Source organism: Nuphar pumila, chromosome 14 (genome assembly GCF_984573655.1).
Source record: "Nuphar pumila chromosome 14, dmNupPumi1.hap1.1, whole genome shotgun sequence".
Classification (NCBI taxonomy): domain Eukaryota; kingdom Viridiplantae; phylum Streptophyta; class Magnoliopsida; order Nymphaeales; family Nymphaeaceae; genus Nuphar; species Nuphar pumila.
The window spans coordinates 76772089-76916267 of NC_143262.1; the positions used below are offsets into that span (position 1 = coordinate 76772089).

At 35.7% G+C, this 144179-nt stretch overlaps 1 protein-coding gene across 1 annotated transcript; it reads left to right on the forward strand.

Moving 5' to 3' along the window:
• Window positions 1-26478: 26478 nt before the first annotated feature.
• Window positions 26479-63907, forward strand: LOC149817018 (iron-sulfur cluster assembly SufBD family protein ABCI8, chloroplastic-like). The gene is made up of 2 exons (XM_089988165.1): window positions 26479-28056; window positions 63507-63907. Exons 1-2 carry the CDS (start codon window positions 26644-26646, stop codon window positions 63723-63725), a joined length of 1632 nt encoding a protein of 543 aa, XP_089844291.1. The 5' UTR covers window positions 26479-26643; the 3' UTR covers window positions 63726-63907.
• The last annotated feature ends 80272 nt before the right edge of the window (window positions 63908-144179 follow it).

The following is a 144179-nucleotide window of genomic DNA, read 5'->3' on the forward strand; positions in this document are numbered from 1 at the left end:
TTTTTTTGTTGTCAGCTATGGCTGATTAGTACAATGCCATTTGATGATTTAATCACAATGGTCATAACAAGAAGAAGGATTGCATCCTCATAGCTGATGAGTACAATTGAGTGACCCTTGAGTCAAATATGGTGGTTAACATTGTAATTCTCTTGGTTGATCGATTAAGATTTTGAAAAAAGTAGATAGATGTCCTAGCTGCTATCTGGTTGACTTCCTCGACTGTTTAAGGTTATGATGTTTTCAAGGCCATGTTATCATTGCAGATTGATAATATTCAGCATTTAATATTTCCTATTTGTATGCCCTTTACTCTTTTTTTCTGTGGATTTTGAATGAAGCATGTAATTTGCTTGCTAATGACCATGGGTGGTGTTTCAGGGCTTTCAAACTTCATAACTTTGAGTTTCAAAAAGAGAAGTTCTATAACAGCTCAAGGAATGTCAGACTTGGTTGGATTGATTAACTTGATAAATCTGGATCTGGAACGGTGTTCAGGTATTCATGGTGGACTTGTGCACCTCAAAGGTATGTTATTTGTCTGTTGCAGCTTTTGTACAAATAATTTCTAGTTATAAGATGTTCGAAAGAACTTGGAATGACTTGTTTTTGAAGTACCCTGCAGATGTTACAAGATAGTTTTGTTAATTTAGGTCGTAATGCAAATGATACAGGGAAATCTTGTCTTCAGAGCAAAGATCTCAAGTGGCATTTTTATTGCCCTCGAGACAAGAAATACGCAAATGGGCCTACAACAAACAAGGCGACATATGTTAGTGTTTTTTTTTGTAGGTTTATAGCCTATAACAGTGAGATCTATGTTTCGTTGTTATACCCTATAACGGTGAGTCAATTCTCCCCATTATAGTCTATAACGACGAGATAGGAATCTCACCATTATAGTGGTGAGCCAGGGGTCTCGTCATCAAAACAACCTTATCGTTAAAGATTTTCACTCTGCTATTAGTGTTCTCAGTTCCGGTGAGATTCATCGTTGATGTTGGTTCACCTTTTAACGGTGAGCTATAAATGTTGTTGTTATTACTCAACAAAGACCAATCTTTTTTAGTGACTTGTCGGCGAGAATTCTCGCTGTTATAGGCCTATAGCGACGCGAAATAGAGCAATAGCGGCAAGATATATTGCTGCTATTGACCTACATTCTTGTAGTGAATCATATACAACATTTTAAAATTAGAAATTTTATCATATGGTTCTTACTATCGAAACAAACCCTAGATTTGGTCTTGACTAAGAGACTCTTAATTGGACCCACATCCTACATTAGGATAAATCCAATATACAAGCTCAAACAAGCACCAACTAGAGAAGCGCAAAGCAAGGCAGGGATGCCGCTAGCCCCAAGGGGGGTTGGCGTAGTGGGGTGGTGTAACACTTAAGATTTTTCCTGATATTAAATAAATAAAGATGTATTTTATGTCAAATATTGTATGAATTTTGAATTAGAAATTATTTCTAGATCCAGATAATATTATTAATGGATCTAAATTCTAATGTTTGGATCCAATATGGATTTAAATTAATATATTGTATTGGACTCTTAAATTAAGAGTTTGAATTGAGATTTGATTAGTATTAATTGGATCTAATCCAAATAGATTGGACCTTAGAGTGGGACACCCCCTATGTGGGCCCCTCTTGGTTTATGGGAGTCCATATGGAATGGACTCAAACCACTAGAAGGCGCTAAGAGGGTGGGACATCCACACCTCTCTCTTAAAGAATTATCTAATGAGACAATAAATAATAATGTGGTCTCTTAAGAGAGTAGAATTCTTGATTATGGAGTTCTATTTGGGAAAAGTGTGAAAGTTCTAACCAATTATGGACTAACTCCCTCTATCCACATGTTTTGGGGAGAGGGATAGAGAGTGTCTTCTGCTTGGAATGGTGGGAGAAGGCCTATATAAAGACCCTCTCACATGCCCCTCTCATCTCTCTTATATTTTTCTCTTATCTCTCTCATACCTCTTTCCTTTTCACTTAGATTTTTTGTGAGATTCTGGTTCTCCTTCTTCCTCTTCACTCACACCCCTAAGAAGAAACCCATACACATGTGGGGGTTGCTGCATTTGAAGCTGCAACTAAAAGCAGGTGGTGTTGAAGCAATCTAACACCCAACGATTTCTAGGATTTGCCTATTCTAGTTGATTTTCAGGTAGGTGCATATCGACCTTGTTTGTATGCATAGCACCAAAGGGTGCATATGCATGCCAGTTCAAATTCCAGATATATATTTTGAGGTGATATCAGCCCAATGATTTCTAGGTCACTATGATTTTGGAGGTTTATGAAACTCTGAATGGGGTTTTTGTCAAAAACGATTTCTGGTAAATACCCTAAATCTTGTTAGAAGATCGTGAAGATCATGATCGCTATTTCTAAAATTATGTGGCTATGTATTTTATATGATCATCATATATAAACCCTATTGAAATTGATATTTATGGTGTACAATCAAATTAATATCCAAAAATTAATGACCTGAATAGTAAAAATCAATTTTGGGGATTTAGGGTCTCTTTCATATGATACTCAAAATGCTTTGGAGAGAAAGCAAACAGTAAAACAAGTATCCTAAATTTAGTGGTGTAGACATATAGGATTCAAATAAGATGTAGCCAATACCAAATCCGATGGTTCAGATATTGGTTAATTAGACTTGAATTTAGATTCATATTCGGATGAGAAGAAGCTAATACCGAATCCAAAAAATACATAATGTGGTCGGATTCAGATATTCATCAAAATTCGATATACATCTAATTTGATCATGAAATCCTTACACCAAATCTGAATCTAGTTACTTATCATGTTTAATTTTCTTAACCTAATCAGATTCAAATCAGGTTAAGATATTGGCTATGTCCATCCTATTGATGTTTCATCTTAAAAAAGGTGCTAGTTCTACGTAGATGGTGATGCAATTTATTATTTTTTGCAATATATTGTCATTTAAATAAAGTGAATTATTTTAGTTAAGTTTGGAAGGATTATTTTATTTTATTTATTTATTTTTTTTAAAACATTGTAAATCTACCAAAATCCAAGAATAATGTTAAACACGATGGTTGTGTTGCTCATACTCAACATTGGTTGGCGCCATTCATTGCATAGACTGACGACATCCAAGGGACCCCTAATGGTAATATTGTTAGTGGTATCCCTAACCATAATGGTAATACCTACGATCATCGTACTGACTACCGACACATAACCGCCACACTAAATGTTCTAATAATAATAAGTTGGTTGATAATGTTTGCCACATGCTTTGTCAGATTAATTTAATGATAAGTATATATATGCACTCGACCAACCCTTGTTTTGGGCTGATTGAACTAGTATTTTGTGAACTATTTGATAAGTGAGATCAGATGATTCACAAAATCTCCATTCAAATTACTTTTGGATGTTGTGAAACCTAGAAAAACCAAAAGAATACAAACAAAAAATTTTGGCCTTCGTCCCTACCCCTATCTTGCTTATTATACAAGTCTAACCTCTCTCTCTCTCTCTCTCTCTCTCTCTCTCTCTCTCTCTCTCTCTCTCTCTCTCTCTCTGCCCTCTTCCTTTCATTGCATCGCAAACACTGGTATTTCTTCGCAGGTCATGCCCCATTACCTCTACTAAGATTGCCCCATCAATACCACCCAGATTGCTCGTCCACCGCAACTCTGCTCTCTTATTGTGTTGTTGCTCATCTATCTACCAATCCTGCATTGATCCTTCGACGTTAACCCATCACTACAACTTGCATTGTCTTATCATCACTACTGGCATTGCCCCCATCAACACCAATTGCATAACTCGTCCACCGCTGGCACCACTGACCCAATAGTTGATTCCTAACAAATGGATCAAGATAAAAATTTGAGAAGGTAGCAAAATATGACTTAGAACATCAAAAAACCATATAGCCTATATCATATGAACTGTTGGAATCATGTTTACAAACTTTATGTTAATATATATATATATATATATATATATATATATATATATATATTATTTTGTGTATTTATACCAAAATACACAATAGAGATATTTTGGTCATTCCACTATGTACCTTTTTATTTTTTAGGTTTTTTTTTTACTTTTTTATTTTTTTTTATTTGTAAGGGACCATTGAGGGCCCCACAATGGGACGTTGGTCTCCCCCAATGTCCATTGTGGGAGCCCCAATGGCTCCCCCTTTTTAGAGCTTCCCTCTTGTATATAGAGGGGTCTCCCCCCTCTCAAAATTGTATGAGTTCTCTCACAATTTTCTCTTGAATAATATTCCTTTTTGCCTTTTGGCATTCACCCCATAGTGGGTTTGTGTAATTTACACATTAAGTGCTTGTATTATTTGGTTCATTATTGAACCTTTTGTATTTTTGTATATCTTATTACATGGTATCAGAGCAAATTGGGTTATTTGTAATCTTGAAAGTCTTTTTAAGATTCTTGTAAGTTATTTCTCATCTCTACCCTTCTTTGTTATCATGGAGCACGACACAAGAGTAGAGCTCTCCTTCAAGCTCAACAAACCAAATCATTTAATGTGGGCATCAGCTATGGAGAACCATCTTCATAGAAAGAAACTATGGGGCTTCATGATGGGGACTACTCTTGAACCAACATTGAAGCTCACCAAGATCGAAGGTGGTGTTGAAAAGGCTCTTGATGGTGAGGATCGCATTAAAGCAATCAATGAGCATCAAATAAAGGTAAAAGATTGGGAAAGTAACTACTTCAAAATTTTGGCATGGTTCATGGACATAAAGATTTGTGCCAACATTGCTAAGTTTAGAAGAGCCAATGAAGCTTGGTTCTTTCTTAAGGGTATGTATACCCAAAAGGATCTAGCTAGATAATTTTTTTGTCAAGAAAAAATTAGATCCACTAAACAAAGGGACATGAGTGTCCAAGATTATTTTAGTGCTTTGTCTCCCCTTTGGATGAACTTTCTCTTCTTGAGCTCAAGTAGGTGGCTTCGAAAGATATTGAATTAAGAAAAGAATAAATTAAAAAAGAACATTTCTTTCAATTTCTTCACGGTCTTAGACCAGAGTTTGAATAAGGGCATCCCTTCTTCATAGAAGCAAGGCCTTACCTATTGAAGATGCCCTTGCCGAAGTATGCCAAGAGAAAACTCGTCTTGGTATGACTCATAAAAGTGATGAGATCTTGACCATTACTAGGCCAGGATCCAATGTTAAGCCCTATAGGCCTCTCCACTTTGCCAAAAATAATGGCTTTAGAAAGGGTGTTATTTGTCACTATTGTAATGAACCGGGATATATCAAACCAGTTTGCCCTAAGCTTAAAGAAAAAGTGATCGCAATTGGTGAAAATGTTCAGAATAAAGAAGAAGTGAGCAATAATGGAGGAGACATTAAAGACACTTTAAATCAAATCTCAGAGGCACTTCAACATCTTCTTTAGTGTTCTTCTACTTTGGGTGCCACCATCGCAACCTCCTCATCTCCTCCAGGTATGTGGATCTTGGACTCCGGTGCTTCTTTTCATATGACACCACATAAAAATATCTTTTCTAATATCTATTCCACCCCCACAACATCTTATGTTTCAATTGCCGATAGGACTTCTTTGAAAATTGAAAACATTAGAATACTTTATTTAAAACATTCTCAAGATTTTTTTGTTCCAAAAGTAAGGGTGGTTTAAAAAATCAATTTAAACTTAGTTTCGGTCTCTCAAATTACCGATCATGGTTGTAAAGTATTTTTCTCACCTAAAGATTGAACTATACATGATCTTCAGTTAGGGAACCTGATTGGGTAAGGCCATAGGAGGGGCAATCTATATTTTATGGATTTTTTTACTCTATCATCCAAGCCTTTTTGTAATTTTGTAAATATCAAAAGTATAGAAGTTTGGCACAAGAGACTTGTCCATCCACACCCCCATTCACGTGAATGGGGGGAAGTTACAAAACATGTGAGAAAAAGAAAAAAAATAAAAGAAGGCTCTTGGGTTTCTTAAATCACCCACCCATTTCTCTCTCATTAAGCCATACGTGAGTAGCAACCTAATCTAACCTCTCCCCACTACACTAAGGTGACTCTTGAAAAATGAAACCCCCAAGCTATCACTAATTCATGTTGGAACCTCCACTTTTTCCCCCTCTATAAAAAGCTACATGAGCCTTCATTTTTTTCTATACTCTCCTATATCCCTCTCTCTATTTTGTTGTAGCTAGATCGTGGTAGTTGTGGTGATAGTTAGCCAGGTTCACAGCCGACCACTAGAGTCCAATCGGCGCTACATAGATTCGAGGTAGTACTTTGACTTAAGTATATGCGTGTGGAAATTTGGCTCCATGAAGTGTCAATTTTCATGTTGTTAATTTCTGAAAATGTTCATTTTAGCCATATAGTGGTTTGACAATTTTCTTTTTGAATATGAGTTTTTGAAAATCTCATTTTGCTCAGCCCTGTTATTTGACATCAAATGTTGAATTGTTATCTATGGATTTTTCCTTATTGAATATGATTTTCATTTCCTTTGACAACACTTGTTATGTTGAAAATCAAAATGCTTAGTAGTAATTTCTTTAAAATGACTTATGACATCATTAATCAGTGAAGTGAGCACACATTTAGATTTATCTTATGTGTGTAAGCATAGACTGTTTGGTTAAAAAGATTTTGATGTTGTACAGATATCTATGTGAATGCAAAAGAAATAAAGGAAAAAGAAAAAAAAAAGAATTGTGCTCACATCATTTTTTTATTTAGACATTTTTTTATGTAAAAACGGAATTGGTGATATAGGTGTAATCTGCATTTTCTTGAACAGTCCAGCCGGTGTTGGTTTGTTTTTAGAAAAAAAAAAGTGCAAAATATGATTATGTTTAAAATGATGATTTTTTTTCTTAAATCAGGTTCATAAAAGAAAAAAAAAAGTCATGCATGATACAACTTGTGATTGACGGTTGAAATTTGAGTTCTATAAGATGCGATTGAGTTTTAATGTTCATTTTTCAATAGTGACATCATTCAAGGTATTTTATGTATATATATATATATATTTAATGATAAAAGTGTTTTATGAACTACAAAGTGACCTGCGAGTTGAGATTTAAATTTTTGTGGAAAATGATATCTATATATGATTTCAAGTTTTTTAATTTGTGATTTTAAAGTATGGATTTATAAAAAATGATATGATAAGTCAGGAAATTAATTTAAATATGATATGTTAATTAAGTGTATTGCACTTATTTAAATAAGAAAAGTTATTTTTGTGATGCATATGGTGTGACAACTGAAAGAGTGATCATTGCATGATGAATGTGAATTGTTATAATGTTAAATGCATCATGTTAAGAAATGTGAGATATATGCATATTAATTGATTAATTCAAAGAAAGTATGTGTTGATGCATTATTCTAAGACATTTTGTGCATAATATTGAAATTGACTCAAAGGTAGTGAGAAATGCTATATGTGCTCAGAACATATAAATGAAATTCTATTGTTTGTACCTCAAAGTGGTGGTCAACAACTTTATGATGAGTCAAATGAAAATCATACATGATTGTGCCCTATGTAGGTCATTGAAAGTTTGCAAATATTGTTTAAGTACGTATGTCATGAGGATTAACTAATTGAGAAAGTGAACATTAGTTCTCATGTTGCTTACAATGAGAGAGTAAGTAATGCGATTAGCTATGTGGGGTATTTGTAAAGCATAGAGGGTTGCTTCCCTAGCCACGAAGATAGGAGATACCTACCACCAATTCCACGAGGTGGTAGTGAATAAGGCTTTAGCTGAAGGAAAATACTGGTATATTAGGTTGAGGGTGTTGTGATTTCTCTCTCAATAAGTTGTGTCCCTCACCCAAGGCCGAAAATGATGTGCAAGGCCAAGGTAATAAGATACAATTTGTTTGAATGCACCCCTTGGTTGTGTTTTCAATCTGGATATTGCATGTGTCATACCCACAAAGATTGTTAACAAAAGGAACAAAAGTGTATTGCATATTTTATCAAAGCATAACATGCATCATTTAATAAAGATCACTTAAATGAAAGAATTTTAAGTTACTCATGTCATAGATGAATACTCTACTGTATTGGCAAGTCATGCATAACATAATTGATCATGCATAAGTATTGAATTGAGTTTTTCAGTGATTCTGTGATTTATCAATGCTTTGATATTTGTTTACGTTTGAAAAATGATGTTTCCTGTATACCTACTTTCATATTCATATACTTTGTCATTGTAATGCTTTGATATAAGGTTAAATCTATTCTTTTCTTTTCTTTGTTTTTTTTTCTAAAATATAATAATGCAACAGTCTCATCAACAAACTAGTTCCAACCATACCAAATACTAGACGGCCCCATCTGAGCACAAGCGCAAGCGTGTCATAACCTCCTAGTACTAGATACAATATAAAACCATCCATTAATGAATCTGATTGAACCATTACATAAAAGAATTTATTAATATATCAAGTTTTTTATCATTAGCTTCGCCTTAATCGAATCAAGCTTTAGGGAGTCAGCCTGCGCATGCACCGACGTTTAATAGCTCCATAGAACAAGGTTCGAAGTTAAAGCATCCAAATGATAAAATCCTTATGTTATTATTAGGTGAGTAAACACAGCAAAAAAATATTGATTTTTGAAATCAATTTTATAAACTGATTTCTTAGTTAAATCTCTGGACACATTACATTAAGAGAACTGCTATAATCGCATATCCGAATAGACATTGACTAAGCACAAAGTAATTGAAATTCATAATTAAACTCATAATCAAATGTCCAATTAAATAGTCCTTTAACAATTCAAAAAGTATTAAAATTTAAATAAAATAAGAAGCCCTTGAGATCATCGAAAACATCAATGTGCAAAACCCCATCTAGCTTTCTGCACTCGCTCTGGCCATCACATGTCTCCTGAAAAACATTTTATTTTGAAGGAATGAGACTTTGAAATGTTTCAATAAAACTCACACAACTATTGCAATGTACAACACATAAAGCTTGCATGATATATATATCTCAAAATTTGCATCAACTATCAACAAGAAAAATATAAAGTTTCTATAAGCTTCGTGAATTCAAAATTTATAAGCAAGTATGTAATAAAAATCTTAAACATGCTAACATCAAACTCCATATGAGAACAACACATACATCAATGAGCATGAATTTACCCACTTTTAGGAACAAGAATAATTTGCAGTAATATAAAGTAAAGTAAAGCAAAGTGCAACAAAGTAATGTGAGCAAGTAATTTATGTTTCATCTTGATTTATCGGTCTACCTGGGTATGACGTAGACCAATCTGAAATAGACTGACTAGAGAGGGTGTTTATTATGCTATGTATTTTATTATGCCCGAGTAGCCCCCTAAATCGTATCCCCCAAGGACAGAGCCCAAAACTGTGAGAGAAAATGGTTGCTCTGAGAGAACTCTACTCGGAAGCATGACACTAGCGTTACAACGGTGATCATGATCACTCACTTATATAGAAGTACTCAGAAACTTTCACTTAGGACGAATTGACAGTCTTGGTCCCACTAATCTCTCTGGCTGGAGGACCTAGCGAGAAAATGCCTCTCGCGAGTCAAACTAAAGGGTTCAGGGAATTTCATACATTCTACCCTCTCTAAGGTAGATCGCTGCTAAGCAACCAGTTAAGCATACCTCGATAAAACAAAGCATACCTGGAAGGGCTATCACAAGGTATCTTTAACTTAGGTCATAGGTAACACATGCAACTACCATTTAAGATAGTGCACTTTCCATCTCATTGTTCCCTCTTATGGAACCATTATTATCTTAATTTTATCAAGCACACCAAGTGCCTATCAAACCCTATAGGATATCACACTTCTTATATGTATTTATAAATACCCCATACCAAAATCATAACATGCATTCTCAAAAGTCTGAAATCATGTTAACATGTCATTTAGCAATCCACTCATGCAGTATCATATTATTTTCAATATTTCAGGATAAACATGCAACAATATTACATATACATCATTATGCATACTCATCTATGGACAACATGAAAGATCATTAACATGCTCACTATTCATTTTTTTACATGCTTTGCAATTACAATCATGCACATAATCGATTTATCATAAAAATTACATAATCAAATTGTTATAATTAAACAGGTCCATAAATCTCGCTTGCAACATGTATAGAAACAATAAATCATATCATTTACTTTGTCACAAGTATTTATCTCAGATCAAATATGATTCAAGCACTGAATTTATGAAAAGTTTAAAGAAAACATCAAAACATAATCAAAGTCATTAACTCGACTTTCTCGATAAGAGCTCCCATAAACTCTTACCAATCAAATCGATATGACTACAATTAATATTTTAAACTTCCAGTCCTTAAATCATACTAAACCAAATTAAAATATCTATGGTAGCATACACATTAAAGAACTCATTACAATTAGCCTGTAAATAAAAAAACACATAAGTCTTTTTCCCCAATCCAAGCCCCCATAAGCCCAAACCGAAAAGACTTACATATTTTTAATTATGTTCAATTGTAATAATGCTTAAATAAGATGAATACACATTACCTAAACTCAGTTCATGCCATACAAACTACCAACAATTCATATCTCAATGGAATATGCCTTTTAGAATTAATCAGAATAATATATTTGCAAAACAATATGAAAGGAGTCGTGTATTACACGTATGATTCACATAAACATCTCAATCAGATCTTCTCACATGGCTAGCTCATTAATCTTGATGCAATATAACATAAACTCACTAATAATATGTAATACATGTCAGAAATATATCAAAATCATAAGTTTCTAATACGTTGCTAATTAAAAACAAGTATAAGTTGTTGAAACAAATTTGGATCTCTAGTAACCCGATTTTATTAAATCTGTCGAGAATGACAGAACACTGATAAAATTATGGTATTTTTACTGTGGTTACCTGTACCTGTCAAAAATACAACCCAATAAACTGTTCGCAAAACAAATAAATATATGAATAATTAAAAATCGTTTATAAAACTCTGTTTTGACACAGTTTTGGTCCAGAATTTGTAATCTGTAGTATTTTAATAAGATTAAGGTATTTCTTGAATTTTTTAAGAATTTTTTTGACAAAACCCTTTTTACACAGTCTGATATTAGGTATTAAGATTCACTCAAAATCTTTATAAAATATTTAGAATCGTTTTTTATAGGCATTTATAATGTTTATCAAAGATGGGGTCAAAATCATTCTGTAAACAAAGCCAAAAATTGAGGCTCTGTTAAAATAGGTATATCTATATCAATATAGATCCAAAATGAGCAAAACAAGATTCTAAATTTAAGATCAAGATGTGTAACTGATCGTAGTGATTTTATTTAGATTTTTTGGACTAGTATTCATAGAGTTATCAATTTTTTTCTAAAACGGGTTAGAAAAAATTTATCAGACATCATAGCTTTAGGTTTCTCAGAAAATGATTTTGTAAAAACCCTTTTTAAGATTATAAAACCTTTAGAATTTGATTATTTTTTGTTTGATCTAACTTAATATGGGTCAATACATGAATAACACCATAAATAATTATACTATAATTAGATCTAATACGAAATAAGAATAAATCCCTAATTTGGCATGTTTCTCAAAATCATTTTTAGGAAAAAATATAATATTTATATTTTTCGATTCAAGAAACAATTTATTTCACCAAGAAAACATGTTAAACAGATCAAGAACTTATTAAAAGTTATTAAAAATCAAAATACTTCAATCATACATACTCCAAGGGTGTAAAAACATCGACTATGTAAATCTTACCTATCTACGATCGATTTTCATGGTTAAAACAAAGAAACGAACGATCCGACTCCTATTTCACCACCACTCAATGACTAAGTGCAGATATAATGGCTGAACAAGGGTTCTCTAAGGGTTCTACATGTTTTAGAGGAGAGAGAACCCCCCCCCCTAAAAAAAAACAAAAAAAAAGAGAGAAAGAAAGAAAGAGAACTAACCTTGTTAATCCTTCTCATGAGGGTTTCTATTTATAGATGGGCTTAGACAAGAGTCTCATCTCTAATATAAGAAGTTAATATTTATTAATTTATTTTATTAATAAAATAAAATAAAAAATTTCTAGGACCTAATTAATTAAATTTCAAAATTACTTAAGCTATAAAACAAAAGTAGGGACTTTTTACCTTGGCTTGGGCTCTACTGACATGGTAACCTTTCGGAAGGCCTACAGACTCAAAAACTCATTAGAATTGAATGTTTAAATAGTCGATTTGATAACCCTTAAAATGTAGATCATTGTGGTGGTCTTAGATTTAATCGTACACATACGGATTGGCGAGAAAATTTAGTTGATATCGAAAAATGTTAATTTTTAACTTATAATTAGGCATAAACTTTGGTCGATGATAAAATGCTCAAATCAATACCAATTTGGTCAAGTAAATAGTTGTATTTGATGCCCTCGAAATGAGAAACATCAAGATTGAATCTGATTTAATAGATGAGTCACTGATCGTCCAAAAGTTTTATCAAAACAATAATGACATCTAATATTATTGGTCTAATATAATGAGATTAGATCCAAATCCAAAATTCATAGTCTGAAATCATTTACTTTCTTGTTTAGTCTACATATTTTAGCTTTTTCAATTATTCTTAAAATAATCTTCATAACTTAAGATAAAAATTTATAATTAATTAAAATAAACAAAATCAAGAAAATCCAAAAAATTCAAAGAAATTAAGAATATCACCAATTTAAGTTTTTCAAAAAAATCAGGACAATCAAGAATGTGCAAATATAGTCATAATCACATCAATACCATCATATAGTCATTTTTAATTATCAAGAAAATCACAGGTTTTATAATCGTTGTATTCCTACTAGGGTGTTGTTATCACCTCCCTACACAATTAGAGGCATTAAATGAATTACCGGGGCGATGATGGGGAGTTGTGGCAGAGTCAGGAAGCCAAACTATTTTTCTTTCCTAAAGATTGGATTTTGAAACTTTTGTTATTTTGTTTTATTAACTTTAGTATTGGTTATTTGTCTATTGAACAATACTCCATGTGCTACAATAAAAGTTTAAATTGATACCTCCCATTTTTATAAAAATTCATTACTAGTGTGATTGACCGACCCATAACTCGCCTAAGGTTTTTGATCTAAGATATTGAAAAATGTTTTTGCTGATAAAAAAAACTTAAATTTTTTGGGTTAAAAATCTTGGGGTGTTACAGAAAGGCCAAACTTATCATGGTTGAGGAACCAATATTGTAATACCTGAGAATTTTCTATAAATTTTTTATATTGTTAAATAAATAAAAATAGAATTTAGTCCTAATGGTGGTTTAAAATTATAATATATATTTAAATTAGTATTTTATTGTAATTTAGGTTTAAATACCCAGTTAGAACTTAATTGTGTCTAATATGGTATTTGGACTTAGTGGAGACCTAAGTATGGGATGCCCTAAACATTATCATTATTGTTGTAATAAACATTTTGGCCGATCAACAGCTCATTGATTAAATCAGAGTTAACCTTCACATTTTTTATTTTGAGGGCATCAAAATCGACTATCTATGCATCAATTTGGTGTTGATTTGTGTGTTTTATCATCTATCGATGTTCATGCCAAATTATAATTTAAAATTAACATTTTTCAACATCGAATAACTTGGATCTGAATGGATTTGTGTGATATTATTAGAATGGATTTGGTCTAAATGGATCTTGGATCCGAACAAGATCAGATGGATCCAGTATTTGAATTGAGATATGGCAAGTGGATTTGGATCCTAGATAGATCCGAAACCTAGTTGGAATTTTATTGGTTTTTTAATAGATCCAAAATATTGTATGACCCAACCAAGATTCGAAAGCCAATTGGGGAGTTTTATAAAATTCAAAGTATTCAGAGATCCAATCCAAATTCAAGATCCATTAGAAAACCCATATGCATATAAATAAATTAATGTAGACATAATTGAAATAAAAAGTGAAGTGGTCTTGTAGAGAGGTTCGGACAATATCAGTATTCAAGAGAGAAGTTTTTTCTGAAAAGATAAGTATTCAAGAGAGAATAACTTCAGTATGCTATACAAGGTTTATGTTAGAAAATACAATTTTAAAAACCTTTTTATAGAAATATCTCACTGGATGTTTTTTCTGAAAAGATTAGTATTCTAGAGAGAACAACTTTAGTATGCTACACAAGGTTTATGTTAGAAAAGACGATTTTAATCAACCTTTTTATAGCATGTACATATCCTACTTGTTTCTTTGATTGGCCGATAGGTGTTGGTACTTTCATGAGAATTTATTTTCTTGTCATCGTTATAATACAAGATAAACAATTTCCTACACAACCAAATTCGAGGAAGTGACTTACTAAATTATAAAAAAAAACACCACAACAAAGCAGTGGATTAGCGATTTTGTGCGTCTTCTTGTTCATTGCCTTGATTTGTCCCTTCAACTCTGCTATGCTGATTATCGCTAGCAACCTACACAAGAAAAGAACAGTCAGTATTGATAAACAAAATATATTGAAATAAATTATACACTATATGTGATTCTATCATGTGCTCATATGTGTTCTAAGGCAGTAAAAAAACTTTATATGTGATTCTATCATGCTCATATGTGCTTTAAGGCAGGCAAAAAACTCTATATGTGATTCTATCATGAATGATATATGTTCTAAGGCAGTAAAAAAACTCTATATGTGATTATATCATGCTCATATGTGTTCTAAGGCAGCTAGAAAAACTTTATATGTGATTCTACCATGCTCATATGTACTCTAAGGCAGGCAAAAAGCTATATATGTTATTCGATCATGCTCATATGTGTTCTAAGGCAGTCAAAAAATTGAATATGTGATTATAGCATGCACATATGTGTTCTAAGGCAGTCAGAAAACCTCTATATGTGATTCTATCATGCTCATATGTGCTCTAAGGCAGGCAAAGCAAAAAACTTTATATGTGATTCTATCATGAATGATATGTGTTCTAAGGTAGTAAAAAAACTCTATATGTGATTCTAGCATGCTCATATGTGTTTTAAGGCAGTCAAAAAACTGAATGTGTGATTATAGCATGCTCATATGTATTTTAAGGCAGTTAAAAAACTGAATACGTGATTATAGCATGCTCATATGTGTTCTAAGGCAGTCAAAAAAACTTTATATGTGATTCTATCATGCTCATATGTGCTCTAAGGTAGGCAAAAAACTTTATATGTGATTATAGCATGCTCATATGTGCTCTAAGGCAGACAAAAAGTTATATATGTGATTCGATCATGCTCATATGTGTTCTAAGGCAATCAAAAACTGAATATATGATTATAGCATGCTCATATGTGTTCTAAGGCAGTCAGAAAAACTCTATATGTGATTCTACCATGCTCATATGTACTCTAAGGCAGTTAAAAAGTTGTATATGTGATTCTAGCATGCTCATATGTGTTCTACGACAGTAAAAAAACTGAATATGTGATTATAGCATGCTCATATGTGTTCTAAGGCAGTCAAAAACTGAATATATTAAGGCAATCAAAGTTACATGAAATCTAACGACATGCAATATATTGCATGAAACTTTCATACCTGAGAGGGACCTGCAATCGAAGTTCCCCTGTTTAGCAAAAAACTGTTGAACTTAGCTCGAAGAATGTCGGCGACGGTTTCATGGAAGTAGGCACGCATTGTGTCCTTAATGATCTGGCGTACATCTTCACCGGAAAGAATAGGATGCTGCTTGAAGCTTATGTCGGCGGAAGAAATCTGTGAGTCGTAACTGGAAGAAGCAATAACAGGTGAAGTGTTCATATTACTCTCAAACCCGAACACACAACCCTTTTTGGGTTCACCTGCTGCAGTCACCCATGCTGCAGGATCAAATGATGGATGCTGAGTAGCGTCATCATCATATCGCTCTACCATCTGTTGCTCATATGCCTCCTACAAAATAATGTTTAAAGTATGCATTAATAATTATTGATAACATTATGATAACTTGCATATTGCAATGATTATTAATAGAATAAATATATATCGTTGTCGTTCTCACCTTCTTTGATACAAAGTCTCCCGTGGTCTTCCGTTTATGTGTTTCAACAAACACATCCTTATATGATACAATGCCTCCTTTTTTTGCTTCCTGCGAAGTTAAATGATAAAAGATTTAGTTAACTAAGTTTACAAAAATACTTATAAAATTAATATTATATATTGATGAGTTACCATTTTCTTTATGTAGCTCCCAAATGTCTTAGATCCACCTGTGTGTAGATGGGCTTCAGGCATTTTCGCTCGATTTTGTGTAGCCTTCGCAGAGCGATTTCGAAATGCATCCCCCGCCCACTTATCGCACATTCCATCCCAATAATCTCTCCTGATAGTAATAGGGTCATGACCCTTCCACTGTAGTGGATCATCTATTCCGCCAGATGTTTTTTTTGCTGCAGTCTTCATATTGTGCAGCATGTCTGCAAAACGATTGACAGCCACCTTCTGCCACACCTTCCTTGCATCATTTTCCTCCACCGTAGTTGCGAAGCGATTCGAAGCCTACAAATATTTTCAGAAAGTTAGTAGACATGACTAAAAAAAATTAAATAGGAAACACATTAACTATGAGAAACAACTGTATACCGTGAATGAGGACCACAATCTATCTATCACCTCTTTTGGATACTCTTTCTATTGAGCGACTGGTCCTGGTAGATGTTGAAGAAGTGAATTCCTAATCTCGCGTACTACTTCTTTTGGCTCAAACCTCGTGTTACACATGAATTGGTGCATAGTAAATATCAATATAAAATATTTATAAGATATGCAATAATTGAAAACAAAATACTTACGGTCGATTATCGATATACACTATTCGAATGGGTCTTCTTGTGCCAGACTGAGAAGACCCTACTTCCTGTGTTGGCTCCTGACTTGTGTGATCAACTGATGTAGTGGGTCGTGTACAGGCGAAACATCATCTATAAAAAAATACGTTAGAAATTCTCAGAATGCGCATTTCAACTAATCAAGCATCCAATTAGTTAAATGATATACCTATTACAGGAGCCCGTGAAGATGAAGGCTGGGCCTGACTACTATTGGATGAACGACCACTGTAACCTCCACGAACCATATTCTAACAAATAACATGTCATACAATGCATTTAAATAATTCGCATCAAGTATTATAATACATTCAAATCATTCGCATCAAGTATTGCAATATATTCAAATGATTCGCAACAAGTATTACAATGCATTCAAATAATTCAAATCATTCACATCAAGTACAATACAACCCATTCATTCGCATCAAGTATTACAATACATTCAAGTCATTCACATCAAGTATTACAATAATTCAAGTTATTCACATCAAGTATTACAATACATTCAAGTCATTCACATCAAGTATTGCAATGCATTTAAATCATTCACATCAGGTACTACAATGCATTCAAATCATTCACATAAGGTATTGCAATGCATTCAAATCATTCACATTAGGTATTGCAATGCATTCAAATAATTCAAATCATTCACATCAAGTATTGCAATACAACTCATTCATTCGCATCAAGTATTACAATACATTCTAGTCATTCACATCAAGTATTACAATACATTCAAGTCATTCACATCAAGTATTACAATGCATTAAAGTCATTCACATCAAGTATTATTGCAATGCATTCAAATCATTCACATCAAGTATTGCAATGCATTCAAATCATTCACATCAAGTATTACAATACATTCAAACAATTCAAATCATTCACATCAAGTATTGCAATGCATTCAAATCATTCGTATCAAGTATTACAATACATTCAAATAATTCAAATCATTCACATCAAGTATTGCAATACAACTCATTCATTCGCATCAAGTATTACAATACATTCAAATAATTCAAATAATTCAAATAATTCAAATAATTCAAATAATTCAAATCATTCACATCAAGTATTGCAATACAACTCATTCATTCGCATCAAGTATTACAATACATTCAAATAATTCCAATCATTCACATCAAGTATTGCAATGCATTCAAATAGAGGTTTGTATTACAAGATTTTGCTCACTAGCTTGATAATTCTTCCTCGTCACTTGTTTGACTTTCATATTCTTCTTCTTCTTCTTCTTCTTTTTCTTCTTCATTGTTTACCCATCCACTTGGTATATCATTTGGATCATATTCTTCTATGAATGTTTCATCGGCCAATGGAGATATGACATGCATATCATGCGCAACATCGTGATCATAAGCGAAGTCATAGATATCATCTGATTGATAGTAATCACTGTCTTCAGCTAACTTGTCTTTCTGTAACTGATCATACTCAGGGTATTGTTTGGACTTCACCTTGAAAACTGCCCACCATTCATTTCTATCTGATTTTTTTATACTCGGATATGAAGTATAATAAACCTGTTGAGTTTGGGAGGCTAATATGAATGATTCATATGTTCCAAACCTTGATTTATGATTCACCTCCACAATGCTCGAAGCTTTGTCGAGTCTTGTTGCAGTTGGATCAAACCAATGACACTTGAATAAAGTTACCCTATTATTTATGCCTAAGTAAGTCAACTCCATTATTTCCTCTATAACACCGTAGTAATCATGTTCATTTTCACTGTAGCTGCTACCCTTGACACACACGCCACTATTCATCGTTGATTTGTTTATACCGTAATTTTTTATATGGAATCAATAACCATTTACGATGTACCCGTTGTAGCATTGCACAACTTTGGTCAGACCATTTTCTAAATCACATATTCCTTGATCTTTAACATCACCATGGCGGACCTACGCACAGACATAAACAATGATTGTGATCACGACCAATTAAGTAACTTAGTGTTGTTTACAAGTACAAAATTTATGTTAGCGTCTTTACCAACTGTTTCAACCATTCCACAAACTTAGTTTCACGTTCTTTTTGTACTTCTGCATCAGTGAAATGTGAAACTTCTCTTTGCAACTCCAAATCAAATCGTCTGTAAACCACAAATACTTATATTATCAAACCATGTATGCACGTATAGAACATAAAAGGATTTATAATTGTGTTGCGTCTACATATACTTACTCAATGTATGGGTCGATCACTGAGCAATTAAAAAATATATATATGTGTGCTGCGTCTTGCTCTCGATCTGTCAAGAGCATTTATCGACAACTACCAAATGCATGCCCAAGTGGTTGAAATATCGACAGCTTGTCAGCTATAATTACTTATTCTCCATCATCGTTATGGGGCAGACATGTGTAGCGTGTTGGAATGTGAGGTTCAAAGTACATAGATGAGAAATTTGAAATCTCTTTTAAAGTGTACGCCTCACAAATAGCGCCTTCTACTCTTGCTTTATTACGAACCTTTTTTTGAGGTCAAACATGCATCTGGCAAAAATATACATTTCATATTTTAAATATCTATCATTAAAGAGACAAATATAAAAAAACATATACCTTTCAAATGGGTACATCCATCGATATTGCACAAGGCCACCAACTCTTAGTTCATATGGCAAATGTATGATCAAATGTTCCATGACATCAAAAAATATTGGTGGAAATATCTTTTCTAGCAGACAAACAGTGGTGATGACAGAGTCCTCGAGATTCTTTACATCAGATACTACGACTTCCAATGCGCACAATGTTCTAAACAATCCACTCAACTCAGACAATACCCCCATATAGGTTTGTCTAACATATTATGGAATGTCAGGAGTATCAATCGTTGCATAAAGATATGACATTCATGGCTCTTCAACCCATATAATTGTCCATCATCAATCTTCACAGCCCGAGCAATGTTAGAGACATATTCATCTGAAAATCTTAATTGTCTCAACCATTGACATACATATTTTATTTAATCAGGTCCAAGCACGTACTTTGCTTTTGGTTTCAGTACTTTGCCATTATACTCTTTGAGTTCCAATTCTGGTCTTTTACATATTACTTTTAAATCCATACGGACTTTCGGATTATCCTTCGTTTTCTCTTTAACATTCATTATTGTATTAAACATATTATCAAACACATTTTTCTCCACATGCATCACATCCAAATTATGTCGTATCAATAGGGTCGGCTAATACGGTAGTTCCCAAAAAATAGATTTCTTCATCCAATTATGATCCTTCCCAAATCCATGGAAGGGTGTAGGATTGCGGGCATCTGTTAATACATCTGGAAAGTATCACAATCTTCTTAGAATCTCTATGCCAGACAATCTTGTGGATGAACCTTCCATTTCAGTTATGCCTGCTTTAAACACATTCTTTTGTCATCAGAACGGATGGTCGCTGGGTAGAAATCGATGATGGCACTCAAACCAACAAGGCTTACTTTCATGCATCAATCTAAAAGCTTTGGAATCCTCTATGCAGTACGAACATGCCAACCTCCCATGTGTGCTCCAACCAGATAGCAAATCATATGCAGGGAAGTCACTGATTGTCCATAGAACAACGACCTTCATGTTGAAATTTTGTTTTTTGTGGGCATCATACGTGATAACACCATCATCCCATAGTACTTTTAGTTCATCAATCAATGGCCTTAAATATACATCAAGATTTTGGCCAGGTGAGGTCGGACCAGGGATCAACAGAGACAAGAAAAGTTTTGGACGTTTCATACACAAGCTTGGTGGAAGGTTGTATTGAGTTACAAATACTGGCCAACATGAGTATGGAGTTGATCTACCCCCAAATGGATTAAATCCATCTGTACATAGACCGAGTCTAACATTTTCAACTTCCATTGTGAAGTTCTGATGTGTACAATCAAAGTGCTTCCAAGCTTCAGCGTCAACAGGATGCGTGATCTTGTTTTCATCGTGTCGAACTTTATTTACATGCCATCTCATGTGTTTAGCTGTCCTTGAAGACATATACAATCATTGCAATCTAGGAGTGATAGAAAAGTAGCGGAGCGACTTGTATGAAACTTCCTTTGATCTCGTGCTACCATTGCCTCTTGTCTTTGGCTTGAACCGAGGATGCCCACATGACAGGCATGATATGTTGTTTTCCTTCTCCTTGAAATACAACATGCAATGATTTGGACAAACATCAAACTTTTTGTACCCCATACCTAGAGCGTTGACCATAACTTTCGCACGATAGAAATTTTGTGGCAATTTCTCATCTTTGGGCAACATACTCTTCACAATCATGCACCAACGGTCAAAACATGATTGACTCAAATTATACTCGGACTTCAAATTCATTAGTTGAAGAACTACAGACAAGATAGTGTGACTCTCGCAACCGTTCCAAAGTGGCTCATCAGCATCTCTAAGTAAATCATAAAATCTACTAGCTGCATCGTTTGGTGATTCTTCATTTACGACAGTTCTTATATCACTAGGACTCATAGCAGAACCTAGTTCTGTTCCTGCGACATTAAATATCAAATCCATATATGGATTATCGTGCACCACATTCACCCGTGCATCAAAATTGTTTCTAAATTCTTCTCCATGAAACGTCCAATTCTGATAATCACTCACAAAACCCTTCATGTATAGGTGATGTCTAATGCCATGAAGTTCTACAAATCGATTATTCTTACAAATCTTGCAGGGACACCTAATCCGACCTGTGTGATCCACTGTACTGACACTTGTCGTTGCAAATTCAATAAAACTTTCAACACCATCCATATATTCATGTGATAACTCATTGTCCACTATCCTACGGTACATCTATTCACGGTTTGCAGTCATTTTCTTATGATGTTACAAATAATAACCTAACCAATTAAAAGAGAACCATCAGAATGTTAAGATGAAGAAAATATCAAATTTATCATTCAATATATGATGTCATACAATAACAAGAATTATGATGCATGCATTGATAACTTAATATTTTCATGTGCAAAATATTAATGACATGATACAATCATTTGAAGCATGCTTTCATTATACAATTTCACATGGAAGCCATAATCAAATTAAAAGTAACTACATGCAAGCATGGATACAATTACATCAAACATTGCAATACATCGTAATCATTCATATCAAACAAATGACAAACATGTACCTGCAGCAAACACACTTCAATATTCCACTAACTACTACCATGCCTAGCATGGACTCCGTACTCCAAAAATAAGAACACTTCCATATTCATACATTAAAATCATGCTCAGCATGATCTCCGAACTCCAACAAAGCAACCCTAAATATCAACAACTAAGTGAGTGTGTGAACAATAAAGTGTTACATCTAATAAATTAAATAACATGTGATACGCTTGCATCACTTACTCACAACGAGTATTTACCCGATTTGCATTGTTTTTGTCACTTATTTACCACGGGTGGCTGAGCACAAGCTGGTTCCGTTGAGAAATCTGCACAAGAAAACACTGTTTTAAAATGAAGTCACAAAAAAAAAACCCGAGGCAAATGAAAACATTTTGCATAGGCCTTGAGAAGCCCACTACCCAATGACCTACCAAAACCGCAGGGGGTCGACCCCCTGCCGGAACAGCAGGGGGTCGACCCTCATTCCCGTTTCGGCAGGGGAGTCGACCCCCTGCCGGAACAGCAGAGGGTCGACCCCCCTACAGGAAAATGTGGGGGGGGGGGCTTAATACCTGTCTCCGGGCGGCAATGAACGACGAGGCCTGCGGACGGTGGACAGTGGGGCTGGCGAACGGCGAACGGCGGGAGCGGAAGCAGTGAAAGAAGAAAAGGAAAAGAGATCTGGGATTAGGTTTATGCGACAATTCACGACGGCTTAACGACAGATTAATTCTGTCGCTAAGCCGCCGTAAATCAAATTTACGAACATAGCAACGGAATATATTTCGTCGCCAATTCCGTCGCTAATTAGCGACAGAAAATCGTTCATCGCAAACGACGTTGCTAAATGTTGCGTCCGTTACGACAAAATATTCCGTCATAAAATTCGTCGCTAATTAGCGACGAATTTTGCGACGGGATATCTTTCGTTGCTATTTTCGTAAATTTCATTGATTATAGCGACGAATGTTTTTCGCTCGTTAATCCGTAGCTAACTAGCGACAAAATTATTTCGTCACGAAATTCTGTCGCTAACAACCTATTTTCTTGTAGTGAACGCAAGCAAAAGCGATTCACATGAAATTGAATTAAAACAAAAAAATAACAAAATAGCCTATTGAATATGCAAAAATAACATGAGAATCTTGTCATTGTTTCCCAAACTAACTGATTCAACCATTAAAATAAGCAAAACTTGCACTCACCAAAAAATATCATCGTCGATGATATGTCAAACGTTAAAAATCTTATTGATGATATGTCGCTGCACGACGAAGCTTGGGCAAGAACAATACTTTCTCACTAGAAAAACTCACCGAAAAATAAATTGGGGATCACATAGGTTGGGGATAAAAAAAACTCTCACATAGAAACCCTAATGTTATGCGAAAATGATCCTTAAATTTAAAACTCAACTTTTATACATACACAAAGTCTTATTTAATGCTCACATTGAGCTTTGCAAATGTAACACGAGAGGGTTTGGAGATTTGCGAAAAGGTAATGAGAATATTTGTGAAACTGACAAGTTCGCATGTTGAATATCTGAATGTTGAGTAGGGCTGCAATTGAGGTCAAAAGGTCTGCATATACCAAGGAGGTTCACAAGTCATTTGCACGAATGCCAAGATGTCTGCAAATGTATGACACAAACATGCTGAACTCGAACCAAATTCACAAAATAACCTTAAGACATTTGCATGTTAAATAGATTCGTATTGCGTTAACAGGAGTCTCACATATAATGTTTGCAAATATCAACTTTTCTCATGTAATATTAACAAGAGGTTCGCTTCATATATTTTCATACATATGTCTGGACTTTATGCAATTTTTTAGTTAGAAGAAATTTGCATGATGTCTATGCGAATGTCAGGATGTCTGAAAATGTATAGAGCAAACATATTGAGCTCAATCTTTTAAATTCTAGAAGGTTCGCATTGGGTTTGCGAATCTTAGAAGATTCATACATTTCATATGCAAAACTCCTACGTTGGGATTCAAGTTAGTCATGTTTGCAATTTTTTTATGTGAATTTATCAGGTCCGCAAAATTTTAATTTGAATCTTCTTGTTATTGAGATGTTATGACCTATATCTATCACATGAACATCAATAGGTTCACTTATAGGGAGAGTAAAATTACCCTAAAAACTCGAGAATCAAATTTCTGGACACGGGAAGGATTTCGGCAAATTGGTAAGCATTTTTTAAAATGCGCCATTGTAGGATAGTACGATCATTTTTGAATGACAACACACTCTCTCTCTCTCTCTGTTGCGGGCATCTCTACATATTGTTATGCAGATCCTCCATGGTAAAGTTGTCAACCATTATTTTGGAACCTAGTATGCTACTGATTCTTAGTATATTTCTTACATGTATTAAGACATATCTAGTGAGTTTGACCCCAAAAGAAAATCAAAATAGAAAAGTTATGCACAATGTGCATTGATCAAAAACATTTTGTTGATATTTGGCTTTGCTGCTTGTTTAACATAACATGAACATTTTTCACTTTTGGTATGTATTTTGCTGATGCAACACAAAAACATAAACATGGCAAATATATTGATAGGAAAATGAATTCTTGCATCGATTTATGTGTTGGTGGGAACAATTTCCTCATCTGAAACAAAATGGTCATCCTTTTGTGCATCTGAGTGGGGATGGCTTCCTCAACAGAAGTAGCTGGCTTGTTCTTTTTTTGCACTCCTTCATGGCATTAAGAAATTGATTTTGGAAATAAATGAGGTTGTGTCATGTCCAAGATTTGTAACAAGAGAATTTTTTGTAAAATAATGACGTGCAGTATCAAAACTCTTTCTGTCGTAGCCTTTTAAGTTTCAACTGTTCTCGTCTGCAAAAGCATCAATCCATAGAAAAACTCTGAATTCCTCATCTCTGAAATCAAGTCATCGGTCAGAACATTGCCACGGTCTGACTCTGTGAACCGCATCGCCCTCCTTATCATAAAAAGTGCACTCTTTTGAAAAAATAGTTGTTTTTAATCAATAAAATTTATTTTTTGATATTTTAATACTAAAATTACATTATTTTAATAAAATTATTATTAAAATTATTAAACATATAAAAATAATATCAAAATATTTTTCATACGTGTCATTGTGTGTTAGTGTCGTGTTGAGCGTGTCTGCTGGTACTGCAAGAGACACGCCACCAAAATGGTGTCCCTGTTACATGTATCCTTACGTGAATTGGAGAGGCGGTGCCTCCCTCTATTTGTTGCCAGTAAATGACAAAAATGCCACTCGTAAAATAAAAATGCAATGATTTTATGATCTGTTTGTTGCCAATGTGGACTCGAGGATGCAGGAGTCGGATTTGACACGAAAGTTCGATTTTTTTTTAATATTGAGACACGAAGACATGGAGTTTTTTAATTAATAAAATTATATTTATAATATTTTAACATTTAAAATAACTTTTTATTAAAATACAATTGAAATATAATAAAATATTATTTAAAAACATTTAAATGATGTGAATGTCTCAGGGTATGCTTGTGTCAACGGGCTTGGTTTAGGCGGACTTGACTCAAACCCAACCCTATAAGATCCGAAGGTATGATTAATAATACATGGACGGTATAGTTTGTGAAATTTTATACTAGATCTTAACTGGACCCGAGTTTTGATTAAGACCCTCAATTTTTTAATGTAAAAAGATAAAATTATAGTTTTACCAGTATGATCCGGGTTTGGTTAATGTAGTTTTTATCGGATTCAGGCATGATTTTTTTTAATAATGAACTCGGATCCGTATTTGATTCAAGTCTGGTTTTACTTGAGTCCGAACCAAACCTGGGGCATGTATGACACGATCATGTATCTCTACGTCTAGAATAAATTCTCTTCTTTCTCTCACCATCATTTTAAAAAAATTCATAAAAAAATAATAACTTTTTTTTCTTCTTCTTTATAAAACGTCTTTTTCCCTTTTTAATAACCATAAAATAAAATTCTTTTATAATATGTAAAAGTATTAATGTGTTTATGTTTCTAAATGTTTTTTTTTACTTTTAATAATGTTAAACGTATAATATGATGTAAACTTTGAATTATATGATAGATAGAGCCCGGACGATTATCCAGAAACATATGATATAAATGCACAGTTTTTGCTTAATTTCAAAACTGGGCTTTTATGTTTCTATAATTGAATTGACATGTAATGAAATTATAAATTATATGTTTATGATTTATTTTAATAATTACACACCCCTGGCCCTTCCCACAAGTGGGAGGTGGAGCCCTCTTCTTCCATCATCACCCACCTCTCTCACCCCCAAAATGAAAATACAAAATACCAAATCAGCAAAAGAAAAGAAGCCTCTGTTCCCTTCTACAGAGCATTCCATTTCTTCTTCCCAATTCCTTCCCCCAATAAGAAGATAAGCTTACCTCTCAATTTTTTTTTTCTCTCCCTTTTCCCCCTCAACTCAAAACCAACTTCACCTATTCAGCAAGCATCATCACCGAAAAGTATGGCCTCCCTCACCACCAGTCTCCTCCTCAAACCCTCCACAGACCCCAAACTCCTCCTCCTCCTCCCCAACTGCAGACCCAATTCCTTGAAGCCCCAACAGAAGAAGAAGAAGAAATCCGAATCCTGCTTGAGAGTGGTGGCGGTCTCTTCCGAGTCGGAGGCGGCGAAGGTGGTGGAGCGAGCGCCCTCGAGCTCCAACGACGCCATCCAGCAGTTCCTCGACCGAGATTACAAGTGGGGGTTCGTCTCCAACGTCGATTCCTTCTCTCTCCAGAAGGGCCTCTCGGAGGACACCGTCCGCGCCATCTCCGCCCTCAAGAAGGAGCCCGACTGGATGCTCGAATTCCGGCTCTCCGCCTTCCGGCAGTGGCTGCGCATGACCGAGCCCCGCTGGTCAGACAACCGCTACCCGGCCATCGATTACCAGGGCATCTGCTACTACTCGCAGCCCAAGCAGCTCCCCAAGAAGAGCAGCCTCGACGAGGTCGACCCCGAGATCCTCGAGACGTTCAACCGCCTCGGCATCCCCCTCACCGAGCAGAAGCGCCTCACCAACGTCGCCGTGGACGCCGTCTTCGACAGCGTCTCCATCGCCACCACCCACCGCAAAACGCTCGCGGCCGCCGGCGTCATCTTCTGCTCCATCTCCGAGGCCATCCAGGAGTACCCCGAACTCGTGAGGCGCTACCTCGGCAGCGTGGTGCCCCCCGGCGACAACTTCTTCGCCGCGCTCAACTCCGCAGTGTTCAGCGACGGGTCCTTCTGCTACATCCCCAAGGACACCGTCTCCCCCATGGAGATCTCCACCTACTTCCGGATCAACGCCCTCGAGACCGGGCAGTTCGAGCGCACCCTGATCGTCGCCGACGAGCGGAGCTTCGTCGGTTATCTGGAGGGCTGCACCGCGCCTTCCTACGATCGGAACCAGCTCCACGCTGCGGTCGTAGAGCTTTACTGCGCGGAGGGCGCCGAGATCAAGTACTCGACGGTGCAGAATTGGTATGCTGGCGATAAGGAGGGGAAGGGCGGGATCTACAATTTCGTGACGAAGAGGGGATTGTGCGCCGGAGACCGATCGAAGATCTCGTGGACCCAGGTGGAGACTGGGTCTGCGATTACTTGGAAGTACCCGAGCGTCGTCCTGAGGGGGCGGGACACCATTGGAGAGTTCTACTCGGTCGCTCTCACGAACAATTTCCAGCAGGCAGACACCGGGACGAAGATGATACATGTGGGCAAGAACTCGAGGAGTAGGATCGTTTCTAAGGGGATATCGGCGGGACATTCCAGGAATTGCTATAGGGGGCTTGTGCAGGTGCAGCCTGGGGCGGACAAATCGAGGAATTTCTCGCAGTGTGATTCGTTGCTTATTGGCGACAATGCGGCTGCGAATACTTACCCTTACATTCAGGTAATTGGATGAATCCTTTGTTTGTGATGATTGAGTGTTTTGTAGTATTCTGATATTTGGTACTGCTAGTTTTGTCATGGATGCTGTTTGTTTTTCTTTTGAATGTGGTAGATGGTAGTTTTCTAGAATGATGATTATTTTTTATTTATATAGGTTCTAGTTTGTGCACAGTTCAGCTAATAACTGAAACAGCTCTGCCTGAAATTGTACTTGATAAACCATGGAGTTTGTGGCAAATTTGGATCCTGAATACAACATAACGTGTAGTCTGACTCAGTAATTCTGTTGTCTTTGAATCAGCCTTTGTTTCTTCTCTGTATTCTTTTTCATTCTGCAGATTCAGTTGAGAAATTAATTTAATATGCTGGTCATGTTTAGCCCATTCGACCTTTTTCTCCTTTCTTCGTTCATCTTCTTCACTCTTAACTGAGTAATTAATAATTATTTGATATCAATGACCTGATCAACCTTAACAGTTTCCCTTCTTTGGTCTGGTTACTCGTCTTATTCAACCTTTTGCTTGGCAGCCACCATATTGGAATTCATTCAATTATTGCTATTTGATCTGTTTGATTTGACTTATGATATATATAAACCTGTGTGGAAAGTGTGTTCACCTGAGTTTCTGGATGCTTATTTAGAACACCTGCATGCTGGAAATGCAAAACATATATTCAGGAATATGCTAGAATTGAAATTGTTTTGTTCAGGAAAACCCTATAAAGCTCTCCGATGAATAAATTAACAGAAAATGCTGAAAGAATGCTAAATAGTGGGGACATGGTTGGAGTTTTGCAGCTAAAAGTTTGTGTTGAGCAAGCAGTTTGCATATGCACTAGTAGTTCCCTGTGATAATGATGCTGGAAACTAGTGAGTTTGGTACCACCTTGAAGGGGAAACTTAGTTGACCAATATCTGGCCTTGTCATGACTGAGAACTGTTGCTAGCATGGCTTTTTGTATGGACACCCTTGGAACCAATAGACAAGTCAATTTTATAACCAGTTTTTCCAAAGTCCTTTCTTTTGCTGGTTTTATGTGTTGGATTAGCCAAAAATGAATGGCGTGAAACCAGCCATAATAAAAGGAAGAGGGGGGGGGGGGGGGAAGGGAGGGGTGGTAAGTTCACTAATTTATAATTGTATGTGGATGTTATTCTATTGACTAATGAAGGAATAGAGATTCCATGCAAGAATAAGCAGTCTGATGTCTTTGGCGATGTGGGAAAAGTGTCGTTAGACTCAGAATTCTTTGAAACTAAGTTTTCTTAGCTTTAAGTTTTTTCAAGGAGTTTCTATATTTAAAAGTGATTGTGAATTGCTCCCTCTCAAATGCAGAAAACTCTTTTGTTTATCAATTTCTTACCCCATTGACTGGTTATTTCTTTTTGTTTTGTGAGAGATGCTCCACCATCTTAAAAATCATCCGTTATAGAACCCTTGAAGTAAAACCAAATATTTAAGAGCTGTGAAATTTGATAGTGAAATTTAAAAAAATTGTAAAAGATTTTTTAGATATCATGTAGCCTCATCCCAAGATTAGTGGTAAGCCTACTTCCATTGATCCTAATGGTCCTGTGAGATAACCATGGCCACCAGCCTTACATTAGGACCAATATATTCTGCTTTACCATGTGACCCTGATTAGAATATGGTGGTCTTCTTTCATTGTATCAAACCTGATTGCATCTGAATTTAGTCATTGAAGGTTTTCACATACAAGTGAATTTATCCTTGACAACTAAATGCTGATCCAGTGTACTTATTAGCTTGAACATATCTTGAACCAGTGCATAAAATATTTTGTGGAAATATTTATTCAGAGACTTTTGTTGAAAGGTCTGCAATCATGCCAAGAGTAGACAAAACTAATTTTGTTCTTTATAATCATGTGTGCATTGCAATTGAATTGGAGCTATATGTTCAAACTGATAACAGTTTGGTTATCACAATATATTTGTGTGGTTGGCCTTTACCTCACCAGAAATGGAAAGGGATATTCAGTTTCTGGTATAAGATACTGTTGGTTGGGGAATTTGTTTGTTATGTTCTTTATAATCATGTGAGCATTGCGATATTTAATGTTATTTGAATTGGAGATATATGTTCAAACTGTCATGAGAATGACACAAATCCCGATGTGCCCCAGAATGGATCAAAAACCAACAAATACAATGTATTTGATACATATTTATAATAGAAATAACAATGGAACACGAGACTTAAAAAATAAATAATTTCATTAAGAATGAAATTCAAATAATACAAAAGAAATGCAAAATTACAAAGAGCCTCACTACAATCACCCAAAACACTAAATACACTAAAAACTACCCATACAGCTAGAAGTCAACCATATGTTGACTATATATATATATATATACAAAAGAATACATCTATCTTAACACCCTTCCTCAAACTTTGAAATTACAAAGAAGAACCCCATTACATAAAATGTCTTCATAGACTTCATAAAGTTAATCTATTTAGTGCTTCTTTAATGGGTGTTCAATCATACGTTTTATGCTCTATTACAGAGAGGATCTTCAATATCACCAGTGCTTGAAAAGAAACTGGTAAGAACATCTAACAAGAACAATTTGACACAAAAGAACTATACTTATATAAATTATGGAGAGAGGATGGCCAAGCACACAAACATACAATGTGCAGAAAATATTTAATAATTCAATTTAACATTTTCAAAATAATTTAAAGTAAGAATTGATTTTGAATAGTCATTAACTTCAAACATGATAGTCATTGACAAACTCGACTTAATAGATAATCAAAAGTTTTTAATTTATAAGAGAACATAATTGCATTTTATCAAAAAGAGAAATGCATGCACAAAATATCTCAAAGATAAACTCATAACTTATTAATTACTTTAAACATTCATGAAAACATGCATTATTCAATACACACATCTATTTATCACATTAATGCATAGTAGACTTGAAATATGATTTTTAAAAACAATCATTGATACCATAACGAAATAACCCACAAAAGAGTTTAAATTACAAGACAGTTTTACACTAAAAGCCGAGTGTTAAAGAAACATTAATTTTTCAAAAGATAATATCAAGTGTCAAACACACACAATAGCCACTATGGGCATACACATAAGAGATTTTTACTAATGAAATGCTTAGAAAAGCATATAATGAAATATGCAGAATTACAAAAACAAAGTGCAAAAGTACATATAAGTCTAAGCATAGACAACACAAACACACGAGGGCACAATACAAGCACAAAAGTGCATAAGCACAAGTCTACTATGGGACAATACAAAGAGCCAACAAAGGACAACACAGGTAAAAAAGAATATATATATTTGTTTATTGAATATATGCTTTTAACAAATTATGCAAAACAATTAATCATAGAATAACTCATGTAACTAAAGCATATACAATGCAAAAAGCGTGAAAATATTTCAACAACCATTTCTCATGAAAGAGCAAATGAGTTTAGAAAAATTATGAAGAAATTTTAAAAAATCTCATACATCATAATGAATGAATTTTGCAAATTAAAATACTATTTTAACAACCACAAACAATCATCTCTTAGGCCTCCAAACCTCAAACATCAAGTCTATCAATGACTAAAACAAGAGCATAATCATCATGCCACTAAATGGCAAAAGACACACGAAAGTGTGTATAAACATCTCTTGTCTACATATAATGGCACTTAAAAACAAGTGTATCAACGACTAGAACAAGAGCATGGCTAAAATTATACACGAAGGTGTGAATAAACATCTCTTGTCTACATATAATGATACTAAAAAATTAAGTATATCAACGACTAGATCAAGAGTATAATACCAACAATGGGCTAAACTCAGACATGAATGTGTGAATAAATATCTCTTGTTTACATATACAACAACAACAACAACTACGCCTTCATCCCAAAACAATTGGGGTCAGCGATATGAACCAACAAAGAAAATCATTTTGTGTCTTCCACATGAATCTTTCTCCTCCAATCATTTCTATCCAATGCCATGTCCTCGGTGAGGTATCTCTTGTTTACATATAATGACGCTAAAAAATCAAGTGTATTAGCGACTAGATTAAGAGTATAATCCAGAGTTACCAGTCGAGGAAGCGGGAGCGGGAAGCGATATGGGAAGCGGGAAGCGAGGCACTTTCAAAAATTTAGGAAGCGGGGAAGCGTGGGACCACTTAGAAGAAAATTATAAACACAACCAACATGATCCCTAGTTAGACATTTCTCCTGGTTAATTGATTAAAACAAGATTGCAAGTGACACTGCAGACCCAACAATATAATGAAGAGTGGAAAAAACACTGCACCTAAGCAAGCCCAATCTTAGCTCAACTGAGTACACACAATAGTGTGGGGTCACCTAATTAACTAGTAACCCCCCAAATCCCCAATGCACTTCATATCTATTAACCATACTCACAAAAATATCTCAGGATTTTTTAAGCCACGCTATTTTAGCGCAAGATCTTCTGAAACAAATACAATCCCCCCACAAAAAACAAGACATTTTGAACATATCATGGTTTTTGTTGCAATATCATTAACATGATATCTACATTTTTATATTTTAATGTTTTTATTATGTTTTCTCATACATTTAAGTTTTAAATGTACATAGATCCCCCCCCCCCCCCCAAAAAAAAAAACCAAATTTCTTCAATTTATTGCAATATTTTCGTTCACCGTCGAGAAAATACCAATAAAGAGATTTGTGACTTTGCTATTAACCAAGCGTCGCAGCGAGCAAAGTGACTTCCTGTGAACGATCGACGCAGAAATCCTGCTTCGCTAATAAGAATCAATCAATGTCACCAAGACATCTTAAAAATTCACGTATCTAACGCACAATGACAACATCGCCAACGTGCCGGCTGAAACCCAATCAAACCCATCGGTTTCTTTCCATTCATTTCCAACCAAACACGCATTGAGCTCGATCGAGACTCGGTAGCAAATCAAACAGCAACAACGGAGGGACGAGAAATGACAGGAGAGAGAATCGAGAAAAGAGAGCGTACCTGAACAGAGACATCGTCGGTGGCGGAGGTCGCCGGCCGTCGGACGTCGGTGGAGGAGGTCGCCGGTCGTCGGACGTGAATAGCGGAGGAGGTCGCCGGTCGTCGAACGTCAATGGAGGAGGAGGTCGTCGATCATCGGATGTCAATGGAGGAGGAGGTCGCCGGTGGCCGAAAACGAGAGAGAGAGAGAGAGAGAGAGAGAGAGAGAGAGAGAGAGAGAGAGAGAGAGAGAGAGAGAGAGAGATGAAAAAAAAAAAACCCTAAGTTTCTTTTTTTTATCCTTACGATTTTTTAAAAATGTCCATTTTTCCCTTATTCAAAAACGATTTTCTTTAATTTTTTTGTTTTCACGTGTTAAATTTTTTTTAAAAAAGGGGCAAACTTGACATTTTAAAAAATGCGTCCCCCTTTAAAGGAGTACGCGTACCCCTTTAACGGGGGACGCGCTTCCCTTTAAAGGGGGACACACTTCCCTTTAAAGGGGGACGCACTTCCTATATTTTTCATGCACTTCCCCACGCGTTTCAGAAGCGCCGCGTTTCGTGCTTCCGAAGCGCGTCTCGGGGAAGCGCGCTTCCCCTAGTACATGCGCGTTTCCGGTAACTCTGGTATAATCTCAATGTCAACAAAGGGTTAAAAACATACACGAAGGTGTGAACAAACATCTCTTGTCTACATATAATAACACTTGGATAAGAGGCATAAAAATGAGAAGACACTCGAGGTAAGAAAGCTTGTAATAAAAACATATTGATGTTATCAATAAAAATATCAATTTTAACCATCTTTCGAAATACCATGGTTTCAAAAATAGATAGTCATCACAAATAAATAGAGTTATAAGCATCCATAATAATAATGGCCATACAAAAAATGAGTTAAACACACACTCAAATCTAGAGATCAAACAAGTGTCAGTTAGAGCCAAACTATAAGTTGACAATCTAAACTGACATAAAAAAAGGTGCACATAACTCACCTCAACAATATCTCTGAATTAACAAAATCATATATGGATTCAAAGGCCAATCAACCATCAATTAAACCAAAGACAAGTGACAACATGTCACTCATAACCCTTGAGAATCTAGATTGATACGATGACATGAGGTGCACACATAACTCACCTCAAGAGCTAACCCTGACCCAACAATAAGGCCAAGAGAAATGATGTATCATATAAAATTCTGTGATGGATAGAGTCAATGCCATAAGAAGGCAATAAATACTTATGAAAATCAATTTCCAAATAGGGTAAGTTCATATCACATAACCGATTTGAAAAAACAAGTTTTAAATCAAATTCAATAAAAGTAAATGAAAAAGCCTTAGCATGAATATAGTACAATCATATGCACAACAATATATCAATTGATGCAATTATATGTAATACATGATAACCATTTTTCATAAATTTGAATAAGCAAGCAATCAACACAAAGAAGATGAATTTTTTAGATTACCTCATAAATTCGCCAATCAAGGGACACGTGCACCAAGGCACAAAGATCAAATAAAAGGAGAAAAATAATAGATTTAAGAAGCTTAATATAAATCATAAGTCTACTATAAGACAATGAAGGTACATATTTAGAGATTCATGAAGATCTTTTATATAGATGTTTAATACATAATTTTCTCTAATCACGAACTCACATATGTCATTTAAGAAATTTTGCAACAAGTGTAAAATCTCTAAGAATCATGATATAAAATATCAAGAAAGAAAGCACTAAGAGTTGCAAGAGGGCACAAGTACCCAAGTTAATAAATCATCAATGGGAAAAACACATAAAGTTACTTAAGACTCAACAACAAAGTTTTTTTTTTAAAATAAGTTTTAACAAGAAAGAAAACAAGGTTTCCCGAAAATGTTCACCAAATTAACAAAGTGGGCACTCAAAGAGTTCCACAAATGCATCAAAAGAACATACACAAGCCACAAGATGGACTCATATACTAAATCCACCCAAGGTGGTTAACACAACAAAATAATTTTTTATTGATGATAGGATAGATCAAAAGTATCTGCTAAAACTCTAAACGAACACACACCAAAGCAAGAAACATGAAAAACATGTAATCATAATTTTAAAGTCCTTAAGAAATCACATATTTACTTAGTACGTAATTTTTAATATGTTTTGTTAAAACAAAAGTACTAGCATACTTAAAATATACTTCGAATCAACATGCTCATGCAAGAGCTAACAAAACAATAATTCATTTAAAAGGAGATTTAAAAGAAAGTTTTAATTTCAATTAATTTGAAAAGCACGTCCAATTTTTCAACATAACATTACCAAAAACAACTTTTGAAATTTTATCATAGACACTTTACCAAATATAAAACGCATACCGGAATGAGAGATCATCGAGTGCAAGTCATTCATCAATTAAGAGCAGTGTTATTAAAAACATGCCTTGAGGTGCAAAAGGTGTGCCTTGCCTTGAGATGCAAAAGGCGAGGCCCTCTGCTCTTCAAGGCGCTAGCCTGAGGCGTGAAAAAAGATGAAGAATAAGAAGAATAAGAAGAATAAGAAGAATAAGAAGATTTTTTCTCATTTTTTAGTACTTATTTGAGATAATAAGAAGTGTTTTATGTAATCAGTTTCTTAGTTACTTTTATATGTTATATTTAATTAGTTTATTTTACTTTTTATATGTTAATCTCATATGCTTTAACTTTTATAGGTTAATCTCATATTTTTTAGTACTTATTTGAGATTTTCTATTGCTTATTGGTTGTTGCTTTATAGGACATTATATTTTTCAATTATATAATTAGTTTTTCAATTATGTAATCAGTTTTTGTGTTACTTTTATATGTTAATCTCAAATTTTTTAGTACTTATTTGAGATTTTCTATTTTTTATTGGTTGTTACTTCATCAATAAAGCATTTCTTTATTTATTTGTATTTTTAGATATTTTTTTTAAAGTTTAAAAAAATTTGAGGCTTACGCTTTACGGCTCGAGGCTTACAACTCGCCTCAATTTTTGGTGCAGTGCCTTGCTACGCATCAACGTTTTTCACAACACTGATTAAGAGTTTTCTTTTGAGGAACAAACATGTCCAAGATACCAAGACCAAGATGCTAAGCTATGATACCATGTCATGAGAAAGATGCGAATCCCGATGCACTACGGAATGGATCAAGAACCAACATATACAATGCATTTGGATACATATTCATCATAGAAATAACAATGAAATGCAAGACTTAAAAAATAAACAATTTCATTAAGAATGAAATTCAAATAATACAAAAGAAATGCAAAATTACAAAGCGCCTCACTACAATCACTCAATACACTAAAAACTACCTATACAATCTCTCAAAACTCACATATGTAGATACCCACTTATTTATAGAGGGGAGAAGAGAATAAAAGGAGGAGAGAGCGCCCCTTTTAGTCGTTGGAGAGGGTCCAACAGTTAGAAATCTAGCCATTGGACACCTTCTCCAATGGCTAGAAGTCAAGCATATGTTAACTTTAGTCAACATATGTTGATTAAACATATATATATATAATATATATTATATATTTATATATATGCATACAATATATAATATATATAAATATATATTATATATTAATTTATATACGTATACATACATATATACGTACAAAAGAATACATCCATCTTAACACAAACTGATAGCAGTTTGGTTATCACAATATATTTGTATGGTTGGCCTCTATGTCACCAGAAATGGAAAGGGATATCCAGTTTCTGGTATAAGATACTGTTAAACTGACAAATCTCTTTTATGTACAAAATTTCCTTAGCCCTAAAGCTGACAAAAGCTAGTTTTTTTGGGAACTCCTGGTCTGATGGTCCCTGTTCACCATCACAAGGACATCTTGCTGCTTATTCTTGCATTGATCCTTCATTGCTTCATTGGTCCAGCCAATCTAATGCCTAACTGTTTGAAAAACAGTAGATGTGTCATGGACATGTTACACTTGAGCTGTGGAGCATCGACAAACATTTTCCACACACACAAAAAATTGGTTTAGGGTAGTACTTATGCATACAATAACTTGATCACAGGTTTGGGTATGTTTCTAGATTGCAGGCTTAGGATATCAAAGATATTTTAAGAGAGGGTATTTAAAGGTGCATAGGTAATAATACACAATAACAAGAGACTTTGGCCTTTGTTGCTTTTCCCATAGAAATGAGTGAGGGTTGGAAGTGTTGACTTAGATGTCTTATGATGATTATATTTTTTTATTTCTCTCTCTCTCTCTCTGCATTCTTAACTATCGTTTGTTTGAATTTTAAACAAATTGAGTTTAGGCTTAGATTGGCTTTTGTACAATCCTAGGGCAAGTCAATGATGAGTTACATATTTAATTTCTTTTGCTTTTTAGCTTTGTCCTGTTTTACATTTTTTTATCATCTTGAATTATAACTGTTATGACTTGTTTTAGTTGTCAATTAGATTCATTCTAGTCTTGAATCTCGATAGTCACTTCGTCTAGTCCCAATCTTGAGTCTGATCATATTTTAGTTTTGAAATCATACTTTAAATGTAGCCCAGATCTTGAGTCTCTGATTGTCTTCTAGATATGTATCATATTTTGAATAGGTTTGAAGTTCATTATTGCACCCACCTAGGAGAGGAGAGAGAAAATGTTTTACTGTTGGTGTGAGTGGCACAGGACAAGGCTAAAATTATGAAAGTGAATGGGCTTTAGGGTCTGACACGGGTCCAGTTCTTTTGCAATCTGAATCAAAATAAGATAGTCTAAAAGCAATAATAACTAAAAATTTAAATCAATGACTACAAGCTTTTCAACAAGGAAAGTCATGCACTCAGCTCAATGAGAACCTGCTCACAAGTTCTTATCCTAATCAGCTTCTAGAAGTGCAATTCAATGATTAGCCCATGAAAGAAGTTCAATTCGGCTCTATTAGACTTATGATAGATATTGCTAGGATTTGGGCCAAGTCCAAGTTGAAAAACTAGATAAGCCTATGGTTAAGTTGGTCAATACATAAAGGTTTATATGGCTAGGTTAGAATAGGTGTTTACATTGCTGGTAGAAGATAGAGGAATGTTTTTCTTGGTCAACAAGCAAAGAATTTGAAGTTTATTTAGGGTGCCTGAAATCATGTTTGAAATCCTTACTAATAAATAAGAGATAAAAAATGGTTGAATCCTTCTTGGCATAATATAAAAAACTTTGCTAGATGCTACCTTCCGATCTTACCAAGTTAATATTGTATTTTGTAGCCATTTGAAGCAATGCATCAAATTATGAAGAATTCTAAAGAAACATATGGTAAGCATATGTATGGAACTCTTAAACTCGAGATAGATTTAGGTGCATGGAGTGATATTGGAACTTAATAATAGTTTTCCTGGTCATCAACTTGGGGCTCGTCATATAATGGAAGAGCTTTTTCAATGGAAGCGATAAACAACTCAATAATGAAACATCATCCTTAATTTGATGCTAATGCAGGTATACAAACTTTTAACACTGGACTTTGGATCCGACATTTATTCGCAGATAAAACTGAATCCACATACGGCCCTAATCTCCAAATAAGTTTGGAGAAAGCCAAATAAATATTTATTTATTCATTTATACTTAAATCATATATCTTGAATTTGAGTCAGAGAAACATAAACTAACATGACCTATTACTAAAAAACTCCAATCATGCAGCCAAAAGTGTATAAATCAATGTAGTTCATCTTGATAAAGTGCATTAGTCCTTGAGCCAAAAAGTGTAGTTGGAATCTCAAATTTTTATCCAGTTGAACAATAAAGTTAGGTTTTTTGGGATTTTGAATTTGGATCCAGCATGGTGAACCAGTATTAGGACACCTAGACTGTCAAGAATATGAGCATAGGAGGAAATGCAGTGCATTTTTATGTATGGGTTGTGGATGGCTGCAAACATGTCTAGGCGTGTTTGGTTGATCTTTGAGGTGTTTGGACCATGGTTGCCAGTTGAGGAAGCGGGAGCGGGAAGCGATACGGGAAGCGGGAGCGGGAAGCGAGGCACTTTCAAAATTTTAGGAAGCGGGGAAGCGTGGGACCACTTAGGAGCGATTCGGGAAGTGTCTCGGAAGCGACCTAGGAAGCGTCTCGGAAGCGACCTAGGAAGCGTCTCGGAAGCGAGGGGGAAGCGAAAAAAATAAAAATAAAAAATAAAAAATACAAAAAATTTAAAAAAAACAGGGGAAGCGAGGGGGAAGCGTGATGGGAAGCGCGCTTCCCATTAAAGGGAAGCGCGTCCCCCATTAAAGGGAAACGCGTCCCCCATTAAAGGGAAACGCGCTTCCCAAAAAAGGGGGACGCTTCCCCCCACGCTTCGGAAGCGCGACGTTCCGCGCTTTCGAAGCGCGCTTCCCCTTTTAGCTAGGCGCTTCCGGTAACCCTGGTTTGGACGCCTTCAAATCTTCTTTAGTTGCTTTCTGCTTACTTTTAGGGCATTTACTTGTTTTTTGATGTCATGTATGTCAAAATGGACCTTATATGGATTTTTTTGCACTTAGTTTATCCATTTAGATTAAGCTAATTTAATTTCCAGAATTCTTATAGTTGGGTTCATTTTATAGGTAGATAAATGATGAATCTAGATTAGGTCCATCTTCTTCTTCAGTAAGGTTCTTGGTGTAAAGTCAAATTTTGTATGTGATCCCTGGGAACTTGTGGTGAGAACTGACATTTTTTTAGCAATCAACATTAGTCTATCCCAGAGTTACCGGAAGCGCCTAGGCAAAAGGGGAAGCGCGAAACGTCGCGCTTCCGAAGCGTGAGGGGAAGCGTCCCCCTTTTTTGGGAAGCGCGCTTCCCTTTTATGGGAAGCGCGTCCCCCTTTTATGGGAAACGCGCTTCCCATAAATGGGAAGCGCGCTTCCCCCACGCTTCCCCCACGTTTCCCCCACACTTCCCCCTCGCTTCCCCCACGTTTCCCCCACACTTCCCCCTCGCTTCCCCCTCGCTTCCCCATTTTTTTCATTTTTTTTCGCTTCCCCTCGCTTCCGGTTCGCTTCCTAGGTCGCTTCCGGTTCGCTTCCTAGGTCGTTTCCGAGACGGTTCGGAATTTTCTTCTAAGTGGTCCCACGCTTCCCCGCTTCCTAAATTTTTTAAAGTGCCTCGCTTCCCGCTCCCGCTTCCCGTATCGCTTCCCGCTCCCGCTTCCTCGACTGGTAACTCTGGTCTATCCAATTAAAATGAGATCTACCTATTTTTTCTGTGGTCAAGCTTGAAAAAGATGATCTGAGGTATCATGCACAAAGATGCAACAACAACAACAACAACAACAACAACAACTACACCTTCATCCCAAAACAATTGGGGTCGGCGATATGAACCAACAAAGAAAATCATTCTGGGTCTTCCACATGAATCCTTCTCCTCCATTCATTTCTATCTAATGCCATGTCCTCGGTGAGGTTCAAAGCATTCATATCCTTTCCTATCCTCCATCCATGTCTTCCTAGGCCTACCCCGACCTCTTTTAACTAATATATTTTCCCATTTCTCCATCCTTCTAACTGGAGCATCATTAGGCCTTCGTCGAATATGTCCAAACCACCGTAAACGATTCTCTCTCATCTTATTTCAATGGGTGCAACGCCTACCTTCTTACGTATCTCCTTGTTTTGAATCTTATCTTTTATTGTATTTCCACACATCCATATCAGCTACACTCATTTTTGAATATGATGTCTCTTGGCAGCCCAACATTCCGTACTATATAGTAAAGCGGGCCTAATAGTCGTCCTATAAAACTTTCCCTTCAACCGCAATGGCATTCTACGATCGCACAACACTCCAGTTGCACTCTTCCATTTCATCCACCCAACCTTTATCCTATGATTTACATCTCCATCAATTTCTCCATACTTTTGAATGATAGATCCCAAATATTTGAAAGAATCATCCACCGATATTTCTTGCTCACCAAGCTTCACTACACTCCCATCACTACTTCGTTGCTTACTAAATCGACATTCCATGTATTTTGTCTTACTCTTACTCAACTTAAAACCTCTTGCTTCTAATGTTTGTCTCCATAATTCTAACTTAGCATTAACCCCAGCTCTAGAATCATAAATCAAAACAATATCATCAGCAAACAACATACACCACGACACATTTTCTTGAATTGATCTCGTAAGCTCATCCATCACTATAGCAAATAGGAAAGGGCTTAAAGCAGATCCTTGATGTAACCCAACCGTTATAGGAAAATTGGTTGTCACCCCTCCACAAGTGCGGACATTGGTTAGTACTCCTTCATACATATCTTTAATTATACTAATGTACTTGAGAGAAACACCTTTCTTCATCATTGTCCACCAAAGAACGTCCCTAGGTACTCTATCGTATGCCTTTTCTAAATCAATAAAAACCATATGCAAATCTTTGTTCCTCTCTCTATATCTTTCAATAAGTTGTCTAAGAAGATGTATAGCTTCCATAGTTGATCTTCCAGGCATAAAACCAAACTGATTCTCCGATATCATGACAACCTTCCTCAACCTAGACTCAATCACCCTCTCCCAAAGTTTCATAGTATGACTCATGAGTTTTATACTCCGATAGTTTGTGCAATCTTGTATATCACCCTTATTCTTATATAGAGGCACCAAAGTACTCTTCCTCCACTCATTAGGCATCTTATTTGTCCGCCAAATCTTGTTAAAAAGATTTGTCAACCATTCTAAATCTTTCTCTCCCAAGCATTTCCAAGCCTCGATAGGTATATCATATGGGCCAACTGCCCTTCTTGATTTCATTTTCTTCAAAGCCTCTGCAATTTCTTTCTTTTGAATCTTGCGCATGAAGTCACGATTCATCTCATGAAAAGGAATGGAAAAGTCTCCAAGATTCTGAGCATGACTTTCATTGAATAGCTTATCAAAATAATCTTTCCATCTCTCCTTAATCTCCCCATCTTTGACTAAAACCCTTTGCGTTTCATCTTTGATACATCTAACCATACCCAGATCTCTCGATTTCCTATCTCTCATCTTTGCAAGCCTATAAATATCCTTCTCGCCCTCTTTGGTATCCAACTTGTCATAAACCTCCTTATATACTTTATCCCTCGCGTTCCGAACTATTTTTTTAGCTTCCTTCTTTGCTATCATATACTTCTCCAAATTCTCATTATCACGACTTTTACTTAGATTTCTATAACACTCTTTTAACCTTAATAGCTAATTTGACATCCTCGTTCCACCACGATGTATCCTTACCTAGCGGTGCACCGCCTTTAGACTCACCCAATACCTCCTTAGCCACCTTTCTCATGCCACCTGCTATCTTATTCCACATAGATTCTGAATCCTCCTCGAGACACCAATCAACTTCCTTAACTACTCGCTCTATAAACATTCCTTGTTTAGCTCCTCCTTTCAGTGCCCACCACTTAATTCTAGGATCTATCCTATGTCTATCCCTTTTGCGGCATTGTTTAATTCTAAGATCTAAAATTATGACTCTATGTTGTGTAGCTACACTTTCTCCCGGTATAACCTTACAATCGATGCAACAACCCCTATTTCTCTTTCTAAGTAGGAAAAAATCTATCTGACTCGTATTAACCCCACTTTTAAATGTTACTAGGTGAGACTCCCTCTTCCTAAACCAAGTGTTTGCTAAGATCATATCATAGGACAAACCAAAATCTAAAATCATTTTTCTACTTTCGTTTCTTTCTCCTATACCATAGCCTCCATGGATACTCTCAAATCCATCCCTACTAATGCCTACATGCCCATTAAGGTCACCGCCGATGAAAAACCTTTCTCCATAAGATATCCCTTGTACTACTCCATCTAAATCTTCTCAAAATTGACGCTTAATGGAATAATCTAAACCTACTTGAGGGGCATAAACACTAATAATATTAATAATATCCATACCTAATACTAATTTAATAAGTAAAATCCTATCACTCTTCTTACGGACCTCAACTACATTATCTATAAACTCACGACTCATAACAATCCCTACTCCATTCCTATTCCTATTTATTCTTGTATACCAAATCTTATATCCCCAAGGTTCTATCACTTTTGCTTTCTCACCTACCCATTTGGTCTCTTGTAAACATAAAATATCAATCTTTCTCCTACACATAACATCTACTAACTCTACCAACTTACCAGTTAAAGATCCTATGTTCCAAGTGGCTAACCTAATTTTATGGTCTTGGACTAACTTTTTTACCCCCACCCGTCCAACAAAGTGAGGGAACCCTTGCCTATTTGACACCACACTCGGGCGCCGGTGTGATGCGTCGCTTCTGGGCGACGACCTAGCAACCCTTACCCATTTATCACTGCCTCCGGGCCTATAGAGTACAACGCGTCGCTCAGTAGGGAACTGTAAAGAGTCTTTCACACAATCAAGTCTACAAACAACTTGACAAAACATACATTCACCCAATATGGTAAACCAAAATAGCATACAAAATGCTCCACAACACAAACATAAGAATAGTGCATAAATGCACTTGAATCTGAATATCTAAGAGGTAAAACCCTCTACCTTTGTATATGAATTACAATGGGCAGCATGCCCTTATTTATAGAGAGGTTACATGAGAGGAGCTATTAAAATAGCTGTTGGGATAGCTGTTGGGCTACTCCCAACAGCTCTAATTAGAGCCGTTGGGAGTAGCCCAACAGCTCTATTCAAACAGTCAACATTTTGACAGAACCTGACAAAAAGGCTGTTGGCTGTTTTGAGAGTCCAACAGCTCTAGTCAATTATGACTGTTTGACAAAAAGACAAAAAATAAGAAAGAAATAAAATTACAAAAATAAATAAATAAAAAAGTATTACAAGAATATAAGTATATACTTTAAATATATAGTTATATACATACTCTTGTATTACGAAAAGTATGTATATATATATATTCAAGTATATACATATATATATATATATATTCAAGTATATACATATATATGTCATTTTCTAACAGTCTCCTTCAAACTTATGGTGAAATCACCGAAAGTTTGTCAAGTAAAAAGTTGAATCTTGGTGAGCATAGTGCCTTGGTGAAGAAGTCAGCAAGTTGATATTCTGATGTCACATAGGGAAGATCAATAGTCTTCTTCAAATATTCTTCACGAACAAAATGGCAATCCATCTCTATATGCTTAGTTCTTTCATGAAATGTATGATTTCGAGCAATGTATATCGAACTCTTATTGTCACAGCACAATCTTGTAGGATTCTGAAGGTGAATCCCCATATCTGAAATCAGTTGTTTGAGCCACACGACTTCCATAGTAGTAGTTGCCATTGCTCTATATTCAGCTTCTGTAGATGATAATGACACCTTTTGTTGTTTCTTGCACCTCCATGAAATCAAAGATTCACCTAAAAATATACAAAAACCAGTTGTTGAGCGCCTGTTATTTGGATCTCCTCCCCAATCAGCATCAGAATATGCAATAAGATCTAAGGAGGAAGAAGAGGACAGAAAGACTCCCTTATTTATAGTGCCTCTGATGTATTTAATAATTCTCATGACTGCACTCATATGAGCTGATGTTGGAGCATGTTGAAATTGACTGGCTATATGCACAGCATGGGCTATGTCTGGTCTTGTAATACTTAAATACATAAGAGATCCCACTAGCTGTCTGAAGGGAGTTGGATTGTCCAAAGGAACTCCATCATCGGCTCGCATTTTCATTCCAACAATCTCTGGAGTATCAACAACTTTATCATCTGAAAGTCCTGACTTGTCAATAATATCTGAAGCAAACTTTGTTTGTGACAATATGTATCCTCGGTTAGAGTATGAAACTTCTATACCAAGAAAGTATGTTAGAAACCCAAGATCTGTCATTTCAAAAGAATTTTTCAAAAATTGTTTTACTTTCTTGATTCCCTCCTTTTCACTACCTGTAATTAACATATCATCAACATATAAAAGTAAAATTATAATACCAGCAGAAGAGTTCTTGATAAACAAAGCTGTATCAGTATAGCATGGTTTAAAACCATACCTTGTAATAACATTGTTAAAAGTATCAAACCAAGCTTTAGGTGCTTGTTTGAGGCCATATAATGCCTTTTTTAATTTAAGCACTTTACCTGAAGGAATTATTAATCCAGGTGGAATATCCATATATACTTCCTCATTGAGATTCCCATTTAAAAATGCATTTTTAACATCCATTTGAAATATATTCCAATTTTTAATAGCTGAAATAACTACAAGCATTCGAACAGTGGTCATCCTGGCAACAGGAGCAAAAGTTTCTTCGTAATCTACTCCGTATTCTTGAGAATATCCTTTGGCAACTAATCTGGCTTTATGCCTTTCCAAGGATCCATCACTTTTGGTTTTTACTTTAAAAACCCATCTACAACCTATTGTCTTTTTTCCTATAGGTAAATCCAAAATTTCCCAAGTATTAGCATCTTTAAGAGCTTCTAATTCTATGTGCATAGCTTTTATCCATTCAGGTAAATTTTTTGCTTCATTGTAACATGAGGGTTCAAAATATGAGTGGATAGCTATAAGACATGCTCTATATTTAGGAGAGAATGAATCATAAGGCACAAATTTATTTGGGATTCTTGAGGTTCGTTCTGATCTACGAATAGTGGTTTGTTCTGAAGGAATTTCTGATGCTTCATGATTACTTTGATTTACACCTTCATTGAATGCATTTCGATTTCTTCTAGTGTATACTATTGGTTCAACTATTGTTCTATTTTCAATAAGAGGTTCTACATAAATATTTTCATCATTAGACAATAGTTTGAACAAGAGAGAATAATCAGAGTTTATGTCTTCCGACATGTTTTCTTCAAATCCACTTTCATTTTCAACAAAATTAACATTCCTTGAAATGAGAAGTTTATCATTTTTGGTATCATAACATTTAAATCCTTTTTGTGTTTCTGAATAACCAATGAACGCACAGGAAATAGCTTTAGAAGATAGTTTATCTCCTTTATCATTCAAAACATAACATTTGCAACCAAAGATTCTCAGTCTTTGATAGTCAGGTTGATATTTGAATAATTTTTCAAAAGGAATTTCATTAGATAAAGTTTTGGAAGGCATCATATTTATAAGATATACTGAGGTTAATGCAGCTTCAGCCCAAAGATTTTTTGGAACATTTTTAGCAATAAGAAGAGTTCTTGTAGTTTCCACAATATGTCTGTGTTTCCTTTCTGAAACTCCATTTTGTTGTGGGGTTCTAGGACATGATCTTTGATGTAAAATTCCTTCATTTTCTAAAAATTGTTTAAACTCATTTGACAAGTATTCTCCTCCAGAGTCAGTTCTGAGAATTTTGAGTTTACTTTCAAATTGATTTTTAATCATGTTATGGAATGTTTTGAAGGTTGCAAATACATCTGATTTATACTTAAGAAAGTAAATCCAACAATATCTAGTGAAGTCATCAATAAACACAACATAGTAGGAGAATCCGCCTTTAGAGGCTACAGGAGCAGGACCCCATACATCCGAATGAACTAATTCAAAAGGCATTGAGGAGTAAAAAGTTCTTTGACCATAAGGCAAGACTGTCATTTTACCAAGTAAACATTCTTTGCATTCAAAATTATCTTTACAAAGATTCTTGGTAATAGGTACAAAATTTAATTTTCTTATATTTGGATGCCCAAGTCTATGATGCCAAGTCCGTATGTCTTTTGTTTGGGCAGTGTTGCAAAATGATTCCTTTGGAATACAAAGGAAATCCATATAATAGAGATCTCCTTGCCTAGAACCTTCCCCAATCAATTTCCCGGACTGGCGATCCTGCACCCAACATTTACTTGATGAGAAAATGACATCACATCCATGATCCGAGATTTGAGAAACAGAAAGTAGATTAAGATGAAGTTTTGGTATGTCTTATTTTCGGAATATAAAAGTTGTTATGTTTTGACAAATCATTTTTAAAAATTCCAACACCCTCTATTTCCAAGGCAGTACCATCGGCAATGGAAACAAATGATGCATTTGAATTAGGTTGACATTCGGATAGTATAGATCTATGTGGGGTCATATGAAAAGAAGCTCCTGAATCAAGAAGCCAAGAGCACATACCAGGAGTAGAAGAGGTTGCAATGGCCGCTCCTGAGGTAGATCCTTTAAGCTGTGGTTGTAATGCCTCCGTCAGTTGAGATAATGATTTGGTGAGGTCTTTGAGATTCAAAGTATCTTCATCTTGTTTTGATGGTGCAGCCGCAACACGCTTTTCTTGAGGCCTATATTTGTATCTAGGACATTGAGGCCTAATATGACCGAGCTCATTACAATTATGGCAAATGATTTTTGATTCTCCTCGATTCTTGTTAAAATAAGGAGGTTTATATGGCTTGATATAGTGTCCTGGTTTTGATGCGGCAAGTGCGCAATACTCTTCTTGACCATTGCTAGAAGTAGCCAGCACCCTAACATTTTTACTCATGTTTAGCCTAGTCTCTTCTCCACTAAGTTTAGTGAGAATCTCATGAATAGGAGGAGGTGATGAAGATGATAGCAAGGAGGCCCTTGTTTGTTCAAACTCGGGTCTCAAACCATAGAGAAAAGCGAAAAGTCTCTTCTTCAACTTGAACTCTCCGCATTTCTATACACTTTCCTTCCCATTTGGGTTCAAATTGGGCAAGTTGGGTCCAAATGGAAGATACAACAACAACAACAACAACTACGCCTTCATCCCAAAACCATTGGGGTCAGCGATATGAACCAAAAAAGAAATTCATTTGGGGTCTTCCACATGAATCCTTTTCCTCCAATCATTTCTATCCAATGCCATGTCCTCGGTGAGGTTCAAAGCATTCATATCTTTTCCTATCATCTCCATCCAAGTCTTCCTAGGCCTACCCCGACCTCTTTTAACTAATATATTTTCCCATTTCTCCAACCTTCTAACTGGAGCATCATTAGGCCTTCGCCGAATATGTCCATACCACCGTAAACGATTCTCTCGCATCTTATTTTCAATGGGTGCAACACCTACCTTCTTACGTATCTCCTCGTTCCGAATCTTATCTTTTATTGTATTTCCACACATCCATCTAAGCATCCGCATCTCAGCTACACTCATTTTTTGAATATGATGTCTCTTGGCAGCCCAACATTTCGAACCATATAGTAAAGCGGGTCTAATAGTCGTCCTATAAAACTTTCCCTTCAACCGCAATGGCATTCTACGATCGCACAGCACTCTAGTTGCACTTTTCCATTTCATCCACCCAACCTTTATCCTATGATTTACATCCCCATCAATTTCTCCATACTTTTGAATGATGGATCCCAAATATTTGAAATAATCATTCACCGGTATTTCTTGCTCACCGAGCTTCACTACACTCCCATCACTACTTCGTTGCTTACTAAACCGACATTCCATATATTCCGTCTTACTCTTACTCAACTTAAAACCTCTAGCTTCCAATGTCTGTCTCCATAATTCTAACTTAGCATTAACCCCAGCTCTAGACTCATCAATCAAAACAATATCATCAGCAAACAACATACACCACGGTACATTTTCTTGAATTGATCTCGTAAGCTCATCCATCACTATCGCAAATAGGAAAGGGCTTAAAGCAGATCCTTGATGTAACCCAACCGTTATCGGAAAATTGGTTGTCACCCCTCCACAAGTGCGGACATTGGTTACTACTTCATACATATCTTTAATTATACTAATGTACTTGAGAGAAACACCTTTCTTCATCATTGTCCACCAAAGAACGTCCCTAGGTACTCTATCGTATGCCTTTTCTAAATCAATAAAAACCATATGCAAATCTTTGTTCCTCTCTCTATATCTTTCAATAAGTTGTCTAAGAAGATGTATAGCTTCCATAGTTGATCTTCCAGGCATAAAACCAAACTGATTCTCCGATATCATGACAACCTTCCTCAACCTAGACTCAATCACCCTCTCCCAAAGTTTCATAGTATGACTCATGAGTTTTATACCACGATAGTTTGTGCAATCTTGTATATCACCCTTATTCTTATATAAAGGCACCAAAGTACTCTTCCTCCACTCATTAGGCATCTTATTTGTTCGCCAAATCAAGTTAAAAAGATTTGTCAACCATTCTAAACCTTTCTCTCCCAAGCATTTCCAAGCCTCGATAGGTATACCATCTGGGCCAACTGCCCTTCTTGATTTCATTTTCTTCAAAGCCTCTGCAATTTCTTTCTTTTGAATCTTGCGCATGAAGTCACGATTTATCTCATGAAAAGGAATGTAGATGTCTCCAAGATCTTGAGCATGACTATCATTAAATAGCTTATCAAAATAATCTTTCCATCTCTCCTTAATCTCCTCATCTTTGACTAAAACCCTTTGCGTTTCATCTTTGATACATCTAACCATACCCAAATCCTTCGATTTCCTATCTCTCATCTTTGCAAGCCTATAAATATCCTTCTCGCCTTCTTTGGTATCCAACTTGTCATAAACCTCCTTATATACCTTAGCCCTCGCGTTTCGAACAACTTTTTTAGCTTCCTTCTTTGCTATCATATACTTCTCCAAATTCTCATTATCACGACTCTTACTTAGATTTCTATAACACTCTCTTTTAACCTTAATAGCTACTTTGACATCCTCGTTCCACCATGATGTATCCTTACCTAGTGGTGCACCGCCTTTAGACTCACCCAATACCTCCTTAGCCACTTTTCTCATGCCACCCGCTATCTTATTCCACATTGATTCTGAATCCTCCTCGAGACACCAATCAACTTCCTTAACTACCTGTTCTACAAACATTCCTTGTTTAGCTGCTTTCAGTGCCCACCACTTAATTCTAGGATCTATCTTATGTCTATCCCTTTTGAGACATTGTCTAATTCTAGGATCTAAAATTAAGACTCTATGTTGTGTAGCTACACTTTCTCCCGGTATAACCTTACAATCGATGCAACAACCCCTATCTCTCTTTCTAAGTAGGAAAAAATCTATCTGACTCGTATTAACCAAGAAAAAATCTCTTTCTAAGTAGGAAGATAACTCCATAAAATAATCTCTTATATTCTTATCTCCTTGTTTAATGTTTCTAACTTTTTCTTGGAGATAATACTTGTGAGCCATATCTTTTTCGGTAAACATACCTCTAAGATATTCCCATGCTTCATTTGCCTTTTTGTAACACAAAAGGTTTGAGGCAATTTTTGTCTCAACTCCACTAAGCATCCATGAAAGAATTTTGGCATTTTTCATTTCCCATTCATCTAATTTTTTGTAGTATTCTTCCATGGCTTTGTTTTTTTCTTCAAGACTAGTCTCAACGTCATTTTCACCTAATCTAATTTTGGGAGTGGGTTCAAGAATAGTACCTCTTACAAATCCCCACAAACCTTGACCCTTGATGAATGTCTCCAAGTGTCCCGCCCAAATGTTATAGTTGCTTCCTTCAAGTTTGAATGGTGGAATGAAGTTGGAGTTGCTTGTATTGTGCGTAAAAAATTCACCCATGATGAATCCAAAGAAAAAAGGAACCACCAATCACGAAAGAAAGAAGGCACGCTTTACGAGGCAGCTCACCAATGCACGGTTGATCATACACCAAGCTCTGATACCATGTAAAGAGTCTTTCACACAATCAAGTCTACAAACAACTTGACAAAACATACATTCACCCAATATGGTAAACCAAAATAGCATACAAAATGCTCCACAGCACAAACATAAGAATAGTGCATAAATGCACTTGAATCTGAATATGTAAGAGGTAAAACCCTCTACCTTTGTATATGAATTACAATGGGCAGCATGCCCTTATTTATAGAGAGGTTACATGAGAGGAGCTATTAAAATAGCTGTTGGGCTACTCCCAACAACTCTAATTAGAGCCGTTGGGAGTAGCCCAATAGCTCTATTCAAACAGTAACATTTTGACTGTTTGACAAAACCTGACAAAAAGGCTGTTGACAGTCCAACAACTCTAGTCAATTATGACTGTTTGACAAAAAGACAAAAAATAAGAAAGAAATAAAATTACAAAAATAAATAAATAAAAAAGTATTACAAGAATATAAGTATATACTTTAAATATATAGTTTATACATATATATATACATATACATACTCTTGTATTACGAAAAGTATGTATATATATATATAAATATATATATGTATATTCAAGTATATACATATATATGTCATTTTCTAACAGGAATGCCCCAATGAAATTCTCATATTGGTTCATATTCATAGGGTATGACTAAGTTTTTATGTTGGACAGGCCTACCGCAACCCTCCTCTTTTATCCGGGCTTGGGACCGACAGTGTGTAACTAAACAGTTATACACAGGTGGAGTTGCAACTAGTACAATTAAATAGAAGATTTAGGTTTCCTTTTCACCCACAGGCTGTTAAATTATAATTCATAAGACAATGTATTTTTTATATATATAAAGTAGGGGTATTTTAGTCATTTCTACATTTTATGCATATTCATGTCTTTGAATATGATTGTAATTCCTCCTTTTTATTTTTTCTTATTTTTGTATTTTTTCCATTTCTTTTTTTGTTCTTTTTATATAATGTTTCTGTGACTATGTATAGTGTACAACAGTCAGCCACTGACTGTTGTACACCGTTTAAAAAGATAGACGTTGGGAGCCCAAGGTCTCTAATAAGAGCCGTTGGGAATAGCCCAACGACTCTTTAAGTGTGATTATAAATAAGGGCTATGTGAGCCCATTGAAGACGTGTATTACAAGGAGTTGTCTCCTTAAGCTTATAAACACTATGCATTTATTGCACTTCTTTTGTGGTGTAAAGCTTATAAACACTGTGCATTTGTTTTCTTGAGTATTTGAAGTATCGAGTTATTTGAAAACTTGATTGTTTGCAAGGATTCTTTACATGGTATCAGAGCAAGGTTGGAGAAAGAAAGATCGTGTAGATTCTCATTTTTTTGGGTGCCTCGAAAAGTGTGCCCTCAATTTTTTGGTGATTGGAGTGGATCCTTTTGTTCATCCAATATTTTAGAAGACTCTTCTATCAAGAAAGGTCTAAAAATCCTTTGTGGTACGTATTTTTTTTTATCATCTCTCTTCTCTAATGGGTGAAAATGACTTTCATTTTCCTCTCGGCTTCAAACTCAATGGGTCTAACTATCACGTCTGGGCCGAAAACATGGAGGCTCATATTAAAGGAAAATGGCTTTGAGGCTATGTCCAAGGCTTGATTCTCAAACCAGAGTCAAAGATAACCTTGATGGAGAAAGGAGAAATAAAAAACCTTGAAGGCGAAGAAAAAGCCAAGGCTCTTGAAGACTACACCAAAAAACATGAAGAATGGGAGATGAGGAATTTTAAAATCCTCTCATGGGTTTTGTCATCCGTAGAAATAAGAATTAATGCTAATATTATCAAGTTTAAGAAGGCTTCTCAAGCGTGGGAGTACCTTGAGAAGATGTACACCTCTAGGGACTTGTCCCATAAATATTACCTCCAAAAGAAGGCACTAACTCTTCATCAAGGAGAGATGACTATAAAGGAATATTTTGCCGAACTCTCTTCTATTTGGGATGAGCTTGCTATTCTCGAACCCAAATGGAGTGGAGAAGCCACAGAGCTTTGTCAAACAATTGGAAGAAGATAGATTTTTTAATTTTTTTAATGGGCTTAGATCTGAATTCGAACAAATCCGGTCTTTTCTTTTATCCGCCTTCACTTTCCCCTCTCTTGAAGATGTAATTATTAAACTGAGTGGGGAAGAGACTCGCATGAGTATAAGCAAGAACAACTCAAGTGTTCTAGTTACACCTTCCAATAATGAAGAAAATGAAGGAGTTAATGCCGTCTCAAGACTGGGGAGCAACTTAAGGACCTACAAGTCTCCTCACTCCAAGAATCAAAACTCAAGTGGTCAAGTAGGGAAGAAGGATTATAGCAAGCTTTTATGCCATTTTTGTAAGGAACCGGGGCATATCAAGCCTATTTGCCCAAAGTGGAAAAAGTTATTTGCCAGGGCTACTACATCCCAACCTCAAAAGGAAGAATGCTTGTCATCTTCAAATGAAGCTCTCATTGCAACAAATCGTGGATGCACTTCAACCTCTTCTAAAAGGGGTTATTTCCAGCGCCGCCATGTCAACCTCTTCTCCTCCCGGTAAGACCTCTTGGCTTTTAGATTCGGGTGCTTTTTTTCGTATGACCCCAAGTTTTAGTTTTTTTTTTCGAATACTCAAAAAATCTGTCTCCATCTTTTGTTTTAATTGCAGATGAAACATCTCTTGAAGTAAAATGAATAAGAAATTTTGAAAAACAAGGGTTCTTTATTCCAAAAATTAGATTTATACTCAAATTAAAGTTAAATTTGCTTTTCGTTTCTCAACTCTCGGATCATGTGTGTGATATAAAGTTTTCATCTAACAAATGTTGGATATAGGATTGTCAGTCTGGGAGATTGATTGGGGAAGGCTCTAGGAAGGGCGATCTATACTATGTTGATTCCCTTCAAATTTCAAAAAACCCGTTTTGTAATGTTGTCCAACAAAAGGATATTAATGTGTGGCATAAGAAACTTGGACATCCAAATATTGCAAAAATTTTTCATTTACCTTTTGTTAAAAGTCTATGTAAAAGTGATTTCGCTTGTAACGACTATATTCTTGGGAAAATAAAAAAAATGTTTTTTTGTCGAAGATCTATGTTTACAACAAGACCTTTTGAAATTATCCATTCGGGTGTATGGGGACCGACACCCGTCCTATCAAAAGGAGGATTTGCATATTATGTCATTTTTGTTGACGCCTACAAGCGATATTGTTGGATTTATTTTCTTAAACACAAATATGAAGTTTTCTCAATTTTTAAAACCTATCATATGATGATTAAAAATCAATTTAATTGGAATCTAAATTTTTTTGGAACCGACTCTGGTGGAGAGTACCTTTCAAGTGAATTAAAAAATTATCTTGAAAGTCATGGTATTCTTCACCAAAGATCTTGTCCGAAAACCCCTCAACAAAATGGATTAGCCGAAAGGAAGCATAGACATATAATAGAGACAACTTGAATATTACTTGTTTCTCAAAACATCCCAAAAGGTTTTTAGGCTGAAGCGGCTTTAGCATCTGTCTATCTGATAAATCGGCTACCTTCTAAAAACTTGAACAATATCTCGTCTTTTGAAAAATTGTGTACCAAAGAACCCGACTATAGTCGGTTGAGAATTTTCAGTTGTAAATGCTTCGTTCTTACTGACAAGAACGATAAGCTTTCACCAAAAGCCATTGCCTGGGCTTTTCTTGGATATTCCAAAACCTAAAAAGGGTTTTGTTGTTATGATATTAAGAATGACAAGCTATATGTTTCTAGAAATGTGAGTTTTCTGAAAAATGTTAATGGTTTTGAAAGGAGTGAACCCTTTGAAGAAAACATGGATTACTCTTTTTTATTTGAAATGTTAGCACATGATGATGATAGTGATGACAATTTCATTCATAATGACGTCAATGATAAACAAGATGGTTCTTCCCATCCACCTATCTCCCAACATAGAAATGAAGGAGCATTGAGAGATCCTATAACATATACCCATAGAGATAGAAACAGTTTTAGGAGTGCAATTGAAAAATTTAGTGAACCTAGTGGGTCCAATTCAACAAATGATGAAAACCTACGAAGTGAGAGAAGTAGAAAGATGCCTTCTAAGTTTATTTCATATGATTCGTTTACTCCTAAACATAGAGCCTGCCTTAGCGTCATTCATTCCTATATAGAACCCAAAAACTTTGAAGAAGCCAAAAAGAATGATGAATGACTGAAAGCAATGGAATGTGAGCTTTCAGCTCTTAACAGGGCAAAGACTTGGGAGTTTCAAGATCTTCTTAAGGGTAAAAAAAAACAATAGGGTGTAGATGGGTATTTAAGCTAAAAACTAAAAGCGATGGATCTCTTGAGAGATATAAGGCTCAATTAGTTGCAAAGAGATATAGTCAAGAATACGGGATTGACTATGAAGAAACTTTTGCCCCTGTGGCCCGAATGGTCACTGTCTGATGTCTCATTACCGCTGCCTCAATCAACAAATGAAACATCTATCAAATGGATGTTAAAAACGTTTTCCTAAATGGTGATCTTAATGAAGAGGTATATATGGATGCTCCACCAGGAATGGAGACTCCCAAAGGAAAAGTGTTTTGCCTTCAAAAAACACTTTATGGTTTAAAACAAGCCCCCAAGGCTTGTTATGATAGATTTAACTTCGTAATGTTAGAAAATGGTTTTTCTTCCTGTTTCACTAACACTGTCTTATTTGTTAGAAAAATCAATGCAGGGATTGTTATTCTGCTCTTATTTTTGGATGATATGCTTATAATCGGAAGTGATTCTAAAGGGGTTAAAAGTATAAAATCAATTTTGAAGGTAGGTTTGAAATGTCTAATTTGGGATTTCTAACTTATTTTTTGGGTATTGAAGTATTATACTCTCATAGAGGGTATTTTTTATCTCAAACTAACCTTGCCTCCGAGATTATTAACAGGTCAGGTATTACGAATGATAAGGTTTGTGAAACTTCTGCTATAGTAGGAGCCAACATGAAGATTGATGATGGTATTCCTCTCTCCAATCTCACCCCCTACAGACAACTTGTGGGATCTTTGATGTATCCGAGTATTACTAGACCGGATATCTCTCATGCAGTTCATACTGCGAGTCAGTTCACATGAGTGCCATCTTGCGGATTGTGAGATACATAAAAGGCACACTAAACAAGGGAGTATTCTTATCCTCTTCTTCTGAATTAAAATTAATTGCTTATACTGACTCTAATTGTGGAGGTGACCCAAATAACCATCACTCCACCACTGGTTTTTGTGTGTGTTTAGGAGACTCACTGATTTCATGGAGGTGTAAGAAGTAACAAAAAGTGTCTTTATTCTCAACAGAAGCTGAATATCGTGTCATGGCGACTACTACCATGAAAATTGTATGGATTAATCAGCTATTAGAAGACATGAGGATCTCAATAGAAGGGCACACCAAGCTATGTTGTGATAACAAGAGTGCAATATACATTGTCAAAAATCATACTTTTCATGAACGGACTAAACACATTGAGATAGACTGTCACTATGTTCGGGAAGCGTATCTGAAAGGAATTATAGATTTTTCATATGTAACTTCAGAATATCTGTTGACAGATTTCTTCACCAAAGCTTTGTGTGCTCCGCGGTTCAATTTCTTCCTTGGCAAACTTTCGGTCATCTTGCCCTAAGTTTGAGGGGGGGGGTGTTAAATTATAATTCATAAGACAATGTATTTTTTATATATTATATATATATAAATATAAAGTAGGGGTATTTTAGTCATTTTTACATTTTACACATATTCATGTTTTTTAATATGATTGTAATTCCTCCTTTTTATTTTTTCTTATTTTTGTATTTTTTTCATTTCTTTTTTTGTTCTTTTTATATAATGTTTTTGTACATACAACAGTCAGCCATTGACTGTTGTACACTCTTTCAAAAGATAGACGTTGGGCTGATTCCCAACGTCTCTAATAAGCGCTGTTGGGAATAGCCCAACGACTCTTTAAGTGTGCTTATAAATAAGGGCTATGTGAGCCCATTGAAGGCGTGTATTAGAGTTAGGAGTCGTCTCCTTAAGCTTATAAACACTGTGCATTTATTGCACTTCTTTTGAGGTGTAAAGCTTATAAACACTGTGCATTGAGTATTTGAAGTATCAAAGTTATTTGAAAACTTGATTGTTTGCAAGGATTCTTCACAAGGCTTGCACAAATAAGCACATACAAAATGAACCAATCATTGGATAGAAAGAAACTTTGATCCAATCTGTATCCATTTATGTGTGTGCCCACTTGTGCTGGAGTAGGAAAACTACAAACGAGATCAGTGTGTCTGATATGGATACTAGTTTTTTTTTTTGGGGGGGGGTGTCTCTTTACTATGAATGATTGTGCGTGAGGATAAGGTACGTGAGTGAGTAAATTGTATTTGTTTGACAATGAGGTAAACAAACCAGCAGCATGTGGAGAAATGTAAGATGGCTGTGAGAGTTGCCTACAAAATTTGTAGGTCAGACGTAATTTTGCATGCTATTGCACATGGGTTAAGGATCGGTGATATTAAATGTAAACTGATCTTTGTCCACTGAGAAACTTATTAGAGAAATTTACAATTTACTCCTGTCATACAAAATCAGTAATCTCCTTGATATGAAAACCCAGAAATTGCAGGTTGAGGTTCAAAGTTCAGCTGATTTTTATGTATAAGGTTGAACCGAAAGGATCTGGTTTTGCGCATCATTCAAATGGTCCCTTAGATTCTCTAGGTTCTGCATGGTTTCAAGCTTAAAGGAAAATTCTAGATATGTTTATACCATGTGCTTAGTTTTTTTTCTTTAACATGAAAAATCGAACCTCTTTAGGTTGGAGTATTAGTGAAACTCCTCTCTCTCTCTCTCTCACACACACACACACACACACACACACACATATATATATATATATAGGAAAGACTGTAACGTCGGATGTATTTGGACCATTAGCAGCAGTCACAGCCACTGCTAATGTGGTGGACGGAAAAACAGGAATTAGTGGCAGTCACGACCATCGCTAATTCCTGTTTTCATGCAAAAAAAAAACCACTCACGATCAGCAGTGGAAAAGTGTCTGATAACAGTGGACGATTTGCTCATCCACTGTTACGGGCTTTTATATATATATATATATATATATATATATATATAGAGAGAGAGAGAGAGAGAGAGAGAGAGGTTGGTAAGTCCATCGGTCCACACAGTTGTCCATGTACCAGTGAAAGATTCGGCAGCCACTGCAGCTCCTGCTTTCTCAGGCAGAAACTTCATAAAAGAGGATAAGCTTCAAGAGAATGATTCAGAGTTCTTACAGAGTGGAACTGTGCAGTATCAGACACCTGACTGGAAGTGATTAGTGTTAAAGAGAATAGCTGTCTGTATATATATGGGTAAATATTTGGTACCCTCGTGGCTAAGGAACCCCCTAGGCCCCCTTTGGATGACAAGGGCATAACTTGGGTTTGAGAAACCCAAGTTTTGCTTAAAATCATGTTTTTGGCAAACCTGGTTTTTCAAAAACCGTCCTTAAAAGGCTGTTTGGGTGACAAAACCTGATTTTCAAGTTTTTGGTCACCCAAAATAAAAAAAACAAGGCTGGCCATTTTCTGGCCAACGGCTCACCGGAAAAGGGTCAGCCAGCCATTTTTAAGAAAAAAACTAAAAAAGAAAAAGAAAAACTGGCTGGTCAGCCATTTTTCTGCCAACCATCGTCTGGAAAATAGCCAGCATGGGATCGCACAACACGAGAGATACCAAGCCGGCCATTTCCCAGCCAGTGGCTGGCCGGAAAATGGTCATCCAGCCATTTTTTTATTAACATAAGAAAAACATAGTGGCTAGCAGCCCGGAAAATGGCCACCAGCTAATCTGTCTTTTGAAAAAATGTAAAAAAAAAACTGTACTTTTCTGGCTGGTCACTGGCAGAATGGTTGGCTGGTACCGCCCTCGCTGGGCGGTACCATTCCGGCAAGGTCAATCACACCTTATAGATGCACTTAACACAGTTTATTTGATAGGAATCATGTTTTGGATCATGTTTTTTGGACATAAAAATAAGATTTTTTAAGTCACCAAATTTTTTAGCTGGGAGTAGGTGCTCCCGGAGCACTATAACATTACTCTCTCTCTCTCTCTCTCTTGCTATATATATATATATATATATATATATATATATATATATATATATATATATATCCTAAACAATTTATGTCCCAAACTGTCCTAAACTCTTCTTAAAAACATAACCTGTAGATAGATGCCTTCATCACTGCTTATTCAATAAAAATCGTGCTTTGGATCAAATCAATTTAATGAGAAACCTTGGTTTCTAGTTCAACTTTTGGTGCAATATGAGCCTTTATTTTTTATCACTCTAATTATGCATCTACATATGCTTAATCTATCCCCATCATATTTTTTATGAATTCTTTTTTCTCCCCCATTCTCTAATCAAAACCATCAGATTAATTTTAAAGCAAAAATAAATCCAAGTTCATCATTACAATGCCATCTTAACCCCATTCCAGGATTACTAATTTCTCAATCCTAGCCAACGCCCGATCAGCTCGCAAAAAGCAACTCAAATCAACGTTAGAAAATTGGCAATTTTTAGGGGAAAAAATGATCAAAATTGAGAGATCCCAACTTTTCCAACCAATCAATAAAGTCATCATCACCAAATTTAGTAATAAAAGTTGCAATGAAATTAAACAGATTGAGTAATAATCAGATAAACCAAGCAGAATCCAACTGACGACCCTATTTTTGTGGGTCAAATAACCCATAAAAATCCATTCCCCACCAACCAAAAAAAAGTAATCTTCAACATAACATTAAAAAGAATATAAAGAAACAATTTTGTTTCTGTAGCAACTACAACAACACCATATCAGTTCAAAATCACCACCAAACGCTCCCAATCACCTATCGATGGGGCTCAGAGAGAGAGAGAGAGAGAACGAAGGTCCGATGAAGGTCGATGATGCGGTGAAGGTCTGGCGATGGTGCCAACAGCGGTGGCCGACGGCGCGACAAAGGTCCGACGACATGTCGACAACACGACGACGGTGGTTGCAGGTCGCCGGCCAGATTCAGGCCGACGAAGGCTCCCGTAGAGAGAAGAGAGGAGTCAGCGAAGGCGTTAGCGGAGGAAAAGTCGGGAGGATTAGGGCAAAAAAAATTGCCCTAACCTCCTCCCCTCAGCCCTTTTCATCAAGCATTTTTTTTTTGTTCAAAAAATGGACATAAATGACCCTGGGTGCATTGACCCCACCTAGGGTCTCGTTGACCGCACTGGGTGCTGCACCCGCACGTGCACCCGTGTCGCGTCGACGCGGGTGCGACACCTAGTTTGTCGAGTCCCTGTGACTTAGTGCTTAATATAATACATGTATTCTGCCAAGTAAGACTTAGTTGTCAAAAACTGCGTCTAGGCGGGCTAGGCGTAGGGCCACCGCCTAGGCTTATGGGTCTAGGCGGTAGGGTCTTGTTTTTCGACTTAAGCTGCCTAGGTTGTCTTTGCCTAGGCCGCAGGTACATGGTTGTCAACTTGTCATTTAAATTTTTTTTTTTGTTGCATTCCTTTCTTTTTTTCTTATTCTTCTTCCTCCCACCCCCAAAAGCTTTCTTTTTTTTGTTCTCTTTTTTTGTTCTTCTTCTTTTGCTTTTCTTTTTTACCTTTTTATTTTTTTTCTTCTTCCTCCTTTCACCCCTTCTTCTTTTTCCTTTTTCTTCTTTTCTTTTTCTATTTTTCCCTTTTTTTTTCCTTCTTATTTCTTTTTCTTCTTTCTCATTTCGCCCCTCTTTTTTTTTTCTTTCTTTTTATCTCTTTCTATCTTTTTTCCTTTTTTATTTTTGTTGTTTACTTGTATGCATGTGTTTTTGACACACACACTATGTCACCTGGGTACGGGTATGGAGGGTACGATACGAAAATTCCAAAAAATGTAGGTACGGGGACATGGCTATATATATATAAATTCAAAATAAACTGAATATAATCTAAATATATATGCTATATCTAAAATCTATATTATATAATAAAAATATGAAGTTATAACCTGTAAATATAATTATAAATTATAAATTATAAATTAAATACAAACTTGTATGTATGAAGGGTAAAATGGCGTGTCCAGGTATAACACGAGTACAGAGGGCAACATGGAGTGTACGGGTACCATAGCACACATATATAAAATCTGTTTTTTTAGTTATTTATCTATCTATCTATATAAGGTTAATCTAATATTACACTACTTGTGTTTAACATTAGATGAATTCAACCTTATTAAAATAACTAAAATACCCTTTAAAAGGCATTTTTAAAAATACATGATTACTTTTTGAGATAAAAAAGGTAACTTTGTTGGATTCATAAAGTTACTTTTTTGGGAAAGATGTTTTACTTTTTAATTCTCTTCAAGCTCAAAAGGCCTATAATGTCCATGAAGGTAAGCATGCATTTTAAAAAATACCATTCTTTTAATGTTTTTTAGTTATTTTAATAAGGTTGAATCAATCTAATGTTAAACACAACTAATTTATTGTTAGATTAACCCATATATATATATATATATATATATATATATATATATATATATATATATATATATATATATATATATATGAGAATAGGGTTCATCGTATCTCCTTTTTCTTTACATCATCATTAAGACCCTTCAAATATCAAAGTTTTGATGTGTTTATAAATACTTATTTATTGAGAAACAAACTTTGATTTGATGTAAAAAATAGGAACATTTTATCATAAAATTTTATTATGATATCAACCGATGATTTTTTTACCTCTTTAAAATACACATCTAAGCATAAAAATGCTTAATCAATTACATGTTCTCCATTCCGCAACAATCATAAACACATCTAATGGTTAAGATTGAGTATAAAACATTTAAAAACTATGATTTTTGGAGGGTCCTAACAATGAGTGGATAATCCTCATTCTCTCTCTATATATCCCTATATATATATATATATATATATATATATATATATATATATATAGAGAGAGAGAGAGAGAGAGAGAGAGAGAGTAATCGGATGGTGTGCCCCAAGTTTCGGTGTATGTTCAATATTATGCAATTTTATGAATTTTGCGACGTGTTACACTGAATTACACACTTCATCCATAGTTACAATCATATGTTTGTTACTAAATTTAACTATTTATTGTAAAAATTTTGCTTTTCTTGATGTTTTGTTTGTTTTGTCCCGCCTAGGCCGACTAGTCTCGCTTAGGCCTCAACTAGTCCTTTTAAGGGTATTCTGCTTAGGCTCCGACTAGCGCTTTTGACAACTAAAAAGTATGATATGGAGAATACATTTATGAGTTTGGATTAAGCAATCCAAAACTTTGTCCTTCGGAGCTATTTGAAGCAATTTAGGAGCTACTCATTGCTCTCTTTCTCTCTCCCTTTATATATATATATATATATAATGCGTTCCTTAGGCTCCCTTTTCGTTAGGTCTCGTTAGGCCCCCTTCAAAAATCATAGTTTTAAGTATTTTTTCTCGCATCTAACACCGTAGATGTGATCTATAGGTTTTGTTTAGTGGGAACTAGCTTTTGGATTGCTGAAATCTGACATGCATACAGGTTTTTTTGGTAATCCAAAATCAATGACTATGAAGTTTCCAGTTTTTTCTGGCTCATAAAATCATGTTTTTCATGGAAAAAACATGATCTAATAGTCGATTCCCACTAAATCGATCATGTTAAACACATCTAACGGTTCAGATCCATCATAAAACACTTAAAACCTATAGTGCAAAACGAGGTAGAACGAGAAATGGGGCCTAATATGTTCAGTTCTCTCTCTCTATCTATCTATATATATACTTTGTTGCTATTGTTAGTACCTATGATACCAGGACACTCCGTTTTGACCTCCGTACCCATGTCGATACGTGTCTCCCCGTGTTGACATGCGTTGACACCTAGACATGCCATTTTTTCCTTCGTACATACAAGTTTGTATTCAATTTATAATTTATAATTATATTTTCAATTTATAACTTTATATTTTTAGTATATAATATATATTTTAGATATAACATATATGTTTAAATTATATTCAGTTTATTTTGAATTTATTTTGTATATATATATATATATATATATATATATATATATATAGCCGTGTCTCCGGACCCACATTTTTTGGAATTGCTGTGTTGTACCTTCCGTACCCGCACCCGTACCCAGGTGACATAGGTTAGTATTGTATTACGTATTATAAAGTCAAAGTTGTTGGCATTATTTATTCAATTACTTACTGTGGCTTGTTTACTGAGGAAAACATGCTTTGGATATAATTGATTTGATGTAAAGCTTGATTCTTTTTATTATGGAATTTTGGTGTATTGTGGACTGTTGTTTTTAGACTACAGAAATCTCTACAAAAATATCATAACTTAATAATGTAATCTATTAAAGGACTTGTGGGGATCACATGTTAGCATCGAAATCCACAAAATGTTCAATGCAAAAGCAGAAAATCAGTGGAGTTACTAGATAGCAGGGTACTATCAATAGTAGCTTATTTGATCATATTGAGTGATTCTTGAATCCTATGCTTCTGTCAGGCATCTTTTGCCTATAGACTTCGATTCTCTCTTCAACTTTGTCATGTTGATCATTGAGGAATGCATTCAAAGTGTTTAATCGTTGTTACTAGAGTGTGTGCGATTGGTTACTTTTTCAGTACAATTGGTTGCTCTTTCAGCTTGAAGTTTTGTTAGTCAACCTTTGGCTACCGAACTGGCTTTTGTTAGCTGATGAAATTGTTGATTATGCAGGTGAAAAACCCCTCAGCCTGTGTTGAGCATGAAGCTAGCACCTCTAAAATTAGTGAAGATCAACTGTTCTATTTCCAGCAGAGGGGCATTGACAATGAGAAGGCTGTTGCTGCCATCATTGGCGGGTTCTGCAAGGATGTCTTCAATGAGCTTCCGCTTGAGTTTGCTTCTGAGGTGAATCAACTTATGAGTTTGAAACTAGAAGGCACCGTTGGGTAAAAGTGAAGCACTTGACGAGATTAGATAATGAAGCATATTTTGTAAGCCGTCAAGCTGTGTATTTGTTGTACTGTGTTTTATATTTTATGACCATTTAGGTGGTCGAGTTGTAAAGGTTGTATCCATATCTGTAGACGCTTGGAAAAAAGAAGGATGTATGAGCAGAATGAGTTGCTTATCTATGTGGGGATTGATTGGTGTGATGGTATTGCATGCTCATTGTTGATTCATACAGCACAACATTGCTTTTTTTTTTAATGTAATTATACAATGAGTCGTCATTTGGTTCTACCAGCTTTTCTACTTTTGGAGTCCTCGGAGTCGCCCAGTGGTTAGGGCTGTTCTGTGGAAGATGGTGGAACCGTCTTTCTGGGATATATTTTCTCTGGGATCATATTGGTGGCTTGCCTAGTGGGTGTCCTTCGCTGGCTTAGGGCACCCAACCAAGGTGAAAATTAAGGGCCAGTTTGGATGATGTGATTTGGGGCCTCAAAACTGAGATTCACGTTGGATATGGAAACTGGCTTTTGCTTGTTTTTATAAAACAGGTCGCACCCAGAATTTTCACGGTTGTAACCTGGTTGTCCCCATTTTCCAGCCGGACCCCCTTTGTTCCATCTGTGGTTCTAAAAGGACCTGCCCTTTCCTGGCCAGGCTCTATGCCTGTCTCTGACTGGGCCAGCCCTTTTCCGGCCAGGTTCTCTCTGTCTCACTTGCTGGAAAGGGCTGCAGGCTGACCCTTTTGCGGCAGCTACTTCTTGTCTCCACGGCCAGATGTAAAAGGGCCTCAGGGCCTCTTGCTGGGTCATTTTCTGGCTGGCCCATCCTGTTTTTTTTTTCCCTTTGGTAATTGGTGATCAAGTGAGAAGAAAAAAAATGGCGATTTGGTAATTGATGGTTGGGTTTTGAAGAATCTCTGCATTTCATGGAGAAACAGTATTGAGTTGTATGGATTTTACAGAAGATATTAATGTGCAATACATGTTCCACTATTGGCAATTCGTCCAATTGTTTTTTATGACTGTTCTCTTGGTTTCAATTTTCTGAATGCTTACATCAACAAGACCGAGCTTTTCTTACATGTATGGCCTTGTTTGTTTCATGCAACCTACATGGGAGAATGCTCAGTTGGCAACCTGATGTAATCATTTTCTATCATGAATGAAACAAACATCAAGGGTCTGTTTGCGTGTCATGAGGGTGCCACTGCACCTTTTTTCGCTCTTTCCTTTCCATGGAAAGAGAATCGGGCCAACCCCCACGGGAACACTTTCTGCTAAAAAGGGGGGGATCCCGTGTATTTTGAGCTATTTTTCCTCAAGGAAAGAGAGTCCTTCATTTGTTTGGTCACAGTGGGTCCCATGGAAATGCATGCCCATCGATGCGTTTTCATGGAAAGCACCAACTTTCCGTGACAAACAAACGGCCCCCAAATCATCATGGTGGCTCAAGCAAGCCCTAGTTTTTCCTACCACCAACCACTTTTTATACGTAAATTCATTCCTACCTTTGTCATGAAAAGCTTTCACATGAAATGAGCTGACAGTACTTTTTAGAAACCAGTGTCCATTCCCATAAAGCATGGAAATGAAACAAAAGAGGCCTAAATATGTCAGTTTAGTGTGCTCAATTGAATGGAGTTTGAGAGGTTTGTGTATTCTGTACTATTATTGCATGCATGCACACAGATAGCAGAATTCATCCCTGATTGTTCAAAGAGTAGATGGTTTTACTTCTTTGTCCCTTTTTTTTGTTGGGTGGTCACATCTGCAAGCTCAAAGCGTTCTTGGTTCTGTAATTGTGTTGATCTTTCATGTCGATGTGTCTCTCCTGAAAATGTGACTGATTTATATTGAAAGCAAGTTTTTTATTAAGTTCGTGGTTTTTATGAACTATTATAGGTCATGCTGGTATTGAAGTAATGACTTGCAATGTGCATACCAATGTTTGGGTACATGCCTATACCAAGAAATTGGTGTTTGAAATTTTTTTGCCTCTTGATTTCGTGAAAAGTTTGTTTTATTTGCATGTAACTGTCTGCTTGAATTTTGTTTCATTTGAAGTTGTATATTGAACTTTTTATTATTATTATATGTTTTCTATGTTATTTGGCTGCTGCCATTACTTTTTTGGCTAGTCACGTGTATGACCTGCGGTTTTAAGACTTCTTCATGTAGGGAGTGTCACTTGTCAGATGTTCATGGAAGTGCTTTCATTTGCACATTAAAAGGGTGTTCTATGCTGATTGGGTTTTCTTTATCTGCTGTCATCTCATTGCATTTAAGTTCTTTTTTTTTATTTTTAGAAGCATTTTTTCCAGCGAGGAAATGTGAAGATGCTAAAGCCTTTCAAAAATCTCTTTGTTGAGTTAGTCTCGGAAGACCATTTATGTGGATTAGACAGATTCTTTTGGGCAGGTTGGTCCCTTTTTTTGTGTAATTTGGAGATTTTTATAGTGTTAGGTGTTGAAATGATCATAAACTGCGCTTATAATGATGTTAAACGGAAGAAAACAAAACTGCTTACTTACATGAATGACATGAGCTCTTTTTTTCATAAGGACATTGGAAATATTATTTTTTTACTTAAAATTATTGTGATAATGATTTTTTATAATTTTTTTTGCAAAACCACGTTTGCTGTCATCCAAACAGCAACTTTAAGATAACTTGGTTATATACAGTTTAATAGTTGTCATCCAAACAGCTAACTAGGTTTTCAGAATGTTTCAAAAACCAAATTTTAAACCAAGTTTTTAAAACCAAGTTTTCATAAAGCTAGGTTTTCTCAACCTGTCGTTCAAACATGGCCCAAGTGACCCAACCTTAAAAAAAGTTTTTTTACTTTGAAAAAATGACTGTACGGTAATTTGATGCATTTTCTTAAAAATCCTATAACTTTTTATATACTCTCCATGCCCAAAATCTCAAATATTTGGATTTGAAGAGACCTTTATACCTTTTGCATATGCAAACTTCTTCTGTATATGTGAACTTCTTTCCAAATATGTGACAGTTTTTTGTAGAACAATCTCTATTCTCATATATGTATCTATCTGATCAGATGTCGAAAACTTGTATTTTTATAGTTATTGAAAAGTTGAGACACACCTATAACTTTCATGTTCTGAGTCAGAATAAAAAATCTTCTAAGGTTCCATTTCTGAGTTTCAAAACTAGAATAGAAACATGGTTTGCACCCTTTAGGGTTGTCCATTTTCTATTTGTCACATGCTATTTTCTGACCATCTGCACCGAAAATCAAAAAAAAAAAGAGACCGGGATGCTAGTTTTTCTCTATCACAAAGATCATCTCGATCTGATAAGCGATTGGAGAGAAACATCACTTGAAAGATAGATTGTTACACCTAAACATACAAATAACAAACACAAACGAGGATGAGAAAGTTCATATAAAATATAGGTGATCTTGAGGAAGTCCACATAAAATATATCTCTACTTTCTCAAGTCTGTATAAAATATATGTAGACTTCCTCAACTCTGCATAAAATATATGTAGACTTGAGGAAGTTATGCAGAGTTGAGGAAGTCCGCATAAAATATATGTGAACTTTCTCAAGTCTGTATAAAATATATGAGAACTTGAAGAAGTCCACATAAAATATATGCATACTACCTCATTTTGTTCAAGTTTAACAAGAAGTTCACATATAATTTTATGCAAACTTCATGAAGTTCGCAAAAAAAAATGTAGACTTTATTTTAAGTGGGCATATGCGGCACTTGAAGAGCGAAGCGATATATCGGGCAAACTTCATCAGTTTTACGCATGCGAATGGTAAAAAAGACATTCTAATGTTGGCTATTTGCAATTTTAGACATGCAGAGAATATCACAAATTATGAAGTTTTTAGAAAAATACATCAAATTACCCATACAATACCATCATTTTTCATTCTACTTTTGCCTTTCAACTAGGTCTATGCCCCACCTTACAAGAAAACTCCAAATGGTATAATTTTGAATCTGAAAAAGGCTGGGATCCAAGGCTATGCTTGAACTAGGAAAGTTTGAGATCGAACAAGTGAAGGCTACCTGTCGAAGACTTGGCCCAACTAGTGGGGGTTTCTCATGAGCTTATCAAGCTTCTGGAGTCATTTTGGGATTGTTCATCAATATTTCAACTGGGTCATGCATAGGGTTAGGCCCAAAGTTGAGATCACTCGTATTCTAGTCGTCTTATGGATTATAGCTTTAGGCCCAAATATGATACAAGGATTTAGGTAGCAAGTCTTGGGCAATCATTATTATTCTTCCATGTTTGGTTTTTTTCGTTGCCTTGACATTTTGGCCAGGAAGATTATTCTCTTACCATTGTTTGAATTTGAAAACAAAGTCCTGTGGAAGCTTTAGTTAGCACGTCTCCAAAAAATCTAGTTAACTATTTTTGCCTTGAACACAGAAATGTCTGTTATATGACTGGCAACATAACTTTTTTTTTGGATAGGCAAGCTGGGGTTAGGCAGACCCCTACCAGTTATACAACTGTACCATTGGGTTTTGAACCTGCAACGTCCTAACACAAGGTGGTGTGCGGAGCCCCCATTGTTAACTAGCAGCATAATTTGATGAAGGGTTACGCTATGCATAATTCCCAGGCCCTTTTTTCCAGTAATAAGACCACTGTTATGGTTTTGACATCTTGTTATGGGACGAAAGGTGCCACATTGAACCATGGCATTATTTTGGTGTCCACAGTGTAAAACTCGACGAGTATCCTCCTCCTTTGCGGCATGGAAATGCATACTCTGGGTATCAAAATTTGTAATATCCTTCAACTTGAACGCCTTTAAGTTGACCCACCTAACCAAGTGTGTGATGTAAATCGGAGGGCGATTTACGAGAAAATCTACCAATTACGATTATCTCTACTGCATAACTAGGAAAAGCTGAAAAAGATAAGAAATAAGTGAAAACTTAACAAGTAAATGAGATTCTTATATTTCCAAAATGAACTCCTAGGCTTTTCCTATATTTATAGTAAAGAATTCTAATTCTAGCATACTCAATCTACTATTATTGATAAACAATAATTATGAAAGCAAATCCTAATTCTATTAAACTACTAAAAGAAGATATGAATTAATTATTAAGAACCAATATCCATTACATTGACCCAAATGAGAAAATATCAAAACTAAAATAAAATGCATCTCATATGATCCAATAAAGAATGTGAACCCGAAAAAACATAGGTACGCAAATCCCTTATGAGTGTCTCTAGCCCCTTTGGTGGTCTTAGTTAATTAAGCAAACACCATTAAAATTATATACTCGTCAGTCCAACACTTTGAACCTACATAGAAAAATAGAATAAATAAATAGCATCAATATTCATATAGATTTTCTAAATATTATAAAAAAGCAGGGGTAATAGGTGCCAAAAATTAGGTGTTTCATTACTTTTTTTTTTAAATGGCATTCTTCTAATATGTTTTGATAGTGTCATTAAAATTTTGTTTGCCCATTCTCTACATAAATTTCAAAAGAAAAAAGCATCACTTACATGGCATTTGTAATTTATTCATAATCCAATAATTGCCATTTATAACTCCATCTTTACGTCCCCATCACACACACAATTTATTGCATGAATGTGAATCATTTGGAAAATTGACCATTTGCAATAAACTTACCTGTTTCAAAAGCATAGCCTAATTTTTTTTGCATGAATTTCAGTTTTGGAAATCTTTCATTTCAGTTTCCTTCGTTTAAGGCCAGTTGTAGTAGGAGCTGCAAACGTTTTTACAAGGTGGGTCTATAAAAAGCTTTTTGAATAGAGTTGAATCCATTGCAACATGAGAAACTTGCTTGCCTTAAAATTTGCCTTGCTTTACCCATGGTATGCTTATGTTTTTTTAAGATTTATTATTATGGTATATATCACTTTTTTATTTTAATATGATAAGTAAATTTTTCCTTTTTATTTTGTTCAATTTTTGGATAATTGGATAAATAAGATAAGACAAGCGGTTATATAGTTGTATTTTTGTGCTTTAGTTTTTGACTTGCATGTATTAAATTAAACATACAATAAGTTATATAAAAACAACATATATTTGCTTAAGTTCTCTCTCTCTAAAACGCCCCCCCCCCCTTTTTTAAAGAACATGGTTGATTCATTGCAAAAGCTACAGTTCATGATCATTAATGTCTTCTATTGAGATCCTAGGGACTATTCCTTATTGTCTTATATTTTTTTATGATAATGAGCTCCAAATAGCATCATGTCAAGTTGTTCATCATCTTCGTCTGATTCAATGAGGCTAAGTTGGTCAAAGGATGGATTTTGGTAGCTGGATTGCTTATGATAACAAAACATTACTAGTTGGTATCTAAAGCAAGCCAAACATGTAATTCATGGAGCTTTTCTTGGGAAAATAATGCATGGTTGGCTGAAATATCCCAACCACGTATTGTCAGCATGTTAGGGCTTTACATGAAGTAGATTTAATTCATAAGAATTGAGAGAAAGAATCATGTGGATATACTCATGGAATTGTGGAATTGTGTTGCATGGATGGTAGGTGTTCCATCATACAAAATCTAAGTTTATTGTGGTGGTTAAACTCTCTTATATATTTTTCTTACAAAAAAATAAAAAAACATCTTATAAAGTATATTAGACCAGGTCATATTTTGAGATGGTTACTGGACTGGGGATTTCACTACAAGAAATCTGATATTTACTTGCGCTAACAAACACTAATATTTACCGCCAATGATATTTTTTTTTGCTAATTTATTTTTTTCATGTAACTTGCTCATACATTCATTCATTCTAAAATCAACTTGCTTATATATACATTCATTCATACATGCATTCATTTAAAAATAAACCAGATTATACATCCATTTATTTAAAATGAATCTCTCATTCATTTCATTCATTCTAAAATAAACATACTCATAAATATATTCATTTTTTGTATTCAATATGAATAAACTCTTAATTTTATTTATTTATTCATCCATCACCAAATGAACATGCTTATAAATACATTCATTCAAAAATGAATTTGCTCATATATATATATATATATTCATTCATTTATTAAAAAATAAATATGCTCATTATATACATTCAATCATTTATTAAAAAATAAATATACTCATACATTCATTCATTTATTTAAAAATGAACCAACTCATATATTCATTTGAAATGAACATACTCATTCATTTCATTCATTCATAAATGAAAATACTCATACATACGTTCAGTTTTTGCAATCAATATGAAACAATTCTTACAACATTCATTATCACCAAATGAACATATTTATATGCACATTCATTAAAAAATGTATGTGCTTATATATACATTCATTTATTTAACTTGAAGTAGTTCATACCATCATTCATTTTATTCATTCTAAATTATACTTCTCATTATTTTATTTATACTATAATGAATCTTTATAATTCCAACATTTATATTTAAAGCCCTATAAGAAACACAATATTTAAAAGATACACATACAACTATATATTTTTTTCTTCAACCCTATGTAACTTTAACTTCCAAAACTCCATTATTCACATTTAAACTTTCATAACTCAAACCTCTATAACTCCAACATTCACATTTGAAGTTCTACAAAAAACATAACATTTAAAGCATACATACACACAATTATATATATTTCTTCTTTCAACCCTCCATAACAAACTTCCATAACATCAACATTCGTATTTCTTTCAACTAGATTGAAGTCTTATTTGCGAGTGATGATATATGTGGTACGGATTTTAGGCCATGGTGCATTAATGTTGAATATTTTAAAATGAGATAGTCTAAAAGTTCACGCATATATTCAAATCAATATGAAAAATTTATACATGTAATTAATGTCAGATAATAAAAAAAACAAGTTTTATTTTAAATATATACAAATAATTTGAAAGTTCATGAATTACATAGAGGAGAGATAGTCTCAAAATTGGAGATCCATCATGCTTGTATATGAGGCCTGCAAATAAACATAATTCTAAATTATATATAAGAACAAAAAAATAAAATTAGCAGACATTCACAAAATAAATTACATAATTAAGAATTAAAATGCAAAACCATAAAATTTAAATCATACATGAGAAAAAAAAGATTTATCATGCATTCACTAAACAAGTTACAAAATTATGAATTAAAATGTATAAATCTTTAAATTCTAAATCATATATACAAAAAAAATATGATTCACGTAATAAATTATACAATTAAGAATTAAAATGCAAAACTCCTAAAATCTAAATCATATATGAGAAAAAAATCAAATTTAGCATGCATTCACCCAATAAAGAATAATAGAAAGTAATTAAAAAATAAAACTCCTAAAATCTAAATCATATATAAGAAAAAAAAACTACAGATTTAACATGCATTCATAGAATAAATTAAATAATTAAGAATTAAAATATAAAACCCCTAAAATCTAAATCATATATGAAAAAAATAATTTGCATTCGCTCAATTAATATTAAAATTAAGAATTAAAATAAAAAACCCCTAAAATCTAAATCATATATGAAAAAAAATAGATTTAGCATGTATTCATAGAATTAATTATATAATTAAGAATTAAAATGCAAAACTCTTAAAATCTAAATCATAAATCATAAATCATAAATCATAAATGAGAAAACAATTAGGTTTAACATGCATTCACTCAATAAATAATAAAATTAGGAATTAAAATGCAAAGCCCCTAAAATATAAATCATACATAAAAAATATATATTTAGCATACATTCACTAAATAAATTATAAAAATAAAAATAAAAAATTTTAAATTTAAATATAAAACTCTAAATTCTAAATCATATATATAAAAAAAGGCAAATTAGCATTTATTCATAAAATAAATTATACAATTAAGAATTAAAATCCAAAACTCCTAAAATCTAAATCATATATGAGAAAAATCAGATTTAGCATGCATTCACTCAATAAATAACAATAGAAAGTAATTAAAATGCAAAACCCCTAAAATCTAAATCATACATAAGAAAAAATTAAATTTAGCATGCATTCACTCAATAAATAACAAAATTAGTTATTAAAATATAAAACCTTTAAAATCTAAATAATATATAAGAAAAAAATTAGATTTAGCATGCATTTACAAAATAAATTACATAATTAAGAATTAAGATATAAAACCTTTAAAATCTAAATTATATATGAGAAAAAAACAGAAATAAATGCATTCACTTGATAAATAACAAAACTAATAATCAAAATACAATACCTTTAAAATCTAAATCATACATGAGAAAAAAAACAGATTTAGCATGCATTTATTTAATAAATAATAAAATTAGCAATTAAAATATAAAACCTCTAAAATCTAAATATTATGTACAAAAAGAAAAAATAGATTTAACATATATTCACTAAATATATTACAAAATTATGAATTAAAATATAAAACTCCTAAATTCTAAATCATATATAAGAAAAAAATAGAATTAACATGCATTTACAGAAAAAATTACATAATTAAGAATTAAAATATAAAAACCCTAAAATCTAAATCATATATGAGAAAAAAATAGATTTAGCATGTGTTCATTGAATAAATAATAAAATTATCAATTAAAATGCAACACCCCTAAAATTTAAATAATACATGAGAAAAAATTAAGATTTAGCATGCATTCACTTAAAAAATAATAAAATTAGTAATTAAAATGCAAAACACCTAAAATCTAAATTATACATGATAAAAAATGAGATTTAACATGCATTCACCAAATAAATTATAAAATTAATAATTAAAATGCAAAACTGTTAAAATTTAAATAATTAATGAGAAAAATTATATTTAGCATTCATTCGCTAAATAAACTATAAAATTAGTAATTAAAATATAAAACCCTTAAAATTATAAATTGCAAAAGAATAAAAAATATACCTTGGGTGAGGTAGTAGTGTCAGGCGTTCATATAAGACACCATCAATGGTGGTGGTGGTGGTGGTCAGTAAACACAGAGACAACGCCAATAGTGGTGGAGAGGGAGAGTGGTGGCCAACAGTGGTGAGAGAGAGAGATAGAGTCTGCGAAAGAGTGAGCGAATTTTGGATTTTTTTAATGTGTTAAGTTTTTACTTATGCACTTTTTATGTTTGCTCGAAAAAACTCTTTTTTTTTGGCGCAATTCTTTTTTATGCCAGAAAAAATATTTTTATTGGAGCACATTTTGTGTGCACCAGAAAAAGTTTTTATAATATACTAGAGCAGTACATTTAGCGCCAATATAACCCATATTTTCACTGACGCTAAGTAAATAGCGCCAGTGAAAATGTTCTTTTATTGGTGTGCCAGGGGACATGCCAATAAAAGTTGCTGTAGTGTTTCTCCCCTTTCTTAATAGCCATAGGATGAGACTATTTCATAATGTGCTAAATTTTATCAATATATTTGTAATTCTCATTAATTTTCCTTTCAATATTGATAAATTTATATTATTTTAACCGTCTTATAGGGCCCGACAATCTGGGCCGGCAGATTATCTAGTTTAACATAAACAGAACAAAAGGCTTTGCATTCAGCTCAACAAGTTTATTTAAGAGTTCATCATGTCAAGGAGTAAGTTTGAACAAAGGCGGATTGGATCGGCTTGAAAAGCTGAAAAATATATATACATTTTGGCTGGATATATTACTTAACAATGTGTATAAGAGTTTGGTCAGTTCAAACAATACGATCCCTTAGAGAAAGGAAAAAAATGAAACTATCAGATTGCGGGTGATTTGGACTTAGAAAGCCATGAGTCCCAATCACGAAAGCCTAAGGAACAAACTTGCTACTTATGATGAACTCGTCGCTACTACTTATGATGAACTCGTTGCTACTTCTGACTCCCCTTCCATGTACCCGACACTGATTCCCAAGCAGAGTTCAACATTTTCCTTTTTTCCTTTAAAACAAATATTTATTTCATTCAAATATGCTGGCTTGGACTCGGTTTGAGGTAGTGATGTGTTGAACTCAAGCACGTTTTGAGCTGAAATGAGTAAAATATTGAACAAGGCAAGCTTGGATCTTTCAACTTGGTTTTTGATAGAGTATACATATACATAACAACGAGTAGATAAACCAAAGGGGGCTCCGCGAACTGAGAGAGAGAGAGAGAGAGAGAGAGAGAGAGAGAGAGAGAGAGAGAGAGAGAGAGAGAGAGAGAGAGAGAGAGAGAGAAATTTTGGTTTTTTTAATGTGTTTGGTTTTTTCTGATGCACTTTTTATGTTCGCCAGAAAAAACTCTTTTTTTTTTTTTAAATGTGTGCACCAGAAAAAGTTTTTATACTGGAGCAGATAAAGGGGTCTCATCTGCCCAATGGGAGGCTCATGATGTCCCAAGTCGAAGGTGTGACGAGTTCTAAACTCAAGGTATGTGTTCCTTGTTGCAAAGCCGAAGCTATTAAAAAAATTGGCAGTTTTCTTGGCTATTAAAAAAAAAGAAAACTAGTAGATAAGTTGGTCAATTGAGATGGTTCTTTTTTTTTCTTTCTTTTGTACTTTGATATTGAAATTAATGAGCTAGCTCAGATGCAGCTTGAGCTTGTGATAGGGTGAGCCTGGGCTTGTGGCGAGCCAACACTACTACAGCTTGAGCAATGCAAAACCAGTTCTTTTTGGTGTGTTCACCAGCCCTACACAAAGCAAACCAAATGAATGTGACTACATCAGATCACAGTCACAAGTCAATATATCGGCCACTTATCCTTTGCCAATTATATCTGTGTATCGGCTACAAATAGCCTATATATCATTAATTTATCAGCAATTCAAATAAAACAAATGATGTCCATAGATTAGTCTAAAGAGCACCAAGTATGGCATGCCGAAATGAAATCCAACAAAGACTCGCCTGTTCTCTTTCTAGTCTAAAGAGGACCAAGTATGAAAAACTAAACTTTGAAATTGACAGTATCCAAACAAGACCAATACTCGGATCGGCAGGAGAACGAGAGGACCATTTGATAAAAAATCTAATTGTGTATTTTTGTTATTTAAAATAGGTTTAATTTGTCAAAAACAAATCAAACTTTGATTAGCTATGAGCAGGTTTCTCAACAGTCCATACCCTGATAAAACTAGATCTAGACCTTCCTTTTGACAGGCTTACCAGGTTCAGTTGTTAAAATCTGAGCTGTATTGGATATTGACTAGAGCCCATACATATCCAATGCATAATCTTTCATCTAAAATTAAAAAAAGAAAAAAGAAAAAAGAAAAAAAGGAAATTATATGCTGAAGGTTATGTTAAATAGGCTCTAAATCTATACTTCAAGATATTCGTACTGAACCTAAAGAGACCCGATAATCCAGATCTCAAATCTGATGAGATCCGGTTCATGGTGATGGAGAGGAAAAGAGCAAGAACTGCTACATTACAACCAAGCCACAGGCTGCAATCAAATAAGTCCAATTTCTGACCATTTTCAGACAAATATCATAATGGCAAGTTGTAGATACTGCCAAAGATAAAATAAAATAAACACAAAAAAAAGAAGTGATAGAGGAGGGCTTGAGGGGATAACGTTAATTAGGAAGTAGGTTTTGGAGATGAGGGAATAATAAAGGACAAAAAGAAGAAAAAAAGAGAGAAACATTAAAAGAAAAAGATGCTACATAAAAGAAAAGTAAAAGAAGAGAAAAAAAAATGTTATGCAAAGAGAGAAAATGGCCACTTGCTAGTTATCATGGCTAGGGCTGGTAACAAGCTGAACGAGACGAGCTTGAAGTGTTCAAGCTTGGCTCATTCTTGTGGCAAGCCAAGCTGAGTTCGGGCTCATAATCAACCCACCCGAGTTCAAGCTGGCTTGTTTATAGAAAAAAAAACATTGTTTTATAGCCGAAAGAAACAGGATTACAAAAAAAAAAATACATATAAAATGTATCTAAAATATATTTCTTACTACCTAATGAGTTTATTTGAGTCAAACTGAACCTAGTAACTATTGTTCATATTCGACTTGCCGAGCCTTTTTTATGAGTTTGAACGAGCTCTTTACGAGACAAACATGAGCTGGCTCGGCTTGTTTCCCAGCCCCTACTCATGGCCTTTTTTAACCTTTCTTAACCAAATTCACCAAGGTAGTTTCTTAGTGTGTGTCTGGATTTGTGGAATTGGGTCTAATAGAATTCCAATTCCATAAACAAAAGCGAAGAATTTTTTATGTAATTAGATTTCAAATACACACAATTTCATAAATCCACGTACACCCAGTATGCAATTTAAAGACCAATATATTAAAAAAAAAGCTAAAAAATAGGTTTTACTCTAGTAAATATAGTGATACATCTTGGCACCTTTTCTAACCTGCTTTACCTAATGGATGGGCACTTGGTTGAAGAACGACATATATACGCCATATCGTGTTCTTTTAGCCATATGTTATCATGCATCAAATAACCAAAAACCTATTGTGAATATGAATAATTGTTTTAAAAAGCTATAGAAATAAATGAAAAAAGCATATCAATTTATTGATATAACTATATAAATTCAAAATATTTCAAATAATCAAAAGACAGCAAAATGATCCGATATTTAAGATCCAAAAAGAATATCAAAGATCCAAACACATGATATTATGGATCCGACTTTGAAGATCCACTCAGGATATATCCGAGATCCAAATATGGATAAAATAATAAAATATCCTTGTACCTATTTAATGACATAAACTTCAAGTTTTATTTATTTGATAGAATTCATGGATATTACATATGGTGGTTCAGGTTTGAGCCTGATATCCAATCGAATCCTCGTCTGTTTAGTGATCAGATTCGGCAAGAAAACCATAAATAAATGATAATAGTATTTGTACATCCGATTCAGAGTTCAACAAGATCCGATTGCAATTATATGTAAATGTACATCTGATTAGGGTATACACCCCAGTTGAACCTTGAATTCGGTAAAGGCTCCATTTGTTTGAGTATGAATCTGACTCGAAATCTTATTAGGTTGCATCCGGTTATATCTGACCCGAATCTGATCCGAAGTCCAACTTGTTTGCATCCCCCTCGATCTAAACATGGGCACACTTTATATAATTGAGCCATGGATCCTCAAAGAGTTCGGCCAGTACCAGCCACGAGTTCTTGACACGTGAAAAGTTAACCAGAAACTCCCTTCAAAAAATATGAAAAATATGATATCTAAATCTCCATCTCCAGACTCTCATTGGGTTCTATAGAGCAGAAAGCCTTCTTCATTGGTTTCAAAACCCACTTAAGATCAAATAATTTATGTACTATTTTTTTTTGTCCTCGTAATGTTCTTCAAGCAGTGAAATCTTAAGTTTCCTATTGGAGGTAGAGGATGATTCTTGTTGGAAATGATTGATGTTCATATCCCATAGTTTGAGTCATGATTTGTCACACAAACATAGACTGTTCACTGCAAAATCATTATTGTCAATCTTTTTTTTTCTTGTTTATTACACGGAGAAACTGCATGTGGGAACTAGTACTGCGAATCTTATTTTAGTGAACCTTCAGCATTAGCAGAGGTTTCCTATGCTTTCCTTTTATTTTCTTTCCATCATTAGTAACAAGTTATTTATAGACATAGTTTTCTCTTAATTAGATTATTTGCCCCTTCTACGTTTTGCTTAGATGCATAGAGTTGAGATAGTTGGCAATGAAAATCTCAATACTAGTACTTACAAAGGAGGGAGTTGCAATGTCCATCATCCCTGCCAATATAGGGGCCGTTTGGATGATGACGCCCAAAACTTGGCTCAAAACCAGGTTTTGGTTACAACTAGCCGGGTGACACCATCTAGGCCAGCCATTCATTTTTTATTTTTTATTTATTTTTTAAGGTATTAATGACCAAAACCAGAGATTTTATGTTTTTTGGTCATCCAACCAGGTTAGCAACCTCGTTTTTTTGCAAACCAGGTTTTGAGGCAAAACATGGGTTTCTCAAAACCCAGTTTTTGCCCCTGTCATCCAAACTGTACCGTAGAGTTTGCAATGCCACATCAAATATGTGTTCCCTCGAATTCCGCGTGTATTCAAACCTATGAAACACTTTCTCACTTGAGAGAGCAGACCACTTTTTCTTAGGGTGGAAAGTTATTCATAGTTTTACAAATATTCATTTCAGATTCTGAAGCAAAATAACCGAAAAAAGACATGCAATTTTCACATTTGAAAAGTTTTGCTTGTGAAAACTTTCTCCACCCTTTTGTCCTAAGGAAACAAATCACAACTACTTTTTCAAGGGCTGTAATCTACTCTCCTACCTGCAAATGTACCCTCCAGACTGGAGTTGGAAATTCTAAATCCAACATCCTGACTTTATCCCATACACCTTTGTTAACCAGTTTTTAGCTAACCATCTTTTGTGATTTGATCATAGTGACATGAGGTACAAACGCTTCTAGATCATATAAGGACAGGTTGCTTCCATCCCATCGGAATTATAGATGGATTTAACATGGTCCAAATGCTGGGAATTTGGATCGCATCTTTTTTCAACCTAAAAACATGATTTTAGGTGTCATGAAAATATTGCACATTATAAGCTGTTGATTTTTGAAGCTTCAAAAACATGCCTATGTGTCATAATTGTTTGATTCAAGTGCTGATTTCCACTAAACAAAACATGTAAATTATATAAGGTTAGATTCATGAAAATTAATAATAATAAAAAAACATTTCTCACCGCAACATGACCAAATATTCACTCACCTTCTGTCAAGTGAGATGAACCTCTAGAACTGCATGCATCTGAACTTTTTTTTTGGGATAATTAATCGAGGAAAACCACCTCATTCACTTGCTCGTCAGCTCATTCATATAAAAACTTCGGGCTCACCTTGCCTATCAGAGAGCACACCCAGCTTCAGCCTTGCAACAAGGGATGCACACCCGTTGGAGTCTAAGCTAAATGTATTGAACTCTAAGTATATATACAGATTTCAAAATAATTCAACAAAAAGGTAAATTGTGTTGACATCTGCACTAGAAGAAAGTATAGTAAAGAATCTAAAAATCAAAAATGGATGTTTCGATCTAATGATCACAGAGAGATTAATATTTTTACTAGATTTTCTGAATAAAGAAAACAAATTGAAATACATTCACATTTTCAAGGTTAAAAGAATATACATAACATGGCAATAATCTGAGAGGACAAACTATTTTAATGCCCAGCCCTAACCCTAACCAATGGAAACTTGACTACTGTTATTTCAAGATGTGTTCCACATCAAATTTCCCATTTATTTGCACTCAATATTTTTAATATATATATAGATAAAGAAGCTTTATATTCACGACAAAAAGAAAAGGACATAAGTTTCCATGAGATGACTAACTCATAAGTTTGTGAAAAGGAAATATTGTACCCCAATGTCCACACTCAGATTTATGTTGGTCCCTTCATATACATTACGTGGATATGCCATTTTCCACAAAACTTGTTTGCATATCAATAGACAGAATATGTCCCACTCCATGTCCTCTATCTATGCAAGAGTTTGGATGGTACAAATTTATCATTGACACCTGCAGGCCCTTTGGCCTCTATGATGATTTTGTGGGTCCCACCATGGCAATGTATCAGTAAAACAATCAAATGACTTCCTTTTCCTGTCTTGGATAAAGGAGAGAAACATCCATGCTCTACAAGGACTCACTTGTAAGGGTCATGATATGATGGCCAGGTAAAGCTCACCAACCGGAGACTCCATTGTTTTCATATGCTTAGAAGTGAAAACAACAATCATATTTTTGCTTTGATTTTAGAAGTTAAAAGTTTATTCAAGCCTTTTGTTCCCTTCATTATTATCCCTGTCAGAACTAGGAGGTTGTAATTTGATGACCACCCAAAGCTAACAGGTTTGAATTTTTTTTTTCCTTGAGTAGGTCAAGTGAAGCCTTTCATCATCGACTGCTCATTAGCAGATATCTGACTGGTAAAAAGTAAAACCCTTGAGTTTCCCCCTACCCACTCGAGAGTACACCTAGCTTCAACTTTGTGGCTGGGTTTCAAGCTCATGCTGTCCTTTCAGCTTGGGTGATGTTCATAAGTGGCCCTTATCAAACTAGTCAAGCCCACGTGGACAAAATCTACAGTATTCATGAATTAGAGGTAAGCAATGGGCCGGGCAGCCCGTGGGCCTGCCAGGCTTGGGCCTATAAACTAGGCCCAAGCATGGCCCGAACCAGGCCAACACGGGCCGGCCTGCAGCCCAGCTCAGCCCGTGTGTATATATATCATAAAAATATAAATATATAATATATATTATGTATTATATATAATATAATAGGCCCAGCCCAGCCTGATTAGGCCCACATGCCTAACGGGCGGGCCGTGGTTTTCCCAGCAGGCCAGCCCCAACTGGGCTTTCGGCCTAGCCCGTAAATTGACAGGCCAGGCTTTGAAGGGGTAGACCGGTTGCCCACCCCCTATTCTTGATAATTATTTCACCTTGTTCTTTGAAACTTTGAGCATGTTTATGTTCATACTTGCACCCGTTTAGAATCCTAGTTTTACATTTTACACCCACTAATGGAATATAAAATGTTTAGTGGATAGATGCTCAAATAGATTTTTACAATGTTTAATGAATAAATCAACCTATCTTTGGATAATTTCTGGTAGAACACTACAGCTTCACATCTTAATCATTCCAGGTAAATGTCTAAACTCTCTTTAACTCATGTTAGTTAAAATTAAGCCCTATCCAATAAGGGAAACTTTGTAAGCGATTATGTTAATTCAATAAAAAGTAAAATTTTCACTGGTCATTAATGTGGACAAACAAGTCAAATAGGACGCCTGCAAAGGGCAAGCACCATGCCACCAACCAAACCTGGCTGCTTTCCAAGCAAGTGAAAACAAATGAGAAATATTGGAAGGGATTAGTTGTGGGCGACAGGGCAGGTATGGGTATCAATTAAAAGGTGCTATAAAAGCTACAAAAACCACTGAAATAACAAAAAACAACAACAAAAGAACTCTAGATTGCTACTAATAGTTCAATTCCCCTTCCTCTCTTGAAATTGGGTGATGCTCAAGAATTCACAGTTCATTTAGCACCAACTTGCATTATATCAAGTAATTTGGATGTTATATTAGCATTTCAAGGCATAAATTGATTAACCATTTTGCATGAATATAACACAAACAAATCTCAATTTGATTCACTTGATCCAAAGCATATAGAGTTCTAGATGGACCATCATAATTGCACCCTATGTCCCAAACAAAGTTGTTAACCATTCAATCATGCTATTTTCTATTACCCATTGAAAGCTAGAGTATGTTGTACTCTCTCTCTCTCTCTCTCTCTCTCTCCACACACACATTTCAAACCTGCAGCCACGCTTATGTACGTGCGGGTTAAAAGTCTACGCATTGTGCTTGAATGTCAGCATTAGAAAAGTCAGAAGTATGAACTGTTCTCTGTTCAGGAGTTCTAACTTCTTTTGGTTGGTTGACCAATATAGTTGTACTTAAAAGGGTTGCCGGGACATTGTGGACAAGAGCACACCAAGTGTCCTGTCTCAACTGTATATTAGCAAAATACACCTAGGGTAGTACTAGTATGCCGTTTTGAAAAGAACACATATCTTCTGTTCTTGTGAAAAGCTAAAAGTTAATTATATTTGTTATACATTAACAGTTGAACACCTTTACCATTCTAACTTGGAGGGGCCTCTAACGTGGATTTTACTAGTTACGATGCCGTAGCCCATTAAAGAATCTAAAAATCAAGTATGCCTTGATATGATGCCACTTTTACAGAAAAATAGGAATTAAAAAAAGATCAAGAAAAGACTTGGAAAGTAATGTACACAAGTTTAACGAATGGCAGTAGATAATTTTCAGGGCTTATTTTTTCAATACTGCAGCTGGTTTCTAAATAATCTTTCATCCTAAATGGGGTGGGCTTAGCAAGTCAAAATAAAGAAAAATTTCCATTTAGTGTTCAACGTTTTCTCTTAATTCCAAAGATGAGCCTCACTTTTTGAATTTCCTGATATAGGCCTCTATTTTTATTGAAAATGTCCGGAAGAAACCTAGCTTTATCTATTAACTCATGTTATATCTCGAGTTAAATTACAGCAATAGCCTTCATAATCAGACGTTCAAAATATTTAACCTTTCTCTTTTATGAGGATAAATATGTATTTTCCAATTTCACAGGACAATATTAAGGCAAAAAAAAAATGGACGTTGGCCTGAAGCCCCTGTATCACAGCACAGTGACAAACGTTTTTATCGGCAATTTCTCATTTCCACCCACCACTCTTCGATTTGATGATCAAATCTAGTGCAGACTAAGAGGTCAAATCAACCAATCACCATCACCCAGTTCACCTCCTGAATGGCTTGAAAAGTATCAAACTTTTCACAGTGATTTTTCTGATGTACCCAAAATGCCCTTCCTCCCTCCAAACCTGCCCCATGATTCCCAAATATCACACCCAACCTGATAGTGATTGACGACTTTTTTTTTTACAGCGAGACACGTTTAAACAACTTGTTGGAACAATCGGTAACCAAAAGTAAGATTTAGAAAAATCAAAATCCCAAGCCTAGAAGCACGTTTTTAATATCCCTATCTTTACAACTTCGATCCCATATCTAACATGGACTCCAACAAAGATTGTCTAAATTGGTTTTGGATAATCTTGATTGGAGCCAAACAACATGAAGTAAACATGATCTGATTTAATCAGCCAAAAATAATATTTTTTTTCTGTAACTTATCAGCGAAAGTAATTAAATGGATCTTAGCCAGATATATCTCTGTTTGCAAGTACAATCTAACAAAAACATGAACACAACAAATGGAACAAACACTACAATGATGAGGGTCAATAGCGGTGAATAACAAAAAAAAATCTCGTCACTATTTGATAAAACAATAATGGCAAATTTTTTGTGCCCGCTATTAACTTCATTAGTGATTATGACTTTTTTTTCAATGAGACACCTTTAAACAACTTGTTGGAACAGTGGGTGACAAAAAATAGGATTTGAGATCCCAACCCTAGATGCACGTTATTAAGATTGTTATCTTATTGTTACGACTGAGTTTGCATGATATAACTAGGCTTGAACATTAAGAGAGTCAATGCTTCGCAAGATCAGGTGACCTCTTTCACGCTTGAACTTGGCAAGCCAAATCGAGAACAAAAGAATAGAAAGAGAAAGCTTGAGAATCAGAAAATCTGATGATCCAAAAGATGAAAAATAAAAAAATTTATAGACTTTAGAAAGGCCAAGACGTTTTTGTGATAAATGAAATTAAAGACCATAAATCAAACAGTTTAAAAATTAAACAAAAATGACCCTAAACAATCACCCGCCTTTAACTAATGATCAAAGACGTAAAAAACCGTCCAAGAGTCATAATGCCCCATTAAATGCATTTTAAAATCTTTCAAACGATCAAACCATTCAAAAAATAAAAAGTCAAAAAACAGTTTAGTCAAAGCGAACCTCAACACCTCACATGTGCTTCGCAATGCAAAGTGCATCATCAAAACGTCATATTGCACCTCAAGCGCTTTTAAGCACACACGGGCGTGTGCACGAATGGTGTGTCTATTCCTATACAAAACACGCTAACGTTCACAAGTCACTCTAACATACAAAGTTTATGAAAGTAAAGAATAGAGAACAAGCACTCCATTTAAACCACTAGAAAAAATTCTCTCTTAGACATGAGACTAAATATTTTCAAAGCACTCTCCGTGAAAAACAATAAATTATCAAAAACTTTACAAATATGCTATATTTTGAAACTTTTTTTTTAACACTAAAGATTGTTAATACAAGTTTAGCAACTCAACAAATATGCGTTAGTATAGAATTTTTAGTGTAAGACACAAAAAAATATAGGCTGTGTGGGTCTATCTCAAGGTATCTGCTTGTGTCTCTGTTATAAGGATACTCCAATTTTATTCTTGTGTCGTGTCTTTGTCATATCATTTTTAGATGGAGGACATTATACAAGAAGAACGGCTCTTGTGCTTTTAGCCATATCCATGTGACACAGGGATGTCAAAAAACTGAGACAAGTTGGGATGTATGCATTTTGGTTTAAGGACCATAGAGGAATCTTACTCCCCAAACACCCCAAACTTTATGGTTTCATAGATTAAGATAATACATTTTGAAATCTCAAGATCTTAGACAAAACTTGGCTGGCGCTTAGGTCTGGTCTGAAAATTTGTGAAACCAGACCCAGGTCTATATGCTACTTGGATCTTATGGGTTCAACCTAATTAGCTGGTGGGACTCACTGCACTAAGACCTAAGCTGGGTCCTATCCTTTTCGATCCGGATGCGCGTACGGTTATACCCGACCCAACCTGCTTACGGCTCTGGCCTTGCATGGTTGATTGTAAAAAATACTGACGGGTAATATGGGAATTTAAAGAGTACGGTATGAGCCGACAAAAAGTCCACGAGGGCGGGTAAAAGATGCGTATAATCGTCGGGTGCATTCCTTGTTATCGAAATTACATAAATAACCTTGATCTTTATGGGCTTTTTCACCTTGTGCTTTTCCGTGAAAAAAGTTTTGCTGAACGATTCGTGTGGAAACGAAATAGATTTTGCCTTTTAATATCTTTTAATGTCAATTCACTCTTAATAACAAAATTTCTTTTAATGTCAAAATGAAATCTGAATTTTAATTTCAGTGCATTTCTATTTTATTTCTTAATGATAAAATAAAAAATCAGGAATTTTTCGTTGATTCACGTGGTGTTAACGAATCGGGTTTGGTTCAGATTAAGGTGAAATCAGACCTGACCCTGATTTTCAGTTATGGTATCAGGTACTCTGGTCTAATCTAACCTACCATAAAAAAAAACATGAACCAGAACCCGGACCATACTCGATAAAATACTATTTTTTATTATTTTTACATTGAAAATTTATGGGTCTTAATCAGAACTCGTGTCGCTAGGGTCTAAAATAAAATTTCACAAACTTTACCCAAATTCATGTATTAATTGAACCTTCGGGTTTGAACTAAGGTATTCTTATTTATCACCATACTCGGACTGATGCAATGGTACGGTATGGATTCAGTACACATTGATCCACGCTCTAGGATCTAAACGCACGTGAAAGCTTATATAATGCAGAGTCTGAATAGAACTCTGAAAAATGGATTTTGGGATCTGTGCATTCTGTTTCGACAGAGGCAGTCCAAATAAAAATTTTGTGCAACTCGTGCAACTTTCCAACGAATCCAAAAATACGGGATTCAGATTAGAAGTGTTCAATCTACGGACTCGAAACTGGGACTGACACACGACCCTATGACAGACTTCCAGATTCTGTGAACAGTCTGTTCGACACTGCAAACAGTAGAGTTTGTGAAAACTCTCAACAAGAATATCAAAGTTCAGATCCAGACCTTTCCAACGAGCTATGATACACATTTTTTTAAGTTTTCTACAAGGCTCTACAACATTTTGAATTTGGGAAATGATATGAGATATGATCAAAGGAATTCAAACTTTAAATATTCGACAATAGCAAAGAGATTAGTATTTTTGAGGCACTTAAATGAAGATTCAATTAAAACTCAGAACATGAAAATTTTAGATCTAGGTTCTAGCTTTCCACAAAATAAAACAAAATGAATTTTTATGCAGGAAAACTCAAGATAATTAAGAAATACAGAACACCTTCAAGTATGTTCAGTAACAGAAATGTGACAATGGACCTCTGTCAGTTTGATACCTTGACAACATTTTTTAGGAATTTAGACGGCCGATTCACGAAACGAGCTCAACTACAAAGTTGTAGACAATTGTCTTAGCTTTTCGGGAAGGTAAAGAACTCAAAAATTCATGGAGGGAATCGGGAGTAATCTTTAAAATACAAAATATTGTTCACAATGTTCTGGACGGGACAGGGTCTGATAGATTCAGTCTGACCGACTGATTGACAGGGATTTTTTGGTATCTTTCCAGCCGAATCAGGCCATGACCTCAACATAAATGTTGTAGGTCTATGTCTTAGCTTTCCAAAAAGTCTAAGAACACCAGAATCCGACCAGTATCAAGGCTGATACAGTCGATTTGTTAAGGTTGTCTCTGATAACCCTGGACTCAGGTAACTCGTTTCTTGACAGAAACCGAGTTAGGTAAAATCACATTGCTCAAAGACAAGATGGAATTGAAAATTATATGCAATAGAATAAAATACTCTTAAGAAATTAGTACATCAACAACACCCAATTAGTTTGTTGTTATAATCAACAAACATCAAGAACAAAATATCAAAGTAACAAGAGAGATTGAAATATCAAATAAAGTTTTTCGAGGAAGGCAATAGGGAAGATGTAGTTGGGCAGCAGCCGACCCCAACACCGGGTGATGGATGATTTTGTGGATGTAGACTCCTCCGGACTGCAGCTACCGTGGCCTTCACCTACGAGATCGTCCAACCCCAACTCAAGCTTCCTTCCCTTCCACTAAGAACCACTCACAACACTCCCTCACAAAAATCCTTGATGCCGTCATGAGGCAACTTGTCATGGACTTTATCGGCTTAACCGAGCCGAATCAAGCCAAGTGATAAAAAACAAACTTGTAGATCACGATCTTAGCTTTTCAACGAGTTAAAGATCATGCAATTTAGTCGATTTTTTTTTCTCAAAAACAAAAATCCACCAGCTCATGGTCGACCACCATGAGGCACTTAAGCCCTCAAAAAGGTGTCATAATGCTGGCGCCCACTTGCTCCAATCATGCATAAAGGGAGGTGGACTTCTCCAGTCGCTGCCCACTTGCCCAATGCATGGGCTCCTTTAAAAAATGGCTATCATTGCTTCTCCAACAATCCCTTTTGACCTCCTACGGGCAAACTGATTCAAAAATGGGTTATATGTGTCCAACCCAAAATAGTGTCAATTAAGGTTTGGGTTGAATTGGATCTTGGATAAGATCCAAGATTCAAATGATATTTTTTTGCTCCAAAAACCCTTCACGATATTGAGTTTTTTTAAATTGAAAAAAAAAAACTACTATGAGTGCCTCATACACCCTCTAGTACCACAAAACAATCCTACAGGGCACTAGAACTATCCAGATCCATAGAATCTGGGACCTAAAAATAAAAAAAAAATTATATAAAATAAAATACATAAAAAAAAGCATAAATGATTCCAGACATACAAAATGAAATCAAACATAGAAATACAATTTCTGAGAAAACAAAATATCCTAGAAATTGAAACATGATATTCAAAACAGATCTGGATATGCGAAGATCCAATTGGACCCAGATGGTCCTGCATGATTGGATCTGACACAAATTGCATCCTGGATCGAATCTTAGGAATTGGATTTGGATCCAATTTATCTTCAAAGCTCGGATCTTTAGAATGCTCTGCATCACGGACCCTATAGTGTTTGGTAAGGGTGAGGTCTATGTAAACTTGACCCATTGACACCCATGGAGACGCACCAACTTTCTCGGGTTCTGTGATAAAAGGATTTCATATACGGTCAATAAAAAGTTTTATTTTTTAGAAAGATACCTCTAACGTACACCTTTTACAATTTCATCGATAAGACTTTGCATTTATATGGCAATCGTGCTACACAGGGATACTGAGTTGCAGACAGTAAGCAAGGCATTTCTGCAATGCCCCAATTTTTTAAAACAAAACTTTTTCAAATTTCATGGATTTTTTTTTCTGCAGCAAAATTTAGAAAAGGTTTTAACAGCGAAAATAAATGATAGTTACTCATCGATTTTAAAAGATGTCGGGCAAGTCACAGGTATAGTCAATCACTCATTGTCCACCAAAATATTTCATTTAAGCAAACCAAAATAAGTTATTTATTACATAAGCAGTATTAGATAAAACTTTGTTTGTAAACAAAATATCTAACACAGTCTAGAGAAACCCTAAATCTTAATGTCGCCCTACTCCACATATCACATCATAGGTTCAGTACCTGTATCCCTTATAAAATAGGGTCAGAACCATTCTTGGTCTGATAGAAAAACATTCCAATTCCAACATGTATAATACCTTGAAGACATAAAAAGTCAATTCAGGGTTGTTGTTGAATTCATCGTAGCTCAAGTCTCCATGACTTAGCATATCAGTATCTCATGAATCGAAGTAGCAGTTCCTCAAGCCTAGCTTATCCATGCGAATAAAATTTGAGTCATTTGCTTGATTGATCCAACAATATACCGAGATCAATACCTTACATAAGGTGATGCATGAGTAGCATTAATTTACATTCATTCATCGGTGTACCTATAACTGATGCATTATTTTGATAATTATGAGTCCACCCTGTGGTATGCAGGAGAATTTAACTTTAGCATCAAACGAGTCCGTCTAGGTGTTTATTATGCTATGTATTTTTGTATACCTAGAAGCCTGAGTGACATTGTCCGTAGTGGGAAACAAATTTTGTGTTGGGATAGACCCCACTAGGTTATTTCAGATACATCTGATCATGCACATATTTTGTATTTTATTTATACTATTTTATGCATGATTCAATGAAAAATTGCATTAAAAACTCATTCTTATCAGCATTTTTGAGAAACTGCTTTAAATTGAAAATAAAGAAAAAATTGCATATTTTAAGCTCTTTCCTACGTTTTTCAATTTTTTGTTTAGTTTAGAACTCTTTTAATTATTAGTCTTATTAGTTTAGAAATGCTTAAATAGTATTTTTCTTTGTTTAGGAGTGTATTTTTGAGAAACATATTTTTTTAGAGGAGCTTATTTGAAATACTTGAAAATTTAATGGAGTGTTTAAAAAAATCGTGCTTTGACCTAACTAACTAGTATAAAAACCTTATTTTCAGCCATGGAATATGTTTTTCCCTCTTAAGTAACTGCATGCCTCTTCTCTTCTCTTCCCCTTCCTCGTTCCCAATCAGTTCTCCCTCGATCTGTTCCTTTCTCCCTCGGTTTCGTCTTGCTTCTAACGTTTCTTTGACACCAATTCTTCTTACCTCTCCTCAACAGAGGCACATGGAGCTCAAAAGTAAGACCACTTTCTTCTTCTCAACCCCTCTATCGGAAATGGATCATATGGTACATTTCTTCTCCCTCATCTCTCAGTAGTTTCATAGTTTTAGTTTTTGCATACATACATTATATCATTGCATATTTATTGCATATAGATTAGATTAGTTTCAGTTTTATTATCTGAAAAATCTAAAAAAAGAAAAAAATATATGAAATAGTTTAGTTTAGCCATTTTCTCGATTTGTATGCCAAGTTAGATAGTCGTATTATTTTATATAGTTAGTTCTTCAATTTAATTCACGTCAAGTGTTGTCTTTTATCAGAATCAGTTAGTTGCGTTCATTAAACATAAATTAGTTAATTAATATTTAGATTAGATTTAATACATGTTGGCCAATTAAGTTTTTTTATTTTTTATAGTAATTTTAATTCTTCTTAATTTTTGGTCCTTAGATCTAACGTTTCGAGTTACATTCATTAACAAGTTAGTTTTTTTTATTATTGAGTGAATCACGTTCTTGGTAGTTTTCATCATGATTAAATTAGTTTTATTAATTGTAATTGTCGTTAGTTGGTGAATAGTAGATTAATCGATAGTTAAAATAGATTAGAGTAATTAGTTTTTTTTATTTAGCCGATTATTCTCTTTTCTTTATTAATTAGTTATATTATTTTAACTCCAGCACATTGTTTCCTATATTTAGTTTAGAAAATATTGTTATTCATTTGATTATCATTTTCTTAATTAGAAATCAATTTAACCGATTTTTGTTCTTTCTCCATTATCGTTTTAGTATAGTGTAGAATACTTTGTTAATCACATTTTATTGTAGCTTAGAGTAGTGCTTAATCAATTTAGTGAGTTTAGATCAGATTCAAGTCACATTATTTACTTTAGATTTATTTTTTTTGTTGTTTATTTATCATACATATTTAGGTAAACAAATAGATAGCTGGTTTTTGCTTCTATTATTTCATTTGATTATTGAATAGTTTAAGTTAGTTATTATATTATTTTCAGTTTTATTGATTATGAAAATCCGTACAACATATAGTCTTTATTAGATTCATTTAGTTTGTTTTTAGTTTTTAGTTTTTAATTTTTATCTTTTAGTAGTTTGTTACAAATTAGTTTATTGATAGTTAGTTTGTTTTGCTATTTTGTCATTTAGTGCTTTAGTTTATTACAGGTTAGTTCATAATTGTTACATGTAGTTAGTTTGTTCTTAGTTGTTAGATTCTTGTTTTTGTTATTTTTCTTTGAATTAACATTGAATTTCTATCTAGTTCTTCTGTATTTTATTTGTATTTTGTGATTTTGTTTACAGGGAAGCAGTTAGACGTGCGATGAGCCCTCAAATGAACCTCTGAAGAGCCCTCTGAGGTCCCCAAAAGGCCTCTTTGAACCCCTCAGGGTCCCCTTCATTTCAGTATATAACCCTTAGTATAGGAGCTTGCAAATGCTAGTTGCAATCACACATTAGTAACTCTGGGTTCATCTAAAGCAGAAGCATCAAAAGAGACTAGAAGTTCAAGCATTGAAGACCCTTCTTCTTTTATTTTTAGCTTAGGATTTATTCATTTTTGGGTTTGTAATAAGGTCACTTAATTATTTTTATTTGTTTAAGCCCTTCGTAGAGGGTCATACTTTTAGTTAATTAATTAATTAATTCTTTTATTTTTCAAGGCAATAAAGAGTAGATTAGTTTTCTGTGGAATACAAAGTGTTTCTCCCATTCCTTGAGATCGACCCAAACTCTACCACTCGTGCAAGCCAGTTTTTAGTATTTGGTGTCTGGCTTTCACACTATTTTTATTGAAAATATCTCTTTCAAAATATCATTTCATAAAACTTACACCACCATCCTTCTACTGCAGTAGCGGGGTTGAATCCCTAGATCTTAAGGAGTCGGCCTCCTAACCTTCGAGTGATCAAAAGACCACCTGAACTCTTTGGTTTATAAGATAACGTATGTCACTTGAAGTGATACCATCATTGTCTGCCTCGATGAGTATAAAGTCCTGAAGGGGTTTGATGGCATAATCTTTCTTATTAGAACATTGAGTGTCACATAAGCAATCCAATGTATTCTACACAAAGGGAATATGAACATAATCTCAATCAGTTTTTTGAAGCATGGGTCAGTTCCCATGTGAATAAGGACTATATTTATGTTTTATTTATATGCATACAAACATCGCTCTTAGCATGTACGACCTTCACGAGCGCTTCACCCCTTGCGAGTGGATAACCAATTCTAGTACAACGGTGCTTATGAGTATTATTCTTGTATAATATTTTATGGAGATATGCATAACTAAGGATTACTTTGGATCGACTGTTAAGTGTCATTAGTTGTAACAAACACGGACTTAACAAGGTGCAACGACTAATCTGGCATTGTAGCCCTTACGAATATGGTGCCCTTAAAGGCATAAATGGAACGAGTCATCCAGGCATGATTCCAACAATGAGGGCATCATTATGCCATCCATACTAGTTTAAGTGAGTATTTGGTTAAAAATATTTGCAGCATCTCCCCTGTTTAACGGGAAAAACACAACATTCCTTTTTAGCTCGAAGAGCACCTTGTCAAAAATTTTGGCAACATTTCACATGTTTAATGGGGAAATCACTACATTCATGTTTTGGATAGATGTACATCATTGTGCATACATTGCATCTTCTATTGTTTATTGAAAACCTAGGCCTCAGTTAGGCCTTACACTGGTAACTTAGATGTTTTTATAAATGTGGTTTTGTGCAAATCTAAAACCTTTTTAATAGGGTTTCTTCGCCAAACAATGTTTTGAATGAGGTAAGGCATTTGGAATCGCTTTGGGTGATAGGGATCAGTCACTATTTGTATGCTTATTATACCACAGTTATATTTAGTAAAAGTAGAAGTATATGCACATAACAACGTGACGACAAAGTCAAGTGCGTAAAGCAAGGCCTGGTGAATGAAACCACGCATTAGGCTAAGTGTGTAAGCAAGGTTCGGTGAATGAAACCATGTATCGGGTTAAGTAAAGTGTGTAAAGCAGAAGTTTGTGCACATAATAGCGTGACAGTAAAATAAAGTGCATAAAGCAGGGCTTGGTGAATGAAACCACGTATTAGGCTAAGTAAAATGCGTAAAGCATTGTATATATATATATATATAGTAAATAGAGTAGTAGTCACAAGGATATGCGTGTGAACACCGAAGTAAGCTTGTGGTGGCCTAGAGAGCATAAACCAAGGACTAAGACACTATGACACATAATTCACCATAAGTATTGAGCAATAGTTGCAAGGGTATACACATGAACACTAAAGCAAGCTTGCAGTTCTCTAAAGGGCGTGAACCAATGACTAAGACCATATATTGTTTTAGAAACATGTACGGTAAGGAAAATCCCACCATACATGATAGTTAATCCAACAAATAACTTGAAAGAGAGAAAACAACGTGCAAATCTACCAAAATTATGGCAACGGTGGCTCAGCACAGCATAGAGGCACTCCTAGGTTGTGGCCAACACGTCCTTATGTCTGGTACGATCACAACCAATAGCATCTTGTGCAGAACTTATCAGCGCAGTGAAACATAGAGGTATAGGCTAAAAATGGATTGGACCTAGTTTAGGTCCAACTGGGTTCAAACCTACTTCAAGTAAGCTATACTAGGTTAGATGGGTTGGATATATTCAAGAAAAAGATAGAGGAGGTCAAACTATCAAGGCCAAGAGGTCTTGACCCAACTAGGTTCAATATAGATCAGGTGGGTTTAAGCTCACCTCAAGTGGGTTCAGTATAGGTCAAGTGAGCTTGACTCAGGCTAAGATCAAAAACAAAGGAAGAGAGAGAAGTGCTAACCTGGTAGGTCAAGTGGACTTGACCCAGGTGGGCTCAGGCTAAGTCAGATTGGTCCAAACTCACCTCTAGTGGGCTTGGTCTAGGCTAGAACCAAGAGAAAAAAAGATGAGAGATGAGAGGGGAGAGAGAAGCTAAAGAGAGAAAGTAGAGAGAGAGGGGAGGATGATTTTCTAACAAGGGGTCTCTTTTATTTATAATCAAAAGTTTGGATCTTAGGTATGGGTATAGACTGAATCTGATTCATCCAGACCATCTGATCCAAATTCAAACTTAAGGCTAAAGTAATAAAATGACATCCATATCTCTATGGAAACCACTAGATATTTTCATGGTATATCCATGTAGGGATCATAAGATATTTTTGTGGGGCCTATGCATTTTTGGGATTTTGCAAAAAAAAAATGAGTATGCTATTCTCTTTGTCTCGACGAGACAAAGCAGATTGACTTTGCGAAATTCTCTAATTTTGTCTAGTGAGTGGGATATGGCTCTCTAACTGTTTGAGCGTATATCCCTGAGGATATATATGTCCTAACTATAATTGGCTCTACAAAATTTCTTTGTTTCGCATTCCAGGTTAATACGATAAATGTATATAAAAATACCTCTTATTTTTATTCAAAATTTTATTGAAAAATTATGGATCTTACATCATTACCCCCTTAAAAAAAATTTGTCCTTAGAATTTTTTTGTGAGTACTACGTGGATAGCTTAGGATATTTCTCATATACATTAGATTCAGGTTTCCAGGTGTAATCGCCTATTCCATGGTGTTGTTATCGCACTTTAACAAGTAGGATGACCTTCGATCTATGCATTTATTCTTGATAGTCTATGTAATTTTTTGGTTGCTTTATACCCAACACAACTTCTACATATCAAGGGTATTCGAGTTCTTCATTAAGGTTGCAATTTATGAGTTGTTCGGTTGATACAGTGTAAACACTACTCGCCACATGTTTCTGTTGTCTTTGGTGGTGGCGGCCACTCGAACGGGGGACACTGCTATAGTTGTTGGGAGGGTCTTGTAGATCCTATATTTCTCTATTGATTGTATAAGGCTTTCTTACAATATTCTCTTATAAGATGGCTCTGTTTGCCGCAATATAGGCAATCATCTATATCGTAGGGACAAGTCTGTCTGGAACAATATGTGCTACACCTCAGACAACTAAGATTGAAGTGTTGGTAAGGCCGAATGACTCCTTCTATTTGCGGTGGCCTCTCACCTGATGGAGCAAAATTCTTCCCTTGAAACTCTCTCTCATAAAAAAGTGGTCATGACTCCTACCCACCAAGGAACGTCCTCTTATTGTTCATGTCACTTGTTGCTAGTTTCTTTCCTACGATCCCTTTGGATCACTCTCGGTCCATGTTTATCCTTGAAGTTGCCACTACGACAACTTGGAACGTCTAGGGCATGCTTGTTATTATGCGAGATTGCAACCCTTCTCGTAACCTATGGCTATATTTATGGGCCCTCTCCTATTAAGTATTAAACAATGTAGAGCAGTACCGCTCGAGGTTCTGAAACTTGATAGTATAGTTGATGAGACTCATACCACCTTGTTCTAATTCCAAATGCTCCATCTTTTTTCAGTTTCTATAGTGTATGGTGAAATAGTTATCTAGGAAGGCACTTCGAAAATCACCCCAAGGGATGACCTCGTATTCTATAAACTGGATTAACTTAGTGATGTCCCACCACTTTCGTGTGTTGTCCTTCAATCGGTATGTGTCAAAATTAATTTTTCGTTCCTCTGGCACTCTTAGCACTTGAAACGCACACTCAATTTTCTTTATCCAACTTTCTGCAAGTTCTGGGTCGGCTTTGCCGGTGAAGACCGGTGGGTTTAACTTGAGGAATTGCTCAAAATTGATTCCTTTAATGTTCTCATTACAAGGTGAGACCAATTTTTGCCTTGTTTTAGGATGATGGTGACTAGACTTTTTAGGGTTTCTAAAAGAAACCCTTGATTGTGTGACTCCTCGCTCGTCATGATTCTCCTCCTTGTAGAAGTCATCCGTCTATTCACACACAATTAACATGATTTAAATCCTTTGATTGTATATAAGGAAGCAAAAAATTTACACACACACACATATATTGCAGAGCAAACACACACATCATTGTAACTCCTCGAGTCGGAAGTTGCCATCTATGTTTGATAAAAATATTTTTTCGAGGTTAGAATTTTGCAAGTAATACTTACAACGCGATATCATGAGAATGCTGGATGTCGAACCAGGTTTCTTAGACTTAGGCTCTTATATCAATTTTGTAATGCCCTGAATTTTAAAAACAAAACTTTGTCCAAATTTTATAAATTTCTTTTTTTTTCTACAGTGAAATTTAGAAAAGGCTTTAGCAACAAAAATAGACTATAATTAGTCATCAGTTTTAGAAGATGTCAGGCAAGTCACAGGTATATGGCCAATAGCTTATTGTCTACCAAAATATTTTATTTAAGCAAACCAAAATAAGTTATTTATTACAAACAGTATTGCTTGGTAAAGCAGTACTAGATAAAACTGGGTTTATAAAATAAATGTTCAACACAATCTGGAGAAACCCTTGATCTTGATGTTGCTCTGCTTCACATATCATATCCCAGGTTCAGTACTTGTATCCCCATAAAACGGGGTCAGAACCATTTCTGGTCTGATAGAAAAGCATTTAAATCCGAGTTCAATATCTTACACACGTTGATGTTTAAGTAACACTAGCGTACATTCTTTCATCAATGTACCTATAGCTAATGCATTGTTTCGATAATTATGAGTTCACCCCCTGGTACGCAAGAGAACTTAACTTCGACATCAAACAAAGTTGTTTGGGTGTTTATTATGATATGTATTTTTGTATGCTCAGAAGCCTGAGTGACACTGTTCATAGTGGGGCAACAGTTTTCATGTTAGGATAAATCTAACTAGGTCATTTCAGATGCATTCTTTTACTGTAGTAGCAGGGTTGAATCCCTAGATCTTAAGGATAACCCGACCTCCTAACCTTTGAGTGATCAGAAAAGCACTTGAACTCTTTAGTTTATAAGATAATATATGTCACTCGAGATTGTACCATCATTGTCTACCTCGATGAGCGTAAAGTCCTGAAGGAGTTCGACAACATAAACTTTCTTATTAGAACATCGAGTGCCACATAGGCAATCTAGTACATTCTACATAAAAAAACATGAACCCAACCCCAATCAGTTTTTTGAAGCACGAGCCAATTCTTGTGTGGACAGGCACTACCTTTATGTTTTGTTTATATGCATGCAAACTTTTCTCTTGGCGTGTACAACCTTCATGAGAGGCTTCACCCCTTGCGGGTAGATAACCAAGTCTGGCACAATGGTGCCTATGAGTATTATTTTTGTACAGTATTTTATAAAGGCATGCATAATCAATGATTACTTTGGATCGATTGCTCGACGTATTTAGCCACAATGAGCACTTACCTAACAAGGTGCAACAGTTATTCTTGCGCGGCGGGCCCTATGAGTATGGTGCCCTTGAAGGTGGAAATAGAACAAGTCATCCAGGCATGGTTTCAACAACGAGGGCATCATTGTGTCATCTATAATAGCTTAGGTGAGTATTTTGCCTAAATTTTTTGTAAATCTCTCATATTTAACTGGAAAAACATGTTCTTTTTTAGCTCGGAGAGCACTTTGTCAAAAATTTTGGTAGCATCTCCCTTGTTTAACAGGAAAATCGCTACGTTTATTTTTTGCATAGATGTGCACCATTGTGTGTACATTGCATCTTTCATGATTTATTGGAAACCTAAGACTTAGTTAGGCCTTACGCTAGTGACTTAAATGTTTACGTAAATACGGTTTTATGCAAATCTAAAACTTTTCAATAGTGTTTTTTCTCAAACGATGTTTTGAACGAGGCAAGGCATTTGGAATCGCTTTGGGCGATAGGTATCAGTAACCATTTGTACACTTATTATAACACAATTATATTTAGTAAAAGTAAGAGCCTATGCACATAACAATGTGACGATAAAGTAAAATACATAAAGCAAGGTCAAGTGAATGAAACCACGCATCGGGCTAAGTGTATAAGCAAGGCCTGGTGAATGAAACCACACATCTGGCTAAGTAAAGTGCATAAAGCAAGAGCCTGTGCACATAATAGTGTGATGACAAAGTAAAGTGCGTAAAGAAAAAGCCTATGCACATAATAGCGTGATGACAAAAAATGCATAAAGTAGAGCCTGGTGAATGAAACCATACATCAGGCTAAGTAAAATGTGTAAAACAACGTATATGTATATTTATATATATATATATAGTAAATAGAGAAGTAATCGCAAGGATACGTGAGTGAACTTTGAAGTAAGATTGTGGTGGCCTAGAGGACGAAAACCAAAGACTAAGACCTTATGACACATAATTTGATGTAAATATCGAGCGATATCATAAGGGTACACGTGTGAACACCGAAGTAAGCTTGTGGTGCTCTAGAGGTCATGAACTAAGGACTATGACCAAATATTATTTTATAAAGGTGTATGGTAAAGAAAATCCCACTATACACGACATTTAATCCAATAAATAACTTGAAACAGAGAGAACGACGTGCAAACCTACCAAAATCTGGTAGTGGTGGCTCAACGCAACGTAGAGGCACTCCTAGGTCATGGTCAGCATGTCCTTACATCTGGTATAGTCACAATCAAGAGTGTCTCGTGAAGAACTTGTCGGTGCAGTAAAACGAAGAGGTATACGCAAAAAATGGATTGGATCTAATTTAGGTCCAACTGAGTTCAAACCTACTTTAAGTGGGTTAGACTAGGTTAGATAAGTTGGACCTAGTAAAAAAAAGATAAAGGAGGTCAAGTAGTCAAGGCTAAGAGGTTTTGACCCAACTAGGTTTAGTCTAGGTCAGGTGGGTCCAAACTCACCTCAATTAAGTGGGCTTGGCCCAGGCTAAGACCAAAAACAAAGAAAAAGAGAGAAAAGCTAAGTTAGTTGGTTAAGTGGAATTGACCCAGGTGGGCTTAGGCTAGGTCAGGCAGGTCCAATCTCACCTCCAATAGCCTTGGTTCAGGCTAGAAGTAAGAGATAAAGATGAGAGAGAAGAGAGGGGAGAAAAAGGCTAGAGAGCAAAAGTAGAGAGAGGGGGGATTTTATAAGAGGGGGTCTTCTCTTATTTATAGCTAAAAGTTTGGATATTGAGTATGGGTATGGACTGGATCTGATTCATTCAGACCATTTGATCCAAATATAAACTTAAGGTTAAAGTAAAAAAACTAAATATATATCCCTGTGGGGCCTAATAGATATTTTAATGGTATATTTATATGGGGCTCATAAGATATTTTTGTGAGATATTTATGTGGAGCCACTAGATATTTATGTGGAGTCCACACATTTTTTGGGATTTACTAATATTTTTCAGGAAAAAAGTGAGTATGGCATTCTCTTCGTCTCTATGAGACGAAGCAGATTGACTTTGCAAAATTCTCTAATTTTGCACAGTGATTGAGATATGGCTCCCTGACTGTTTGAGCATATATCCCTGAGGATACGTACATCTTGAGTATAGATGGCTCTGTGAAATTCTTTTGTTTTGTGTTTCAGGTTAATACAATAAATTTACATAAAAATACCTCTTATTTTTATTTAGAATTTTACTAAAAAATTATGGATCTTACAATTTCTTTTTCAAAATTAAAATCAAATGTTTTTCATTAATTCGCCCAATAGAGATGCACATGATTTGTGGGTAATGTGACAAAATGATTTCATATACAATCCATAAAAAGTTTCATTTTTTAGTAAGATACCTGTAACCTTCACCTTTTACAATTTCATTGTTAAGACTTTGCATTTTTATTTTGATGTTTTAGTTTGACTTTTGGGATCATTGACTTTGTGAATGTCAATAGACCTACAACCCAGGCTGGCCTCATAAAGCATATAGGCCAGGGTAGGTAAACGAGCCAGAGCTTGGAATGTTCAAGCTTGGCTTATTTTTGTGTTGAACCGAGTCAAAATTGAGCATATAAAGAGCCTGAACTAAATGTGATCTGGCTTGCTTATAGAAAAATTTCTTTGTTTTAGTTCCAGAAGTAATGGAGTTACAATAAAGTAAAATCTGTAAATGCTAAAAGAGATAAGATTTTATTTCTGAATCTATTACTTGCAAACCAAATGCTTCGTTTGTTTGTTCTAAATTATATTTATATGATGCAAAATATATTTATTACTACTTAATGAGCTTATATGAACCACTTATGGTTCTTGTCTTTGTCAAACTGATTTTATGAGTTCCAATGAGAGCTCTTTATGAGTCACAAGTAGCTCGGCTTAATTGTTTCCCAGCCTACATTTGGCTAGCCCAATTGGGTCGAGTGTTTAAGAGGGTGGTTTCACTAGATATTCTCTTAGAAAATGAGACCAAACCAGTAGGTCTTTGTTTTACTAAGCCGGGTCGATAGACCCTTAGGCGGGTTCAGTATTGTTGACATGGGTGATCCTAGTTAAGACTTTGGTTTGATCAAACGTGTTTTAGTCCACATGGTTAGCTTAGACTTTGTGGCTTAACAAGATTCAATAACGTAGAGGGATAACGTTGAAATGGACCTCTCTTTTCATGGGAAAAAAGAGGACAAGACAGTGTTTGTGTTGCCGTAGTGGGGCCCACAAAAATGAATCGCACGTTTCTGTAGAAACCCTCAGGTTTCCAAGTCCGACAAACACACCCTCAAGCTATAAGGTCGTCAGAGGGTGGTGTGATATTCCTATTGTATAAGGGGGTATTACAGAAAATTTTTATTAGGAGGGGCTCTTCTAAAAGCCAATATTTACAAGGGCTGCATATAAAGAAAATTGTCAGAAAAATATTTTCCTTTTAGATCCTGCATTATAGTTGTCACGAGCATGGAACTCATCTATGACGTCTGGTGCGCCCGGTGCAAGGTCCAAGTTCTCGTACGAGGTTTTTGAACAAAACTTTCTAGCTAAACGAGTAATGAAAGAAAGTAAGCTCTTGCTTTGCTATCCGAGTTTCCCAAACCTGCAACGTGCTAGACTCCCCAGTCTGGCCAGCCTAAGAGCTAAAGGCTGCACAATAGTATTTTTTTGTGTGCACCACCCTATGCACAACTGTCTAGAGGAAGCTAATTAAGTGCATCTCCAAATGCGTATTCTACCTGGTTCATGCCACTTACGTGTATAGTTACATACCGACTAGCACCTCTAAACAGTGCACAAATGTTCTAGCCTTGCGTGTCATGGAGTGTATCACGACCCCATGGGCATGCTTCCAACATAACCTCGCCACTAAAGAGACAATGCCTTTTGACCACCAGTCCAAAGATCAATTGATGATTGCATGTCATAGCGAGGAGCACCACTCAGACTCGTTCACCGGCTTCTAAGCATTCACTTGTCTAGCCTCGAGTGACCATACTCGATTCAAACCACCTAAGGTGATCCTTGGAGGAATACCCTAATCTACACGAATCTTTGTGCATCCAAATGCTACACATGAGAAACTCATCAAAGCCGAGAGGTTCTTAACCAAATCCCCAAAGGCAAAATCCTCTGATCTGCTGGCACTGCTTAACCAAACAACGTTTCATAATTGTGTCGACACACACCATCACATCAATGACCATATTGTTGCCTATCGCGTGCCATGCTACCACCGCTTGTCACCAATCAAGCCAACACATACCACATGTTCCTACACTTGATGCATTTTCCACTTAGTAGAGCTTCGCATTGCACATGTCTCATTCCGAAGGCTCAGTTTGGGACATTCTCCCTCACTCAAACCATTGTCGTCCTCGACAATGTCGGTTAAAAATGCAACCTTTACAAATATGTCAGTTTCCCTTTACACTTATCTTTAGTCTTATTTTTTTAACCCTACTCAACTTGTTTTAGTTTTCATCCACCATAGCTGCAACCTTTAGCACGCTAAGTTTCATTCCTCAATGCGCTTCAAATCACTTAGACAACAATCTTTCACTCAATTAACATCGAACATTCTTTGTTCGTGGGACCCTAGTGTAGTCCCATATACAAGCAAGTCATCTTTGTCTGCATGGCTAACTCACCGTCTTCATGCTCATGGCAGGGGGGTGCCTTTTGACCTTAGCAAGGGCACTTTCAAGCCCTTCGTGGTCCTCACAGAGAAGAGTGAACACCATGTGTCGTAGGGATATCAACTCCCTTAAAGCACCAACTTGCAGTTTTTCAATGGTCCAAACTAACCCTCAAGTGAGGGACGCCTACTTACGTATCACCTTAAAGCAATCCTTGAAAGAGTCTTCCTAGTCAGTCGTCCATACAATGGGCAACTCATGACCCAACGCTGCAACTCACATCTGAAGTCAACATGCTGCAACTTTCATTCGGAGCCAACAAACATGTTTCCGTAGGAACCAAACCGATAAGCTACGAACAACTTTTTTCGCACATACAATACATAGAGGAACTACCAAACTCAAGGGATCAAAACAACGAGCATTCTGATCAAGATGGGCACTCTACCAACCCAAAATCTCAGGAGAGAACATAGAAGTTCAATTGAGTCTCACATACTCAAATATGCAAATCCATTCAATTGAATCCAACGCGTATTCCTTGCATGTACAAGGCAAACATCATGCTCCACTTGCGAGCCTAATTCATAACTGGTAAGAACATTTTACTTATTCACGTTCTCTTAGCCAACTGAACAACAATCATACACTTTTGCCTACCATCGATAAGATGACCCATACCACCCTTCCAATAACTTGCTTCTGCGCTCGGTCAACCACACTTTAGTTGTGCAATTTTGCGTAAACGGGACAAACCATCTCTTATTGGTTTCCAACTTGAACCAACAATCACTGCCCTCTTCAATATCGCACTCAATGAACAATAAGGTCTCTGTGAATCTTTCTTCTCTAATGCCAATTTGTTATGGGCATAGAAATTTTTGCAAACCCGCGATGTTCCAGACAACCTAGTTTGGCTAGCCTAATGGCCAAAGGCCGCACACCAACACTTTTTTATATGTCGAATCATTTCATTGGCCCTCCGCACCACCCCGTGCATAACTTCCTAGCGGAAGCTGATCAAGCACATCTTCAAATGCATATTCTACTTGCTTCATGTAACTTACGTGCATAGTCATCCCATATCGGCTAGCACATCCAAACATCATACAAATAACTTAGCCTCATGTGCCATGGAGTGTATTGTGACCCCATGGGCATGCCTCCAACATAACCTCGCCACTAAAGGGACAAGTTTTTTCGACTTCCAGTTCGAAGACTAGTTGATGATTACATGTCATAGAGAAGAGCACCACCCAGACTCATTTGTCGGCCCATAGGCATTTACTCGGTTGGAACTACCTTGTCAGCATACTCGGTTGGAACCATCTAAGGTGATCATTGGAGGAATTAGCCATAACTGACATGCACCCCCATCTATCTAAATGCTACATGTGTCAAACTCATCTAAGTTGAGAAGTTCTTAAACAATTTCTCAAAGGCAACATCCTATGATCTGCTGGCACTACTTAACCAAACAACACTGTACGTATGTGCCACCACACATTGTCACACCAATGACCTTATTGTTGCCTATCGCATTCCATGCTACCATCACATGCCACTGATCAAGCCAACACATACCACATGTTTCTACACTCGATGCATTTTTCACTTAGTAGAGCTCTACACTACACATGCCCCATTCTGAAGGCTTGGTTTGGGACCTTCTCCCCCACCCAAACCATTGTCGTTCTCGACAATGTGAGTGTAGGTAAAAACACAACTTGTACTAAGATGTTAGTTTCCCTTTGTACTTATCTTTGGTCTTCTTTTTTTCACCCTACTCAATTTGTTCTGGTTTTCATCCGCCATCACCAACCTTTAGCATGCCAAGTCTCATTCCTCAACGTGTCTCAAGTCACTTAGACAATGATATTTTACTCAATTAATATCGAACATTCTTCGCTCATTGGACCCCAGTATAGTCCCATACTTAAGTAGGTCATCCTCGTCTACACGATAAACTTTTCATCTTCACGCTCATGGCTGGGTGTAAACACCCCAAATTTTCACTCACACTCACAAATACCTCCACTCAACCATTGAAACCTGTTCTCTGGGGTTTCAGGAGATCAAGTGAGTTGACACCTGAGCTTGGATCACTCAGAGGTCTAATTTTTGTTGCAAATTCTCAATATTTCTCTATTTTGGCTCAAATATTCATCTTTAACTACAAATTTTTAAAATCTTGTTTGTGTCAGGGATCTGGGATTTTAAATCCCTCACTCAGAGTTCATTGCATATCAGTGCATAACATCTCGCATCATTCCAATGCACAACATGTCATCTCGAGATCCAGAACTCCAGTTTTGAAATTTCCAATCCAGATTCAAATTTTAAAAGCTTTTCCAAAATCAATTCTAAACCCTGGGTTTTAAAATCGACGTTTTTACCCTTTGTTAACCACCAGGACCTTGGATTTCAAAATATTTTCCTAAGAAAACAATTTGGATTTCTTTCAAACTCAATTTTCAAAATTTTAAGCTAGACTCACTCTGCAAAAGGGGATGAAACTTCAAATTTTATTCCAAAAATACAAAAATCTTTTATTTAGTTCAAAATTCTCTTTTTGAAAATTTTATAAAATTGTTTTGACCCCTTTGGTTTTTCAAAGAGTTTTTAAATCATTCTTTTGAAAATAAATGGAGCCCATGCCAAGGTGGCACCACACTTTTTTTTATTTTATTCCTTCCAAAATAATGTGTGGGCTCACTCCAAGGTGGTGCCACACTCAAAGTTTTCAAAAAAAATAAAAATAAAAATTCTCTTCTTCTTCCTTATTTTTTATTTAACTTTTTTATTTTATTTTAGCCTAGAGGAGGGAGTGGACCCCAGTAGGGAGGTCGACCCCCTCTCTCTCTCCTTCCTTTCCTTTCCTTTCTTTTTCCCCCTCTCTTTCTTTCCTTTCTTCTCTTTTCCCTCTCTTTTTCCTTTCCTTTCTCTTCTTTCCTCATTTCCTTCTTCTTTCCCTTCCTTCCTTTCTTTCCTTCTTTTCTTTCCCTCCTTTCCTTCTCCCTTCTTTCCCCTTTTCTTCCTTTTCCTCTTTCTAAATTCTCAAGAGGAAGCACCATACGGTGGATTCTTTTTTTCTCACCAGCTTTCTCCTCTCTCCTTGATAACCCCCCCCCCCCCCTCTCTCTCTCTCTCTCTCTCTCTCTCTCTCTCTCTCTCTCTCTCTTTCTCTTTCTTTCATGCCCAGCCAGAAAGTTCAACCCCTCCAGCCGGTGCAGCCGCTCACCCTCCACCTCCTTTAGCCTTGACAACAACCTTCCTTCAGCCTTGACAGCAACCCTTCTTCAGCCGATCCAAGCCAGCAAGTTCGGCCCTCTCAACTGTAACAGCCCCAGCCACTGTTCCAGCCCCCATTGTTGCACCTCTTCCATCCTCCTCCAAGGTTTCCTCCTTCAGCTAGTGCAGCCATCTCCAGCCTCCACTGTCGCATCTCCCGTCAGTCGGTGCAAGCACAACCTCTCCCCAAGGTAAAAACCTTCACCTTCGTGTGTGCTTTCATTTAAAACTCATTCTCAATCAAATGAGGTTATGAAACTTACATGAATACAGCATGGAATCAGCCCAAAACTTGTTTCATGTTGATTGAAAGGTCTCATTCAAAAGTTTGAATAACATAAAACCGTGATTGTGTATGATAATGCTACGTAAAAGAGGTGATTCATCCAATAGATGGATTGAATCCCTCCTTTCAATAGAAAATATCAAATCAATGCCGTATTTCTCTGATTTTCTTTAGTTTTATTGGTGTTTTTATATAAAATTGCATATTCTAGGCATTGCATTTAGTTTATCTTATTGTTTTATAGGTATTTCATTAGTTTCATTAATGATTGTCTAGTAGTCTATAGGTTTTAAATCATGCATGTAGTATAGTCGTTATTTTATGTAAAAAAATTTATCAATAAATCTTGAGATTTTTATCGTGAATACCTTTATTTATTCCAGATTTCCTACAAAACACCTGGAATGATTTGGGTTCTGTAACCCCATTTAAAAAATGAAATACCGAACTGGGTTTAATGTTGTGATATTGCTATATGTGATTAAGGTTGAAATGGTTAATTTGAGATCTCTCTCGTCGGAAATGTGATTAACAATCCAAAAAATGCAGCATGTTCACACAAAGATCTAAGATCTTCCTTAATTTTATTGGAATTTTTTGTTAATATGTATTATTTTTTATATATTTGTTTCTTCAAACCATTCTGTAGCACTTGCTACAGTCATTGGAGCTTTAGATCGACTTAGGTCGATCATAGCTCTCGGCCTGTAGGTCGGATATAGGGTCTGTCAAAGGAGGAATTGATCCTCAGAATGTCTTTTATTAGTACCTAGAGTTACATGATTTTAGGCATTGAATTACTATTTGGTTTAGAATTTTGTGATAGATCTGCTAATTCCCTGTTCCAATTTATTGATATGATTTAGATCTCTATTAATTCAGTGTGTCCTCTATAACTGTAGATCCAATGACAAATATGTAAATTAGGATATGATCCTCTATTTTTCTGAAATATTTGCCTAAAATTTCAGAGTTTTTGGTCACCGTTTAGTATTTTTCCCATAATTTTAGATAAAAGCCTATTGTTTCTCACTCGTTTTTTATTCACCGGAATTCGATCGGTATTGTCAGAGTTGTAATTCTCCAACCATAGGTCAAATCCCAAATCCATAAAAGAAAAAAATCATTGTCTAACTGTCTACTATCACCCTGCAAAATTTGGTGAATTTTTATGGTAAGTTGGTACCCAAAATCAGGCTATCATTAGGATATGTATAGGCTTGTAGGCAAAATTTTGCATTTTTAGGGGTTTTCATTAATTTCTATATTAAAACAATGCCATAAAAATTAATTTTCATATTCTATTCCATTTCTAGGATCAATATAGTTGTCCATGCCAAATTTTGTGAGAATTTGAGTTTAATTTCCATGTGTGTTAGCCAAACTGTCAAAAGAAATGTTTAATTATGCCAAAATATAAGAGAAATTCGATATTTTGGTGATATTTTTGCATTTTTAGGGTTTTAGCATGCATATAATCATATCATATCATCTTATGTTTAATCTTATTCTCATTTGAATTTCAAAATTCTCATTTTTACAAAATTTCTTTCTAAAAACCCTGATTTCAAGGCTATAGTCTTGTTATCAGGGACATTTTGGTTATTTTCACCTCAATTTCGAATTTCTAAAACTTTATTTTCATATTTTCATACATTAGTATCATTTATTTCTCGTGTTTATATCAGGGTGGTATGAATTGGGTTTATATCTGGATAAGATCCGATAATTTCTCGATATTATCGGATAAATTCAGAAAAAACTACATATTTGTACTAATCCATTTTCTAGTTTTGCAGGGATATTCAAGTGAAAGACTTTATTTATTTGATTTTTTTCTTATTCATTATTTGATGTAATATTAGATGTAATATTGGAATAAGAGTTACATTTTCTGCATAGAATAGGGTGCATTGCATATAGTTTGCTTTAGTAAATTCTGATATTTGAAGAATGACAATTCATGCATTTTCGAAATCCATTATGGTTGACACGAATGGCATGTGCACAAGCTTTTAGAGAGTTGACAAACTCGATGGAATTCATATTTATGGTCATAGTTAGAATACAAATGAGACCCAGATTTGTCATCTTCGTATAAGTCACATTCAACCTACACTCTTAGGCTAACTTCAAAATCACTGTATTTCTCAAATAATTTTCTCAAACTTACTTTGAAAATATCATTTGAAGTTACATTCATTCATTCATATTATTTAAGTCGCATCATGAAAGCATTTCAAAGGACCATATGCCTTTTTACTAATTTATTTCACCAAGAAATCGATTTTCTCAGAAAGAGTAATCAAATTATTTCAGAAATCGATTTTCTCAAAGTTTCTACTGTCCTGAGAATCAATTTTCCATTCAAAAAGTAATCTTCAATGTGATCCATGATTTTCAATAATTTTGTTTTCCAAATATCAGAAGCAAACATCATCTTTTCAAAATGTGCATTTTTCAAGAATTTCATAGCACATGCCGGATTCTATGTGCATTTAGAAAATAGAGCACAATTTAGATATTTGAGCCTAGCTAAGCACACTTTTGATCCTTGGTTCAATTACCCTTGGTAAAGGTGCCAGAAATGGTTGAACCTCGTACCGACAGACGAGTCCCATTCTACGAAATTTTCCCGCAATTTCAAACGAAGGCAAGTTATTTTCAAAAATAATTTTCAAACTTTGGTCGAGTTTGACTCATAGAATCGTTTTTCTCTCTCGTAGAGGGAAAAAAATTTGCGATGATAACATTGGGTCACCTTCTGACCTCAGCAAAGGCAATTTCAATCCCTTCATGGTCCTCGCAGAGAAGAGCGACCATTAATGTGTGTCGTAGAGATATCAACTCCCTTAAAGCACCAACTTGTGATTTTCCATTGGTCCAAACTTGTCCACAGGTGAGGGACACCTACATGCGTATCACCCCAAAGTGATCTGTTAAAGTGTCTTCCTGATCACTCATCCACATAAGGGGAAACTCATGGTTCAACGTTGCAACTCTCAACAGGAGCCAACATGTTGCAACTCTCATCCGAAGCCAGTAAACACGTTCCTGTATAAACCAAACTGATGAGTCATGAATAATGACTTTTTCTACACATGATCCATAGAAGAACTGCCAAACTCAAGGGACCAAAACAATGAGCATTCTACTCAAGATGGGCACTTCGCTAACCCACAATCTCAGGAGAAAACTTCTAATTGAGTCTCATATACTCAAAGGTGAAAATCCATCCAACTAAATCCAACGTGCATTCTCTGCATGCACAAGGAAAATGTCATGCTCCACCTGCAAGCCTGACGCACAACTGATAAGAATCATTGGCTTATCCATGTTTTCTTAGCCAACTGAACAATAATCATACACTTCTGCTTACTATCAACAAGATGACCCATACCACCCTGTAAACAACGTTCTTCTACACTCGGTGATGCACACTTCAGCTATGCAAATTCACATAAACAGGACAAACCATCTTTTGTTGGTTTTCAACTTGAACCAACGATCGTTGTCCTCTTTAATGTCATACTCACCAAATAATAAGGTCTCTGTGAATCTTTCTGCTCTGATGTCAATTTGTTACGGGCATAAAAAAACTTACAAAATTGTGATGCGCCAAATTGCCCAGTCTGGCCAGCTTAACATCCAAAGGCTGCATACTAACACTTTTTCATGTGTTGAATCATTTCATTGGCCTTGTGCACCACCCCGTGCATAGCTGCCTAGCAAAAGCTGATCAAGCACATCTATAAATGTGTATTCTACTTGATTTATGTCAGTTACGTGCATAGTCATTTTATATTGGTTAGCACATCCAAAAAACATAAATTCCTTAGCCAAGCATGCCATAGAGTATATTGTAACCCCATGGGCATGCCTCCAGCATAACCTCGCCACTAAAGGGACAATGTTTTTCATCCCTGAGTCCGAAGACCAATTGATGATTGCATGCTATAGTGAAGAGCACCACTGTTATCATCGCAAAATTTTCCCCATCTCTTTGCGAGAGAGAGAAACGATTCTGCGAGTCAAACTCGACTAAAGTTTTGAAAATGGTTTTTAAAAAATTACTCGCCTCCGTTTTGAAAATTTGCGGGAAAATTTCGTGGAATGGGATCCGCCTGTCGGTACAAGGTTCAACCGCTTCTAGCGCCTTACCAAGGGTAATTGAACCAGGGATCAAGAGTGTGCTTTAACTAAGTTCAATTTTCTGAATCATGTTTTATTTTCCTAGAATGCACAGAGAATCAGACATGTGCTATGGAATTTTGAAAAGATGTAATTTTGAGAAGTATGATGTTTGCTTGGAAACTTGAAATGTGCTTGGAAAATACTTTGGAAAAGTGATGATTCTGAAAAAATCATGGATTTCATTGGAAATCAAACTTTTGGATGAAAATTTTTAGATATTGGACCTTGATTGACATTTATATCAGTTCAAAAAGTGATAATTTTGATTAAAAAAATGTAAAATGGTTCAAGAAATGGTTTTTGGGCTCTACCGGGCTAGAGTGACACTGAAAATTGAGGTTTAAGCTGGCTTGAACTGAAAGGAACTGGATTGAGCTGGGTTTTAGGGTTTCAGAACTCAAGTGGACTGACAAGACACTGACTCGACTGAACTCCCAGACTGAATTGTCAAGAAAAACTGGCATTTTTAGAGAAATGGTCACTAGAGTGAAGTGAATTACAGACCACAGCTAGATTTGAGCTGGAACAAAGATCGGTAATACTGAGATGAACTAAAATTAAAGCTCGAACACTAGCTCAACTGACTGGACTCAGCTCAATTTCAGCTGAAAGAGCTAAAATGGGCTAAAATAAGCTCCTAGACACTTGGAAGTAGTTTTTAACTGAAACTGGAGCACTTGAACTCTTGATGAGCTCAAGCTAGACTTAGGGAAACATGATTGACTGGGAATGACTGACTCAGGGACAATTGGCTTGGATTTGAGTGAGTAATGAACTCATTTCTGAAGAAATGATCTCATTTTGGCAGGAATGGTTAGAAATGAAAATAACTTGTTTACTGTGAGCTCGGGTGAGCTAGAAATGATTGACATTCTAACTATTCTGAGCTTGAGAATGAGCTTGCTTGACTCTAACTGACATGTGCCTGGGATGACCTAGGGGTAAAATGGTAATTTTCTGACACAGACTCAGGGTTGGACTCCTGTACTGACCTATCAGGGTTGGCATTCACATGAGGGGTGTGTCTGAGAATGGATGAGAAAAATTTGGGGTGTTTACAGATGCCTGATGATGTATTAAATACATGTAATCTTAATACATTTCCATTACATAAATGCATCAATTATAGGTTTAGAACCCACACTTAGATGCATATTGATGTCATTGAGCTACGGTTCGAATTTCGTCCGAATCGGACTTAAAACAAGAGAGTTATTGCATTTACAGTGCATTGGGTCAGACCTCGGAGCGAAGCGGGTCAAAACGGATCCAATTGGCCCATCTGGGCCTTGGATCTGAGCTAAAATGCAACATATTCAACCCAGTTCCACCCCAAAGTTGATTTTTAAAAGTAATTGCTGAAAACCCCTCCAGAAAACCGGCGCCCAACAATTGTTTTGTTTTTAATCCTTATTTTGGAAATTTCCAAAATAAGGGATTTAACTATAAAGGCATAGAGACGCCCTAAAGGGGGTCGTCTTTTGCCCTTAGAAGCTGTGCCCATCAGCCCGAGTCTTCTTCCTCCAGACGTTTTCCTCAGCCTCAAGTCGCCACACCTTCTTTCCTTGGGTTGCCAAGCATCCATGGACGCCATCTTCTTCATCCTTCAATCTGTTTCATTTCCATATGTTTCTTCTCTTCTCCTCCTTGTTGAAACTCACCTTCATTGCTGTATTTTGCAGGTTGCAGCAGTAATGGTGGTGGTCCAGCTGTGCAAGGGGTGTTGTCTACTCCTTCACAGCCAGCCGACTCTACCACCATCCAGCTTTCTTCCCCATCCGCGCAATCAGAGCTTCACTTCGTCATCAGAACACCACCAGCTGCGGTTTCCAGCAGAGTACAGCAACAGCGAAGGGGACAGCATCATTGAGGGCGTTGGCGCACAACCTGGGCGAAATTCCACCTCTTCTCTACCATCCCACTCCTCGGATTGCCGGAATAGACCACCAGTAAGCTTCTTTTCCCCTTCTTCTAGTTAAAACCCAATTAGTGTGTATGTTTGATTTAATTTTCCATTATCTGCGTTTTTAGATTGTTGCAGCCATAGTGTAAACCTGTTGATGCTTGAACCATCATCTAGATTTCATACTTAGTTTAATTTGTTGCATTTTTGGTGTTTTTGAATCAAGTTGAATCGTTTTCCCCCTTTCTTTTAGTGTAAAACTCAAACCGTGTGTGGTTTTATTTTCTTTATGTTCTCTGTTTTCTGTGTGAATTCTAGCCATAGTGTAGCTATTAGTGCTTGGAGCCAGCACATAGATCGAGTCTAAAATGTGTGTTTCATTTCAGTATTTGTGTTCGTGATATGTTTGAGAATAGTGGAATCGATTTTCTCCATTTGCGCCTAAATTGGCTGAGACTAATTAGCACAGAGTTTAGTTAGTTAAGTAGTATCAATTACTGTGTTCTTTTTGCTTTTAATTATTTTGAATTCTGTTTAAATTATTGTGTTGTATTTTTTGTTTTAGAAAGTATGCAAAACACCTAAAATCGGGTGGATTCATTCCACCCGAGTTAGGCAATATAGGGTAAATAGTTCTAAAGTGTAATTTCTGTGTTGACAGCAGTTAGGTAGTTTTTAATTGGTAATTAGTGGTTAATTAGGTTGCTTGGGTTTAGATTTGAATGTGTTATGTTGAATCACCATGTAGGATTGCCCATAGTCTTTTTGCACCATTTCCGATTTTTGTATTTTCGATATAATAGTTAATTAGCCCTGCTATGTTTAGTTATTAACAGCAGCCTAAGTGTTAATTGCAGATGCTACTAGGTTTGTTTACTATTTCTATTTCTGATCATTAGTTTGACTGGTTTTTAGAATCAAGTGGTTGTGTTCCCTTTAGTCATGTATTGTTGTGTTAGTTTTAGAATTAGTGGTTGTTGACAGTTATTTATTAGAGTAATTTATATTAGAATGCATGTAGTTTACTAAGGTTTAATTGTGTGCATGAGTTAGGTCTTGTTTAGAACATAGTTAGATTAAGTAAACTATAGTAGTTTTACTTAGTTCCATTTCACTCTATGCATTTTTTGTATTACACAATAGAATTGTTTTGGTTAGTGTTCGTATTAGTTCCCTATTTTCCAGCATGCATTGTATAGTTAATTAGTGAGCTTAATTAGGAGACAGCCAAATAGTTAACATAGCTTAACATAATATGTTAATTTAGCACTAGTTGTATTTCTCGCAAATAATATAGGTAGTTAGTGTAGATTTTATTTTCTTAGTGTAATTCGATTTATTTTATGTTAGTTAGTTAGTATTAGGACTGTAAATGACTGTTCTCACATGTATTTTGAATACATAGTGCAAACATTGGATCATTCAAGTGAATAGTATACTAAAGTAGAACCCTGATTTTTGCTCTGATTTACACTCATTATACCCTGTGACAATCTTCTGAGTTTTTCTGAAATTATTGTTCTATGCTATTCATTAAGGTGTTAAATGCGTGCAAACCAAAAATCAACTCGTTCAGAGTTGATTTGGTTTTCCTTTTTAGCGTTCTGCAAGATTAGGTTTTACGCGATTTTAGATTTCGGGTCAAACGGTTCTATAATTTTTATCGAACTTGAAACGCTTATATCCGGAGTTCCCGGATGAGTTTTTCAATTCCGTAAAGTTTGACAGACTCTTGAGTCTGTCAAAAAGAGAACAAAAGAGAAATACTTAGAATCAAACTTAGTTTGCTTCTTCATACATCCTGTTTGGGAAAACCTATTTGAATTCAATTTTGCACTATTCAAGGACAAAACAGTCATTTACCTAGTTGTTTGATTTTACGTAGTTTTTAGTATTTTCTAACATATAGTTAGTGAACTAACAGTAGTTAGGCTAGTTAAAGTATATTTACTTTGTTGGTTTAGTTAGAAACTATAATTTTAGTTTTCTTTATTTTTAACTATAGTTTAATTCAGTAATTAGTTTAGAAATAGTCATAAATTTCTTGATTCCATACTGACTCTTTATTTTCGTGTTTTAGGTTGATAAGTTAGAAACAAATCTACAAGTATATTTACAATGCAAAGTGCAGATGCATGTGTGATGAAAATACAGAATTACCCCAGGCGATCTGGAGAAGACTTAGCAACCTGTTTTAGTTCATTTTCATTTTTAGATTGTTATTTAATTAGAATTGTAATATTAACATAGTTGTAAACAATTATGATATTAATCAATTGATGTCTTAGATTTAATTCAGAATGTATCTCGTTTCATGTGGATTTGACCCGTCCTCGCCACATCCGTGGAAAGTCAGTTTTTATTATCTTTGGTTGATGATTTTTCAAATGCTTTTATTGAAAATAATGTTTTAAAAATACTATTGCGAAAATCCGATCAATGCCCCTCTTTGCTACTAAGCTGATTTAGGGGCGAGCTTAGTGGCAAAAAAACACACACCAAATTTGAGCTATAAAAATGCCCCAGTTAGAAGGATCTGACAGGTATGAAGAAATTAGCCCTGATGAAAATGGTAGGTATGAAATGAAGAATAAAGAAGAAAATTTTACTTCAAAGAAGTGAAGCTCCGGTTTTTGCCCTTAACCTAGATGGGACGGAAAATACCTCGTGTAACGAGGCTCAGGCTTGACCCTTAACTTGACCGGGAGATAAAATTCTTCATCAGAATGAGGCTTAGGTTTAACTCTTAACCTGATCGGGAGGATAGAAAATGGTAAGTTGGATGGCGAATAAGACAACTTTTTTAAAGAAGAATAAGGCAACTCTTTGGACAACGTGAAAGACAAATAAGGCAATCCAAAGGAACAGAGCGATTCTTTCGACAACATGAAAGATGAATTCTTTCGACAACACAAAAGATGACAAATGCAATCCCAAGGAGCAGGGTGATTCTTTCGACAACGCGACAGATGAATTCTTTCGATAACACGAAAGATGAATTCTTTCGACAATGCAAAAGATGACAAAGGTGATCCAAAGGAGCAGAGTGATTCTTTCGACAATGCGAAAGATGAATTCTTTCGACAACGCGAAAGATGACAAAAGTTATCCAAAGGAGCAAGGTGATTCTTTCGACAACGCAAAAGATGAATTCTTTCGACAACGCGAAAGATGACAAAGGTGATCCAAAGGATCAGGGCGATTCTTTCGACAACGCAAAAGATGAATTCTTTTGACAACGCAAAAGATGACAAAGGCGATCCAAAAGAGCAGGGCAATTCTTTCGACAACATGAAAGATAAATTCTTTCGACAACGCGAAAGATGACAAAGGCAATCCAAAGGACCAAGGTGATTCTTTCGACAACGCGAAAGATGACAAAGGCTATCATTTCAAAGAGAAGAGAGGTGAATCTTTCAAAAATGCGAAAGATGACAAAGGTGATCCAAAGGAGCAAGGTGATTCTTTCGACAATGCGAAAGATGAATTCTTTCGACAACGCGAAAGATGACAAAGGCGATCCAAAGGAGCAGGGTGATTCTTTTGACAATGCGAAAGATGAATCCTTTCGACAACGTGAAAGATGACAAAGGCTATCCAAAGGAGCAGGGCGATTCTTTCAACAACGCGAAAGATGAATTCTTTCGACAACGCGAAAGATGACAAAGGCTATCCAAAGGAGCAGGGTGATTCTTTCAACAATGCAAAAGATGACAAAGGCGATCCAAAGGGACAAGGCGATTCTTTCGACCACGCGAAAGTTGAATAAGGAAATCCAAAGGAATAAGGCAATTCTTTCGACAATGCAAAAGATGAATAAGGTGATCCAAAGGAACAAGCCGATTCTTTCGACCACGCGAAAGATGAATAAGGTGATCCAAAGGAATAAGGCGATTCTTTCGACAACGCAAAAGATGAATAAGGTGATCCAAATGAACAAGGCGATTCTTTCGACAACGCGAAAGATAGATAAGGCGATCCAAAAGAACAAGGCAATTCTTTCAACCACGCGAAAGATGAATAAGGCAATCCAAAGGAATAAGGCGATTCTTTTGACAACGCGAAAGATGAATAAGGTGATCCAAAGGAACAAGGCGATTCTTTCGACAACGCGAAAGATGAATTCTTTCGACAACACGAAAGATGACAAAGGCTATCCTTTCGGAGAGAAGGCTAATCTTTCAACAACGCGAAAGACGACAAAGGCTATCCTTTCAGAGAGAAGGTTAATCTTTCAACAATCCGAAAGACGACAAAAGTTATCCTTTCAGAGAAAAAGCTAATCTTTCAACAACGTGAAAGACGACAAAGGCTATCCTCTCAAGGAGGCAAAAGGTGATGCCAAAATGTGTCAAGATGGGCATCGAGCTTTTTACTTCATCGGGATAACTAGAAAATATTGCCAAAATGTTAAAAATTGTTTGTTGATTTAAAATACTTGAAACTGATGTATATTGGTATGAAAATATTTTTTTCTACCCAAAATATTACCTCCAATTGGGCTAACTCTGTAAAATCAAGATTCAAATTCAAATTGTTTGCGATTGGTTTTCTTTCAAGGAAGCTATCAATTTCTTGGATATGAACAGAAAAGAAAAAATTCTCATTGTGAAAACAATTGGTGAAAGGATATTGATAAAAGAATTTCACAAAATTTAAAGAAGATTCTTGGCAGATTCGACAGTTTGATATCCTGGGATTCTTTTCATGATGATCTTCTTGCACTCTTTTTTTAGACATTGAGCTTTTTTGGGTTTTGGGGGAGTTTATTACATCATCCTTCATTTTAGAGATGTCTTGACTTTTTTCTCTCTTCTCTTTTTTTGGAAGGGTACATTACAAACTCCTTCAACTTGGAGATGTTTCGATCCTTCTTTGCCTTAGAAATTATACTAATGATATTGTCTTTTTGGTAGAAATTCTCTTGATGATAACAGAAATCAAATATCTTTTAGGGTTTGTCGGGAGGCTCGTCGCATTCACCTTCAACTTGGTGGTGATCTGAACTTTTCTTGAAAGGATCCATCATAAACTCCTTCATCTTGGAGATGATTCAAATCTTCTTTGGCCCCAGGGGTCTAACTCATCCACCAACCTTCAACTTGATGATGATTGAGAGATCCCTTTTGCGGATATTTGATTGCAGCTTAAATGATTGAGGAGATATGAGAATTGAGTGGATTTTTCTTTCTTACCCAGGATATTTTGACTACCTTATTACCACAAAAATGGTCTTTAAAATTGTGCCTTTAACTGTGACCAATATTAATCACTTATGGCTTTGCGACAACATTGAATTTTCTTTGTTGGCCATATCGAGGATTTATTCTTTATCCTTTTGGTTGGCCAATAGAAAGATTTTGAATTTTGAATCCTTCTTTGCGAAAGCTTTGCTCTTTCGGAAGTAATGCTGAAAGTATTCTGAGGTAATTCTAAAATGCAATAAAGGTTTTGAGATCAACAATTATTCTTCATGACAAATTAGCAAAATATTTTTGTAATCTTTGGTGAAAGAAATTGCTTGATATCTGAGTTGACACATCAGTGGGATTCTAGATGAAAGTCCAACACGAACCTAAATTCTGAAGGTAAATCCAATACAAAATTGGAATTCTAAAGGTAAGTCCTAGCATAATGCTGGATTTTGAAGGTAAGTCCAACTCAGAGGTTGGTTTTGAAAGAACGACCGAGTCGAAACTCAGATCCTGTAAGGAAAACTGGAAAATTCGAGTCGGAACTCGAGTCTTCAAAGGAAAACTAGAAAGTTTGGTTTTGAAGAAAAGAAAATTTGAGTCGGAAATCAAATCTTCAAAGAAAAAACTAGACCCATTCAGATTTAAAAGAAAGGAAATTTGAGTCGGAACTCGAATCCTAAAGAAAAGACTGGAAAATTCAAAAGGAAAGGAAATTCGAGTCGGAACTCGAATCCTAAAGGAAAACTGGAAGATTCAGAAGGAAAGGAAATTCGAGTCGGGACTCAAATCCTAAAGAAAAAACTTATCCAATTTGGATTTACAGGAAAGGAAATTTGAGTCGGAACTTGAATCCTAAAGGAAAACTGAAAGATTCAAAAGGAAAGAAAATTCGAGTTGAGACTCGAATACTAAAAGAAAAACTTATCCAATTCGAATTTAAAGGAAAGGAAATTCGAGTCGAAACTCGAATCCTAAAGGAAAACTGGAAGATTCAGAAGGAAAAGAAATTTGAGTCGAGACTCGAATCCTAAAGAAAAAACTTATCCAATTTGGATTTAAAGGAAAAGAAATTCGAGTTGGAACTCGAATCCTAAAGGAAAAACCTATCCAATTTGAATTTAAGGAAAGAAAATTTGAGTCGGAACTCGAATCCTAAAGGAAAAACTGAAACAATTGGAAGGAAAGAAAATTCGAGTCGAAACTCGAATCCTGAAGGAAAACTAAATCAATTTGGAAGGAAAGAAAATTCAAGTCGGAACTCGAATTCTGAAGGAAAACTAGATCAATTTGAAAGGAAAGAAAATTCGAGTCGGAACTTCAATCCTGAAGAAAAACTAGATTAGTTTAGAAGGAAAAGAAATTCGAGTCAGAACTTGAATCCTGAAGGAAAACTAGATCAATTTGTAAGGAAAAGAAATTCAAGTTGGAACTCGAATCTTGAAGGAAAACTAGATCAATTTGGAAGGAAAAGAAGTTCGAGTCGGATCTCGAATCTTGAAGGAAAACTAGATCAATTTGGAAAGAAAAGCAATTTGAGTCAGAACTCGAATCCTGAAGGAAAACTAGATCAATTTGGAAGAAAATGAAATTCGAGTCGGAACTCGAATCCTGAAGGAAAACTAGATCAATTTAAAAGGAAAAGAAATTCGAGTCGAAACTCGAATCCTAAAGAAAAACTAGATCAATTAGAAGGAAAGAAAATTCGAGTCGGAACTCGAATCCCGAAGGAAAACTAGATCGATTAGAAGGAAAGAAAATTCGAGTTGGAACTCAAATCCCGAAGGAAAAACTAGACCAATGTGGACACTGAATTTTAAAGTGTACCAGTGTGAACACCAAAACATGAAAATAACCCAGTACAAGCATTGGGTTTTGGAAAATTACCAGTACGAACACTGGGTTTTAGAAAATTACCAGTACGAACACTGAGTTTTGGAAAATTACTAGCACGAACACTGGGTTTTGGAAAATTACCAGCACGAACATTGAATTTTGAAAATTTTACCAGCACGAACATTGGGTTTTGGAAAATTACCAGAACGAACACTGGGTTTTGGAAAATTACCAGCACGAACACTGAATTTTGAAAATTTTACCAGCATAAACACTGAATTTTGAAAAATTACCAGCACGAACATTGGGTTTTGAAAAATTACCAGCACGAACACTGGGTTTTGAAAAATTATCAATTGATTCTGATGGGAGATTTTCAGTCTTCACCCTCACGATGACTTGGACAAGTGTCGGGGCCTCAGGATTCATCCATTATCCTGAATGAGTAACTCAGGTTTATCCCTTAACCTAAAGGGGAAATGAATTTGATGCAAATGGATGTAAATGAATGTGAATGCATGCAAATGCAAATGTATGCAAATGAATGCAAAATGATGTAAATGGGTGCACATGCATGCAAAATGAGAGATCTGTTTGATCTTGTCTGTATACATGATGTTTTGAAGACAATTTTCAAAATAATGCCCCAGTATAATAAGGAAAGAAAATTTTGGATAAAAGGAAGATAATTGACGTTCGAAGAATGTTCTCCGAAGGTAACAAAGCAACTGACTTTTGATCGATTCAGGAGGGACTCTGAAGAGGATCAGTTCTCATGAAAGAATATTTTGCAGAGGAGGAGAACAAAAGGTGGCATCAAGATTGTGAGGAAAATTGACAATTTTATTGATGCATTGAAGGAAAAATGACAAATTAAGGAAAGATAGGCAGGATTACATCATCCTTTAAAGGCAAATGAGAAATGAGAAAATGCTAGCATTGTTGGCTTTTCGAGTAATTGAGGAAAAATGACTAGTCCTTCTTTTCATCTTCAACGAGGAGATTCTTATCAATGCAGTCTTGAACGATGTTCTTGAAGACAAAACAGTGGTCAGTATTGTGCCCTACTACTCGATGAAATTTGCAGAACTGATCCATGAATCTTCTCATCATCGTGGGAGGATCTGTGGCTCTGGGGAGCTTTACCATTTCTTTGGTCAACATATATTCGAGGATTTCATCGAGAAGCTGCTCAAGAAGAGTAAACTGGCGATCGTCACCCCAACCATCCTGCTTTTTCTTTTCTTTCTGTTGACTCAAATTTTCATTCTTCTTTGAAGGCTTCTTTCTGACCTGTATGGTTGCCCTTTTTATCTTTGCAGTTACTGCGGCCGACATTGGCGGAAAAGGTGAAATTTACCTTCTTTGAATCTTGATTATTCTTGATAAGAGTGATGTCATCATAGACCCCATTCTCCATTCCCATCTCGAGCCACTTGGCCCGTTCAGTAAGCTCAATGAAAGATTTGGAAGGCGAGGTGGAGATAAGACCTCTCAAAGGCTGTGAGAAATTATTTAGAATAATCTGGACTACGTGGTCCTCTGAGATGGGATTTCTGATCTTATTGCAAGTGCCTCTCTATCTGCGGATGAAGTTTCTAGCTTTCTCATTATCTCTTTGCTTTGTATTGTAGAGATGGTTCAGTGTTGGCAGCGCTTCGGTGTTGAAAAAGAATAGTTCAATGAACAGATTGACCATCTTATCGAATTCCTTCAACTCGATGGGATTGATGTGTTCTGGATACCATTTAACAATTGTTCCCTCCAGACTGCGAGGAAAACAAAGGAAGAGAGCTCGATTGTCTCGCTTGAATCGATCGCATTCCGCAAAAAACATAGCCAGGTGAGCCTTGGGATTGCCAGTCTCATCAAATTTGACAAATTTATGGGGGAGATCTTCTAGGCTGTCATCCTCGTCTAAACCATCATAGAAATCTTTGCTTGTGAAAATCATTTTGCTCTTGTCGCGGGCTTGCAGATCCTTAACCATTTTGACTACGTCTTTGAGTTGTGACTAGTCAGAGTCATTAACAGACTGATTGGGTGACCCCTTCCCCTGAGTCATCTTCTAAAAAGTTTGTTGAGCCTCGCACTCTTCATCGGTGTCATCCACTGACTCTGCTTCATTAGATATGCATTCACGATGACTCCATCTTTTGGATATCTTCTTCTGCTTCTTCAATGTTTGACACTTGGCCTTTTTCTTCGTAGAAATCTTGACAGAACTAGCCTCTGCTTGCTCTGCTATAATCTTTATCATCATCTTTTGAAACATGGCATACATTTGAGGATCAACATCATCATTAGCTTATTGATTTTGTTTCCTGGCAGATCCTGGCGAATCCATTTCTTGCTCGCTGCCACTATTAGAGTACTGATGCGATGTTGTTTTCTTCCCGAATCTGGTCTGAACCATTCCTCAATGCCGAAGCTCTCTATAAAACAAATGGGATGATTAGACTGAGAGAAAATTCTTGAAGGCAATGACTTGGAGAATAGAGGGAAAATAATGGATGGAGATCTGAAATTAGATTGACAAATTGAAGGATGTCCCTTTACCAGGGATTGGATTATTGCTGGGATCACGACAATTACGTTGTTATTCCATGAGAGGAAATAAACAACTGAGATATGCCTTGTTACCTAGGCGAAGTCGTCAACCACGAAGAAAAAGACATTTTTGAAGTAATATAACAAAGTAATACATAATTGGTAATGAGCTTTCCTATGAACTCGGAAGATTATCTGAGAAGGAAGGAAAGAAGTTTTTTTCAAGGAAAAACATTCATCATAAAGGGCATATTGCAAGAGAGTTCAGAAAATAACATTATGAAGAAAATGACATCCAAATATAAGGAAAACTGATGATTTTATTGATGTCTTGGAGGAAGGATGACAAATTTAAAGCAAACAACTAGGGACTACATTTATTCAAAGAAGCAAAAGCAGAAATGATAGAAATGAGAAAGCATTGACATTTGTCATCTTCATGAATGATCAGGGAAAGGCACGGTCAAAACGGTCGACTGATCCTCCTCTTTAACGGGGAGATTCTTGTCAACACAGTCTTGAATGATATTTTTGAAGACGAAGTATCTCTCAGTATCATGCCTCGTAGCTCAGTGGAATTTGCAGAAGCGATCTTTCCATTTCCCTAGGGCGACCAGAGGATTAACAATTCTTGGAAGTTTAACCATTCCTTTGCTCAACATGTATTCAAGGACCTTTTCGAGGAGCTGATCTAGAGGAGTGAGCTTGCAGTCATAACCCCAACCTTCATGCTTTGGCTTCTTTCGAGTGCTTGCTTTCTACTGGGAGCAGGATTGAAGGGATTTGGCCAAGACAGTCGGCTGGTGTGCTGTTTTGTTTTTCCCTAGAATATTCTTATCAACGCAATTCTGGACAATGTTCTTGAGGATGAAACACTTTTCTGTGTCGTGTCCTATTGCACGATGAAACTTGCAAAATTGTTCTTTAAATTTTCCCATAATTGTTGGGGGATCGGCGACTTTTGGCAAATGAACCATGCCTTTTGCGAGCAAATTTTCTAGAACAGTTTCGAGCTTCTGATCCAGAGGGGTGAACTTTCGATCAGTGCTCCAATCTTTGTGTTTTGGTTTTTCCTGACCTTTCCCTTTATGTTGGGGACTGTACTGGAGAGGTTGATCATTTTGCTTGGGTGGCTCCTTTCTGGTGCTTGACTCGGGTAGCTCTAATAGCATCTTTGTCATCATTTTTTGAAACATCTTGTACATGACTGGATCAATGTCATTTTCACTTGTCTGGTGTTGCTTCTTGACTGGCCTTAAGGAACTCATCTCTTTGACACTGCTTAGTGTTGTTCTCTTTCCCGACCTTGTTTGAACCGTGGTGAAATACCAATGCTTTTTGCAGAATAAAGGAATGGTTTAGACTGAAGAATTTTTGAGAGAAATAGAGATGATGAAGAAGATGTCTAAGGACTTTGAAAGAGATGAAAATTTTGAATAGAATTTGGAAGACATGAAGAAAAGAAGTTTGACAAGATTTGAACATTTGGAAAATTGCAGGCAGGATAAAGATGGAAATTCGAGATCTAGAGGAAAGGTAGGAAAAGGGAAATCGCATGGACTTTTTGAAGAAAAATATGAGGTTTTTGAAAATCGTCCAGGGTTTTGATAAAACTGTTAGAAAAATAGATGAAATTTGGAAAATGATGTAAAAGAGAAATGAGAAGTAAAGGAGGATGTATTCAATCACATCCTGCACAAACAATTATGCACATACAACATTCTCTAAGAAGCTGACTCTAAATACATCAATTTTGAAAATGGTTGTAGGACCCTAATCCTGACTCTAGGTTCAAATCAGTTGTATCCAATCATGCTATGTCGATATACTTGAGCCAAGGCTCGATGTATGTGGCATAAAAAATCATCTCTGGTTCTAGGCTTGTGTTTTCCCAACATCCTTGAGCGCCTGCCAATATACGTTGGACTATGGCCCTTGGTACATGGCAAGGGGGCGTTAGCCCAAATAAGTGGCCCAGTTATGAGGCTTTGTCCCGAACTATGGTTCTGGAAGAAAGCCCAGCAACGTGAAGACCGGTAGAAATATGTGGGGGTGGTTTTTTGAAAAATGAGCACATGCAAGCAAACAGAGGGCTCTAAAACCTAAAGAGATAGAGATTTTGAACATTTTGAAGAAGCAAACATTATTTTCATAAAAATCCTAGATTGAGGAGGGTTGTATTAGACCTAAGTCTATGTGAGCATAAAAATTTTCTACTCAATATGGTCCTACCAAACCATGCTCAGTCTACATGCAGTCCATGTCAGCTGGGTTCAAATCTAGGCTCCTAGGTTCACATGATATCAGAAAGTAAAAGTTGAAATTCCATAGAACACAATTTTGATAATTGATCTAAGTCAAAGCACATAGTTGATCAGATGAAGACAGGTTCCATCATGGTCGCCAAACCTGTTATCATCACAAAAACTTTCCCTTCCCTCTGCGAGAGAGAGAGAAACGATTCTGTGAGTCAAACTCGACCAAAGTTTTGAAAATGGTTTTTGAAAAATTACTCGCCTCTGTTTTAAAAATTTGTGAGAAAAATCTGTGGAATGGGATCCGCCTATCGGTATGAGGTTCAACCATTCTTGGCGCCTTTACCAGAGGTAATTGAACCAAGGATCAAGAGTGTGTTTTAACTAAGTTCAATTTTCTGAATCATGTTCTATTTTCCTAGAATGCACAGAGAATCAGGCATGTGCTATGTAATTTTGAGAAGATGTAATTTTGAGAAGTATGATGTTTGCTTGGAAACTTGAAATGTGCTTGGAAAATACTTTGGAAAAGTGATGATTCTAGGAAAATCATGGATTTCATTGGAAATCGGACTTTTGGATGAAAAAAATTGGATATTGGACCTTGATTGACACTTGTACCAGTTCAAAAAGTGATAATTTTGATAAAAATCGCAAAATGGTTCAAGAAATCATTTTTGGGCTCTATCGGGCCAGAGTGACACTGAAAATTGAGGTTTGAGCTAGCTTGAATTGAAATGAACTGGATTGAGCTGGGTTTTAGGGTTTCAGAACTCAAGTGGACTGACAAGACACTAACTCGACTAAACTCTAAGACTGAATTGTCAAGAAAAGTTGGCATTTTTAGAGAAATGGTCACTGGAGTGAAGTGAATTACAGACTAGAGCTGAATTTTAGCTGAAACAAGGATCGGTAATATTGAGATAAACTAAAATTAAAGCTCGAACACTAGCTCAACTGACTGTACTCAGCTCAATTTCAGTTGAAAGAGCTGAAATGGGCTAAAATAAGCTCCTAGACACTTGGAAGTGGTTTTGAACTGACACTGGAGCACTTGAACTCCTGGTGAGCTCAAGCTAGACTTAGGGGAACATGATTGACTGGGAATGACTGACTCAGAGACAATTGGCTGAGATTTGAGTGAGAAATGAGCTTATTTCTAAAGAAATGATCTCATTTTGGCAGGAATGATCGGAAATAGAAATGACTTGTTTACTGTGAGCTCGGGTGAGCTAGAAATGATTGACATTCTAACTGTTCTGAGCTTGAGAATGAGCTTGGTTGACTCTGACTGACATGGGTCTGGGATGACCTAGGGGTAAAATTATAATTTTCCTAATTAAAGTGGGTAAAATGGTAATTTTCTGACACAGACTCAGGGTTGGACTCCTGTACTGATCTGCCAAGGTTGGCATTCACATAAGGGGTGTGTTTGAAAATGGATGAGGAAAATTTGAGGTGCTTACAATCACCCAGACTCATTCGCCGGCCCCCAAACCCGTTCACTAGTCCCTATGCATTCACTCGCCTAACCCCGAGTCATCATACTCGGTTGGAACCACCTAAGGTGATCACTGGGGAAACTAACCCTAACCCACACACACCCATGTGTCCAAACGCTATGTGTGAAAAACTCATCCAAGTCGAGAGTTCCTTAACCAAATCCCCAATGGTAACATCATATGATCCGTTGGCACTACTTAACCAAACAACTCTCTATGTCTTTACTGCCACACATCATCACACCAACGACCATACTGATGCCTATCTCATGCCATGCTACCACCGTACGCCACCGATCTAGCCAATGCATACCACACATTCCTACACTCGATGCATTTTTCAATTACTAAAGCTTTGTACTGCACATGCCTTATTCTGAAAGCTCAGTCCAAGACATTTTTCTCCATCCAAACCATTATCGTCCTTGACAATGTTGATGTAGGTAATAACACAACCTTTACTAATAGGCAAATTTTCCTCGACATTTATCTTTTTTTTCTTACCCTACTCAACTTGTTTTGGTTTCCATCCACCATCACCGCAACCTTTAGCACGCTAAGTCTCATTTCTCAATGTGTCTCAAATGACTTAGACAATGATTTTTTTGCTCATCAATATCTAGCAATCTTTGCTCGTGGAACCCTAGTGTAGTCCCATACATAAGTGGGTCATCCTTGCTTGAACGACAAACCTTTCATCTTCACGCTCATAGCTGGGGCACCTTTTGACCTCAGCAAGGGAAATTCTAAGCCCTTCATAGTCCTCGCAGAAAAGAGCAACCATCAACACGTGTCAAAGGGATATCAACTCCTTTAAAACACCAACTTGCAGTTTTTTAATGCTCCAAACTGGTCTTCAGTTGAGAGACGCCTACTTACGTATCACTCCAGAGCGGTCCTTTAAAGTATCTTTTTGGTCACTCATCCACACAAGGGGTAACTCACAGCCCAATGCTGCAACTCTCATCCAGAGCCAGCAAACACTTTCCCGCATGAACCAAACTGATGAGCCAAAAATAATGACTTTTTTGACACAAACAATCCACAAAGGAACTGCCAAACTCAAGGGATGAAAACAATGGGCATTCTGCTCAAGATAGGCACGTTGCTAACCCACAATCTTGAGAGAGAACATAGAAGTATAATTAAGTCTCACATACTCGAAGGTGAAAATCTATCTAGCCAAATCCAACGTGCATTCTCTATTTGCATAAGGCAAACGCCATGCTCCACCTGCGACCCTGACGCACAACCGGTAAGAATCTTTGGCTTATCCACATTCTCTTAGCCAACTGAACAACAACCATACACTTATGCTTAACATCGACAAGATGGCCCATACCACCCTGCCAACAACTTGCTTCTATGCTTGGTCAACCACACTTTAGTTGCGTAAATTCGCATAAACATGATAAACCATCTCTTATTGGTTTCTAACATGAACCAACAATCATTTCCCTCTTCAGTGTCGCACTCACTGAACAACAAAGTCTTTAGGAATCTTTTTGCTCTGATGTTAATTTGTTACGGGCATAAATTTTTTTGTAAACCCGCGACGTGCCAGACTGCCCAGTCTGGCCATCCTAACGGACAAAGGTCGGGCAACAACACTTTTTCATGTGTCAAACTATTTTATTGGACCTGCGCACCACCCCGTGCATAACTGCCTAGCAAAAGTTTATCAAACGCATCTCCAAATGCGTATTCAACATGGTCCATGCCACTTAAGTGCATAGCCTTCCTATACCAACTAGCATATCCAAACAATGCACATATGTCTCCTCTTATGCCATGGAGCGTATTGCGACCCCATGGGCACGCCTCCAGTATAACCTTGTCACTAAAGGGATGAGGCCTTTTGACCCCCACTCTAAAGACCAGTTGATGATTGTATGACATAGCAAAGCGCACCACCCAGACTCATTTATCGGACCCTTGGCATTCACTTGCCTAGCTCTGAGTCACCATACATGATTGAAACCACCTAAGGTGATCTCTTGGCAAATTAGCCTTAACCCACATGCACCCCCCATGCATTCAAATACTACATGTGGGAAACTCATCCGAATCGAGGGGTCCTTAACCAAATCCTCAGCAGCAACTTTTTCTGATATGTTGACACTGCTTAACCAAACAATGCTCTACGTTTATGTCGACATACACTCTACACCAATGATGATATCGTTGCCTATCACATGCCATGCTACCACCTCATGTCATTGATCAAGCCAACGCATACCACACGTTCCTACACTCGATGCATTTTCTACTCAGTAGAGCTCTACACTACACATGCCCCATTCTGAAGTTTTAATCCAGGACAATTGTATACTAGTCTTTAATAGGGCCTGCTTATTTCTGTGGAAAATGACACCACTTTCTTAGAACACCTACCAAGTAGGGATGACAGTGGACCAGAGCGGGGGTGGGGACAAGGTCTCCATCCCTGCCCCATCTCAAAATTTTGCCCACTATCCCCACCTCCATACTTGCACGTGTTTTGATTTTAACCTCCATCTCTGGTGAAACAAACACTCTTTATACTTAGCAATTTGTGTCCATATTTTTTTCAAGATTTTCTTAAAAGATTTAACACAACAAAAAGAGACTTATTAAAAGGTTTCTTTTCAAAACACAGCGAAAGACAAACTCTTTTAAATTCACTTTTTAAGACCCAAATGATAGAAATAAAATAGCTTATAACTAGAATCTCATTGATATAACAGAATCCAAAACCATTTCATTTATATAAATCCAAATTCCATATGAAAATTTGGTGAATCAAAAGTACCATTTACAAAATCAATCCACATAGGATATCAGTAGTGATAGTTTTGAAATACAGTGGTCTCAATACCTAAAATAGGCCCAAAGTGCACAACAATAGTCCTAAGAATAAAATAGTCCAAATGTAGCTCTAGTGGTGCCTGAAGTCTTTCTTCATCCATCACCACCGAAGTTGCCTACGAATGGGTACCTGAAAAGTCAAATTGTAGGGGTGTAAGATCAACCATTGTCTCATCGAAAACTCGACCACCCATCTTGCAATAGCGAATGGATATGTCACAGCCTAACTAAACTCCAACTAAGTCAACGACTCACGACAAGTCCCAACACCCGACTCTCTGTGAGATCTAACTCAGCTTCACCTCTATCCAAGCGAGAGAACAACACACATACATATCTTAAATGCAAGAACAAATAACTTTGTCTTCTTTATTAAGCATTTTTCTTTTGTTCAACATATAGTAATTACAATTACTTGCTTCCACCAAATCCCACCAGTTAACATGGGGTGTATCTTTAAACACTTATAACTACATTCTTTATTTACCTCATGCATAGGATCCACCCATACCAAGAAATACAGAACCCTTCATCAAGGTGTTTCCTTTTCTTGGAAAGATGTAGTGCACTACTGCTAACATACGTAACTAGATCTCCTCCATAAGGAGTCCTTGCTCCCAACATTCTCGTGGTTGGGGACTGGTCCACCCTTAGCGACAAAGATGCATTCCAAAAAGCACCATTACTGAGAAGCATTTCGACGACAACTTAGTCGCTAAGAGCACATTCATCGACAACTCAACATGTTCAAAATTGTCATTGAGAGCATAACTAATAATGCATTCATTCTTAATACATAAAATCATGCATTTAGGCATATTTAATTGGTTTTCATTTCATGCTTATGATGTTTCAGGATTAAATAAGTCATGGTTCAAATTTCAAGAGATTCAGAGTTAAAACGAGAAAGTTATGATCATTTTATGGTTTTGGAGCAAATCTCAAGACAATTTGGACCTTGATCTAGTCCAAAACACATCAATTGGATCTTGGATCCAATGCTAATATGTTCAGAAAATGCAAATACCCAAATCTAATAACAAATTTTTAGAAAATCTCTTTTGAAAATAGTGCCACCATCTTTTAGAAATTTCCAGTATAGTTAGGTTGTGTTTTGAAATTAGCAAAAAATGTAGAAAATTAATTAATAAATTTTTTTAACCTAACTCAGTATATAAATACCACAGCTTGAACCCCTTTCACACCAGCCATCCTTCTTCTTCCTTTTCCTCTTCTTTACTTGATGTGATTTTCCTTACTTCTTCTTCTTCCTCTTCCAATCTTCTTCTTCTTCTTTTCTTTTCTTCTTGGAAATGGAGATCTACATGGAGATCAATTCGGAGGAAGGCTGCAAATCTTTAATGAGTTGAAGATTATTCTCTTCTAATCCAAGTATCGAAATTGCCAGATTTCTCAATTCGGTGACTCTTCTTTACCCCATTCACCTTCCCATGCATGGAAATGTGTTCTGTTTTTATTTTCTTTTCTCTTCCCTAATTTAATGTTTTTCAATTGTTGAATTTCCTTTAGTTGTTGTAATCTGAATTTTCATTCTTGTTTTAGATAAAAATATAAAAATAAGATGTGGATCTATGCTCGATTGGCGTAAATCCAATTGTAGCATTAGATCAATTCATCTCATAGTTTAGATTCAATTCTTGAATTCTAATTTCTGTTTCTTTGCTTTTATTTTGCAATTAGATCATTTAGAAATTAGATCTCATTCCATGAATTTCAAATTATTCATTATTTGATCTAATATAATAGATCAAAGTGTGAAAATTAGAATTCTTGAATTTCGTTATTGAGATTTGTTGTAGCAATTTGTTTTTAGCATAATTAGAGTTTTCGAAATCCAAATCAAGATCCCTAAATTGGATCTAATTCTTGCTTGAATCATCTTTCTCTCTGCAAAAATTCAGCAAGATCAGATTTTGTTTCATGGTCCGTTATGAACTTTTTCGGTGACATATTTTGACATCTCTGTTTTTCTGCATTTTTATTTCTTGTGTTTTTTCTGCATAATATTTTTAATAGATCTGAAGCTTTCAGACTCTGAATTCAAATCCGTAAAATGGATTGAATTCCTAAATGAGTTTAGTTTCTTCCATGATTTTTTTTCAGTTTCAATCTCTTTTACTATATTAAATCTGTCAAATATGAAAAGCTGTCAGAAAGTTTGATAGTAATTTCTTACTTTTAGAAGTTGTTGTTCATTTAGTAATAACTGGAGTTTTACATGGATTTTTTCAATTTTGTAAATTGAATTATCTCTCTACATGAGTTGAGATCATATCTAAAAAATTTCAGAAGGATCTGAATTCTATTGATATTTGTTTCTGCTAAATTATAAAAACCTGTCCTGACAGGAAATTCTGTAATAGTCAATGGCAGAACTGTAATTCTGTGTACTAACCCCAATTAGTGTAGATTTTGCATTTTCGTATTTTTGTTAAGTGTTTTTGCAGGAAGGCGCCAATTGCTGAGTTTAAGATGCTAAAGTGAAGTGGATTTGACTCTCAAGTGAAGAAGCAAAAGGCGAAAGAAGCTTACTTTTTATATTTTTTAAATATTTTCATTTTTAGTTAATTAGGGTCTTTTGGCCACATTAAAATCTTGTAAATAATTTCATTTCGGTTCATTGGGTTGTAAAAATTCTTTAATATTTCATTGTTAAACTTTTAATTTTTTTAAGGCAATAAAAATTGCATTGAGTGAAATACAAAGTTTTATCAACCCGTTCTTCGAGTTTGACCCGGTTCTCACTACTTGTGAGAGTTGGATTTTTATTATTTGGTGGCCAACTTTCATAAATACTTTTCATAAAAATATCTTTTTAAAAATACATTGATAAAATGCACACCAAATTTTTGGCACCGTTGCCGAAGAACAACGATTGGAAAAAAATGAGTATTCATTTATTGCCTTCTTGTTTGTTTATGCTTAATTAGGATTGTTAGTTTTTAATTTTTGCAAAATAATTAGAATTGTTAGTTTAATTCATTGAACTTTTAATTAGGATTATTAGTCTATTTTTGCAATTAGGATTTGATCTACGTTGTTTGCAATCCATAGTGTCAAGTTTACTTTTCTTGCACGGCCAACCGAGTAGGATAACCCATTCTAGGTGACTTGTACATTATTGGTAACTTGCACTTAGTTTAATTTTTTAAAATTTAATTGTGTGATTGCAAGTGCGTGCTTATTTGTGTTTATTCGCTTTTTGCTTTTTAGTTTTGCAAATAGTTGCTTGTTTCATGGTTCGCGTGGTTTGATCACGTGTGCACACTAGGTTTAGGTAGAAAACTCATTTAGGATGGTTGCCTATGCTGGTCTCGATCTAGATGTATGCAAGGGCATAGGTCCAATGATCCCAAACTTGTGTTGCCAATAGAGGACCCCAAATCCTTAATCAGAGAAGCCTATCAATCTAGCCAAATGGCTGAAGATCAACATCTCAACCATCCCCTTAGAGAACATTTCATTCTAAACATTTACACTCCTGCATCATGAGCCCTGATGTAGGAGCAAATAATTTTGAAATAAAGGCCAGTATTATTCAAATGCTTCCATACTTCTATGGCCTAAATAATAAAGACTCATATCGTCACCTTGACGAATTTCTGGAGATCCGCTCCACTCTGCGGATCTATAATTTTGGAGATGACGCTATGCGGTTAACTCTTTTCTCATTCTCCCTAAAGGATAAAGCTAAGCATTGTCATAAATCCTTAGATATAGTTGGTATTGCTACTTGAGAACATTTACAAAAGAAATTTCTAAAAAAATATTTTCCCATTGGCAAAACAAAACAATATCGAAAGGCCATAATCAGTTTTCTGCAAATAGAGGGAGAACAATTTCATGAAACTTGGAATAGATTGAAAGACCTACTCAAGAAGTGTCCACACCACAAAGTTCTAAAATGGCAACTTATGCAATATTTTTATGATGGTCTTACTCAAAAGAATCATCAAATGGTGGATGTTACGTGCGGGGGCACGTTCATGCTAAAAAATGAAGACAAAGCATGGTCACTTTTTGAAACATTAAGTGAAAATTCTATGCACCATGCTTCATCTTCTAGATTTGATAAGACCACTGCTGATCTTAGTGGTCCCAAAAAGGGAGGAATATTTGAAGTTGGCTCCAGTCAAGACTTGCATATCAAAGTGGACCAGTTGACTAGAAAATTGGATCAATTGCTAGCCAACCCAACTTCAAATAAAGTGAGTCAAGTGTGCGAGCTATGTTCTATCCCTGCATACTGTGTTTCTGATTGTCCTATAACACCACTCTATTTTGAATTTATTTAGGAAAAGGTGAATGTTGCCCAAGGTTTTGTTAGTCCTACACATGACCCATATGCACCCACTTATAACCAAGGTTGGCGAAACCACCCCAACTTCTTGTTGAGAAATCTATAAGTCCCACCCACAGGTCAGATCAGGTAACTTTCAGCAAAGTTACCAAAGATCCATTTTCCAACAGCCTCCTCAGTTGAGCCTACCTTCTCCTCAGGAGACCGCAATGAGTTAGTCCTTTCAGGAGAAGCTCCTCGAGGCCTTTTTTGACATAAAGGCCAACCTTTGTTTTCATACACAGTCAATAGTCAAATTAGAAACTCAAATAGGATAGTTGGTTGAGGCCTTGAGTAGGCGTAACAAGGGAAGCTTACCAAGTCAACTTGTGTCTATCCCAAGGGCAAAGGAACATATGTACCATGGCCTGCACATGGCAGAGTCTCATCAGGAGCTGGCTAACATTGTCATAACCCTTCAGACTGGGAAGGAATTTCACCCACCCAGGGAGACGACTAAGGACCCCAAAGACCCACCCATAGAGCAGTCGACTTCCTCCTTCTCTAGACCTCCTTCTTGTATTGCTAAAGACTGAGGCCTCAAACAAACTTAGAATCTTTAATAAGTAGGAAGCTCAAATGTAGAGAATGCTTGAGACTTTTGAGCATACTTATACAAACTTTTCCCTGCTTAATGCCATTTAGCACGGATATCATGTAGATTCACAATTAGATAATGGCATGACAAAATTCATGGTTCATAGCTCTACCACTCATCTACACACACTACACACTGAATTATAATTAGGTGTGGATGATGACATTATTAAAAATCAAAAGAAGGGCTACCACCAGGTGAGTCTGGGACCAGTTGGGGGTAATGTGGTTGAAAGGGCAAAAGATGAAACGATATATCTGAGACCTCCAGATTGAGCATGACCATCCATCCATTCATCTCATGGACGATGAAGGAAAACTAGAGATCCGTCTGGTTGAAGACGTAAAACATAGTGCTTGGTGGGAGGCAACCCATACTAATGTTGTAAATTAGTAGTTTTGTTGTTTTATTGTTTTATTGTTTTATTGTTTTATTGTTTTATTGTTTTATTGTTTTATTATTTTATTTCTTTATTTCTTTTGCTTTTTGTGTCATGAGCGTGAATGATAGACATGCATACATATTGTAATGAGTTACAGGAATAGGACAATATAGAGCTTTGCAGTACAAGACATCTTATCTCCAGCATTTATATCCGACTGTATCTTTCTTCACTCATTACCCTATGCTCTTTTTGTGCATTCATATAGTTTCATTCAAGCATGGGGGAGTGTCACTGAGGGCAGTGACATTCAAGCATGGGGGAAGGTATGATCTAACTAAAAAAATTGTCCATGTATAAAATTTTATTTTTGAAAAACTCAAAAAATTAAGCATTTTTAAAGCAAAAGTTTAACAATATATGATGGTTTTTGCATATCTTTGTCATTTATAGATGAATTTTAAGCTTCATGTGGAAATTTTTCCAAAATCGATTTAGATGAAAAGGTTACTTATGTGGCATTTGAAGAAAATAGTGTTTATAACTATTAAAATCTATTATGGTTTACATAAATACAGAAGTGATTTTTTTTAAAACAAGCAAATGTTAACAACGAAGGAAAAGAAAGATTATACAAATAGTATTTCGACACTTCTAGTTGTAGTGCATTTAAAAGTAAGGTTTAAGCATAAGTTGAAGTGCTTGCACTCATGTGATTGAATTTCTAATCATTGAAAACAGACACGAGTTGAAGTGTTTGTAATCAAGTGAATAGGGCAGCTAGAATATCAAAACTCTATGCAATTATCATATAAGACCTTTTGGATTCAAGTAATTAAGTATGAGGGGTGTTCTACAACTAGTGCCCTAAAGTCATCTGGTTTAGGAGCCACTGGCACAAAGTTCGCTATAAGGATCCATTAGAAACCCCTGTTAGTAGAGACATTGCTAAAGTAGAGAGAAAAACTATATGTAACTATAAAAATTCAAGATGTAATGACTCGAGTGACTAAGTCTGAGGGACACTTTGTGTCTAATGCCATAAGGTTGTCTGACCTAGGAGTCACTGGCCTAAAGCTTGTTACATGGGTCATGAAATCTGAAAATTGACATGGTGCTCAATGAATGAAAAATAAAAATAAAAGAGCTTAAAGAAAAGAAAAACATTGCTCAAAAATTTTTACAAAACAGTGCAAAAGCATTTGTATAAGGATAAATAGAGGATTACATGAGTAAACAAATGTTTCTAAAAATAAAACATGGCTAATCCAAAAATCTAAAGAGATAAAAAGGAAATTTTCTATTATGGAGGCATAGATGATTCAATAAATGAAAAAGAATATGAATACTTAAAATATATTTGTTAAAAATAGATTTTTACTTGCTTGATATTTGAGAGAATTGTGAAAAACATGCATGATAGAGATGTTTGTGGGTATCATCACTGGAAACCCTCATGAGACCTTACTTGTCTACTGGGGTAACCCAGGGGTTTAAAGGGCTTGTTGCATATGATAAATACAATTGTGATTCCTATGAAAGTGAGTTAGGCATTTTTACTTAGTTTTTTCATTTTTTAGAATAGAGCTTTTAATTTCTCTATAGTCTGAAGTAGTGTTTGCTCGAGGAATAGCAAACAATAAGCATGGGGGAATTTGATATATAAAATTATAAAATAATGCATTCATTCTTAATACATAAAATCATGCATTTAAGCATCTTTTATTGATTTTCATTCTATGCTTATGATGTTTCAGGATTAAATAAGTCATGGTTCAAATTTTGGGAGATTCGAAGTAAAAATAAGAAAGTTATGACTATTTTACAGTTTTGGAGTGAATTCCAAGACAATTTGAACCTTGATCCAGTCCAAAACACATTAATTGGATCTTGGATCCAATGCTAATGTGTTCAGCAAATCCAAATACCCAAATCCAATTCATAAATTTTTAGAAAACCTCTTTTGAAAATGGCGCCACCCTCTTTTGGAAATTTCTAATATAGTTAGATTGTGTTTTAGAATTAGTAAGAAATTTTGGAAATTAATTAATAAATTTTTTTAACTTAACTCAACATATAAATACCACACCTTGGGGGGCATGAAAGGGGTCTTGAACCCCTTTCATGCCAACCATCCTTCTTCTTCCTTTTCCCCTTCTTTACTTCATGTGATTTTCTATGCTTCTTCTCCTTCTTATTCTTTTCTTCTCTACTTGGCAATGGAGATCTACATGGAGATCAATTTGGAGGAAGGCTGAAAATCTTTAATGAGTTGAAGACCATTCTCTTTTAATCCAAGCTTCGAAATTGCCGGATTTCTCAATTCGGTGAGTCTTCTTTACCCCATTCACCTTTCCACACATGAAAATGTGTATTCTCCACTTTTGATTTTCTTTTCTCTTCTCTAATTTAATGTTTTTCAATTATTGAATTCCCTTTAGTTGCTGTAATCTGAATTTTCATTCTTATTTTAGAGAAAAATATAAAAAAAAGATGTGGATCTATGCTCGATTGGTCTAAATCCAATTGTAGCATTAGATCAATTCATCTCATAGTTTAGATTCAATTCTTGCATTTTAATTTTTGTTTCTTTGCTTTTATTTTGTAATTAGATCATTTAGGAATTAGATCTCATTCTATGAATTTTGAATAATTCATTCTTTGATCTAATTCAATAGATCAAAGTGTGAAAATCGAAATTCTGGAATTTCATGTTTGTTGATTTTTTGTAGCAGTTGGTTTTAGCATAAATAGAGTTTTCAGAATTGAAACAAAGATCCGTAAATTGGATCTAATTTTTGCTTGAATCCTCTTTCTCTCTACAAAAATTCAGTAAGAACGGATTTTGTTTCACAGTTCATTATGAACTTTTTCGATGATATATTTTGGCAACTCTGTTTTTCTGCATTTTTATTTCCTATATTTTTCTGCATTTTTATTTCCTATATTTTTCTGCATTTTGTTTTTTATAGATCTGAAGCTTGCGGACTTCAAATCCAAATTCGTAAAGTGGATTGAACTCCTGAACGAGTTTAGTTTCTTTTATGAAATTTTCATTCAGTTTCAATTTCTTTTACTATACAAAATTTGTCGGATACGAGAAGCTGTCAGAAAGTTTAGCAATAATTTCTTGCTTTTGAAAGTTGTTCATTTAGTAATAACTGGAGTTTTATATGGAGTTTTTCAATTTTGTAAATGGGATTCTCTTCCTACATGAGTTGAGATCATATCTGAAAATTTTTAGAAGGATCTGAATCAAATTGATATCTATTTCTGCTAAATTACAAAAACCTATCCTGATACAAAATTCTATAATAGTCAATAGTAGAATTGTAATTTCATGTACTAACTCCAATTAGTGTAGATTTTGCATTTTCGTACTTTTGTTATGTGTTTTTGCAGAAGAGCGCCAATTGTTGAGTTTAATGTGCTAAAGCGAAGTGGATTTGACTCTAAAGTGATGAAGCAAAAGGCGAAAGGAGCTTCATTTTTATATTTTTTAGTATTTTCATTTTTAGTTAATTAAGGCCTTTTGGCCTAATTAAAGCCTTGTAAATAATTTTATTTCAGTTTATTGGGTTGCAATAATCCTTTAATATTTCATAGTTGAACTTTTAATTTCTTTTAAATTTTTTTAAGGCAATAAAAAATGCATTAAGTGGAATACAAAGTTTTATCAACCTGTTCCTCGAGTTCAACCCAGTTCTCACTACTTGTGAGAGTTGGATTTTTATTATTCGGTGGCCAACTTTCATAAATACTTTTCATAAAAATATTCTTTTAAAAATACATTGCTAAAGTGCACACCAGTAATCGATGACAACTCAGTTGCTGAGAGTGTATCTGTCAACAACTCAACATTTTTACACCAGCACTAAGAGTGTATTTGTCGATAACTCAGTGTTCACCATACCATTGTTGAAAGCATAACCAATGACAACTCAGCCTTTACCATACCATTGCTAGGAGCGTAATCGATGGCAACTCAACTTTTACTATATTGTTGATGGGAGCGTAACCGATGACAACTCAACCTTTATCATACCATTGCTGGGAGCATAATGACAACTCAATATTTACCTTACCGTTGTTGAGAGCATAATTGACAACAACTCAGCCTTTATCATACCATTGTTGAGAGTGTAACCACCTACAACTGAGTTTTTGAGAGTGTATCCATCGATAACTTAGCATTTTTGCACCGTCACTAAGAGAGTATCCATCAATAACTCAATGTTTATCATATCGATGACAACTCAGCTGTTGAGAGTGTATCCATTGACAACTCAACATTTCATGGGGATGGTGCTAACTCACTTAACGAGCCGAGTCTAAAATAGGTCACCCAATCCCTTAGGGCGTAACCTCCATACTCTTTGTAACATGTTTCATTTATAATTAACATATATTATTGATTTCATCATACTCCTCATGTACACAGGATTTTGCTCAACAAGTTACTCATAGTTCTCAACTTATAAGATAACAATTATCTATACAAACACTTAGTTGCACACTTGGGGTCATCTTCGTGTCCCAACAACATCATATTCAACTAGGCCATATACTGCCAATCCCAGTAAGTGCAGCCTCACTATCATCCACAGTAAGCGCACACTTGGGCAAATTCATTTTCAAAGGTCTAAATCTAACTATTAGGGGTAATTTCATAAAAGTAATATTTTCATAAATCCTCAACACGATTCATAGTCTACTCAGACCTACATATCTACAAACATCTATAATGTGAGTATTTTCACTCAAGTTGATGCTCTATTCAACACAGGTTCATAACTTAAACAAAAGTACTAAAATTTCTAATAATGCATGAAAACATAATATTCTCACCATCATTCTACCCATATATATATATATATATATATATATATATATATATTGCAGAAACAAGCACGAATGTACACACAACTGCATCCCATGTTCAAGCATATAGGAATTATATAGCATACTAACTGAAAACTTATTCATACATTCATTCATATACGTCATTGTAATATCTTATATTTTTATAATTTTTAAGCATAAAAAAATAATTTTAATTAAAATTTTATATTTAATATGACAAATTTATGGAAAATATTTAAATATGGGGTGACATCAACATGGGTCTAGGCATGGTCCAAGACCCATTGACAAGATCTATATATGGCAAGAAAAAATTGTAAATTTATTTAATTTTAACCTTTAAATTCAAGCAAAATTTAGGTTAGATTCAGGCAAACTTCAGGAGCAAAATAGATCTAGGACTATAGTTAGATCTGTTTCGGAATGTAAATCTCGTTGAAGATCGGTTTTATCAAATTCGGATATCGGTTGGCTCAAAAAATGCTTTTTTCTGATTTGACCGGCCTCTATTTTGGGGTCTTTTTCGATTTGGATTGGTCGTAACCCACTCCATTTATAATTGGACTAATGTTAACATGGATCTTGACCCAGTTCAAGATCCATATTGACTAATACTCGGTCTAGGTTGAGATGCAATTTAAATTGGATACAGATTTGGATTATGGGTCCAACTTGGACCGATAATCCATCCATACTTTTTTAAAACTAAAATGAATTTAAACTTTAAAAACATAAGTATGAACTCTACCCCCACTTAATCCTTTAGAAGGGGGCATCCTACCTAGTGTGGAATATTCCACATGATAAAATTTAAACAAAAAAATATATAATAGAAGATAATGGTAGGTAGTGGTAGAGTTCTACTATGGGTAGAACTTTACCCCTATTCATCTAAAAGGGGGAGGAAAACTTCCTTAATTATAAAAAGGGAAAGAGAGATTCTCTCTCTTGAAACCGTCCCTTAGAGAGAGAGAGTTGAGAGAAAAGGGAAGAAAAGAAAAAATGTCATAGAGGGAGCGAGAGAAGGAGAGAAGAAGAAGAAGTCTCATCCTTCTTCCTCTAATTTTTTTTAATCTGCAAATCAAGGTACAGGTTTCTCTCTTTTTTCGATAGAACAAGGGTTTAACATGTCCTAAATCATATAGGTTTAAGGATAAATCATATATAACAATTTCTGCATGCATATTCCATGTATTTTTTATATTCTTGATACTTAAATTTATGTTTTTGCATCCATGAACATGTATGAAAACTTCTGCATGCATATTCCATGTATTTTTTAAGTTTTTGGTGCTTAAATCCATATTTTTGCATCAAAGAATATGTCTAAAAATTTCTTAATGCATATTCCATGTATTTTTTATGTTCTTGGTACTTAAATCCATGTTTTTGCATTCATAAACATGTTTGAAAATTTTTACATGCATATTCCATGTATTTTTTATGTTTTTGATGCTTAGATCCATGTTTTTGTATCCATGAATATGTCTGAAAATTTTTGCGTGCATATTTCATGTTCTTGATGCTTAAATTTGTATTTTTTCATCTATGAATATGTCTAGAAATTTTTGCAGGCATATTTCATGTATTTTTTATGTTCTTCATGCTTAAATCCATGTTTTTGTATCCATGAATATGTCTGAAAATTTCTGCATGCATATTTCATGTATTGTTTATGTTTTTGGTGCTTAAATCCATGTTTTTTCATCCAAGAATATGTCTGAATATTTTGCATGCATATTCCATGTATTTTTTATGTTCTTGATGGTTAAATCCATGTTTTTACATCCGTGAACCCATCTAAAAAATTTTGCATGCATATTCCATGTATTTTTTATGTTCTTAATGCTTAAATTCATGTTTTCGCATCTATGGACATGTATAAAATAAATTTCATGCACTTTTCATATATTTTGACGTTCTTAATGCTTAAATTCATGTTTTTGCATCCATAAACATGTTTGAAAATTTTTGCATGCATATTTTATGTATTTTTTATGTTCTTGATGCTTAAATCCAAGAGTGCATCTTTAATTATGCCTTCAAATTTTTATCATGCATGTTGCTTACATTTATGAGGTGTTGATGTTTAGTATTAGTTTCAAGAATTCCTTAATATTTGATTTAGCATAAAATTGTTGAATGCTTGCTTGAACTGCTTGAATGGTAAATTAGTTCTCATGAATTATTGCCAGTGATTTTCTCTTAAATTTGTGCATGATTTATTTTGTATTATTCACTTACTATTAGTTTTTTAGAGAAATTCGTACAAGGACTTTGATTCTTACCTATTTTCTAAAAATATTTTTGAGGCACGGAGGCTCAGTGATGAGAGGGACTGGCTGGCTAGAGGAGTCGAGGTTTTATAACTTGGTGGCCCAGGTTTTAATGTGCATGGGATGGATTAGAGTTGATTTTTGAATTTGGACTTTCTTGACCTATTTGATTAAATAAATAAAGTTCAATTCATAGTTTTAAATTGACTCTATGTTTGGAAAGGTTGATGAAATGGGTATATTAAATCTGTGATACGCCACTGGTCCTTGGCAGGTTGTCCACAATTGTTTAAAAAAAACTACATTTTTTTTAGGGTCAATTTGGGGTCATTACAGAGTTGGTATCAAAGCTAGTCAGAACCACCACCATACAGGTCATAAACTCATACTTTAGAAGAAGTCTCTACATCAGTAAGAGGTAAATTGTGAAATTTGTTTTCTTGTCTTAAAATTTATAAATTTCTATTTCTGACTGTGTGGATAGTTATATTTAAATCAGTGTGTGACGATTTAAATTTATGTTTAATATAATTATGTTGTTGTATTGGGATCAATCCTAAGGGGGTAGACTTGATCTAGGGGTGTAAAGTTTACTAATTAATTCTAGTTGAATTTGTTTTATAGATGTATACTCGTAGTCGTTCTAGCACTCTCAGAACTGGCAGGAGAAAAGAGACTTCTTAATGAATGCCCTCAACAATCTGGCTAAGACTCTGATGACTCGGACTACGTAGCCCATGACTTGTGTGCACCTTGCATCAGTTGTGACAGTGAACACTGGTGTAGTGACATATGAGAAGTTTCTAAAGTTGGATCCGTCAACTTTTTCCAAGAAGGTCGATCTAGAAGGCATTGAAAGCTGGGTCGAGGAGACTGAGCGCATATTTTGTGTTCTGCCTATGCTAGAGGACCGACAAAATGATTTTGGCACGTATCATCTAAAGGGTGATGCCAAGAAGTGGTGGGACACCCTATGCAGGGTGAAGTACGCCACTGTGCGACCATCTCTAGGGTGACTTTTCGAGAGGAGTTCTTAGAGGCATATTTTCCCTCTTTCTCTAGAAAAAGAATGCAACAACAATTTCTCAAGCTGACGCAGGTGAACATGAGTTTGATGGACTATACCACCAAATTCAGGTGCCTGGAGCAGTACTACCCTAACCTTTTCGCTAATGATAAGGCGAGAGCAACAATGTATATGCAAGGTCTCAAGGATGGGCTACGGGTTTGTGTTATAACTAGTCATCATACGATGTTTAGCGATGTCATTGAGTTGGCTTCCATCCTAAATGAGAAGTGGAAGTGATTCAAGGGAAGGCAGTCAAAGAAGGGTGGCAACGATAATGGCGAAGCTCGTAAGAACCTACCTGCAGGTGGTAAGACACAGGGGGCGCAAAGCAAGAAGCAGAAGACCCAACAAGGGAATTACCAGGGCCGTCTTCAGTAGAGGCAACAACAAGGGAAGGTACAAAAGGTATGCAAGATGTAACAAAAGCCATGCAGTTGTTTTTGTCTTCTCTTTAAGGGGCTCTGCTACCAGTGCAAGCAGCCTAAACACATCTTTATGTGCTGCCCGAACAAGCCTGTAGCTCATGGCAGCCAACACCAGTAGTCACAACAATAGTAAAGACCTCAGCAGCAATAGGCGTAGAGGACAATGAATGGGCGGGTGTATGCTGCCACATCCATGGAGTAGAATGGTCAGAACGACCTGATCGAAGGTATTATCGTAGTTGCTAACCATCTTGCTCATGTCATATTTGATTCAGGGTCCACCCATTCTTTTATATCCTCTTCTTTTGCTGGGTTGCTTGATATTGCACCATCTAGCTTAGAGAATGTACTAGATATTATGTCTCCAATGGCATGTCCACTTGATATGATAAGTACCTTCTTGCAGTCCGAGTAGTCATTAAGGGACACAAGTTGTCTGCCAACCTTATCATACTTGACATGACATTTTACAATGTCATTTTGGGTATAAATTGGTTGTCTCAGCATAATGTAATTCTTTAATGTTGGGGTAAGAAGGTTTGCTTGGAGTGCCCTGATCTGTCAACATTGGTGTTTCATGCAACTAGGCCAGTGGGTGAGGTGAAGATTGAATCTGCGATAAAGATCTGTAAGCAGGATTGTGTAGTGTTCTTGGCCAGTGTGTCTACTATGAACAGCCAAGAGACACCTTTGGAGCAGTTGGACGTGGTATGCGAGTTTTTCAATGTCTTTCCAAAGGACTTACCGGGTTTACCACCTCATAAAGAGATCAAGTTTTTGATCAGGCTAGTGCTTGATACGACACTAGTGTCTCAAGTACTATATCGTATGGCACCTGTTGTTCTTGTGGAGTTGAAGAAGCAACTGCATGAATTTCTTGACAAGGGATTTATCAGGTCGAGCGTGTCACCTGAGGGTGCACCAGTTTTATTTGTTAAGAAGAAGGATAGATCTATGAAACTCTGCATTGACTACCACATGCTAAATTAGGTCACCATGAAGAATAAGCATCTTTTGCCTAGGATTGATAACATGTTCGACCAGTTGCACACAACGAAGGTGTTTTTAAAGATTGACCTTTCTTCATAGTATTATTAGTTATAGATCAAGGTAGAGGACGTCCCAAAGACATCATTTAGGTCTAGGTACAAGCATTATGAGTTCTTGGTGATGTCTTTTGGACTCATAAATAATCCTACAACATTTATAGACTTGATGAATCGAGTCTTCCCATTGTGACTGGATCGGTTTATCATCGTGTTCATTAATGACATCTTGATATATTCTGAGAGTGTGGAGTACAAAGAGAATTTGAGGATCGTGTTACAGACACTGAGGGAATATAAGCTTTATGTTAAGTTTTCTAAGTATGAGTTCTGACTCAACAGGATGATATTCCTTGGGCACGTCATATCAGAAAAGGGTGTGAAGTCTGATCCAGCCAAGGTGGAGGTGTGTTATCTGGGGAGCAACCAAAGACTATTTCAGAGATCAGAAGGTTCTTAGGGTTGGCATAGTATTATCATTGATTCATCCAAAACATCTCATATATAGTTACCCCGATGACGAAGCTACCGCCAAAAGGGGTGAAGTTTATTTAGTCATCTCGATGTGAGGAGAACTTTTAGGAGCTGAAGAAGAGGTAGACCTCAACTCCAGTTTTGACCTTGCCTTTTGGATCAGAAGGGTTCGTGGTATATAGAGATGCCTTAGGGGACCGGCTTGAATTGTGTCTTAATGCTACACGGGAAGGTCATCACTTATGCTTCTCGATAGCTAAAGGTGCACACGAAGAACTACCCTACACATAACATAGAGTTAGCAACCATTGTCTTTGCATTGAAGATTTGGTGTCACTACCTATATGGGGAGCAGTTTGAGGTTCTGTCTGACAACAAGAGTCTTAAATATATTTGCATGCAGAATTATTTGAACTTGAGGCAGCGCAGATGGTTAGAGTTCCTCAAGGACTATAAGTTTACCATTGCTTACTACCTTGATAAAGCGAATGTAGTGGCAGATACACTGAGTATGAAGATATCAGTTTCGACAACTAGCTTGATAGGTCAGAGTTGGGACTTGCTTGAGGAGTTTGTCAAGTGGCAGTTGTTTGCAGACAAAGTTGAATGCATTTATTGTGCAAGAATGAGGGTGTGACCCGATATCATTGATCAAATTGAGGAGCTTCAGTCAATCGATCCAGACTTTAAGAATTGTGAGAGTGCTCAGAAGCTGAATGTGCAGTTCCATCATGAAGAGGATGGGAATATCATGTTTGGAGACAAATGTTGGCTTCTTAAGGCTCTTCGAGAGGAGTTGATGAGTGAGGCCCACAGGTCAAAGTATTCTATTCATCTTGGTAGCACCAGGATGTTTAAGGATCTTTAGAGAACATATTGGTGAAATGGGATAAAATAGGACATTGTAAAGTTTGTGTCTCAATGTCTTATTTGCCAGCAAGTTAAGATTGAGAACCAGAGACTAGTAGACTATTGCAACCTTTGGACATCCCTGAGTGAAAGTGAGACAATATATTGATGGACTTCATCATAGGTTTGCCGAAGACCCATCGTCAGCATGATGCCATCTGGGTCATAGTAAACAGACTGACGAGGAGTGCTCATTTCTGCCAATCATGGTGAGTAAGAGTTTGGAGA

What these genes read in the sequence shown, in the direction of transcription:
- LOC149817018 (XM_089988165.1), top strand. Translation starts at nt 26,644, where the DNA reads ATGGCCTCCCTCACCACCAGTCTCCTCCTCAAACCCTCCACAGACCCC. An exon ending in ATACTTACCCTTACATTCAG is followed by an intron (nt 28,057 to 63,506) that starts GTAATTGGATGA and finishes TTGATTATGCAG; the next exon opens with GTGAAAAACCCCTCAGCCTG.